Raw genomic sequence first — 114882 nt, 5'->3', positions numbered from 1 at the left:
TGTCGAAGGTAAAGGCAAGATTTGGGCATATTTAGGAGATTTAACAAAACTGCGATTTTTAACCCTTCGTTTGGTTCACGATAGCCTTAGCTGCTTGTAGGCCGTCAAACCTTTCCAAACCATTTATTTCAGGGCCATTCGCTCTTCCATCTAAAAAGCTACCTACCAGGTGCCCCAGCATGGTCAATTGGAGGCTGCTTCCAGCACGGGCACTTGGTCAGAAGTTTTTGACTTTGATGCATTTTTCCTTAGGTTCTGCGATCAGCAACCAGCCTCCTATGGCTTCAGCAAAGTTAACATTCCATGTGCAGTGGTTCCAGAACATGAAGCGTACATACTTCTCATTCAAGTGATTGAAAGACCCCGAAGACCATGAGGAGCAGTAGTGGTGTATAGTGCAAAACTGGCAGCGGTCTGTTACAAATCTATGTACGTAGGACGAAGGTTCAGTAGGATTTCACTGTAAGGCATGCCAGTAATAGCCTCAAGAAAAAGTCTGAAATATTCTGTGATTCCTGCAGCCTTGCTACTGTCCTAATTTCCTAGGACTCTAGGGCAGGTACTACAATGCTGCCCAACATTTTGATAGCAGAATGCTCGGAAAGTGCACTTCACAATCCTTCCTTAACCTTAATGTGGTTGCGGTGCTGCTCAATTTGTGAAGTGTCCACTTCCATACATATACGCATCATCGCAGCCTGCCGACGGAATAATGCAAATGGTGTCCGGGAATTTTGCTTTCGCCAGGCGGCTTTTCACTTATTCCAGGGCTTGCCGCAACTTTTTTCTTTTTCTGAAGTGTAAGTAAATTCTTTATAGTTGATATCCACACAATACAGATCTGCTCAGCACTCTCTGCGCCCCTTCGGCGTAGGCCAGTAAGAGGTCCACAAATCAATATACAATCAAACACTTATCATTTTACGTACAGAATGCGTACACCAAGTGGACTTGGGAACAGCAGTGAAAGAACTAAGTACGTTTATTTCACAAGGAGGCTTGGACAGTGCCCGTGTTTACGTGCTAACCTCTTAGCAGGTGTGCTAAGTGCATGAAGATGCTGGACATGAGTCCGTTAACCCTGCCCCTTGACCTATTCAAGGAGGAGTTTCACTATTCAGATGCTGAAAGCAACCGGTTCTTGATGTGTCGACAGTCATGTCGCTTTCCCACGCTTCAGCCTCAAATTTATCCTCAAGAGTTGAACAGTGTTGCCAATGTTAACTGCTCACACATGCCAGTGCCTCTGCAGGGAGCTTTTGAACTTCTGGCAAAGTGAAACCGTTGCTTCAACTTGCGAAATACCAGCGACTTCCAACATAGACTGCATATCAGCTTAACGTTTAGGCCTGGTAGTAGCTTTATAAAGAGCGACACTATGATATGGCACTTCTTCCATAATGCTGTTTGCGTAATGTTCTACACAAGCTTCACCGCTATCCTTTTTCCACGTTGTAGTGCAAACATTGCAGTGCTCGCATCACTCTCGCATGTCATTGTAGGGCACGTACCCGCAAGCGGAGCCGAAAATGGCTAATGTAAATGAGATATTGCAACCTTACTGTCTGCGACTGGGAATCCGCACGATGATGGGCGTTGATGTATTCCCTGTAGTGAACCGCGGAGATAACGTGTACTCTTCCAGCTTTGTGACGTTGGAAGAAATGAAAACAAACAATTGTAGGCACACAAGGATTTCTCCAACAGGTCGGTGAGAAGCCTGTCTGCGATGAGCCCACGAGACGAAAAGCTCGGTCTCGGTAGGTCGGTTTCTCTGCCATCGTTTCTCGCCGCGGTCATGGCTCTTCGTACCGGCTTGCCTTGTGCTGTAGTCAAAATGTAGCGACGCGCGATATAGTCTGGGTTTATGTTGTCAAACCATTCGGAATGAGCCAATCAAAGCAGCAACATTTACTTAAGAGCGTAGTCCTTGCTTCCCATGTTTTCGCTGACATTTAGTTCACGGGACAGCTGCGGAGCGCACACACAAGTAAATTGGGGTTGTCGAGGTGGAAATCGTCCCACTTAATGAGAGCCAGCCACAGCCCGCGCCGATTCGTACTGAGTCTTGGAGCGCTCGCACTTGCGCGTCTACGATTGTCTTACAAATGCAGAAGTTCGCGTTAATCGGATCCTTGTTTCGTGTGGAGTTGTAGCTAAGGTTAGATCAGCCAAGAGCGCCGCACAATACCGTATTGAAGCTACGGATGGACGAGGACGAACAAGATGCGAGCTAACAGAGGCGGAGGTAAGCTAAAGGCAGTCTGGCGGCGGTTCGGGAGCATGGCCGACCGGCATCCCGCGGCCACCGGATGTGACGTCGGTGCAAGCTATGTATAGCGCAGCCATACGGCTACAAAGGAAAGCTATACAGCTTTCTCAGAAACTTCGCAGTTAAAGAAAAAGCGGTAGAGCGAGTGCTCCGGTGAGGCGGTGGTCCCGGGTTCGAACCCCAGACGAGGACGAATTTTTCTTTAACTGCGAAGTTTCTGAGAAAGCTGTATAGCTTTCCTTTGTAGCCGTATGGCTGCGCTTGGGTGGACATCAATGAGTAATTACTCCCCTATTACAAATCTACTCCACCTTGGGGGATTCCCCTAAATATTTGGTCAGCACTGTTCCCACTTCGAGTTATTGATCAATTCGCCCTCGCCCTGCCATAAGCTTGCCGTCCCGGCTTGCATGCAGTGTGGCGTAGTGCCATGGCATATCGCCATTGCGATCCTGGAGCCAGATCTGTGTATCAATATTTTGTTGAGTGTCCTGAAAATTTACGATGTGTTAAAAGACCGAGGTTTTGACGAAGAAATTGTATCCCTTTTCTAGAATCTATCCCAACTGAAGAAGTTGGAATGGTCGCTGGAAGCGAGGAGTGCTGTAGCCATGTTAATAGTCAAATATGTTGTAATGCACTGTATTCCCACGCCTTTGAAGGCAATAAAGAAAAAAAGTCCCGGTTAGCTCAATTGGTAGAGCGACTGCTCCGGTGAGGCGGTGGTCCTGGGTTCGAACCCCGGACCAGGACGAATTTTTCTTTAACTGCGAAGTTTCTGAGAAAGCTGTATAGCTTTCCTTTGTAGCCGTATGGCTTCGCTTGGATGGACGTCAATGAGTAATTACTCCCTAATTATATATTCTTTTGCGCCCAATGTTGGTCTCCGGTGAAAATAACTTGCTGAATTGCATTTTTAGGTTTATGTCGAAGGCAAATGTCGTAACTAAGCTTAAGATTTGGGAACGTTTAGCGAATTTAATAAAACAGCATTTTTTTTAACCATACGTTTGGTTCACGATAGCCTTAGCTGCTTGTAGGCGGTCAAATCTTTCCACAACTTTGACTTCAGGGCCATTCGCGCATCCATCTCAAAAGCTACCTACCAGGTGCCCCAGCATGGTCAATTGGAGGCTGCTTTCGAGCACGAGCACTTGGTCAGACGCTTTTGCCTCTGCTGCATTTTTCGTTAGGTTCTGGGATCAGGAACTAGCCCCCTAACATACTTTTCATTCAAGTGATTGAAAGATCTAGAAGATCACAAGAAGCAGGAGTGGTGTATTGTGCAATACTGGCATCGCTCTGTTGCACATCTATATAAGCAGGCGAAAGACAGAGTGGGGTCTCGCTTTAAGGCATGCAAATGATAATCTCATGAAAAAGTAATATTCGTCGACTCCTGTGGCCTTGCTACAGTCCTACTTTCCTTGGACTGTAGGGCAGGTCCTACGATCCTGCCCAACTTTTTGATAGCACATTGCTCGGAAAGTGCACTTCACAATAGTTCAATAACCTTAATTTGGCTGCGGTGCTGTTCAGTCTCTGAAGTTTCCACTTCCACACATGTACGCATGATCGCAGCCTGTGCACGGAATACTGCAAATTGTGTCCGGAATTTTTTTTTTTCGCCAGGCGGCTTTTGACTTATGCCAGAGCTTGCCGTAACCTTTTACTTTTGTAAAATGTTTAAATGGTAATTCTTTATACTTGATATCAAAACAACACAGATCTGCTCATGACTCTGGACCCCTTCGCCGTAGGCTAGTGAGGGGTTCAGACATCAATGAACAATCATAAACACTTTACTAGCCGTAATTATTTGACGTACAAAATGCGCTCTTGGGAACAACAGTGACAGAGTTGTGTGTTTACTTCACAAGGAGGCTTGGACAATGCCTATACTTACGCGCTCACCTCTTAGCAAGTGTGCGAATTCGATGAAAAATGCTAAAAAATTGATTTCTTACCATTTCGGGCGCGACGCCTGCTACAGACGCGTGAGCCATTCAGTGCAGGCTAGTTCTCTGAAGTTATTCGACGAGCGCGCTTGCACTACGCAGACAAAGTAAAAATCTGCGATGATATGGGTCCTTACCCTCTGCGACTGTTAATCAGGCCGACGATGGGCGTTGCTTTCCCTCAAGTGAACCACAGGGATATCGTGTACTCTTCCAGCTTTGTGATATTGGAAGAAATGAAAGCATTCAAATAATTGTAGGCACACAAGGATATCTCCAGCATGTCGATGACAAGCCTTTCTGCGATGGGCCTAAGAGACTAAAAGCTCGGTCTCGGTACGTCGCGTTCTCTGCCATCGTTGCTGGCCGCGTTCGTGCCTATTTGAACCGGCTTGCCTAGTGCTTTAGCCAAGATGCAGCGACGCGGGACCTAGTCTGGGTTTGTGTTGTCAAACGTATCGGATGGAGCCGATCAAAGCAGTAACATTTACTTCAGGGCGTACTCCTTACTTCTTAAGTTTTCGCTAACATTTAGTTCACGGCACAAGCCCCCTACAGGTCAAAGTGCGCTCCGCACACAAGTAAATTGGGGTTGTCGAGGTGGAAATCGTCGCACTTAATGAGAGCCAGCCACAGCCCGCGCCGATTCGTACTGGGTCTTGGAGCGCTCGCACTTGCGTGTCTACGATTATCTTACAAATGGGGAAGTTCGCGTTAATCGGATCCTTCTTTCGTCTGGAGTTGTAGCTAAGGTTTGATCAGCCAAGAGTGGCGCACAATACCGTATTGAAGCTACGGATGGACGAGAACGAACACGATGCGAGCTAACAGACGCGGCGGTAAGCTGGAGGCGGTCTGGTGGTGGTTCGGCAGCATGGCCGACTGGCATTTCGTGGCAACCGGATGTGACGTCCGTGCAAGCTATGTATATTGTTTTCATCGCCGCCCCTCCAAACATTAAACGACGCACAATGCAAACCGGTCGTCGTACGAACAGTTGCCGGGTGCTTTCGTGATCGCAGTAATAAAGTAAAAATGAGAGCCAAAAGCATATTCTTGACAACATTGTATGATTGAGACACATCCTTCGTAGCCGCTCGGCTCGCCGGAGAAGCTGGGCATGTCACATATGGTTGTGTGTCTTTCTGGCGCATGTCATATATGGTGTCAGCCGCGGGTGTGTCGACGTAGAACAGAGGTCACAAATTTACCTTGGGAAGAGGAGGTGGATTGGCGCCCCATCGGCTTGTCCTCTTTCAGGATATCCACTGCTGCTTGCGGTTGGCGGTGTGCATGATGTATCAGAACCGGCACGAAGTAGTGCAACCACTGTCACGGCAATGTTAGGGGTAGTCGTGAGTACACTCGTAATGACTCCCAGTGCACGCATTCATAGAGAGCTTCCAAGCTCTCCAAGCTTCCAAGAGAACACACGTAATCAGCCAGAACTGCAGCTTGGGCTTGTTGGTGATCCATCTCGAAGTGACAGCGCAAAAAACATCGACAGGACACATAGAATAAGAAGACACCACGAGCGCTGACTTACAACAAGTTTATTTCGATGTAAACATTGCCTCATATACTGCCTACACCCAGCACGTGACATAGCACGTGACATAGCACGTGACACAGATACGTGACTTCTGCCGCCCGTGTCGTCACTTCCCCACAGAGTCATCGCGCGTCCAACAGCTCCAGTTCTTATGTTGTCAAAAGTACAGATGGCTTGCTGCTACAGTCGTCTCCAAGCTTCATTATCTCGGCTGCTTCAATTATCTCGCGAAGGAGCTGATCGGTGTGCCTTTCTATCACATTGCACTGTGCATACTCAGCCGAGAAAGTTTTTTATGGGCAATCCCTTACATGAATTCCAATATGCCTGCTTGCTTGTTCGACGTTAATTTTGTGTTCTTTCAGCCTTTCGTTGGTGCATATGCCTGTCTGGCCTATGTACTTCTTCCCACATTCCACCGGAAGGGAATAAACAACGCCTTCCGCGCATTCCACGAAGCGGATCTGGTGGTTTGTGGTGCACCCGCGCAGTTTTCCGGCTCTTCGGCGTTCACGCGCCGGCAAAGGTTTTTTAGTTTTCTCGGAGCTGTGAGCACGACATTAACACCAGCTCTTCGGCCAATCTTTTTGAGACTGTGGGAGATGTTGTGGATGTAAGGGAGGGCCACAATTTTTCGTTGCCTTTAGGCCTCCTACAGCTATCACGCACTTTAAGTTTCTTGCTCGAACGTTCCGCGACGGACACAAGTAGGTGTGAGGGGTATCCTGCTACCAAAAGGCGTTCTATCTGACCACGAAAGCACGCTTCCATCGTGTGGATACACGACTTCTTAAGCGCGTTTGACAAGCATAGGTTTGCAATGGCCCTTTTTATCAGATTGGAGTGCGCCGATTGGAAAGGCAGTGGTGCCTTATCACCTCTTGTTTCATAGGCCCAGCACACGTTCCCCTTAGGGAAATGCAGTCTCAGATCAAGAAATCTCAACGACCTTTGTAGAGGAAACTCGTGTGTAACTGTTAATGGATGAAGAGCACGACTAAAGCAGGCTACAGCCTCTGAGGTCACGTCAAGGGTGTTCGTGCTGCTGCCATCGCAAAGCACGAATAGTCCACATATCTGAACACCTTCCGCCCACTGCTTTCCGTGAGGGTGTTGAAAAGATACCTGTCTTTTTGTGCCAGGTATAACTCACTGACGATAGGAGCAATGCATGACATTATGCACACGCCGCGTTTCTGAATGCACACGTTGTCTTCCCAGACCACATACGTGGACTTAAGGTGCACGGGAAGAAGTTCCAAAAACCCACCCGCCGACACACCACAGGCATTTTGGAACGTAATTGCTCCGTGTGTGTCGATAGAATCTTCAACGCAAACCAGCATCTCGTCCTGGGGAATCGAATAGTACAAATCCTTAACGTCAACTGAACATACCGGAAAGTCCCTGTTAGAATTGTCACTTGAATAGTCAATCACATCGTCGGAGGATGTCACCAAGAAAGGGTCGTCACAGGTTAGTATGTTTTTCTTGTAAAAACAAGGCAACTGATTTTTGCCAGGTGCCTTTCTCGGAGACTATTACCCTCAGGGGCCATTCAGGCTTACGCGTTTTCACTGTGAAAAACATGTCAAGGGATGATTTTCTTTTGGTATTTTCAACAGCACGCACTTGGCTGCCAAGCTTCAGGTTACTACATGGTTTCTTTGCGGTTGCCTTTACTTTCCTTAGAGTAATCTTCTGGTGCTGGTTAAAAAACGAAGTTGATGGCGTCTAGCGCCTTAGCATGAAAGATATCTTTCGGTAACACCGCGAATCCCCCCTCTTTGTCCGATGCCAACAACGAGAAGGAATGTTCTTTCATGTACTTAACCGCACGTCCGACATGGAGGCCTCTGTTGCGCAGCCTGCAGCGTGCGACCATGTCCACTCCATCTGTGACGCACCTGGCGCTTTTCTGCTCCCGAGCCGCCCGAGCCACTTGCCGCACAAAGGCTAGCAGTTCCGGTGTTGTTTTCCTCGGCTCCACAACATACTTAGCGCCATAACTTAGAACTTCCAGGGCCGAGCGAGGTAGTGATTCTGCCCCTCTGGTGTGGATGCTATTCCCATGCGTTTCTCTCACCGTTTCACTTCTTTTCACTCTGACAGCCGCCGCGGTGGCTCAGTGGTTATGGTGCTCGGCTACTGACCCGAAAGATGCGCGTTCGATACCGGCCGCGGCGGTTGAATTTCTTTGGAGGAGAAATGCTAGAGGCCCGTGTATTGTGCGATGTCAGTGCACGTTAAAGAACCCCAGGTGGTCGAAATTTCCGCAGCCCTCCACTACGGCGTCTCTCATAGCCTCAGTCGCTTTGGGACGTTAAACCCCATAAACCATAAACCAATTTTCACTCTGACTCTGGCGCGCAGCTTAGGCAAGATGACGCTCCAATGGGCTTCGGTGTATCTGTCAACAGCATGCAATGTTCACCTCGAAATAAACTTGTTGTAAGTCAGCGCTCGTAATTCTATGTGTCCTGTCTGATTTTGCGCTGTTACTTCGAGGTGGAACACACGAGACAGTTAATGAAATAAATCGAAACGAAAAAAATAGCAATTAGATGCCCGTCAGAGGTTTAACAGAAACCGGGTCTGTTTGCCTAAAAGCGGCACGGAAGGCTCACTGACACACATATCAAGCCTAAGTTTGCGCATGCTTGCCGCTTCTAAAATCTCCCTTTCAAGCCTCGACCTGCCCCTTCCGATGATAGTGGCTTTGTTCAAATTCTCGTTCTTCAGTCTCGTCCAAGTTCGCGGTTATTCCTCCTCTCCGACATGTCAGACCAACTGGCCCAAAGCTTCCCCTTGTTGGATAAATAACTGTCTTCAGCGAGTTTATTTTTCTTTTCTATCTTTTTTTACTGCGATATATTTCTCTTTGCAGTTTTATGACTGAAACAATCTTTAGTCTTTACACAAGCCCACACTAATATGCTTCGGGGCGGATTAAATTACGGGAGCTACAGCTGCGTTTCATGGTGTGGGAACAAAGGGCGAAGACAAAGGAAGCCGGGGACGCAGTCCTTCCGCATTCCCCGTGACAGCAGGTGATTGACGCCTTTCCTGTTTACTTAAAAATATTTATAAACCAGTGCTGCCAATATCTTGTTAGAACCGGCTACTATGCGAAAGTTTTTTATTCAGCCAGTGAAGCGAATAATTGCAGGTTACACTGCTCCATAATTGTTTCAGATCGAAGGCTCGGTTCGAGTATGCCAAGAGAGGCGACCAGTTAGAAAAGTCGCCGACCCAGCTTTACGCCACGTATAGCATCTGCGGGGACCATTTCACCGCATATGGCTTCATGGACCCCGGGATGACTTCGCTGAAGAAGACGGCTATTCCTACTGTTCGGCCTAGATGATGCTGGGATTGTCCGCTCGCTCAAGGTAATTTTCAGTGTGCGCTTGCCGTGTATTTAAACGCGTGATAACATCGGCCGGCCAAACAAGCTTTGAATTGTCTTTTTTTCTAGCTACGATTTAATATTTCCACAGTGCCCACTCAATGTAATCCCAGCGATTAAAACGTGGATTTCTCGATAAAATATATGGTTCTGCAAATCACTGTGCCACTTTTGCAGGCACTACATACTCAAGCCCTAATGCCGCAGTAACCGAGTCATTACCACCCTCATCCCTCCTCTCGAGCGCGAGCACTTCCGGCAATGGTTCGCTATCTCCGTCTGCAACTGCCACCGGTGGGAGTACACTTGTTGTTTCTTTCACGTGCTCAGAAGAAACATGTATATAGAGAGGTAGCCAAAGTAACTTCATAAACATTAAGTAGTCGGGCGTTTGGTTTCTCAGCCCGCTATGCAACATTAAATAAGATATGGTCAGTAAGGAATTATCTAAAATCATGCTTGAATAAACGTAACAAAGGAGTTGACTGAAAGCATTTCAAAAATATTATTTTTAACTCCAGGTGATTGTATGAACAATGTAACGTTTGTCTCGTTCGTTAAATGTGCACCAAATGTGTATTCGTCCATGTTGTATCAATATTTAACGTTACGTGAAGCACCTGACTCGAATTTCGTATGTGCGCTAATGCAGGGCTTGTTCTTGGCGTAAAGAACTGCTCATTCACTCGGGTCTAAACTTTGCTTCACCGGTGTTTTTGCAGGTATTGGATCCTTACACACAATCGCAGTAGTCGCTTCATCGGAACAATCGTCATCTGCATGCCTGAGCCCTGTTTCGAGCGACACCGGTCCTTTACAGTCTTGCGCAGCAGGGCCTGGTCAAGATAGCCTTGCACTGAATGCAGAAGTTGTTGTTGACCTAATAAGTAATGGTGCATCCTTAAAACCTTAAGTAGTGAAATTGTAGGCGTTCATAAGATGTCGTGTATAGCTGTACCAATAATTTGCGACACATGACGTTTGCGATAGTGAGGTCGAAATCCGACTGAGTGTGTGAACATAGCTTGATGTCAAATTGCGGCTTGTGCTACTTACCACGGCCTCGATAGGAATTCATTGAATTAGAACTGGTTTACCGTAAACGAGCAGAAATTCACAATTACCGAGAGCCTTGTGCTCTGTAAATGGCTGTTGCCTACTCTACATGCAAGCTTAAGATAAATTCACAGGAGTACGCATAAATGTGTCCTTTTTTTGATGTCATGCCAGGAACCACTGACTGTCGCTTCTTCACTTGCATACGCAAACACTTGCCCCAAAGCCAATGACAGCCACACCATCATCTCCGACGGCGTCACATTCTGCAGTTGCCGGGAAATTTCGAGCATGTATTCATTTCATTATCTTCCCTCTAGCAGCACGAAATTCGATGACGAAGTGTCACAGAAGTGGCGGCAGCCTGTAAATTACTTTTGTTTGTATAAAAATAATGCGTCCACGTTTCTTTGTATGTGTCGCGGGAAGAGCAATGCACGCTTTTTTAGTTATTTAGACAACCCCCTCGCATTGCGAAAGCATAGGCGGCTCAAGGTCGGCCCCGATACTGCCGTAGTCTTGAGCTGACCATTAGCAGGAAAGAAGTTGCGGCGTGCGTGATTGTGTTTTACTTTCTTGCGGCTCCAAGGTAACCGAATCCAGAGTCGAAGCCTAGGGCTTCTTTTTAGTTGTGCGTTATTTTTTTCCTCCTCCAAGATGGCGGCCATGCAGAGTCAGTGTAGGTGCCTACGTGCTCTTGTTGCGCTTTTTGGTGTTTTGTTTTTTTGACGCCGACTCTGTGGCGCCGCGAGTGCCTCGCCCGCTGGCGCCCCAGGACTTTAAAAAGGGGCCGTATGGAAACGAACTTCGGTCCGCTCGTCGGTGGAGACGCTGCCGCCGCGAACTCCCGGGTCTCCGAGCCGCCGCACCGCATCCTCGAAACCACAAGCTGCTCTTGACGGACGTCGCCTTCGGGGGCCGCACTGACTGCGTGTTTGTGGACGGACTGCAGCCACGTTTTCCGGTTGACTGTTTGTTCCTTCTGGACTTTTATCTTCTGAACTTATATCGACTGTATCTAATTGGCCTCTCACTTGTGTTCTGACCTGTGAAGAGATATTCAATGTATAACTTAATTCAGTGTATTTACTGCTATGTGATTTCCGCAATTGTTTTGTAGAATGTACTTTGCGTGTCTGTAAAAGCTGCCGCCTTCTTCAATCGAAACTATAAACGCTGTTTGTTGTTGTTACCTCTTAACACGCCTCAGTCTCATTCACTACGTTTGCTTACCGGCTACGCCGGGCATCAAACGGCCACCCCCTCATTGTCAGGATTCGGTGATGACGTCGCGAAGTCACCGAAGCCGTGACACGAAGAATGACAGAGCACAAACCACTGCGCTACTGTTTGTCTTCTAATTTAAAAACACTGATGTCATCGTAAGACTAATCCAACTCTCGATCTTTTGTACTTGGTTTGACCCACGAAAATTTCAATCAGATGGAAAACCAAACTAAGCCTGCAGCTAGCATCCCAGGAGGCAGGATAGTTTTGTTGTAGAATGTGCTCTGCCAAAACGACTAGAAATGCCTTCGAGTTTAGGTAATGATTGAAATTATTGCAATAACAAAGATTAATGACGGTTTGCTTGATAGCAACCATTCGTGACGTTTCAGTCGGTATATAAAACATATAGATATAATAATTTAAGACACTTTCTAGCTCAAATGTTCCTGGTTGCAAGAAAAAGACTCTACCTCAGCTGTAGCATTCCGCATGTTGCTCAAGTTCAGTTAATTTCTTTCCAGCACATAGAGACAGGAGCAAGAATGAAAAGACATTACGCCTAGCAGAGACGCCTGTTGAATCTTCATACGTTCCACATACGCTGCGATTATATTACATATTATTAATTTTACATGCTTTCTCGAGAGGGCGTATGTCAATGTGTAAAATATGCCCGCTTCGCCCAATTGACATTCTAATGAACCTTTATGCGCCATTGAATAACCCTGAAATGCGACACAATGCAGTTCATGTGCCTTAATGCTGCAACAAGATTTTTTTAGTATGAGTGGTAAATTTCGTGGTGCATTTTACATTACTCATCAGATCATGTGAGAATCAGTGAAACAGGCTTTAAAGTAAATGCGTATAGAAATGAATTCTATGTAATTTATTTATGTCAGCTCTTGTCTGTTTTGAATGGAGCTCATCCACGGAACTTACGCGACTCACCGAGGGACGTCATCAGGCGACTTCAGGCCACAGTGTCCAAGCACAAAAAGACGATGCCAAGACTGCGCAAAACGGAACGCAAGGCACCACTGGCAATTTCAGAATATTTAGAGTGCATTCGGCCTCATGTAACGGATGAGGTATTTCAACTGACTTCCTGTCACGTGAAGTTGCAGTCAAAATGCAGATGGAAGCGGTTTCCTTTGTGGCTAAAGAAGTTCGACTTGCACTTGCACTGTCGCGGCCCACGAGGATACCGCTTTTTGACGCCCTACTTCACACTTCCCACGCAGCGTTTTTGAGAAGATATCTGAGCAATGTTAAAATGAGCCCTGGAATTCCTGGAATACTTCGTAGCATAGCTTTCAAGACAGTCACGGAGTCAACGTAATCGTGTCTGCTCTATAACGTTTGATGAAATAATGCTGAAGAAAAATTTTTTCTATGATGTTACACGAGATGTCGTTCATGGGTTTATAGATGATGGAAATGAAAGGTCATCCTCAATAGCGTAAAAGGGTCATGGTATTCCTTCTGTCTGGCATTTCAAAAAAGTGGGTTCAGTAGATTGCCTACACATTTGGGCATGCGTCTACAACATACTTTGGTACTCGTTGCCTACTTCTTGCTCTGATTTAACTGCTCGAAGAAATAGGAAACACAGTGAAGCCTGTTATTTGTGACCAGGGAGCTACTCACATTAGCCTCGCCAACTCACTGAGCGTGTCGACTGCAACGCCATTGGTTTTCGTAAATGATGAACGCATTTACTTTATATTTGATGTCCCACACCCGTTCAAAACTACCCGTAACAATTTGCAAGCACACAGGCTTCACACCAAAATTGAAATTTCAAATCGGTCTCATATCATCGAACTCTATCAATCAACACACGAGCTGATACTGCGGCTGGCTCTTAAACTTGGAGAGGCACATATTTCAGAAACCGTTCTCTGCACTGAAGGTAAACAGGGCAACGCAAGTCCTCGGTGCCTTTATGTCAATCGCTTTGCTCGCTATGGTGTATGCCAAAGAGCTGCCTCAAGAGTGAATGGGAACTGCTAATTTTCGTGACCGCATGGGCAAGTTTTTTTTATTCTTTGAATAGCTCACATGTGAAAAGACAGAACAGAAGCTGCGGCACGCGATCCATAAGGGCGACGTTGAGTTCTCAGTTTCTCGAGAGTCAGATATTGTGGATATCGAAGTTGCAATTTGAAGCAAAGCGTCAATCACATACAACTATTGGATGGCGGGTCACAGTTAGAGCCATTCTTCTGCTATGGGAAGGCACCGCAAACAATTGATTTCTCGTTTCTTCTCACGCGCCGCTCCCAGCAGAATTCCCTGGAAAACATCTTTGCCCGCATGAGGCACAAACACGGGTACAAACCAATCATAATGTGTATCAGTTCACGTCTGGGCTGAAATAATGATCCGGAAGTAGTTCAAGGTTTCGTAAAATGCCAGTTCTGAACACGATGGGTCTGAGCTCCTGCATGCGGTGACACCCTTTTCATTGAAACGGGAAACTGTAGGCCACACTGTGGCTGCTGTTCCCCCTGGCGACTTGCGTGCTTTGGATGACAATTCCCATCTAGCCGAAGAGAAATTCTCGCAAGTAACAGAGGATTCTGCCACCTACTACGTTGCTGGATTTCTAATCAGGCAATTTCATAGAAATCCAGAAGAATGCACATACTCCGAAGTGCTCAAAGATGAAAATTGATACCTCAACAAACCGCATCAGTATTTCACCATGCTGAAAGTCTATTGGCACATTCCTGGGTATTCTCTTGGCGCCGTCTCGCGGCCGAACTCCCTTAACAGCTGTTGTGGCTAGCTTTAGCCATGGTGGCGGGGAGTGCTTCTTCGTCGTCGCTTCTTCGTGTTCCGCTCGGGAGTTCGCTGCTTCCTGGCGCTTCCCCAGTAAAACGTGTCTTGGCTGTTCTCATTGTCTAGTCGTGACACTATCATATTCTGGGTAGGCTTTTTGGAAATTTGACAGTTCCTTCTGCAGCAGCTTTTACATTTATACAGCAACTGGAGACTCGATTCGGTTGAATTTCTTTGGAGGAGAAATTCTAGAGGCCCGTGTACTGTGCGATGTTAGTGCACGTTAAAGAACCCCAGGTGGTCGAAATTTCCGGAGCCCTCCACTACGGCGTCTCTCATAGCCTTAGTCGCTTTGGGACTTTAAAACCCCATAAACAAACCAAACCTTTCTGTAATTGAAGAAACATCCCGTGTGCACCCACGTCTGTGGTACACTGCATGAGATCATGGCAACTGTTGAAGATTTTCCTTTTTGCTCCCTGCAGTGCCGTGAAAAATTTCTGACGATGTCCTGCAGAATTCTCCTTTTCTGGCATGTACGTTTCAGCAATAGAAACTTAAACAACATTCGCTTCAAAAACAAATGTCCGGCAGGCAGCTGGACAGATTTAAACCTTGATGTCTCATTGTTTCTCGTCGCTGCAAAAGAACACTGGGTTCGCTTACATATATCCGTCGCTGAGCTCAGTATTGCAGTGATCATTCATTGCGTCTTTCCTTCCCTTTTACTAGGTTTGATAATTAGTAAAGATATCGAATTAATTCTGTACATGCATGGCAATGCTTGTAGAAAGTTGTATTTTTTTATTGTTCTCGAAGGCGACTGCAGCATTTTTCGATGACACGATTTTCGTTGTTGTTGTTTGCCATTTGTCAATATTTGTCTTGCTTTAGAACAGGAGCGTGCAGCACGAATGTGGAATTTTTTGCGTGGTGTCTACACCTTAACCAAAAAATCGCAATAATCGCCTTTTACGAACAGTGTAAGCTTGCTATTGTGTTACTATGATTTATTGAATATGCTTTGCTTGTATTCTTGAACACCCTATGAATCTATCGCTGAAAGCTGTGATGTGTCCGAATCCAGGTTTCTATACGTGACTTTTGTGCGAAAAGCTACACTACGCAGGTCAGAGCAGAGTTTCGCGTCTGCGGGAGCCGCCAGTTCTGCGCATGTGTGAAAAGAAATTGACGTCACGAGAGTCTCAGGTGCGTCGCCTTCTCGCCGCAGCCATTGCCGACTCCGCCGCCTGACCCACGGATGCGCGGCGCGCTACTGCTCATGTGCGTCGCCTCCCCGCCACGGCCGCCGCCTGACCTTAGCCGGTCCGCATGTTTACGACAGATGTGCCGTGCACTACTGCGTATGCGCGAGGAGAGAACTGGCGGGCACGTTCGACATGGAAGCCAAGGAGAGTGCGGCTGCTGCTAAACGACGCAGAAGGGCGGAGAAATTTTCTTCCCATCCAGAGGTACTCGCCTGGAGCTGGCCGCCGAAAAACGGAGGAAAGATCGATCCAAGGCGAAAGGTGCATTTGAAATGCCGGAACAACGCGAGCGCTAAAAGACTTCGCCAAGAAGCCGAACGACGCGCTATGGCCACCGCTGAGGCCACTGGTAGTCAACAAAGTTAGGAGAAGGAGCAGCAGGAGGAAGAAAACATGGAAGAAGATGCGACTCACCGCTACATTGAACACGTGTTAAGACTCATTGAAAGTGCGAGTGCGTCGAGGGTTACGTCGGACTTTGTGAACAACCCGTTTGGCAATGTTTGTGATGTGTGTGAGACTATGGCACTTTTCGCTACGTATATCCAGGCTTAACCTTAGCTAAGCCACAGCCAATTTTATTTAACCCCTTACTTCTGTCTAGCTGTTGACAACTCCTGTTGAACTGTCCGCACGGGTGATATTTTGTATGACGAAACCCACAGAGCGTAAGTGCAATGTTTTTTGTTGGTGACATAGTGCCGCTGGCTTTACCATAACTTCTTTCTTGTTGCTTTTTGTATTATGATGAATTTTATAAAATGCGTGATCCATTATTTTTTCTGTAGGGTTCAAATTGTAAGCAAGAAAAAATAAACTTTCTGTGAAACCACTCCCTTCTATGTCTGCAACAGGAAGAGGCCGTTCAATGACGGCACAAACTTAAAAAATAACAGCTCTGGTTGCGTTATTCCAACCTGCATGAACTCATTCAGCTTGCATTTGTTTTTCGAGAAGCTTCGTGGTATTTCCAGTAAAAGTCAGCGATGGTCCTCTATCCGAGGGTTTATTACGTCTATATCTATGGCATACATAGGAATTAAAAACTAAAGCCCTTGTGCTCCACTTAGACGATGCAGTTGAATATTTTAATAGGCAAGGGTAAATCAGAATCGAAAGCATTGCTATCGAAACAGACTGATGCAGAGCTGAAGCACGTTCTGAAATCTCGGAGGACGAAATTAGCGGTCTGACCATCCGCTCCGGGCGCTGGCGTTAGTGTAGTAGCTCCGCCGCATGGCCCTACGGGAGTATCCGCTCTTTACCTGTTCCTCTACGACAATGTCACCTTACCTAGATGTCACACTTGGGTTGTAGAAGCGGCCTGTCACTCCGACGAGGCTTCAAACGGTCGCCAACGCGGACGCTGGACAGTTTTTGTAGCGTGAGATACACTAGCCATGGATGAGCAGTTTCGCGTGAGTGGATGAGCCAAGCTGCGCATGCGCGAAGAGCGAGTGACGTCACAGCTGCGCTGCTGGTTCGCCGGAGCCGCCAACGCGCGCTCGCTCCGCCGGTGCGCGGGGAAGACCCGCCAGCTGCGCATTCCCGAACCGTGACATCATAGACCTGGCAGACGAGCCGGAGCCGGCGCGGTTTTAGAGGGGTAGTAGACGGCTTATGGCTTCAGCGCCAAGCTTCTGGCCTAACGTTGTCAATGCCAACGCATGCAGCGCACACCTGTCCCTATAGCCGCTTAGCTTAAAGCACGGCTGAGGTGTCCACTGTTCCAAGAGAGTACTTATGCGCCCTCCCTCGGGTTTAGGTGTCCACCTCGCGCTCACCTCACGCTACGTATATCATGGCATAGCAGAGCTAAGCTACTGCCAATTTTCTTTTTCCGACATGGCGGTAGTAACTCACTCGCGTTAAAAAAAAACCGTAAGGGCTCCTTTCGATACCACCATAAGGTCCCTTTCCGCTCAATTACGGGATTTAGGGAAACATCGCTACATTCCCACCATTTAATGACATTGCGATCACCGCCAGAAACAAGGAGGTAATCAGCTGACAGAATCGCGCACTGACATAGAAATATCTTCTGGTGTGCTTACGCATCATTGACTGCTTTCGAGTATGTCACTTTAATATGAACGAGTTAATGTGAACTCGGCGTCGTAGGTAGCGTTGGCATGTCGGGTAAATCGGGATTGGTCGAAACAGTCGTGACGTCGCAACCACATGACATCGCTAGGGTAATCCAAACACGCCACAACGATCACACAGTGGGTGCATTTGTTTTTCAGTCCCGGACTGTCCGGGACTACTTGCGGACTCGAGTCCGGTATTTGTTTTTCTCGGGCAGCCCGAAAGCTCCGCCCACCTGCCTGCATCGCCATAGCAACGCGTTCGTTTTTAGCCTATGGCAGTCCGCGGGCTGCTTGGGGCTGCTGAGAAGGCAGCAGACGATAGCTGCGCGCGGCGCTGGCAGCCATATTAAGTTAGACTCCGTGTGCATTTTGAGTGCTTTTCCTGTTCCTGGAGGTCGATATCATGCGTTAAACCTTCACATGAGCTCCGTAGCTCCTCTCTGAGCCATCGCAAGACTTTTTGTTCTTGCATCTTCGTTTATTTTCTTGAAATCCACCGCACACGGACGCGCGTTCGGAGCTGGGAGCGCGTATTGTTTGCTCGTGTCGTCAAGAGGTTCTTGTTCGCTTGTTTTGCCACATGCTGTCTGTACGCTTACCTGAAAGCATCGCAGGTGAACCACTCGTATACTGGAGCAGCTATAGAGCTTGTTGTCAACATTTTTGCGGAGGCTTTCGTCTATCCGCCTTTCCGCAACGAGTTGGGCTACTTTGTGCGAACTTCACCGCAAGCAGTAGCGGCGAGCATACCTCCGAAGCTGAGTTCTATAATGCACCTACGCTAAGCTGACAGTACAGTCTTCAAATCGACTCTGTATCATGATCGAGCGCACGGCGTTGCTTCGGCGTCGCGGTGGCCGTGGCTTGCGTCGTCTGCTAGCTGATGACAGCGTCCTTGTACGGTAACCGAGGGGGAGCCCGGCTCTGGCGCCGAGTTCGAAAGCAGCCAATGGCAAGTAGGTCATGTGACCATGAGGCTGTTCCTGTCAGAGCGGAAGCCGAGACCTGTCAGCAAGTAGTCCGGGACTGGAAAAACAAATGCGGCCAGTGGAAGAGTGATGACGTCATTACAAAATTCTTTAATCTACGGGTTCGTGAAGTCATTCCGCAACCGGTAAGTTGTTTCTCTGAAGAGTAACTGCACCAAAAGAATTGGAACCGCTGCCTCTTGGGTCGCTTTGTGGGCTTGAAGCCCGTCGACAATTGAGCTATGTTTTCGTTCTACGTCGTTAAAGCGAGGCCTTTTTGCCTTGCGGTAAGTAAAAAAAGGAAAGGAAACCAAAAAAAAGATATAAAGTAATGAACAGTATGCGTGCACGAAATGATATGCAAAGAGAACCCCAGCACGCTGGAGCAGTCCATTAACACTTGCGCGTCATGGTATTCTGTCGAAATACCTAAACATTTTAGAAAATAACAACATATCGCTAAAATGCATCACGGTAAAGAGCTTAAAAACCATTTTGTATCGTTTTGAAGACATTTAATTACAACTTGTTCCGAACTGTGATTAAAGCTGTAACACGTGTGAATTCTGCTGTTGTACACCTGGTTGATGTGATGCTTTTGGTTTTTTGAGTATTTATGACGCTTTTTGTTGCGATTGTGATACTAATGTTTAAGTGCCACTGTAGATATTATATTCATGTTGATAATTTATTTATTGTTTTCGAGTGCCTCACCTGTAGCTGTCTTGTAAACTAACAACTGAGGCAATACGTTGCCTCAGCAGTGTGGGCGCAGGGTGCCTCTCAAGCTGCATTCAAGCAGCTTTTTTCCCTGCGTCCTCTCTCTCCCAGTGATACTTGTACTTGTACCACTGTAATACTTGTAATACTGTAATACTGTAAGTAATACTTGTACCACTGAGAGCGAGAAATAAACTTCAACTTCAACTTCAACTTCAACAAGGAGCTTAAGTGTCCGCAGAGTTTTTATTACTCCGATCGCTTGGAGCGCTAACGTATTATGAGATAAAAAAAGAAAACATGCCGGATTGCTTACGGAACTTATATCCTTTGCGTGGGAGCGTGTGTATTGTTCATTACATCTACCATAATATCTACGCAGGTGATCTTTTTCTTAATTTCAGTGCTCTGTGGGCAGTAAAAGCGCTGTTAAATTTAGTATTGGAGGCAATAGAAAATATGCATGACGTCGGCGCTCTTGTGGCACATGCGTGCTGCAAAGCTGATGCATTCGTCTATTACATAGTGCCTGCTCGGTGGCTTAGTACTTAATAGGTCAACTAGGGGATTGCAGATTTTCCGTACACCTGCTTTCCAAACCACTTTGACAAAGTTTTGTTTATTTGTTATTCTCAATATAATGTTCAAGATCTGTGGCAGCCATTTTGTTGGGTAAACGGCATGGTATTCAGCGAGAACCAGAGCTCCAACGGTCGCTTGCTGCACCAAAACAATTATGGCTGAGTGGGTTTAGGCTAAGGTGCCCAGCCACGTGTGCACAAATAGCCCAAAGACTGGAACAGGTTTATAAAGTTTTTCTGGTTCGGCTGCAGGGAGGTCCACCAGGGAAGCATGGCGTTCTCTCCGTTCGAAATTGTCTACGGGCGAAACTTGTCTACGTCTCATGAATCCGGTCAACGGCTAATCAGTCGTGGCCCTTAGTCATCAGTCAGTAGACCGAATCTGTTATTTTGCACACGGAGTGTGAAACTTTTGACTGCTCCACGTCCAACCTTACGGATACTAGAGCGGTGGGCAGGTTGGCCAGATTGATATGCTTTGGGTGCCAATCAGTCATCTAGCTCCTCACAATATCTTGAAAAACATCTCGACAGGACATCAGCCCCGCAGGGAACATCCACTCTCCGACGGTCCCTGCGATCGGACCTAACCACTACGTTCTTAAGCCTAAGTTCTCCCTTTTCTTTTTCTTCGCTAGCTCTTTTCACCCCTTGTTATCTTCTATACTATTCCTTTAATCGTGTTATATGTCAGTATTGCTACCTCTTTTGTGCTTCCTTCCTCATATCAGTTTTCTTGGCGTCATCATAATGTTCTTGTTCTTTTTATTACACCTGAGTAACTGACGCTGTTGCTGTGCTTACACTTTTTTAAAATAGGCTTTTTCAATTAAAAGAGCTCTTTCTTCGGCATAGTATTATCAGCTGTGTTCTACCTTAGAATACAGGCAAGACGTGGTAATTAGCAGACTCGTTATCCGATATTTAATAATTAATTTTTTAACTATTAGTATTAGGCTCAATAGGTATCGAGCGGCGTGTAGCTAACCGTAATATCCATACCAATTTTTAGAATTTCTAATACGTGGTTACCCTCTGCGCTTTGTCCCGAAAAATTTTGGTAATTTCGAATAGTCATATGCAGCTGAGAGGTTTCTTTGGCTGCAAGCTTCTGGAATTAAGCGCATGTATTTTGGTGCGATGCAGCCAAAACCACGGTTTCGAAGTTCTAAAAACAGATGTGGATATTATTTACAGCCCGAAAAAGCACACTTGTAACTCAAAAAGCCTTTTTTTAACAAATCGTGTAAAGTCTGAGGTGAAACACCCTGTGCAGTTGATGCTCGTTGCATGATGTAAACTGTTTGTTCTAGGACTTGTCTATCATACCTCTGGTCAACCGCTAATTAGGCGCGACCCCATTCGCCGGTCAGCATTACGAATCTCTGCTTTTACCCGCGGGCTGAAGTTTCTCACTCCTCATTCTTCAAGCTTTCTGAGAGTATAACGGCCTGCATATCGGCCCGATTAATTATACTTTCAGCCACCTCCTCTGTGACTGCCCTCGTTTTGAGCGAGAGCGCGGTGTCCTAAGTGTTTCTCTGCTCCGCTTGGACTCGCGTCCTTTAACAGAGTCTAACGTTCTGGGGCCTTGGCCTCAACCTTCCAGACAACGGAAAGCGGTGAAAGCGCTCCTGACTTTCTTAAAAGACTCGGGGTTGCATTCCCGCCTATAATCTTTTAGTTTTCAGTGCGCGCCCTCTGTCCCTGTGACATGGTGGTCGCTGGACACTTAGAAAACTCATTTCCTTGCCGCGCTTTTTCCTTTTTTCCCCTTTGTTCCCCTCCCCAAGTGTAGGGTAGCCAACTGGGCATCGCCTGGTTAACCTCCCTGCCTTTCCGTCCTTTTCTCTCTCTCTCTCTCTCGGTGCAAGAGTGCCAACGGCACCTCCCTCCTCATTATTTTTAAAACAAAGTATATCACATTTCTGTTGTTGCAGCTGGAAGGAAAGCAGACTTGCTCCAATTATGTTTCTGTTTTAAGTACTTTGCTCTTAATTGCTCGGTGATTATCAGACATTCGATCACAGTAAGTGAAGTTCCACTCTTGGAGCCGTTAGAGCCGCTTAGTAATCGTCGGCGCTGCATATTTAGATGCAGAAATTATGCCACTCATGCATGCGTGATGTATATTTCCATAATATTGCATTTTTCTTTCCATCCATGGAACATGTTGAAATAGCACCAAGTGCCTTGTAGGTATGCGTGCATATAAGAAATAACATAGATTGGCGCACGAGCAAAATTTCAGCAATGCTCGTGGCTCAGTTCTTCTAAGAACGCCTTATACAGAATCGTTACTGTCACCTTTCGTCATTTCAGATATATTTCCGAGCGGGTTCAACTCGGCATTATTCGAAGGATCAACGCTCAGCCGTCATGAGCTTTGGGGCAAGAAAATATGTGCTTATCCTGTTTTTCCTAGCATTACTTCTGCCTATTATCGTCGAGTAAGCGCTCCTACTTCTGCAAAGAATGCATGTTGCTCACGCTTTTTTCGACAATAAGTTTTAAAAGAATGGCGGAAAGCTGCACCATATTTGTTCAGTGAAGGAGGTACAAGTTTAAGGCAAAATCTATGGGCGACTGATACGTAGCAGACTATAGGCACAGGTTTCATGCTCCACGACCGTGATGTACTGCTTTAGTCGCATGCAACTTAAGTCTGCAGTGAAGCTCTGCCCACATTCTGGACCTGCCGCACAGAAGTCCTCCACGACAGAAAGTATCCCGTTGTAAAAACTTTTGGTCTTCACTAAATATCAAGTTAATGACGAGAAAAAAACTGCGACCTTTCAATTCTGATGCATCGTTTTTTAAATACAGTCAGCCAGCAGTATTTACTGATAGGAGAGCTAAACAGCTGGTCGATAGACGCTGATTTAGCTTTTTTGTCGTGATTGGCCAGCAAAGTAATACAGAACACCATGGACTATGGGTTAATGTTACCAGCTGCTGTTGTTTTGAGCTTTATCATACTATAGAGATTCAGAAAGATTTCGATGACAGTTAATTTGGCTAGCGATCCCTTTCACTGTTCGAATCTTTCTTGAAATATGCTGGATTTTAAATTACTCTAATGCCATTCAAAGGAAGCCTGCAAAATTGACTGAACTTCATCAATTTCATTTCAGCTTTGATACTAGGAGACAATGCGCAACTGTGGCATACGGACTTGAGTTGAAATTTTGCCATTTCTATTTTTTACGATAGTTGCACTGATTACCTGCATGCACGGTTTTCTGCATTAATTCCGCGGAAATAGCACATTTTTCAATATACGCTTCTGAAACTGCGGCGCATATTTGAGCGAAACTGTCACAGTTAAGTCCTGATCCGAAAAACAAATTTTAGTGGGAGAGGCAGTACTAATGGTGCACGTTAGAAAAACAAACATCGAAAACACTGGCTCCTTTCTTACTCAGAAACAAACAGTTAGAAAAGAGTTATAATTTCTGGAACGCAAGGAATTGCCATCTCCGACACAAATAATAGATTTTAAAGCGGCATTATTTGGGTTCAGTGAAAGCGTGAACGCAATGCTTGTAGCAGTCCTAGATATATTTTGACGAACAACTCAGCATTACTGCAAAAAGATCTCCGCAAATGGAAGAAACTAACACTTCTGAATGGAATTACGACGTTACCACGTCACAGTACAGTGTCATAAAACTCAGCTTCAACGAAAAAACTGTCTGTCGCAATAGACAATATTCGTGCACACTCTATGAATCCTCACATTTTTAGTGTTTCTGTAAATGCATTAAGCGCATACTTTCGATCGCCACACGTGACCACCGCTTCCCTTTGTAACGTGCAGGGTGCCCGATTCTTTATTCTGTTTTTTATTGGTGTTCGATACTTTATTCGCACGTTATTTTAGAGTAGAAAAGTTATTGGCAGTGCATAAGTAATACCTTATTTAGTGTGATTAGGAAAGAAAATTAAAGAAATTAACAGCAATCAAACATTCCTAACTGACAAACAATATTATTGCTTGCCTTAGAAGCAGAAATATCCACGCTGTAGTTCTGCTCTTGGGGAGTAGGCTTGCTAAAACCCACATACTTACGTGTGCGCGTATTATTAGATTTTCCACGGTAAATATACACCCGGGCAATAAGGAAAGCTTTATAAACTTTTTTATTCACCTTTGTATTTACCTCAACTACGAGTGATATTGCCGCTTTATCGTCACCGGCTTATTGACATTTTCACCCATGGAGTGATCGCATGACTGAGAGAGCGCTTGACAAGAAAGAACAGTGCGCTCTCTGGTCGTTCTTTTAGTGTGCAGAGCCGCACGGTAGAGGAGGCTTGTTAGCTCTAGGCTCATGCAACCATTACGCGTGATCATGGTTAAAACGCTGCAGAAAATCTAAAAACCTGAGGCGGTCCACCGCAGGCAATTCACAGGTGAAAAGTAAGATGCCAAAAGTATGCATTAAGAGTCTAAATTACGCGAGACAAAAGGGTGAGTAAAATAAGTGTTATTAAAACAATAAAAAGCCACAAAAAGTTTAAAATTCCAAGATCAACCAGCCACTCAACCTTGAGCTTGACCTTGCGTCTTCAGGAGCGCAATAAAAAATATGCTACATTGCGAAAGACTGGCTGCTCGTTGCAAAAAATAGTACGCGGAACCAGCTTGCCCTCTTGTTCGACAAAACGATATCTTTGTACCGACACCACAATGATCTCACAAGCGGAATCGTGGAAGCCGTGGAGATAGCCCGGGCAGGGGATAAATTGTCAGTAGGCCGCCTGTGGCATTATCAAGGAAAGAGCTTGATTTCTTGGATTAGCACGTAGCTTGACTGTTTGTCAGCAGTTTTTATGTGGTTTGTTAGCGCTTGTCCCGTCTCGTAGTCTTTTTTCCCTTTCCTGAGCTATGCTTATTTAGTGGCGACACAGACTGGTTTCTGACAAGCAAAAATAGCGCGATGCCAATAATAGACGGATAAAAACTAACCTGGAATAAAGTAGGACTGCTGTTTGAGCGAAACATCCGTTATACGAGGTAAAATGCTGGCCTGTTGGATTACGTAAGCATAGTTTCCTAGAGTAAAGCGTTATACAGATCACGCAAAGTAACTTTCCTACTTTTAATTTTCCTTTGCTTCGTAATCCACGGTAAAATTATGGGAAGTGCGAAACTGCGCTTATTGCGGTTATTGCGTGCTTACTGCGCTGAGACCCATGGTTTCCTTTATGCACAAAGTGTAAGTTGGTCGTGTGCGCCTTATTTATTTATTAGCATATTGCGCGCATCGTGCAAGAGAAGTAGGCCCATGCCGGAGGTGCTTAATGCACAGAAGACCATACAGTCCAGAACAGTATAACAGTTATTTATGCAATTAAGGTTGAGAAATTGTACCACTTGATTAATGAAGGACTGGGAAAGAGACACAACGCATTCGGCTTGATACAGGTGATGACATAGTTTTAACAAATTGTTCATACTTGGGTAATCATGGCGATGCATAAACGGAAGTGCAAGAGAGCATGAACGGTTCTTCTAGCTTTGTGCTGCTATGTGGTTTTGAGTAAATAATGCATTGTTCATAATCAGTAGGGTAAAAATTGAGGTCTAAATTCAGGCCAGTTAGTGAGACTAGCCATCGGTCGCTCCATTGTGCTAATGGCACGTCCTCGATGGACAGTAAGTAAAAGGCGTACATAAATTGTCACTAAGTAAGAATAGTTATTTAAAACTTCTTAGCTCAGAGTCGTCGGTAAAAACGGATGCAAATGCAGTGTTAAACGTGTTTGTACTTATATTTCTTATGGCTCACGATTTCACTAGCAACGTTAGTGAGGGTGACAGCGCGCATTCTGCTTTGGGCTATCACCTTGCGCAACTTTTTTGATGTCAGTTTCTGTCATTCTCTCTTTTTTCAATTTTCTTTGCCATTATTTGCACTCTAGAGCTGTTCGTCTGCCTAATGGCCGGCAAGCACTTCAGCCTCATCAACGCTGCCTCAGAGAGGTAAGAATGTTGACCGATGTAAGAGTTATCGACATCAGCATTATCCCAAGCCGTAATTTCCAAATAAGGCAGCATGACTGGTTTTGTGCCGGATTAGAATGCACATTGGTATTGGTATACTGGAGTTCAGATGTAGGCGCGTAGGCACCTACTACCTTCTTTACCATCTCGAGATAGTCGAAAGGTAATATGGAGACGTGAATTGGCAATGAATGCAGTAACCTGGAACACACAGTTCTCACAAGTGGGTTCAGTGGCGATCGTACAAAAGGGCGCGGCAGTTTGGGACGGTAGGACAGGTTCTGGGTGTAGTAAGCGGAAGTTAGACGAATTCGCAGAATAAAATAGATCCCGAAAGCCGGAGGCGTCCGGAGGCTTCCACGTAGAATACACCTGTTTTGTTGCCATAACGTCGGGCTAGGGCTTGCGCTCGTGCCTGGCGCCGACAATTACGGTCTTCGTGTGACATGTTGGCTGGAAGAGGCCGCACGTGGAGGGCACGTCTCCACAGTTTTGGGATGTGAAACCTGCCTTCCATTGGAGGGGTGTGTTGGATATGGAGTCGAGCAAGAAGGCGGCGACCCGACTCCGTTAGTGACAAGCGCGTGTGCTGGTTTGTAAGCTGCGCCTCCCGGAGCTCCCGGACAGTATTCACCACCCCTAGGGTATAAGCAGGCCGTTTGAAGTAGTGATGGAGAAATCGAGGGCATGTTTAACAATTTTGCGAAGGATGGCCTCAAGGGCATCTCCTCTTGTTTCCGTAGGTGGAGATAAGGAGTCGAATTGAGAATTCGACTAGTTGCGAAGGCGTTTGCATGCCGCAAAGCATCCTTACTTCGTAACCCTCCGCGTTTCTTGGAAACCCGGCGGACCATGCGGCTCACCTGGCTTCCCACCTTACCGAATTTGGCTAATGTAGTGTCTGGCCGTCTGTGTCGGTGGATGTAGAGTCTGAGTACCCGTATCTCATGACTTTCGTGTATGGGACCGCTCTCAAGAGAAAGTGATATTTTAGTTGTGCAATTCTGTGTGGGGCGGAGGTGCACAAATTTCGATTTTTGAGGTGAACGCTAAAGACCGCAGCGGCGGGAATAGTGGTCTACTGTCGTCGCCACTGTTTACAGGCTGGTTTCAATGTCCCCTGTGCTGCCCTGCGTGGCCCACAGAGTGATGACATCGCTCTACAGGGCGTGCTGCACGCCGCTGACACCACTCAGCGGGGCCGGCAGGTGCATCATAGCCAGGTTGAAGAGCAGCGAGGAAAGTACCGCGCCTTGGGGTGCTCACCGCTTGCCTAGTAGGTAAGGACCATGCTCTATATCATGGATTCGGATGTAGGTTTGATGATCCATTAAAAATTAGCTTATGTGTCGGAACGTGTTGAGGCCACAGTCGGTCTGGCTTAGGTTAGTGAGTATGATCTCGTGTGTTACATTGTCAAGTGCCCCTTGAAGATCCCAGGCGAGTACTACCCGGTGATTATGGGGGCACTCGATGGGGTCAAGTACTTCCCGATTTAGTTGCAGGAGGACATCCTGTGCGGATCTGTGTGGGCGGAATCCGAACATGGTGCTCGCAAAGACATGTTTGTGTTCAGGATTTGCAGATAACCGATCCCGCACCATCGTCTCTATTAGTTTGCACACAGAGGTGGTGGTGGTGGAAAACATTTATTTACAGGTATAATACAGGAGGTTATGCATGAGCTGACCCAGAGGGGGCCAGCCCTTACAAATACTAGGTGGAGGTCCCTAGTTCGGGACCCCAGTGGCATCGGCCGCCGCCCGGGCTCGCGCGACCAAGGCCCGTTGGGCCTGCAGGTCAGAGCAGCCGAGCAGGGTCGCCTCCCAGTCCTCCCGGGTTGGGTTGGGGTGAGGGGGGATAGCAGGTTTGGAGGGGCAGGCCCACACCATGTGGTAGATGTCCGAATACTTCTCCGCCCAGTGGGGACAGCTGCCCGAGAAAGAAGGGTCGAAGTGTTTCAGAGCTGCCGGGCACAGCAAAGTATTAGTATACAGGCGGAGCAGAAGCCGCTCCTCCGCCTTTGACAGACCTTTACACGGGCGGGGATAAAGACCATGGCCAGATTGATAGAGTAAAACGATGTCTTTGAAGGTGTAAGCTGGAATAAATTCGAGTTCCTGACCGTCAGGGTCGGAGGCGAATGTCCGGTGAGAGAGCGCGCGGGCGGCGGCGTCAGCTGCCTCATTTCCCTCATGGCCCATGTGAGCGGGAGCCCAAACGATACGCCGGTGCGCGGGGTCACCGGTGTAGACGCTGTTTTGAAGAATACGGTAGGCTAGATACGGTACCCAGCCCTGCTCGACGTTTCGACATGCCCCTCGCGAATCGGAAATAATTGTTTTTGAATTGGAATCAGATGCAGCCAACGCAATGGCGACCTCCTCCGCGTGTGTTATGTCACGGGCTCGGAAAGTAAGGCCGTTCACTGTTTTGGATCGGTGGACGACTGCGGGTGTGTACCATCCCCCATGGTGGGGGCCTGAGGCATCCACGTAGAATACGCCGGGTTTCGATCCATAGTGGCGGGCCAGGGCTTCCGCCCGCGCCAGGCGCCGGCCATGATGGTCCTCACGATTCATGTTCGCGGGAAGAGGGCGCACGTGGAGGGCGCATCTCCACTGGGATGGAATACGTACGCGCTCTTCCATGAGGGTGTGTTGGATGTGTAGTCGGGCAAGGAGGCGGCGACCCGACGATGTCTTCGAGATACGTGTGTATTGGTTAGTCAAGTGGGCTTCCCGGAGCTCCCGAAATGTGTTCACCATGCCTAGCCCCAGGAGGCGCTTGTTGGAGGTGGTCATGGGAAGGCCTAGAGCCCGCTTAATAATTTTGCGGAGGATGACTTCGAGTGAATCCTCGTCTTGCTTCCGCAGGTGGAAGTATGGAGTCGAATATAGAATTCGACTGGTTACAAATGCATGCGCCAGCCGCAAAACGTCCTTACATCGTAACCCACCGCGCTTGTTAGAAACCCGGCGGACCAAGCGGCCCACCTGGTCCCCCACCTGACGTAGTTTGGCCAATATTGTTTCTGACCGTCTGTCTTGATGTATAAAGAGCCCCAGTACCCGGACTTCGATATTTTCAGGGATTGGACCTGTCTCGAGAGACAATGAAATTTTGGCTGTGCACTTTGGTGAGGGGCGTATGTGCACAAATTCAAACTTTTGGGTGGAGTATTGGAGGCCGCAGCGGCGAGCATAACGGTCCACTATGGTCGCCGCCTCCTGCAGGTTAGCCTCAATGCCTGCAAGGGAACCCTGCGTGGCCCACAGGGTGATGTCATCAGCATACAGCGCATGCTGCACACCGGCGACAGCGCCCAGCTGGGCTGGTAGGGCCATCATAGCCGAATTGAATAAGAGGGGAGAGAGCACCGCTCCCTGGGGTGTACCCCTGGTTCCTAAATGAAAAGGGCCATGTTCTTTATCCTGGATCCGAATGTAAGATTGTCTGTCGGTTAAAAATTGCCGAATGTATTGAAAGGCATTTCTGCCGCAGTTAGTTTGAGAGAGGTGGGTGAGAATGATCTCGTGGGTAATGTTGTTGAATGCACCCTTCAAATCCAAGGCGAGTACGACCTTGTCATTGTGAGGGCATTCCACGGGGTCGAGTACAGCCCGATTGAGTTGTAGCAGGACATCTTGTGCAGATCTGTGTGGGCGAAACCCGAACATGGTGTCTGCGAATAGGTGTTTAGATTCCATGAACTCGGACAACCTGTCACGTACCATCGTCTCCATCAGTTTGCCCACACAGGAAGTCAGAGAGATGGGGCGGAGGTTGTCCGTGTTGATGGCCTTGCCAGCATTAGGAATGAAGGTGACCAGGGCGGTCTTCCACTCGATGGGTAGGCACACAGAGGAGATGAGAGAGATGGGGCGGAAGTTATGTGTGTCAATTTGTTTTCCTGCTTTAGCAATAAAAGTGACATTAGTCACGCTTTAAGCTACGAAGTTGATCATAAATTGGTAATTTGCTATTTGAGGAAAGGAAATGGCGCAGTATCTGTCTCCCATATCTCGGCGGTCACCTGAACCGCGCCGTAAGGGAAGAGAGGAAGGTCGGAATGAAAGAAGAAAAAGAGAAAGGGGTGCCGTAGTGGAGGTCTGCGGAATAATTTAGACTACCTGGGGATCTTTAATGTGCACTGACATCGCACAGCGCACGTGCGCCTCTTGCGTTTCGCCTCCATCGAAACGCGGCAGCCGCGGTCGGGTTCCGGCACGGGTATTCTGGCTCGGAACACCAGCGCCTTACCACTGAGCCACCGCGGCGATGAAGAGCGGGAGCTTCGTCTACCGGGACGGACTGCCCGAGTTCGAACCCGACCTCGGCGGCTGCGTTTCGATGAAGCCGGAACGCAAAAGGCGCCCGTGTGCTGTGCGATATCAGTGCACTTTAAAGATCACGAAGTGGTCGACATTTTTCTCGAGACTGCCACTACGGCACTTCTTTCTCTGTCTTCTTTCACTCCCAACTTCTCCTTTTCACACACGGCGCGGTTGAGGTGTCCGCCGAGATATGCGAGACCGATACTGCGCCATCTCCATTTCTCAAAAACCAATTTACCAATTTTTAGCTAAAGTGTCTACTGTCCCCATGGGACAGTCGACACGTTAGACGCGTTTTACGCTACGAAACCCATCAAGAGCGGGAGCTTCGAAAACAATGGCCCCGTGGGAAGGTGGACACCTTGGTCACGTTTTAAGTTACGAAACTAATGAAGAGTGGCAGCTTCGAAAGCAGATGGATGGAAACCTTTATTATGCAAGCGAGTTTGGACCCTGCAAGGTCTCAGGGCCACCGCACAGCCCTCACATTAAGCAGAGAAAGGCGCATAACTGGCAGAAAACGAAGCTGGTCGTGTCATAAGAGAGCTGGTGCAGCACGCGGAATTCCGAACGTGGCGCACCACGCAGCAGCAGCAACGGTGCGCGCACTCCGAACGAAAAGACCGGGGAGCAGCAGCCGACGCTTCAGAAGCAGTTCAATCCCTCTCTCACTCGGGTACAGGGCCACAGGACCACAGTACGTGATGGCCGTACCTTCCGACGGCGCGGTCAGAGGCGGAAACGCAGAGGCAGCCGACGCCGACGTGAGCTCTTCCTGCCCCAGTACCACAAGTAGGTCCTCTCATCCAGATCCTGACTGTGCCAGCGGCGTCAAGCGCGTTGTCTACCCACCAAGGCGTCCCGGTTTTCAACTGCTCGGCTTCCACCAGATGTCCGAGCTGCGCGAGATGGGGCGTCCTGTTCAGCGGTCGTTTGCTGCAAGGGCCGTGACCATGACGACGGAGCTGCCAGAACTGGGAGTGGGGCCGCAGGTAGGAAAGGTGGCTGTTCTCCGGCTATACTGGCGCATGAATCCAGGATGCAAGGGTATTCTCGCAACAGCCATCTTAGGCGCCGTCGCCATGTCCAACTACTCGGTGTTGGCGGTGTGGATTCGCATCCGGTACCATCATTCGTTCCACGCCTGCTCCCGAGCCGACTACGCCGACCACGCTCGCTTACCGCTCTCTTCTGGGTGCGAAACAACAGCCTGTCAGATGTACACGGGTGCCACAGAATGTTCTCTGAACCGCTCCCAAGACCCCCGCAGTCATTTTTACCGCCTTGTCTGCGATGGCTGGAAGCAGGAACGCCGTTTGCTTTGATGATGTTTGACCGCACGCTCAGCACCATCGAGCTGGCTCCCTGTAACATCCTCAAGCCGGATCCCGTGCAGTCGGCGGCGTCGAGTGTCGTCAAAGGGTTGTCGAGTTGGCCAGGTCGTGCATCGAGCTCCATGCAGTCATCCTGGACAGGCTGAAAACGTTCATGGCCGAACACCATCTCCCATGGCCTCTGACATCACGGTGGGACCTGCTAGAAATTCCGGTAGACCTCTTAGGAAACTGGAACCTGCGCTTGTGGTTCCAAGTGACTTTCGACCTGAGACGTTCCCGCAACGTCACTGGGGACCCTGTGCTCAAACCACAGTACCGTTTTCGGCACATCGATCGCTGCCATGCGGACGTTCACCGGTCAGCCAAGACAGACGGCACAGACACTTCGGTACCAGCAGTTCGTCCGCAGCATGCTGCGCCTTTTTGACCTACCTGAATCGCACGCCGGTGATGTCGTCGCTACTATCGAGGAAATCAACCGGCTGACGCTGGCAGCGCTGTGGCCAGCAATAGCCTGAACACAGAATTCTGCGGATGTCTATCCGAAATCTGACCGAAATGATAACCCCCGGAATCTCCGCCGGACGGCTGCTGGTGCTGCTCAAAGAACACTTATTCTGGGCTCGGCGGTTTTCGTCTATTAACATCGTGCGGGTTGACAATCTTGACCTTCTCTGGGCAGTTGTTTACCTGCTTGATCTCTAGTCCGAGATGCGGGAGGCGCTAACGCTGAGCCTGGGTCTTCGCGTAGCTCACGACTTAGGCGATGACACCATGTCGAGCTCATTAGCCAGCGTGCTCCCTGAACCGACGCTGGGGGCTGGCTTTTTCACCTACTGGCGGAACCTAACAAGCATGCGATGGCGACTACAAGAGCACGACCTGACAAATGTCCTCAAGCCAGACTCCGTGCTAAGGCATCGAGGGAGCGTCCATGGCACACTCATCGTCTCTCACAACTACTTCGTCTTCTCCCACCCGGACCTGCCACCGATTATGAACTACGGCGGCACCGGACACTTCATCGCAGACGAAATTCTCAGAAGTGTCTTGAGATTCCCTGTGGGACAAGCTCAGCCGCCACCGACAACCACCACCCATGCTCAGTCGCGACGGAAGTTCTGCTGTCAGTTCGCCGTTGCAGTGGTGCCGTACCATGTGGATGCCAAGGCTCTTTTGGCCGGCTTAAATGGCTACAGCCTACGCATCCCGCCACACCCGAGCGGCACGCCTTCGAAGGTGTCGAGCCTCTCTCAGTACTGACTTTTCTTCGTGGCCTCTGGTTCGGCTCCCTGTTATAGCGGCAGCTATGTGGATGAAGGTTACGGTTATACGAGCCGACACCGCAACGAGCCAGTGATGACGTTGTCGAGTTCACGGCGGCCTTCCAATGCGGCATTCCGAATCATTATCATTATTTAGAACGGCCGTCGTTGGAACATCCCGTCCCAAGTAACTCTTTTTATTGCTTTGAATATTTTGGTTTTTAAGCAACGATACTGCCTGATTCAGTAAATTAGTGAATACCCATACTGTGTGATGTCTTCATTGCGGCTGGATGATAAGTGCAGGGAGGAATATGTACAAGATGTTTCAGGGAAGCCCGCCACTAATTTTTGAAAGTAATGGTAGGTTTTGAATGAAACTGAAAACAGCGGAGTAAATTAACCAGTAGGCTGACACTGAATTTTTACATAGCATCGCGCAGTAATAGCCATGACAGTTTTTAGAATGCCGAAAAATCGATTGCATTCTGCGCTGTGGCCCGGCAGGTTGCGGCCATCTAGCACCCGAACATTATGGTTTTCGAAAAGCCCGCGAGCAAGGCAACGCTCCTCAGCCGAGTCGCTTCGTGGCGCAGGTGACCACCCATGTCGTGTCTACAGGCTGGAGCAGCGAGCAGCGGCGAGAAGTACAGCGCAGATAGCGCAAGCTGGACTGAAAGTGGCATGGCACCATGCGCTGAGGGGAGTCTCCATGGCGTCTCTGTGCACGCGACCTTTTCGGGGGTGCACGTCTTCTGGCGCGGGATGGCCGTAGTTTATTGGGCGACAGCGCCGAGGGTGATCATCATCATCATTAGCCTGGCTGCGCCCACTGTAGGGCAAATGCCTCTCCCATGTCTCCGATCATCCAATCAATACTTAGCAATTTATTTTTATTTATCTATAAAACCAGTATGCACCTCCACATACCCGCCATTGTGGCTCAGTGGTTATGGTGTTCGTCTACCGAGCCGGAGTACCCGGGTGCGAAACTGGCCGCGGCGGCCGCGTTTCGATGGAGGCGGAACGCAACAGGCGCCCGTGTGCTGTGCGATGTTAGTGCACGTTAAAGGTCCCCAGGTGGTCGAAATTTCTCTTTTTCACCCCTACCTTCCTCCCTTCCCTTACGGTGCGGCTCAGATGTCCACCGAGATATGTGAGACAGATACTGCGTCATTTCCTTTTGTTGCGAAAGCAGCACTGCGCTAGTCGCTGAGCCATTTCGCGGAGCTCTGGAAAGCCCCAAGCTGCGCATACGCGAGGATAGGGTGACGTCACACGGCGTACAGGTGGCGCGCCGGAACCGCCGCCGGGGCCGCAACGCTTCGCCGAAGTCTCCCTCCCCTCTCTCCGTCTCTCTCTCTCTCATGCACAGTAGCGACTGCGCATCGCCATCTGCGTGGTTTGCGGTGTATATATTGTTACGAAGACGACGAAGCTGGAAGTGGGGCGGGACGGAGCGCGCGCGCTACGCCAGCGGCACGGAGAGGATAAAAAAGAAACAAAACAAAACAAAAACAAAAAATAATAATAATAATTAGACTCCCCCGGTGCTCCTCTCCCGTGTGCTTTCCTTTTGCCTTTACTACATACAGGTGAATACCAACCTTTACCAACCGATTCTTGGCCGATCCTCCAGAGTGGGTATGTGCCATTCTGTCGTAGGCTGCAACAACAACATTAAATCACATCTTTTTCATGGTTCATCGCGCCTCATTCTTCGGATTTGCGCCACGTTACATTTGGTGTGAGGTGGTGGGGTCCGTTCATCGGCATCCTGGTCCCGTATCTTCGGTGTCCTGCGCTCCTGCGCCTGCCGTGGACGTCGGCCATGAGTACCTGGTCCACGCCGCCCGGCCGTGCCCCACTCCGCCCGACCTGAACCGACCTCACCGCTCACCCCAGCCCCGTCCCCGGCCCGGACCACAGGACACGATGCACTGACGAGAGCGACCTTAAAGACCCGACCGCCCCAACACCGACCCAAGACCCGCACGTGAAGACACCGCCCCTCTGCCCCTGCCGTCCGGTGCGTCCAAGGACCTCGGCCGTCAGCTCCTGGCACCCTCCGGCCTGGATGCTTCGTGGACCGGGATTCATCTTTCGATCATCTCATCCACTGTGGCGGCCAGCACTTCACCACTTTGCCACTTCTTTCTAACCTGGAAGCCCATCACCGTTTCGCCCATCCCTTCATTGATGTCATCTATTTACGATCGGGACGATCGCTCGGTGGCCCCGGGTAATGTTACGAAGACGACGAAGCTGGCAGTGGCGCGGGACGGGGCGCTCGCGCTACGCCAGCGCCCATTAAATCATCTCTTGTTCATGGTTCATCGCGCCTCATTCTTCGGCTGGCCGCCACGTTGCAATATACACGGTGTCCCAGCTAAATGTAACCAAGCTTTAAAAAAAGACGAACTGCCCTAGCCCCAGTGAGACCAACTGAGGGTTGTTGCCAGTAACGTGCCCTAGTCTGTAGTATTTTTTTATTATGCAAACATGATTAATTAGCAGAGACTAATTAGCTAACTTCTTAATTATTGCCTACAGGAAGAAAGTGTCAATGCAGGAGTTGTAGATCCCATAAAAAAATAACCGTTTGCCGTGTTTGCAGCCAAAAAGAAAGCCCGCGAAATACAAAAAGAACCACGTGATAGGGAAGCAGTTTCAGCGCTCCCAGAAGACAGGCCAAGCAACGACATTCGCTTATCTTTGCAACGTTGTCCCGCACGGTGTTCGGCGTTTTGCGATGGTTGCGAGATATACGCCAGCAACTCTCGCATCGACGCTAGGACGACCGTTTCTTCAGCGCGTGACGGTGCAAGTTAGCGGCATGGCCACACTCCTATCACTCGAGGCAAGGTTACGCGTGAAAAAGTGCTCCATGCGAGCCGCGATTCACTTCCTTCAAAAGCACTGCCCGCTCACTTTCCATGACGCATAAGCAGTTCCTGGCTCATATCTCGCCACCACCTCAAAACGCCGAACCCTGTTCGGGACAGCGTTGCAAACATAAGCGGATGTCGTTGCTTGATCGCTCGTTTGGGAGCGCTGAAACTGCTTCCCTATCACGTGGTTGTTTTTGTATTTCGCAGGCTTTCTTTTAAGGCAAATAAAACAAGCTGTATCAGTGGTACTTGGCTGCAAACACGGCAAACGGTTCTATTTTATGGGATCTACAAGTCCTGCATTGACACTTTCTTCCTGCAGGCAATAATTAAGAAGATAGCTAATTACTTTCTGCAAATTAATCACGTTTGCATAACAATAAAATACTGCAGACTAGGACACGCGACTGTCAACAACCCTCAGTTGGTCCCACTGGGCTAGGGAACATCCTCTTTTTTACAAGCTTGGCTACTTTTAGCTGGGACACCCGTATATGGCTAGCGGCTCGCAGCAGCCAGTAAGCAGTCAGCCATGGAGAAGAACAGCAAAGCGGCTGCTGAACGGCGTAGCAGAGCCGAAATCTTCTCTTCAGATCCCGAAGTGGTTGCTTGGAAGGAGGCGGTTGAGCAAAGGCAGCACAAAAAGAGAGGAAAGCCAAATTTTCAGCGGAGACGCCAGGGCAACGTGAAGAACGTCTGGCTAAACAGCGACGCCACGAAGCCGAAAGATGGGCGGGCCGGTGTTCAGTTCAGTCTGAGGAAGAGTCCATCGAGGGTGACATCAAGGCGGTAACGCATTCCTCCAGGTTCAATCAGAACTAAACAACAGCCATTTTCTAAATATTTTGCAGAGCCGTAGTAAAGTTTCGCTCTTTCTTCTACCCAAAAGCGAATAGGTTCTTTTTCTCTTCTTTCTTCTGCACCAGGGGTGCCCCGTCGGAGACGGCTTGTTATTACTTGAAGGCTGAAGGTCTATAGGAGATGATACTTGCAAACAACAGAGAACTTGCAGGGGATATAAATTGAAGCTTTATATACAATAGTTTACATATATATACAAGTTGAGCAGTGAGCACAACAACAACATGGAACTGGCTAACATTTAGGGGAGGCCCCTACTCGGCATAGCCGAAGATGCGTTACATCTGTCTCCGTAGCCCAGAACCCTTTTTCCGGGCTCCAGGACCCAGTTTTAAAGACACATGGGCCCGACCCACATTCATCAGCATCCAATCGTGTCAAACTCTTAACACGATTGGTTATTAGCCGTGTGGCCCGCCCTCCAACTTCCTTAAGGCACATAACTCTCTCCCAAATGTACATATTGTAAAAAGGGCATCATTTTCACTTAAAACATAGTACATTCCGAGAATTCACACACATACGGATTGGCCCCCTGGGTTACGTGCCCCGCCCCACACTTCCACCGTATTAAACAAACTTTCTCCCTTATGGAAAGAAAAGCAAAATACTTACAAACCACATAGCGAAACACTCCCACTATATCAGACCAACTCTCTCCCCTAAGGAGGAAGAAGCAAAACACTCAAAACAACATAGCAAGACACTTCCACGGGTGCGTCTGTCTCCCCAGTACCCGTGACCTTGACGCTTCCCGGCACTAGGGCAATTGTCGGCCCCAACCCAGCTGCGACTGTCGCAAACAACACCCGAGAGCGCAGATCCACTTTCCGATAAGAGTCGGATCACAATGGACTGCCGACCCCACCAGTTGTCCTCCGGGGTCCGGGCGGCGACATAAGTCAAGTGGCCGCCACTGTCCCCAATTAAGCAGGTGGCTGTGCTCGTTCTGTCTGGTGGTGTCTGTCAAGCCGCGGTGAGCTGTCGGCGTAAGATGAAACGGCGGCGTTGACCTTTTTATGCTCTTGGTTCTTTGTGCACAGGCACAAAGCGGCCCCGGCGAGAAACACGCGTCCTTCCCCAAAAGGGGACAATAGGAGGCTTGGGTGAGCCGGCCGCTCCCTCTCTGGCTGCTGCCCGCTTTGCGCTCTCCTCGCAGGCCCCCCGCCGGGGGCTCTCCGGGTTCTGCAGCGGCGACACCAAAGGCGACAGAAAGATGGAATGAGACCGCGCGCATCCACATCTCTCCTTGGGGCCCGCTCAACGACGAAGCCCCCCTTCCTTAGCCGCTAAGAAAGGAGGGGGGAGGGGGGAATAAACACACATGGCGCATGCTAGCCCTCTACAGCCGTTCTCTCGAAGTACAGTTGACGCTGCGCACTTCAAAACACAGTATGTGCTCTTACTGCCTCGGCTCAATGAGACGACCAAAGAATTGTTGTAAAAACCTATTACGCTGCAAGAAGTGAACAGTGCAATCTAAAGCCTAAATCCCGGGAAGCAGCCGGGGCCAGGCGGGATTAGCTTTTTACAAAAACATGTAAAGGACAGCTCTTGCCAGTTCTACAAGCGGTCTTTAACAGAGGGTATGATCTGAAAGCGCTGCCTCCATCCTTTCCTTCAGCCCACACAGTTTTAATTCCAAAGACAGACGACATAAATAAGCTATGTAGTGTCAAATCGTACCGACCAAGTAGTCTCATGAATGTTGGTTACAAGATTTTGATGAAAGTACTAGCTAAAAGACTACAAACTAGGATAAAGGGTATTGTGGGAGACCACCAAACATGCGGAATTAAAAGCAGATCTTTTTTCAGCAACATTGACGTCACTCGTAGTATGCTAGAATGTTGTGATGCTGCAGGAGATTATGCAGCAATGCTCCAGATAGATTTCGAGAAGGCTTTCGATAACTGTCTCATGAAGTTATTCTATGTATACTGGCCATGTTAATGTCGGGTGTGTTATTAAAGAGGCAGTGGCCATGGCTTATGATGCCTGCACAACCAGGCTGATCGAAAACAAGTCCATGGGGGAGAGAAAGGAAGTACTGCGCCGAGTACGCCAGGGCTGCCCCCTTTGTCCCTCCTCTTTTGCTTGTATTTAGAATCCTGTTCTGTAGGCATCATAAATCACGAGCAAATACGAGGTTTCAAACTACAAAAAACAGTACTGAAAGTGCATGCTTATGCAGATGATGTCGCGGTTTTTGTGCTGATTACTACAGGATCACAAAAGTTCTAAAAACAGCAAGAGATTCTTCTGCTGCAAGCGGGAGCTCACTTAACTGGGCAAAATGCTTGGGTTTCTGGCAGGACGTCTGGTCTGTGACCCCTGGCACTTTCGCCAGTATTAGCTTTGTCACGACCCCCGTCAGTTACCTTGGAGCTCCACTTGGATTCTATCTTGAACTGGCCGCGTAGGATGAACGGGGCGAGTTCGTTCCCGTGTTTTAATTTCCAATGAAGACTACGAAATTGCGCAGCTTTTATACTTTGTGAAGCCAACGGAGGACGAATCCGTCCGCGTGGCCTAATCATTCCACTTCCGGCTTCCGTGGGAGACGGTCGTGTGATGGGAAGCTCTGAGCGCGCTTCGTTATCGGTCATGTCTGGCCGAGGTTTCGGTGAGCGACGCCCACCAGTGGGCTATCGCTTAGTTTTGCCTACGCTGCCTTCGGGAGACGCAATGAAGACAGCGGTTTTCCTTCACTGCGATATTGCCGGGCGGCCTTATCGCATACAGGATTTTCGTGAGCCTTTGGAAACTGCCGGTGTTCTACCTTTCGTGGCTGGCATTGGGGCCTTTCAAATGTCGCATGTGTGGATGTTGAAGCTGAAAACTGCGGAAGCGAAGGAACGACTGCTGAAAGAAGGAGCACTTGAAGTGAAAAAACGCTATTGTGCGGTCATAGACCCCAACAAACGTGAGTTGGCCTTCAGGGTGCACTGGGTGCCCTTCTACGTGTCGAATGAATCTGTGCAGAAGGCTTTTGAAGAATTTGGAGAGGTGACAGACGTCAACCGCGAGCAGTGGAACAGTCCCGGTTTCGAAGACGTCGAATCGACCACCCGTCTGGTGCGTATAGTTCTGAAGGAGGGGCTCTCTATCGATGATTTGCCCCACATGCTCAAGTTCTACGGAGGACAAGTGTTGGTGGTGGTGCCTGGACGGCCACCAATATGCCTACGGTGCAAAAGGACGGGACATATTCGACGCGACTGCCGCACGCCAAGATGCAGTTTGTGTCACGCCTTCGGACACGAACGGGAAGGGTGCGTTCGCACGTATGCGCGTGTGGCCACGGGTACTGCTCCGCCGCAAGACGACGGGAGCGAGCTGCTCATGGACCAGGAGGAACTGGAGAACGCCGGAGCCCCGCCCCCTTCAGGACTCAGCGACGGCCCTGCTTCCCAGCAGCCGGAGCTGCCCGCTGGCGACGAGAAGTCACAAGGTGACCCCGCTGCAGAAACGACTGGCAAGAAGGCGGATGCTGCTGCGGCGCCAGAAGAGCCAACGAGGGCGAGCACTTCAGGCGACCACGACTCCGAGGCGCCGATGGATGCGACAGTCGCTTCCATTAAGCGACCTCGGGACTACGAAAAGGCACCGGCTACGGAACGAGAACTTCGTCGGCTAGAAAGGCATTGGAGAGGGGAGGGAGCCAAGAAAGGCAAGTTAGCCTTGTCGCGGTCCTCGTCGCTAACTCGCGACGAGAGGCCGAAGCAGTGAGCCTTAGTCACTGTTGTTTGTTTGCTGTGTGCACGCTATGGCTTATTTGAAGAAACCGCTAAAAGTTGGCACTCTGAACGTACGAGGGCTTGCCTCGAAGCGTAAGCAAGTGCAGTTGAACCGACTGTTCGGGGAGTTAGATCTAGATATCGCGGCTATTCAAGAAACAAAAGTTGAGGATGAGCAGCAAACAGATAACATGGTGCTTGGTTTTCGTTCGCATTTCAATGTTTGTGTAAGCCATGCGGCTGGTTTGTCGGCGGGATGCTGTCTTTTCCTGAGGAAAAACATAGGCATAGTGGAGGAACAAATAATAACTTGTGCAAGGGGGCGGTTTATCGTGTGTGACTTCACATATGAAACATTCGCGTTGAGGGTTATTGTCCTGTATGCTCCCACGATACAAAAGGAACGGCGCGGTTTTTTTGAACAGTTAGCCTCGTTCCTTGATTGCAGTCGAGTGCTCATACTATTGGGAGACTTCAATTGCGTTTTGGACCCTAAAGATCGTTCAAATGTAAAGGACGTAAAAGACCCGAGTGTTGATTTCTTGAAGAGTGTCCTCAACGAGTGCAGCTTGGAGGATGTAATAGGCCTGGCGAAGAGTCAGAATCACGTGCATTTTACGCATTTTCAAGGTAGTAGCCACGCACGACTGGACAGAATATATGTGTCGCCGGAGTTTTCACCTTGCTGTGAGCAGTATGAAGTGAAGCAAGTGTCATTTAGTGACCACTGCCTAGTTACGGTAACTTTGGGAGGAAGGAAGCAGCGTAAAGCAAAAATGAACTGGGATATGTGGAAACTAAACTCAAGGCTTATAGAAGACGACATATTTTTAAGAAAAGTTAAGGAAAGCATGGATATGTTTAATAATAGTAAAACAGGACGTATTGAATCTTGGGAATGCTTTAAGCAGGAGTTGAAAATGCATGCCATTGAGCGTTCAACTATAAGAAAATATGAGGAAAAAAAAGAAGAAAAGCATTTGCGTGAGCTTTTGGCGAATTTAGGGCACGAAGAGGAAAAAACGCCGGGCATGTTCATGCATGATATAAAAGGCGTCAAAGTTAGGCTAGAAGCTTTAGATGCTCAGAAGTACAGAGGAGCAGCGATAAGAGCACGCACGGAAAAATGGCTTACTGGTGAAATGCCTACAAAACGCGCGCTCACAGATGAAAAGCGATACGCGCGGTCAAACGAGATATCAGTTATCGAATACAAAGGACGAATCCTCAGTGAACAAAGTGAAATTTCGAGTGCATTCGTGGAACAGTACCGTGAGCTGTTTTCACGCAAAGCACCAAGTGAAGAAGGGTTTCGGGAAAACTTTTTGCCACTTATGCCAATATTAGGAAATGAGATAACTGAAGAACTAGAGAGCGAAATAAGTATTAAGGAAATAGAGACAGCAATTGAGGAATTGAATGCCGGAAAGTCGCCGGGACCTGACGGTTTGACTGCTGCCTTTTATAAGAGCTTTAAATATGAAATTGCTGCTATGCTACATAAGCTTTTCAAAGAGTGTTTTGAGGTCGGTAGGCTGCCACCTTCGTTTAGCAATGCTCATACGGTCTTAATTCCTAAGACAGATGACCCTGCCAAGCTGATAAAAGTAACAAGCTATAGACCGATCACGTTAACAAACGTTGATTATAAAATCCTGATGAAAGTGTTAGCTAAGCGATTGCAATACGTCATAAAGGATATTGTAGGGCCTCACCAAACGTGTGGCATAAAAACAAGAAGCATATTTAAAAATATTCATGTAGCACGCAGCGTGCTCGAGTGCTGCGATGCTTTAAATAAGAAAGTGGCTATGGTTCAAATTGACTTTGAAAAAGCATTTGATCGGGTATCTCATGAAGTACTCTATTGTTTGTTGGAACATATTGGTATTGGTTCGGTTGTTCTCAATGGGGTAAAAATGGCTTATGCATGTTGCTCGACACGACTTATGGTAAACAAAATATTATCTGAAAGAATTGATGTGAGGGCTTCTGTTCGACAAGGATGTCCACTGTCCCCTCTACTTTTTGCAATTTATTTGGAGCCTTTTTGTAGGATGATAACTGCGAGCGAGCACATCCGAGGTTTTAGGTTGGGAGCGTGTGAGGTGCGAATACTGGCATATGCAGATGATGTTGCCCTCTTTTGTGAAGATCGCAAAAGTATTGTAGAAGCGTTACAAGTAACCGAAAGGTTTTGCAGGCAAACTGGTAGCGCTGTTAATCTCGATAAATGTCTCGGAGTCTGGCATGGGCAATGGGACTTGGAACCAGAATTGTTCTGCGGGGTCCGATGGGCTACAACTCCCGGAGTTTATTTGGGAGTCCCGCTGGACAGATATGGGGAAAATACCAATTACTGGAATGAAAAAGCGGAAGAAATGCGGGACCGGACCAAGGGATGGATGGGCCGTAATCTTTCTATTTTCGCGCGCGCAACAGTATGTAACACCTTTCTTGTGGCAAGGATCATGTATTTACTGTATCATGTATTGTGCACGAACCAATATCCAAAGGTTTCATAGGGTTTTTGCGGTCTTCATTTGGGCGTCCAATTGGGAACGAATTCGCAGAGACAATCTCTTCCGGCGAGTAAAGGTCGGGGGACTGTCTCTAATGCATCTCTATGTACGGCAGGTTGTTTTAAGGTTTTGTTTCCTGCGTGACCAAAATGACCCCTTCCTGCGAACATTCATACAAACCATGTTATCCAGTGCACTTCCAGAATTCATTGTCTCTTCGTGCAATGCTCGGCGGTACACAGTGTCTCGCTTCCTGCGAGAGGTTGTCTGGTCATTCAGGTTTTTGCAAGTGCGGTTCTCGCTAGAGTATTTACCGAATGTAACGCCGAAGCGCTTATACAAGGATCTTATTGAACAGTTGTTTCCAGCGCCACTGTACAGAACCTTATACTGTGAAGGCCCTGGGAAAGACGTTCTCAGGCGAGTTAAAAAGATGACTGTTGCACCTGGCGTCAAAACATTCTTTTTTAAATTACACACAGGAACGCTACCAGTAAAAACATGGCTAGAGGAAAAGGGCCTTTTTGTTCCTTGGGGCTCGAACTGTCACCTGTCTAGAAAACCGGAGACGGTAGAACACGTGTACCTCGATTGTTGGGATGCGGTGTTCTACTGGGATGTTTTGCAAAGAACCCTAAAAAAGGACTTGCCATTGACACCGCGCGGAATTCGGTACTTGACCACTGAAAGTGATGTTGCACAGTATGACCAGATTATGTTATTGGGCCTTCACAGCATTTGGAGGAGTAGAATGGCTGTAAGACATTGTGACTTGGATGCACGATCGGTATGTGGTTATTTTGTGGAACATGTGTATAAGTTGAGAGAAGTCTTGAAGCAACAAGATTGCGCGGATGATGTATTGAGTCTGATGGACCAACTTGTGTTAATGAAAGTCCATTAGACACGGTTGTCTGCCAAGGGGCACGACAACTACGATATTTTATTGATGTATTCATTCATGCAAAAAAAAAAAAAAGTCCGCGTGGCCTAATGGATAAGGCGTCTGACTTCGGATCAGAAGATTGCAGGTTCGAGTCCTGTCGCGGACGTGTTTCTTTTTATTTTTAGACCGCGGTCACGGGGCCTACGCTGATCGAGATGAACAGCAGGCACTATCCTCGACAGAGCGTAGGGACAGCTGAGGTACAGAAGAGCTTTGAACGGGCCGCGTGGCGTGAACGGGGGACGTTCGTTCCCGTGTTTTACTTTGCAATGAAGACTACGAAATTGCGCAGCTCTTATACTTTGGGAAGCCAAACGATGACGAATCCGTCCGCGTGGCCCAATGGATAAGACGTCTGACTTCGGATCAGAAGATTGCAGGTTCGAGTCCTGTCGCGGACGTGTTTCTTTTTATTTTTAGACCGCGGTCACGGGGCCTACGCTGATCGAGATGAACTGCAGGCAGTTTTCTCGACACAGCGTAGGAACCGCTGAGGTCGAGAAGAGCTTCGAACTGGCCGCGAGGGATTAACGGGGCACGTTCATTCCCGTGGTTTTCTTTCCAATGAACACTACGAAATTGCGCGGCTTTTATAATTTGGGAAGAGAATGGAGGGCAAATCCGTCCGCGTGGCCTAATGGATAAGGCGTCTGACTTCGGATCAGAAGATTGCAGGTTCGAGTCCTGTCGCGGACGTGTTACTTTTTCTTTTTAGACAGTGGTCACGGGGCCTACGCTGATCGAGATGAACTGCAGGCACATTTCTCGACACAGCGTAGGGACCGCTGAGGTCGAGAACAGCTTCGAACTGGCCGCGAGGGATTAACGGGGCACGTTCATGCCCGTGGTTTTGTTTCCAATGAACACTACGAAATTGCGCGCTTTTATAATTTGGGAAGAGAACGGAGGGCAAATCCGTCCGCGTGGCCTAATGGATAAGGCGTCTGACTTCGAATCAGAAGATTGCAGGTTCGAGTCCTGTCGCGGACGTGTTTCTTTTTATTTTTAGAACGCTACACGGGGCCTACGCTGATCGAGATGAACAGCAGGCACTTTTCTCGACAGAGCGTAGGGACAGCTGAGGTACAGAAGAGCTTTGAACGGGCCGCGTGGGGTGAACGGGGGACGTTCGTTCCCGTGTTTTCCTTTCCAATGAAGACTACGAAATTGCGCAGCTCTTATACTTTGGGAAGCCAACGGAGGACGAATCCGTCCGCGTGGCCTAACGAAGACCGTTATCGCGGGGCACTTGTGCGCGCGAGAGCGGAGAAACTGGCCATGGGCGAGACGCCAACAAAAAGATCTTTCGTAATTGAAAAAGCGAACGCAAGACGTAATCACGTGGAAGAGATTGAATGGGCGGGCGGCACAGAAACAGATAACGAAGGAATCGCGAAAGCATTCTTTGAACACTACCAACAGCTCTTTTCTTGCCTCAGTGTCAAGTTGGATCAATTTAAAGAATCCTTTCTTGAGGCGATGGCGATGCCAAAAATTGACGACGAGCAAAAAGCTAACCTTGAGCGGCCAATAAGTGAACAAGAAGTGCAGCAGGCAATTAATAACTTAAATCCTGGAAAATCACCCGGGCCCGATGGCCTGAGTTCAGCTTTCGACAAAGCATTCAAGGAACAGTTATCACCATTGTTGTGTGCCTTATTTAATGATACTTATGAATTGAAGTCGTTGCCAGCACCGTTCGGGTCGTCGCATACTGTGCTTATCCCAAAAACTGACCAACCAGATAAGCTGAGGTGGGTGTCGTCATACTGGCCCATTGCTCTGACGAACGTTGATTATAAGATTTATATGAAGGTGCTTGCTGGCAGGCTACAAACAGTTATAGCCGAAATAGTTGGCCCCCACCAAACGTGTGGGATCAAAGGACGATCTATTTTTCAGAACATCCATAAAGCAAGATGTGTGCTCGAATGCTGTGATGCTACACGCGAACGTGTTGCATTACTGCAGTTGGACTTGGAAAAGGCTTTCGATTGCGTTTCACATAACATTCTGTTTAGTGTCTTAGACTACATTAATGTTGGTACAGTTATTCGAGAGGGAGTGGCCTTGGCGTACCGTAACTGTACTACGAGATTAATTGTCAATAAGTGATTGGGGGCCCCCATCAACGTACTATGTTCGGTGCGCCAAGGTTGCCCCCTCAGCCCTCTTTTGTTCTGTATTTATATTGAAGCTTTGTGTTTAAGCATTCTACAAAACAAAGGCATTGATGGTTTCCGACTGCAGTCTACTGAAATTAAACTACTTGCCTACGCAGATGATGTCGCGGTATTTTGTGTAAATGAGGAAAGTATAAAGAGGACAGTCGATACGTTGAAGCATTTTAGTGAAGTCACAGGAAGCAAAGTTAACTGGGGTAAGTGTCTGGGGTTTTGGCATAGAGAATGGCCGTCAACCCCCGAGACATTTGCTAATATGTCATGGGCTACAACGCCTGTCAAATACCTGGGAGTGCCTTTAGAGTTTTATAAGGATACCGAGCCATACTGGACCCAGCAGATCCAAGAAACCCGCGAGAAGCGGAGAAATGGAAAAACGCCCACTTGTCAATATTTGCAAGAGCAACAGTTTGTAACCTTTTTTTAATAAGCAAGTTATGGTATGTGATGCAAGTGTTGCATTGTTCCCGTGTTAATGTGCAAAAACTGCACCGTATTTTTGCCGTGTTCATTTGGGCCTCCACTTGGGAGAGGTGCAGGAGGACAAATTTGTTTAGGCAGGTGAAGTGTGGCGGACTTGGGTTGGGCCATTTATTTTTACGCCAGATCGTGAACCGGTTTATTTTTTTTAGGGATGTCAGAGACCCATTCCTGCGAGCTGTTTGCCAACAAAGGCTAGGTCGAGTGTTGCCTGACGTTGTGGTTCACACCGGATGTATGCCTGGCCGTATTTTTGGATTCTTTAGAGAGATTGTTCTAAGTGTGAAATTCCTTAGCGTACGTTTTTCGATGGAGTATTTGAGTAAAGTTGAAAAGAAAACATTATACAAGAATCTTTGTATCTTTATACAAGAATCTTTGTGATGAACATTATACAAGAATCTTTGTGATGTAGTGTTCCCGGTGCCCTTGTACAGGGCCTTATACTCTGGAGGCAAAGGCAGTAATGTATTGAAACGTGTAAAGAAAATGAAGGTGTCAGCTGGAGCAAAAGCAATTTTCTTCATGTTACACACCGGTACATGGACAGTAAAATCATTTCTGGAGAAAAAGGGCTTGTTCCTTCCGTGGGGCGCCCACTGTCTCATTTGTAAACAGCCGGAGACAATAGATCATGTGTTTCTTCATTGCTGGGAGGGGGTGTATTTGTGGGATGTGCTTCAAAGGACACTCAAGATAGAGTTGCCACTCGATGCTCATAGCATTAGATACTTGCCAACGGATAACCAGGTTGACGTCCCATTAGACCAAGTAATGTTAATGTGCCTCCACAGTATATGGCGCTCTCGAATGGCCGGTTATCACTGCGATTCAGATGCAAGACCGGCACGCATGTATTTCCGAGAAAGCGTACAGATATGGCTGGAGACGGCGAAATTACAAACTTGTGTTCCCGAATGGCTGTTAAGGCTGGAGCCCTTGACGGTACTCAAGGAATTTTAACATGACAATGCCTGCCCGTCGTGGGAACAAGCTATTTGACCGCTGTGTATACATGTTCGCGTGTGTTGCTGTTATTTTTGTGTCTAAGCCAGGCAATAAAAAAAAAGTCCGCGTGACCTAATGGATAAGGCGTCTGACTTCGGATCAGAAGATTGCAGGTTCGAGTCCTGTCGCGGACGTGTTTGTTTATATTTTTACACAGCGGTCACGGGGCGTACGCTGATCGAGATGAACAGCACGCACTTTTCTCTACAGAGCGTAAGGATCGTTAAGGCGGCGAAGAGCTTTGAACGGGCCGCGTGGCACGAACGGGGCACGTTCGTTCCCTTGTTCTCCTTTCCAATGAAGACTACGAAATTGCGCAGCTTTTATACTTTGGGAAGCGACTGGAATCTGAATCCGTCCGCGTGGCCTAATGGTGAAGAAAATGCAGGTACCAGCAGCAGCCAAAAGCTTCTTTTTCAGATTACACACAGAAACACTGGCCGTGAAAGCATTTATGGAGAAAAACGGAATGTTTCTTCCTTGGGGTTCAGATTGTCTGATATGTAAGAAGCCAGAGACAATCGATCATGTATTCTTGCACTGCTGGGAAGGCGTCTACTTCTGGGACGTTTTGCAAAGAACGCTGAAGAAAGACTTGCCTCTAGACACGTATGGAATACGGTATCTCATACGGTACTCATAACCTTAAGCAAATAGTAAAGGATTTTACAAGGGTTACATCAAGGTCCCAGTCATTCTCGGACTTGGTTTTCTTATCCCCTAAAGTGGCAGACCACACTATATCTGTCGAGCCCGGTTTATCTGACCACAAGATGATCTGTTTGAATGTGCGGTTGAACACACAAGTCCGCAAAAAATCGCATGTTTTAATACGGGTCAAAGATTACAGCCGGGCAGACGATACGTCTATCTTAGACGTCTTAGAAGAAAACTTGAATCAGTTTGAAACTGCATCACACCATGAAAGTGTCGAGGAATTGTGGCAACGTTTTAAGGGCACACTAAAATATTGCATTGATAGGTTTGTTCCCACTCGCTCAAAGAAATCGAAGCAGCTCAATCCTTGGATCACTAGAGAGATCATTCAGTTAAAGCGCAAGGTAAAAAGGCTACGAAAGCAAAAAAATAGAGCGACAGAACTTTCAAACATCAAAAAGAAGCTCAAAACAGTGTTATTAGATTCGAAAAAAACTTTCTTAAATACAACACTGACTAATTTTCTCACAAGCTCACCACAAAAGTTCTCGCGATATTTTACAGCGAAAAAGAATGCAATCACACAGGTAATGGATGGGGACGATAGGGTGACTGATAAAAACGATATTGTAAATCTGTTTATTGATTTCTTCCAGTCGGTCTTTAGTAGGAATGACAATGATATTGAGAGTGATCATACAACAATTTACACGTTGCCATACTCAATGCACGAGATTCGCATCAATAGGGAGGGCATCTGTGAGCAGCTGCTGTCTCTGGACCCGAAGAAATCGAGCGGTCCCGATGGAGTTCCTTAAACGGTATGCTGAGTGGTTATCATATTATTTGCAACTTTTATTTGAAAAGTCATTGCGGGATCATTCTTTACCTCGTGACTGGTGCAGCGCAATAGTAGTTCCGGTATTTAAAGGCGGTAATCGACTTCTTGTAAAAAACTACAGGCCAGTTTCACTCACTTCCGTATGTTGCAAGGTTTTTGAACACATAATAGCTAAACACATCCTTCATTTTTTGGAAATAAATGACCTATTGTGTCCATTTCAGCATGGTTTTCGGACCGGCCTTTCGACAGTGACGCAGTTAATTGAAACAGTGAACGACTTTTGCAAGGCTATAGATGAACGTCAGCAGGTAGATGTGGTCTGTGTAGACTTCTCGAAGGCTTTCGATAAAGTTCCGCATCATAAGCTTCTTTTTAAACTACGCAGATTAGGAATCGCTGAAAATATAGTACTATGGGTTCAGGCCTATCTAAGTAACCGCTGTGAAGTCGTCAAAATAGAAAGTGCAGTATCGAATAGGCGTGAAGTTCTGTAGGGGGTGCCACAGGGCTCCGTTTTAGGTCCGCTTTTGTTTTTATTGTATATAAATGATATTTCTGCTATCGTCGAATCGCCTGTCAGAATGAAACTTTTTGCCGATGATTGCTTAATTTACTCTCCTGTGGCTTCCCCGGCAGATCAGATGAACATAAATAGGTGTCTCCAGTCGTTAAACTCGTGGTGCCTGAAATGGGGTATAGAAATAAACTACCAAAAATCTAATTACATGCAAGTAACAAGCAAGCAGAATGTTATGATGTTTCGATACAATATCGGTGAAAATTCCTTAGATCAAGTAAAGTGTCTCAAGTACTTGGGAGTGACATTAACAAATAATCTTGACTGGCGCACCCATATTTAAATGTCTATTTAAAAGCCTACCAGAAGCTCTGTTTCCTGAGGAGGAAGTTGCCGAATGCGACTAGAGAAATTAAATTGATTGCGTACAAGACATTCGTGCGGCCAATCATAGAGTACGCAAGTGCAGTGTGGAGTCCTCATCAAAAGGGTTTAAAACGGAAACTGGAAAGATTGCAAAGGATGCCAGCGCGTTTTATATGCTCTAAATACCGCCGCACTGATTCAGTCACAGCAATGCTAAAAGAGTGTCAGTTAGAATCACTAGAAGTAAGAAGGACAAAGCAGAAATTGAAACTTTTTTTTCTGATAATGAATGATAAAGTCAGAGTTAATAAACATCACTATGTTACACCTCCCCTGAAGCGTTGCCCTCGGAAAAATCAGAGTAAGGTAATACAGCCTATTGTTACACGTACTGATGTCTATCGCTACTCCTTTTTTCGCGATGCTGTAGAAATTTGGAATCAGCTCCACACAGGGGCTTAAAAAGCCAAGCTGCGCTCGCCCGTAGTCACACCGTGAAGAAGGGACCGAGCCGGTCCCGAAACGTCGTGTTTTTCCTGTATTTTACTTGGTTGGCGTCACTTACCTTCTCCTAACATTAAATTTCCCAACCAGACAGACTTCTGTCGAATGTTTTCTTTTGAGATGTAGACAAATTTGTGATAGGTGTGAACGCGTTCCTGGAAGATTGCTGTGCAAATCTGTAATTCTGTGCATTTGAGTGTTTCTTTTTTTAGCGAAGAGAATTGCACTTGTGTCTGTATATGTTTCCCTCCCTGTAATGACCCTCATGCAGAGGGTCAACAGTATGAATAAATAAATAAATAAAATAAAAAATCTCCCTCTACAGAACGAAGAGGGAGTGCCTTATGATGCAATACTGCTGTTGGGCCTCCACGCTATTTGGCGTTCACGAATGGCTGGATACCACTGTGAACCGGATGCGAGGCCTGCACGAATTTACTTCCGCGAGAGTGTGCACTGGTTTGTCGAAATACAGAAAACGGCTGCTCACGTTCCTGAGTGTCTCTCGAGGGTAGAGCCCTTGGTGTCCTTAAAGGACTTTTAGCATGACGATGCCTGCAGCAGACGGTTGAGTGTGAGTACCACCTGAAAGGGGCACAATGTAAATTTCCTTTTGTGTTTGTGTACCGTGTCGGAGCCCGGCAATAAAGAAAAAAAAGTCCGCGTGGCCTAATGGATAAGGCGTCTGACTTCGGATCAGAAGATTGCAGGTTCGAGTCCTGTCGCGGACGTGTTTGTTTTCATTTTTACACAGCGGTCACGGGGCGTACGCTAACCGAGATGAACAGCACGCACTTTTCTCTACTGAGCGTAAGGATCGTTAAGGCGGCGAAGAGCGTCGAGCGGGTCGCGTGACACGAACGGGGCACGTTCGTTCCCTTGTTCTCGTTCCCAATGAAGACTACGAAATTGCGCAGCTTTTATACTTTGGGAAGCGACTGGAATCTGAATCCGTCCGCGTGGCCTAATGGATAAGGCGTCTGACTTCGGATCAGAAGATTGCAGGTTCGAGTCCTGTCGCGGACGTGTTTGTTTTTATTTTTACACAGCGGTCACGGGGCGTACGCTAACCGAGATGAAGAGCACGCACTTTTCTCTACACAGCGTAAGGATCGCTAAGGCGGCGAAGAGCTTTGAACGGGCCGCGTGACTCGAACGGGGCACGTTCGTTCCCTTGTTCTCCTTTCCAATGAAGACTACGAAATTGCGCAGCTTTTATACTTTGGGAAGCGACTGGAATCTGAATCCGTCCGCGTGGCCTAATGGATAAGGCGTCTGACTTCGGATCAGAAGATCGCAGGTTCGAGTCCTGTCGCGGACGTGTTTGTTTTTATTTTTAGACAGCGGTCACGGGGCGTACGCTGACCGAGATGAACAGCACGCACTTTTCTCTACAGAGCGTAAGGATCGCTAAGGGAGCGAAGAGCTTTGAACGGGCCGCGTGACACGAACGGGGCACGTTCGTTCCCTTGTTCTCCTTTCCAATGAAGACTACGAAATTGCGCAGCTTTTATACTTTGGGAAGCGACTGGAATCCGAATCCGTCCGCGTTCATGTACATAGAACATTACATCGCTGTAATAAATACCATGTTGAAGAAAAAAAGTCCGCGTGCCCTCATTCTACTTCCGGCCACCGAGCGTTACGGACGCAGGATCATGAGCTCCCACGGAGCGGCGACAGCGGCCCTTGCCGGCCGCGGAAACAGGCTAGATGCAAAAGATGACAACGACTACCAGATTATTTTGCCGCAGCTGCCAACCGCGCGTGTTGTGTTAAACACGGTTTTCTTGCATGGTGACGTGCGTGCGAGGCCCTTTCGGGTCGAACATTTTCGTGAAGCCTTTGTCGAGACTGGTACGCGCCCCGACGTGGTGGCTTTGGGGGCGTATCAGGTGAACCAAGTCTGGGCGGTGGCTCTCAGTAGCGCGGAGGCAACGAAGCGCCTTCTCGCTTTTAAGGTGGTTCAGGTGAAAGACCGTCGGTGCATCATTATCAACCCAGAAGACCAACAGGTGAGACTGCGACTGCATTGGATGTTGCATGGCGTGGCAGACGAAGACATAAGGACGGCCCTCTAGGCATTCGGAACAGTTACCGAAGTCACTCGGGGGCGCTGGCGGGTTCAAGGTTTCCAACAGAAAGGGTCGACTACAAGAGCCGTGCTCATGAAGCTGAAAGCTGGCATGAAAGTGGACGACCTCCCGCACCAAATCCGAGTCGCGGGTGAGCTGGCTCTCGTTGTCGTGCCCGGAAGGCCAATGCAATGTCTGCGTTGTGGAGGTAAGGGCCACGTCCGCCGGGATTGCAAGGTAGCGCGATGTACACAATGTAGACGGTACGGTCATGTTGCGGCGGACTGCGTGCGGATCTACGCAGCGGCGACAGGGTCGCGGCAAGGGACGAGTCGGTAGACCTGCTGATGGACGTAGACGAGGCTGAAGCTGCTGCGAAGGGTGCCGGAGGTGACGAAGGGCTGGCAGCGACGAAGCGTTCATCGATGTCCACGGGGGAAGAGAGCAAGGTGACCGACAGCGCGGAGACGCAGACTGCGGCAGCGGCATCGCCTGAGACAGCTGAAAGAGCGTCAACTGAGGGTGGGAGCCCACAGCTTGACGAGTCGCTGAAACCAATGGACTGTGAGGCCGCGACGCGAAAGGACAACACTATCGCGGCCAGTGTCTCCGGCCCCGCAAAACGCTCCCATGCACAGACCGACAGTGAAGAAGACATGGCGGCCGCGACTAACGCAGAGGACCCGCCTGCAAAAGCACCTCCAGTACGACGACCACCTTTCAAGCCACGGCCAAATGTCGCGACGGAAAGGCGGCCGGCCGATAAGCCGGCACCGCAGCAGAGTGACCCTGGTCCACCCGATGACTCAGGGGCAAAAGACGGCGTCTAGCTTAGTGCTAGGCGTGAAAGGTGCGCACCATGCTTCCGGCCTCTTCTTTCGCTACCAAAATGTATCCGGAGTCGTGCCTTAATTTCGCCACGCTTAACGTAAGGGGCATGAGCGGGAAGCGAAAGCAGAGTCAAGTGCTCCGCTTTTTGACGGACAGAGACATAGATGTTCTAATCGTTCAAGAAACCAAAGAGGAAGGGGAGGTGGAGACGAGGCATGGTGCAATGATTCACGTCGAGGTACTATGCAATCGTGAGCCATGCGATTGGCAACTCTGCTGGGTGTGCTGTGTTTGTGAAAAAGTTGCCGGGACTCGAAATACAGGCTTATTTTTCTTGTCAATCGGGCCGCTACGTATTATGCGATTTTTTGAACTGCAACGTTGACTGGCGTGTGCTATGCATTTATGCGCCAAACGTAGTGGAAGACAGGGCAACGTTTTTTGGGAACCTGCAACAGTATCTTCTTTCCGACAAACAAATAGTTTTCATGGGTGACTTTAACTGTGTTTTGAGCGCTCGAGATAAGAGTAGCACCCGTGCCTTCAGGGACAGAAGTACTGAGGTTTTAAATCAAATGATAGACGAATACGCGTTGGAAGATGTTGCCGAGTGCTTAGAGGGCGCCCGCGATGTGCAGTACACGCACTTTCAACGTGTCAGTCACGCGCGCCTCGACCGCATCTATATGTCACTTGATTTATTGCCGAAATGTCACAAGTACAATGTTTTTCCTGTGTCCTACTCTGATCACTGTGTAGTCGAGTGCTCTGTAGGATCGAAGAAGCGAAATAACAGCTTTTCGTGGGACCTATGGAAACTAAACTCTAACCTACTAAGTGACAAAACTTTCACTGATGCTGTGGTAGAGAAGGCTAATAAAATAGAGAGGGAGGGAAAAAACGAAGTCGGGTTGCAGTGGGAACTAGCGAAACAAGACATTAAAATGAAGGCTATAGAACGGTCCACCGTTCTAAGGCACGAAGAACGATTACAAGAAAGGCAGCTGAAAGTTATGCTAGAAAAATTAATAGCTCAAGAATGCAAACAACCGGGCATATTTATGGAAGACATCAAGAAAACAAAGCAAAAGCTGGAAATTATCGAAGAAAAACGGTATCAGGGAGCGCTAGTTCGGGCGCGAGCGGCAGATTTGGTCGCGGGAGAAACGCCCACTAAGCGGGCGCTTGGAATGGAAAAGGCGCACGCTCGACGAAACCAGATTCACGAGGTAGAATGGGCAGGCACTTCAGTCTCCGATAACGATAGCATACAGCTGGCCTTCTTTTAGCACTTTCAGACAATCTTCGCGGAACATGAAGTCGACTCGATTGCATTTAGAGACGAGTTTTTGAAAGATATGCCACGGGTGGATGACGAACAAAAAGATATTTTAGAGCAGCAGATTACGCAGCAAGAAGTCGAACGCGCTATAGAAAGCTTAAACCCTGGAAAGTCTCCAGGCCCGGATGGTTTAAGTGCTGTTTTTTATAAAGTGTATAAGAGTGAAATAACCCCTCTGCTGACGTCTTTATTTAACGAAGCCTACAATCATAATGCTCTGCCTCCATCCTACGGTACGTCCCACACAGTACTTATTCCTAAAACAGATGACGCGCAGAAACTGATTACATCATATAGGCCCATCTCGCTGACGAACGTCGATTACAAAATTTTTATGAAGGTGCTAGCTGCCAGACTTCAGAGGGTAATTAAAGAAATTGTTGGCCCTCATCAAACGTGTGGCATCAAGGGGCGGTCTATTGCTTATAACATTCACAAATCCAGAAGTGTGTTGGAGTGCTGTGACGCCCTTGGTGCTTGTGTTGCAGTTCTCAAACTAGATTTAGAAAAAGCTTTTGACTGTGTTGCGCATGACATATTGTGTTCTATCCTTCATCATATTAATTTAGGCACTATTATCACTGAGGGTGTGGCCTTGGCGTACAGAAATTGCACTACCATGTAATTGTTAATAAATCGTTTGGGACCCCCATTAACGTTCAGCGTTCTGTTCCCCAGGGTTGCCCCCTCAGTCCTCTTTTATTTTGTATTTATATAGAAACTTTGTGTAAGCACATTATAAGAAATAATGCTGTTCAAGGATTTCGGCTACAGACTGCTGAAGTCAAGATCCTAGCATATGCAGATGATGCTGCTGTTTTTGGCGTGAGTCACGATAGCATTCGTAACGCGGTCGACGGGGTAAAGCGATTCAGCACTGTGACGGGGAGCAGGGTTAACTGGGGGAAGTGTGTGGGGTTCTGGCATGGACAGTTGCCAGTGACCCCGGAAAATTTTGCTAACGTGACCTGGCACACGACCCCTGTGAAATACTTGGGTGTCCCGCTGGAAAATTACCGTGACAGCGAACCGTATTGGACACGGCAGGTGCAAGAAACACGAGAAAAGGCTGAAAAGTGGAAAGCGTCCTATCTATCTATATTTGCGAGAGCCACAGTGTGCAATCTGTTTTTCATCAGCAAACTGTGGTATGTGTTGCAAGTGATGCATTGTTCGCGAATTAATGTACAAAAGTTACTTCGTATTTTTGCTGTTTTCGTGTGGGCCTCGAAATGGGAGAGGTGTACGCGAACCAATTTGTTCAGAAGAGTAAGGCATGGAGGACTCGGGATTGGACATTTATTTGCGAAGCAATTGGTCAATAGATTCTTGTTTTTGCGCGATGTGAATGATCTTTTTCTGCGCACAGTGTGCCAAGTAAGGCTCGGTAGGGCTTTGCCAGACTGTGATTTCAACTGAGTGTGTGACGGGCGGCATTTTTGGGTTTTTTAAGGAGATAGTTGCCAGCGTCCGATTTTTGAACCCTAGATTCTCAAAACAGTATTTGGGTGATGTGAGCCGGAAAGATTTGTACAAGGATTTGTGTGACATCCTCTTTCCGGTGCCCTTGTACTGGGCCATGTACTGTGGAGGGCCGGGCTACAACGTATTGAAAAGGGTAAAGAAAATGAAGGTGCCACCGGGAGTCAAGAGTTTCTTCTTTAAGTTACACTCTGGAACTTTACCTGTGAAAACTTTTCTTGAGGCAAAACAGTTATTTCTTCCTTGGGGATCGCATTGTCTCATATGCAAACAGCCGGAGACAATTGATCACGTCTTTTGGCACTGTTGGGAAGGGGTCTATTTTTGGGACGTACTGCACAGGTCTTTAAAGAAACAGCTTCCAATCCACTCATACGGAATAAGGTTTTTGCCTACCAAAAACGAGGATGGGGTTCCCTTAGACTTAGTCATGCTGGTGGGCCTCCACAGTATATGGCGCTCCCGCATGGCAGGGTATCATTGTGACCCTGACGCACGGCCAGCCCGTATGTATTTTAGAGAAAGTATGCACAAGTTTCTGGAAGAACAAAAGCTAATAGGGGAGGTTCCTGAGTGGTTACCAAGGCTGGAACCCCTCGTAACTTTAAGAGAATTTTAACCTAAGTCAGGCCCACTCTTTGGGATCCTGGCTAACTCTGTATAGTGTATGTACGTTTTATTATGTTCTGTTTTCTAATGTCGAAGCCCGGCAATAAAGAAAAAAAAAGTCCGCGTGGCCTAATGGATAAGGCGTCTGACTTCGGATCAGAAGACTGCAGGTTCAAGTCCTGTCGCGGACGTGTTTGTTTTTATTTTTACACAGCGGTCACGGGGCGTACGCTGATCGAGATGAACAGCACGCACTTTTCTCTACAGAGCGTAAGGATCGCTAAGGCGGCGAAGAGCTTTGAACGGGCCGCGTGACACGAACGGGGCACGTTCGTTCCCTTGTTCTCCTTTCCAATGAAGACTACGAAATTGCGCAGGTTTTATACTTTGGGAAGCGACTGGAATCCGAATCCGTCCGCGTGGCCTAATGGTGAAGAAAATGCAGGCACCAGCAGCAGCCAAAAGCTTCTTTTTCAGATTACACATAGAAACACTGGCCGTGAAAGCATTTATGGAGAAAAAGGGAATGTTTCTTCCTTGGGGTTCAGATTGTCTGATATGTAAGAAGCCAGAGACAATTGATCATGTATTCTTGCACTGCTGGGAAGGCGTCTACTTCTGGGACGTCTTGCAAAGAACGCTGAAGAAAGGCTTGCCTCTAGACACGTATGGAATACGGTGTCTCCCTCTACAGAACGAAGAGGAAGTGCCTTATGATGAAATACTGCTGTTGGGCCTCCACGCTATTTGGCGTTCACGAATGGCTGGATACCACTGCGAACCGGATGCGAGGCCTGCACGAATTTACTTCCGCGAGAGTGTGCACTGGTTTGTCCAAATACAGAAAACGGCTGCTCGCGTTCCTGAGTGGCTCTCGAGGGTAGAGCCCTTGGTGTCCTTAAAGGACTTTTAGCATGACGATGCCTGCAGCAGACGGTTGAGTGTGTGTGCCACCTGAAAGGGATACAATGTAAATTTCCTTTTGTGTTTGGGCAGCGTGTCGGAGCCCGGCAATAAAGAACGAAAAAGTCCGCGTGGCCTAATGGATAAGGCGTGTGACTTCGGATCAGAAGATTGCAGGTTCGAGTCCTGTCGCGCACGTGTTTGTTTTTATTTTTACACAGCGGTCACGGGGCGTACGCTAACCGAGATGAACAGCACGCACTTTTCTCTACAGAGCGTAAGGATCGTTAAGGCAGCGAAGAGCTTTGAACGGGCCGCGTGACACGAACGGGGCACGTTCGTTCCCTTGTTCTCCTTTCCAATGAAGACTACGAAATTGCGCAGCTTTTTTACTTTGGGAAGCGAATATAGGGCGAATCCGTCCGCGTGGCCTAATGGATAAGGCGATTCTACTTCCGGCCACTGGCGTGTACGGACGCAGGATCATGAGCTCCCACGGAGAGGCTACGGCGGCCATCGCTGGCCGCGGAAACAGGTTCAGCGCGAAGACAACGAGTATGAGATTTTTTGCCTACCTTGCCCACCTGACGTGTTGTTCTAAACACAGTTTTTTTGCACGGAGATGTGCGTGTGAGACCTTACAGGGTCGAAGACTTCAGGGACGCCCTCGCCAACACTTGTGCGCTCCCCGACGTCGTGGCGTTGGGGGCGTACGAGGTAAACCACGTGTGGACGGTAACCTTCAGCAGCCCAGAAGCCGCGAAGAAATTAGCCGCCTTGAAGGAGCTTGAGGTAAAGGGACGCCGGTGCATCGTTTTCGACCCGGAGGATCAGCAGGTAAAGCTGCGCCTGCATTGGATGCTGCACGGCGTCGCTGACGATTACATCCGGACTGCTTTCGCGGCGTTCGGAAACGTGACCGAGGTGACGCGGGAGCGTTGGCGCGTTCAAGGAATGAAAGAGAAGGGATCCACCACGAGAACAGTGCTGCTCAAGTTGAAGCCAGGTATGAAGGTGGACGACCTGCCCCACCAGGTTCGAGTCGCCGGCGAGTTGGCTCTCGTGGTGGTGCCCGGGCGGCCGATGCAGTGCCTGCGTTGCCACGGCGCGGGCCACGTTCGTCGCGACTGCAAGGTTCCCAGGTGCTCCAAGTACAGGCGCTACGGACATGCGGACGAGGACTGCGTCCGTACCTGCGCGTCTGCGACCGGGCTCGGAGGGAAAGGAGACAGCGGGGAGCTGATGGATGTCGCGGAGGCTGAGGACGCAGCGAGGGGTACCGACGAGTTGGGCAACCTCCCTGTGTCGCTGGACACGTCGGCGACTTCAAGCGGCGACGCCTTCCTTGCCAGTGGACCAGGAATCCAGCCACCAACGGGAGACTCGCCTCAGTCAAAGGAGGCGGCTTCGGGTGATGCAAAAAGCCTACCAGTGCCCATGGACTTTGTAGCGAAGGAGCCTACCCAGGGTCATCGGCAGAACACGGGTGGCCGTGCGACCACTGTGGCTACGCCTGGGAAGCGTCCCCATGGAGACACGAGCCCCGACGGCGGCAAGGAGACGGCGCCCAGCGTAGACGAACCACCAGCAAAGACGCCTCAAGCAAGGCGGGCCAGTTTTCGGCCGCGCCCTAACCTTGCGAGCGAGAAGCGCGCCGGCGACAAGGCGCCTTCCGAGCTGGGCCAGGTGCGCGCTCAGGATGACGCCGGCGGCGACGGCGGCGGTGGCGTCTAGCCATGTGCTGGATGCGAGAGGTAAGCACCACACTTTCGGTCTCTTCTTCTTATGTAGAAATGGCTCCTGCATCTCCGCTGAAAGTCGCCTCCCTGAATGTTAGAGGTCTGGCAGGAAAGAGAAAGCAAGGCCAGCTCTTTCGGCTTTTAACGGAGCACGGCATAGATGCACTGGCTGTGCAGGAGACGAAAGTAGACGGCGAAGAAGAGACCAGGAGCATGGTGCAACGTTTCACGTCCTCGTTTTTTGCTGCAGTTAGCCACGCTGTAGGCACATCGGCTGGCTGTGTTCTTTTTCTAAAGAAGTTGCCGGGGCTAGAAGTGCAAGCTCATTTCTCTTGTGTGTCGGGCCGGTGTGTCTTCCTTGATTTTCGATTGAATAACGTCGAGTGGCGGATTATTTGTCTGTACGCGCCTAATGAAGCAGAAGAAAGGGCGCAGTTTTTTATAGCATCGAAGAGCGCCTTCGTAGTGACAGACAGCTGATCGTCCTGGGCGATTTTAATTGTGTTCTTAGTGCACGATATAAGACAAGCCCTCGACCGTTTAGAGATGCCAGCACACAAGTGTTATCGCGAATGGTTGAGAAATTGAACATGGAAGATGTGGCAGAGTGTCTTGAGGGAACGAGTGCAGTAAAGCTCACACACTTTCAGGGTTCTGGCCATGCACGGCTGGACCGCATATATGCATCCGTTGATGTCTTACCTGAATGTCATAGCTACGAAGTTGTGCCAGTATCTTTTTCAGACCATTGTTTAGTTAAATGTTGTTTTGGGATGGTAAAGAGAGGGAATTCTTTTTCGTGGGAAATGTGGAAATTCAATAATAAACTCCTGCAGGACGAACTGTACACCAGCATAGTAAAAGATGAAATTGCAAAAATAGGCCCCGGTAAAAATATGCACATATGGCAACAGTGGGAGCTGTGTAAAGAAACTATAAAAATTAAAGCAATAGAGAGGGCTGCCTGTATACGGTTTCAAGAAAAACAGAAAGAGGCAGAGTTAAAAAGCTGCTCCATAGGCTGCTTCAACAGGAATCTCAAGCGCCGGGGAAATGGACTGAAGATGTAAGGAAAACAAAGCAAAAACTAGAATTGATGGAAGAAGAACGGTATCGGGGCGCGTTAGTGAGGGCAAGGGCAGAAGACATAGCTGCAGGTTAGACCAACGTTTTTAGATCCCTTTCAGTTTGCAAGCTCCCCCGGGCCGCGCCCGAGAAAGCGGCCCCCGTCCGCTTCCACTCACCACGCGGCGCTGCTGTCGCTGTAGGCCCTGAACCGCCGGAGCGCTTGCGCTTGCCAGTTGCTGTGACAGCCCGTTGTCATCCGCGATAGCATTGGGAACGAACACGTCGAACTAAAATTTGCTCTACTTTTAGAGCTGTCACATTGAAACTTCAGTCTCATGGTTAAAGAAATGTTTCGCCTGGCTAGTAAGGCTGAGATAAAGAGCAGACTGATGCCAGTTCGCAAAAAAAACAATCGTTTGCATTGCGCTTTATCGCATCGCGTTTGTGATGTTTAGCGCTGATGATATGCGTGTGTGGGAGTAAAGCTATCAATATTTCTTCGGGAGAATGCTCGAAACATTAATGAAAGGTTAAAACTAGCGATGTTCCGCTTCTAGATCAATCACGAAATTCCGCGCTATATTATCAACGAAGCACCGCACAAACGAGCAGCATTTGGCACATTCTTTAAAATGCCAATTTCAGTGAACACAAGTATAAATGCAGACACACTGAGCTGGATGCAGGGAGCGAATAACCTATAGAAGAGCTTTTTATTTGCAATGATCGCACAGACGAAAGCAGCGTCCTGCACTTTCATTTTTAGAATGTTAGTTTCGTTGAACACAGACAAGCATTAAATGCAGACACACTAAGTCGGAAGTGTTAATGGAGCGGCCTGGCGTCGCTTGGTCGACGAACACGACATCAAGCACGGAGGGAATGGCTACAGAAGGCGAGCTTTTTTATTTGCAATGATAACCTTTTCTCTGTTCTCCAGCCGACGGTTCACGTCTCTCGCATAGAAGTGCATGCGTGTCACTATGACAAAATGCAGCACTTGGCACGTAAAAGTGGCCATATGCTCTGCACATCCAAGCCGAGCAACGTTTTGCAATTCCAGCTCGTCTACACCTCTCAAAAAACGTCCCCAAAAACGGGACCTTCTTTCAAAGAAAACGAGATTGCTTTGTTTACAATGTTGGTAAACTCTAGCATCTTTTTGGTGGGATGCTTTAAGCACCCTTGCTTGAAGCTTTTGTATACTGTAAGATAAGCGTCACTGCCAACAACTGGCACAGGCGAGCTGATATCTTCCGTGCTGATATCTGCTGGCTGCTCCAAATGAGGCGGCGGCGACGATGGCGTAGACGCAAAGGGCCACGCTGGTCGGGCAAACAGCGTGGCGAGCGCCACCGCGCGGCAGGAAACGGAAAGGCGACAATCCGCGCACCGCAGCTTTCAAACTGAAAGGGATCTAAAAACGTTGGGTTAGACGCCATCAAAACGAGCGCTAGGGTTGGAAAAAGCAAACGCTGAAAGAAACCACATCGACAAAATAGAATGGGGCGGTGTCTTGTCGGCGGAGAACGACCACATAAAAGCAGCTTTCAACGAGCATTACCAAGCGCTCTTCGCTTCCCACGTGGTAGACACTATCACGTTTAAAGATAAGTTTCTCGCGGCGATGCCGCGTCTCGGTGATGACGTAAACGAGAGATTAGAAATGGCTATCACTGAAGCCGAAGTGGAGCATGCAATCGCCAGTTTAAACCCCGGTAAATCGCCGGGACCAGATGGGCTCAGCGCGCGTTTTTACAAAGAATTCAAGCACGAAATTGCCCCTATTTTGAACGTGATCTTTAACGCAGCCTACACAGTAAATGCACTGCCTCCATCATATGGGTCATCCCACACGGTCCTCATTCCTAAAACGGATAAAATAGATAAATTGCGACTGGTTACAGCCTTAAGACCCATAGCACTTACGAACGTTGAATATAAAATTTTTATGAAGGTTTTGGCTCGGAGGTTGCAGACGGTGATCAAGGATATAGTTGGGCCCCACCAGACGTGTGGGATAAAAGGGAGGCCAATAATGTCCAATATTCACAAGATGCGAAGTGTGCTTGAGTGTTGTGATGACTCGAATGGTCGGGTGGCCATTCTCCAGGTCGACCTCGAGAAAGCTTTTGACTGTGTCGATCACGAAATTTTGTTTTCTATTTTGGACCATGCGAATGTTGGGTCAGTTATCCGCAAGGGCGTGGCCCTGGCGTACCGAAACTGCACGACGAGATTGACCGTAAATAAGAGTCTGGGGGCCCCCATTAGCGTGCAGCGTTCGGTGCGACAGGGCTGCCCTCTCAGCCCTCTTTTGTTTTGTATATATATTGAGACACTGTGTATTAAAATATTGAACAATGATAACATGAATGGGTTTAAGTTACAAGCAGCCGAGATGAAGCTGCTGGCGTACGCGGACGATGTTGCAGTTTGTACGGTTGACCATGAGAGTATAACCGAGGATGTCAAATGTGTCCGTGAGTTCGCTCAGGTTACCGGAAGCGGGGTGAACTGGGCCAAGTGCCTTGGGTTCTGGCATGGACGGTGGCCATCGAAGCCTGACCACTTTGCAAATGTGACGTGGGCGAAAACCCCAACCAAGTACTTAGGCGTCGAGCTTGATGGTTACCGCCAAAGCGAGCAATATTGGCAAGAGCAGACGAAAGCGCTACGGGAGAAAGCGGAGAAGTGGAAAGGTGCCAACTTATCGATTTTCGCCAGGGCTACTGTATGTAACCTTTTTTATATCAGTAAACTTTGGTTTGTTATGCAAGTTTTGCATTGTTCGCGTGTAAACATACAGAAGCTCCACAGGATTTTCGCTGTCTTTGTTTGGGCTGCAGAATGGAACGCTGCAGCAGAACAAATTTATTCCGTCGGGTAAAAGACGGCGGCTTGGGACTTGGACACCTCTTTTTGCGGCAAGTGGTCAAACGGTTTTTGTTTTTTCGCGACGTTTCTGACCCTTTCTTCCGCACTGTCTGCCAAGTTAGGCTGCGGCGCCTACTGCCGGAGTTTGCTGTCTCCACCGGAGAAGTTACGTGTGGTATTTTCGGCTATTACAGAGAGGTCGTCGCAAGTGTTAGATTTCTTTCAGTGCGTTTTTCTAATGAATATTTGTCCTGTGTAAAACGGAAAAAGCTGTACCACGATTTATGTGACACTGTTTTACCACAACCTTTGTATAGAGTCTTATACAGTGGAGGCCCATGCTCGGGCGTCTTAAAGAGGGTAAAGAGAATGCAGGTGCCGCCAGGAGCTAAGACCTTTCTCTTTAAATTACACACCGGAACGTTGCCAGAAAAGAAATTTTTTGAGGAAAAGGATTTATTTCTACCTTGGTGTTCGCATTGTTTACTCTGTAAGCAGCCGGAAACAGTAGACCATGTTTTTTTACATTGTTGGGAAGGGGTTTATTTTTGGGATGTTTTGCAACGGACTATGAAGAAAGTTTTGCCCCTAGATTCGCATGGCATTCGATATTTAAGCACTGATAATGACGACGGGGTTCCATTTGATTTAATTATGCTCCTGGGTCTCCACTGTATATGGCGCTCAAGAATGGCAGGCTATCACTGTGACAGGGAAGCACGCCCTGCCCGAATTTATTTCCGAGAGTGTATGGACTGGTTTGTCGCTGTACAAAAAGCGGCTGCGGAACCTTCCGACTGGCTGTCAAGGGTAGAGCCTTTGTTGTATTTGCGGGAGTTTTAATGTGACGAAGCCAGCCTGACGCTGGCTGAGTATGACTTTCAGTGTGTTCATTGTCTTGTACTATTGCTTTTGTGATTTGTCTGTTCTTTTTCGTGCAGTGTTGTTTTCCAAAGCCAGGAAATAAAGAAAAAAAGCGTGGCCTAATGGGGATTCTACTTCCGGCCGCCGTGGCGAACGGACGTGCGATCATGTGCTCCGCTGGAGCGGTATCAGCGGCCCAGCTTGGCCGTGGAAACAGGTCTGATGTATCAAGCCAACAGGATTACGAAGTTATTTTGCCCCGCCTGCCAACAGGTCGTATCGTCATGAATACGCTTTTTTTGCATGCCGACGTTAGAGCCAGGCCCTACAAGGTAGAGGATTTTCGCGACGCACTTGTTCGTTTGGCACTGCTCCCCGAGGTCGTTGCCTTGGGGGCGTATCAAATGAACCACGTGTGGGCGGTCACGTTCAAGAGTGCAGAAGGAATGAAAAGCCTGCTTGCCGCCCGTGACGTGACAGTGAAAGATCGGCAGTGCATAATTGTCGACCCCGGGAACCAGGCAGTGAGAATGAAAATTCACTGGTTGCTTTACAACGTTCAGGATGAAGATGTGCGGGAGGCCTTAGCGCCGTACGGCACAGTGACCGACGTCAGCCGGGAATTATGGCGTGCGCAAGGCGTCACGGACAAAGGTTCGTCAACGAGATCAGTGTCTTTGAAGTTGAAGCCTGGAATCACAATTGATGACCTACCACACCAACTGCGAATCGCCGGGGAGCAGACACTGGTCGTGGTCTCTGGCAGAGCCCCGCTCTGTCTAAAGTGCCGTACTGTGGGTCATGTGCGACGTGACTGTCGAGTCCCGCGGTGCACGCACTGTCGTCGCTATGGGCATGACGAGTCCCAATGTGTCAGGACTTACGCAAATGTCACAGGGCCCATGAGAAGAGAGGACGAGTCCGAACTACTCATGGACGAGGCTGAAGCTGAAGAAGCAGCTGGAGGAGCAAGTGAGAAATCGAACCATCTAGCCACTGCAACTAACAATGTAGAGGAGAGGCTCAGCGAGGATGCAACGAAGGAACTGGAAGCAGTGGTCGCCACAGAAACTACCATTGACGACCGCGGCAAAGCAGACAAGGTCAATGCTTCGAAGGCGCCAACAGCAGGCGGAGACGTCGAAAAAATGGAGCTTACTCAGACAGACACAAGCAGCGCAGCGGGAAAGAGGACGCATGAAGAGAGCGTTAGCGATGGAACGCCAGCCCCTTCAAGTGCGGGAGAGCCGCCAGCTAAAACGACAGGACAACGTCGGGCGTTCTTTCGCCCGAAGCCCAACCTCCCGCCGGATAAAAGGCCGGCACCGGTTACACCAACGCAGTGACGATGGCTACAGCTCGGTTGTGGCAAGGGGGGAGAAAGACGACCGAGGAAGCCAGCGAGCATCGCGACAACGTGCAACGTCGTCGCTATGCCCATGGATTTTACGCAATAAGACTGAAGGTCACTGGATTGGTCTTTATTCTGGCTGAGAATCAAGGTGAGCACCATGCGGTTTGTCTGGGTTTCTCGCGTACATGATGGCCAGCTCAGCTACGGCACTTCGTTTTGCAACTATTAACGTAAGGGGTCTAGCTGCGAGGCGACGCCAGTACCAACTGTGTCGCCTCCTTCTGGAAAATGACCTTGATGTTGTGGCAATTCAAGAAACTAAGGTGGAGAGCGAAGAACAAACGAACCGCATGGTCGAACCCTTCAAGAGCCGATACAACGTGTGTGTTTGCCACTCTGTTGGCACTTCGGGTGGATGTGTGCTTTTAATTAGAAACTCGATAGGTGCTACAGAAGAATCGGTAATTGTTTGTAATACCGGTCGTTTTGTTCTGTGCGATTTTTCTTTCTGTAATTTACAGTGGCGTGTAATCTGTGTGTACGCACCAAACAAGGACAATGAACGCAGTGCCTTTTTTAACATGGTGGAACCGTATCTCAGCACTCAGCGATACACAGTCCTGATGGGAGACTTTAACTGTGTGTGTTCCCCAGATGATCGAGTATCTAATACGCCCATCCGTGATCAAAGCGCAGGGCGCCTGACGGCTATTGCCCAAGAAAACAATCTTGAGGATATAGGCAGCATTTTGTCTGACGGTAGGAGACCACAATATACACATTTTCAAGGAGCAAGTCACGCTAGACTTGATAGAGCATACATTTCCACAAGCCTTGTGTCATTGAGCAATAATTATCATGTTAAGAGTGTCAGTTTCAGTGACCATAGCTTAGTGATGCTTACCGTTGGAACGAAACGGAAGCAATCTCGGTTTAATTGGGACCTGCGGAAATTCAACATAAAGCTTCTCGAGGATGAAACTTTTCAGAAGGTAATTACGAACAAAATGGATAGTTTACTTTCAGTGGCGAAAGGCAACGTCATAAGAGAATGGGAACTGTTTAAAGAAGAAATCAAAATGAGCGCCATAGGACGAGCTAGCGAGCTTCACCATGAACAAAAAGAAGAGGAAAAAGTGTTGCAGCATCGTCTTGATGTGGTCATGGCACTGGAAAGTGCAGAGCCAGGGAAGTTCACGAAAGATGCTCGGGAAATCAAAAGCAAGCTAGAGGTAATTGATAAAGAAAGATACAAGGGGGCGGTCATACGGGCACGCGCAGAAAGACTGTGGTTGGGGGAAGCGCCGACAAAGCGAGCAATGAGTGATGAAAAGAGGCAAGCTACGAAAAACGAGATAAAAGAAATTGAGTACGGGAATGAAATCGTGCGCGATAGTAAGGCTATTCAACGGGCTTTCGAAGAATATTATCACGAATTACTGGGACACGAGACAAGCGTGGAAGACGGCTTTGCAAGCGAGTTCCTGCCACTGATGCCGGTATTAGACGATGATGAAAAACAGAGACTCGAGACACCGATAAGCGAAGCTGAAGTAGAGCGAGCTATTGACGAGTTAAGCCCTGGAAAATCGCCTGGACCGGACGGTCTTGGTGCAGGGTTTTATAAAGCGTACAAGAACATCTTAGCTCATATTTTACGCCAGGTAATGGCTGAAGCTTACGAAAGTGGTATGCTGCCTCCATCTTTTCGTAAAACTCACATTGTTTTGATAACGAAAAGTGACGATCCAATGAAGCGTTTGTCAGTGAAAAGTTACCGTCCTATAAGTCTCACAAATGTGGACTATAAGATTTTTATGAAGGTCCTGGCGAGTAGGATGCAGAATGTGATAAAATTGATTGTAGGTCCGCATCAAACATGCGGAATTAAGGGCCGCACGATACAGACTAACATACACGTAGCAAGAAGCGTTCTAGAATGTTGTGATGTATATGATGGGCGGGTGGCCATGTTACAACTTGACCTCGAAAAGGCATTTGACCGTGTGGCGCACACTGTTCTCTTTTCGATACTAAAGCATGTGAAAGTGGGCCGAGTGCTCCTTCGAGGTGTGGAAATGGCGTATGCGGGCTGCAACGCGGCCATCATTGTCAATAAGGAACTGACTGAGAGTTTCACTGTTCGATCGTCAGTAAGACAAGGTTGTCCTTTGTCCCCCTTATTATTTGCTCTGTACCTAGAACCCTTTTGTCTCAAGCTAATGTGCAATGAAAGAGTAAAGGGATTTCAGTTCTTATCAAATGAAGTCAAGGTGCTGGCTTACGCGGATGATATCGCTGTATTTTGCAGCGATAAGCAAACTGTGTCAGAGGCGGTGAAAGACGCGAAACAGTTTTGTAAATTGTCAGGAAGCCTGATTAACTGGAACAAGTGTTTCGGTTACTGGCATAATAACTGGGACAGAGCTCCTGTGAGCTTTGAAAATGTTGAGTGGACAACATCGCCATCAAAGTATTTAGGGGTGCCGCCCGAGCATTATCGAGAACCTGAAGAGTACTGGCGGGAAGAAACGCAGCGTTCTCGTACAAATACGAACAAGTGGGGCGGCCGAGACTTTTCCATTTCCGGCCGTGCCACTGTATGCAACCTGTTTGTTGTGGCGAAAGTATGGTACGTCCTTCAAGTACTATGCATGGCACAGACGAGCGTCCAGAAGATGCATAGAGTCTTTTCGGTGTTTATTTGGGGGTCGAGCACTGCACGGGCCTCAATCTGAGGTCCGAGCCCGGCCCGGGCCCGTGACTTCAAGCCCGAGCCCGGCCCAGGCCCGCGGTTTTAAGCCCGGGCCCGGCCCGGGCCCACTAAATTATCGCTCTAGCAAGCCCGGCCCGGCCCGTGAATCCCGGAGTGAAGCCCAGCCCGGACCCGGCCCTGCCCGTTTCACAGTAACGCTTGAGGTAAACTGCTCACTCTGATCAAGTAGACTGCTACTACACCGATAAGGAATTGGCCGACAAAGGTTCTGAAACCGCAGTTTGGCATCCAGAAAGTTTTATCTTTTATCCCAGAAGGAAGTGATTAAGAGTATAGTGCTCACCAGGCCCGTCTTTTGGAGAGTGATCTCGTGTAGGTGGGCAACGATAAACTCGGAAGCTCCGAGTGCTAAATAAAAAGGGCCGCATACACGCGTAGTAGTCCCCTTTGCTTTCCCCATGATTTTAATCAGTTATATTCTGCCGCCCGCGAAGTATAAATATTAAAGCTGCCTACCAAGCAGCAGGATGACATTTTTTTCTGTGAGCGCGATCTCACAGGTTGAGCTCACAGCCGAACTGGTCGCTGTTCAGCAGAAACGACAAGCTAAGAGGCTTGAGTATTTCACGGTATGTGTTTGAAGACTATAAACGTCCTAAACTAATATGTTCTTCCCGAATGCATTTCTAATAGTGTATAGGTATGTTTTGGGATGACGAACCATCAATGGCCAATTAAGGCCGGTTGAATTTTCCTCTTACTGCAACGCGGTGTGGAAATAAAAAAAAAATGAGTAAATAAATAAAGCTTAGTTTTTTTTTTCTCAGCGCGTACTATAACTCATACCTCATCCGCGTCGCTGCTTCAATGCCGCAGTTGTGTAATTCACTCTGCAATAGTGAATGAAAAGTCGGACACCGGCCGTTTCTGTTCGGACCCAAGCCCGGCTCGGGCCCGCAGCTTTAAGCCCGAGCCCGGCCCGGGCCCGCAACTTCAGGCCCGGGCCCGGCCCAGGCCCGGCAAAACAAATCATGTCCCGGCCCGACCCGGCCCGCGGGCCGGGCCGGGCCCGGGCTTTCGGGCTGGCCCGAGCCCGTGCAGTGCACTAGTCGGGATGGGAGCGAACAAGTCGCACAAACCTGTTTCGTCCTGTGGAAAGTGGCGGGCTGGGACTGGCACATTTGCTCTTAAGGCAAGTAATTTCGAGGTTTGTCTTTCTTATGGACCAAACGGATTGGTTTTTGCGATCTGTTATGCAAGTGAGGCTGAAGGACGCTTTGCCAGAATTTATTGTGTCTTCCAGCAATGTTAAAAGTGCTAGAGTGCGAGGTTTTCTCTGGGAAGTCGTCAGTGCTTTTCAAATGCTTAAAGTTCGGTTTTCAATGGAATACCTCGCCGCTGTTCCACGGAAAAAAGTATATAAATATCTTGTCGATGTTTGGTTACCTGCACCTATCTACCGCTCCATATACTGTGTAGGCTCAGAAGGAAATGTCCTTAAAAGGGTAAAGAAGATGCAGGTTAGGCCAGCACTGAAAACCTTCTTCTTCCAGTTACGCACAGGGACACTGCCAGTGAAGCCATGGCTCCACGAGAAAGGGATATTTGTCCCGTGGTCCGTAAATTGCATAATATGTAGGAAACCGGAGACAATCGAGCATATGTTTCTTGACTGTACTGATGCAGTTTTCCACTGGGACATTCTTCAGCGGACGCTCAGCAAGCGGCTACCTGTTACCCCCTATGGTATTCGTTTCCTTCCTGTAGAAAATGAGGTCCCATATGATATGTTCATGGCTCTGAGCCTGCACAGTATATGGAAAAACCGCATGGCTTTCAGACATGCCAATGAAATTGTGAAATCTGTCAGAGAGTACTTCATTGAGAGTATATTACATTTAAGAGAAGTATTGAAAACCCAGAAGGAGCAGCCAGAGTGGATGCCAGTGCTGGATCATCTTGCAGCACTCAATCGCTTTTAATTGAATACCGTCAATGAATAGAGCATCACTGGCGGATTTTATCTGTTTTGGAATGTGAATGTTATGTTGAAATTTTGTTATGTGCTAAGAAGGCAATAAAGGAAAAAAAAGCGTGGCCTAATGGATAAGGCGTTTGACTTCTGATCAGAAGATTGCAGGATCGAGTCCTGTCGCGGACGTGTTTGTTTTTATTTTTAGACAGTGGTCACGTGGCCTACGGTCATCGAGATAGACAGCGCGCACTTTTCTCGACACAGCGTAGGGACCACTGAGGTCGAGAAGAGCTTTGAACTGGCTGCGTGGGATGAACGGGGCACGTTCATTCTCCCGTTTTCCTTTCCAATGAAGACTACGAAATTGCGCAGCTTTTATACTTTGGGAAGCGAAAACAGGGCGAATCCGTCCGCGTGGCCTAATGGATAAGGCGTCTGACTTCGGATCAGAAGATTGCAGGTTCGAGTCCTGTCGCGGACGTGTCTTTTTTTATTTTTAGACAGTGGTCACGTGGCCTGCGGTGATCGAGATGAACAACGCGCACTTTTCTGGACACAGCGTATGGACCACTCAGGTCGAGCAGAGCTGTGAACTGGCTGCGTGGGATGAACGGGGCACGTTCGTTCCCGCGTTTTCCTTTCCAATGAAGACTACGAAATTGCGCAGCTTTTATACTTTGGGAAGCGAATACAGAGCGAATCCGTCCGCGTGGCCTAATGGATAAGGCGTCTGACTTCGGATCAGAAGATTGCAGGTTCGAGTCCTGTCGCGGACGTGTTTGTTTTTATTTTTAGACAGTGGTTACGTGGCCTACAGTGATCGAGATGAACAGCGCGCACTTTTCTCGACAAAGCGTAGGGACCACTGAAGTCTACTCTGGAGGCCCAGGAAGCGATGTCCTTAAACGAGTTAAAAATATGCATGTGCCGTCAGGGATAAAAACTTTTTTTTTTCATGTTGTACACAGGCACTTTGAGTGTGAAATCATTTCAACAGGCTAGGGGGCTCTTTCTTCCATGGGGATCACTTTGTCTAATATGCAAGCAACCAGAAACCGTAGATCACGTTTTTCTTCAATGTTGGGAGGGAGTTTATTTCTGGGACATCCTGCAAAGGACCTTAAAGAAAGAATTACCGCTGCACCCTCAAGGAATCAGGTTTCTGCCTACAGAGAACGAAGGTGGCGTACCAGATGATGTTATTATGCTCGTGGGCCTTCACAGTATATTGCGCTCTCGAACGGCGGGGTACCACTGTGACCCGGACGCGAGGCCGGCTCGAATGTATTTCCGGGAAAATATCCACAAGTTTTGTGAAATAGTACAAACAAGACCATGTGTTCCTGAGTGGTTGTCGAAGTTAGAACCTTTGACGCATCTCAGAGAATTTTAATCTGACAACGCCTAACCAAAGTGGGTTTTAGGCTACTATTGTGCTAGTTTTTGTGATTGTCTTTGGTGAATGTGCTTTGTGTGACCTCTGTCGAAGTCCGGCAATAAAGAAAAAAAAAGGGACCAATGAGGTCGAGAAGAGCTTTGAACTGGCTGCGTGGGATGAACGGGGCACGTTCGTTCCCGCGTTTTCCTTTCCAATGAAGACTACGAAATTGCGCAGCTTTTATACTTTGGGAAGCGATTATAGGGCGAATCCGTCCGCGTGGCCTAATGGATAAGGCGTCTGACTTCGGATCAGAAGCTTGCAGCTTCGAGTCCTGTCGCGGACGTGTTTTTTTTTATTTTTAGACAGTGGTCACTTGGCCTACGGTGATCGAGATGAACAGCGCGCACTTTTCTCGCCAAAGCGTAGGGACCACTGAGGTCGAGAAGAGCTTTGAACTGGCTGCGTGGGATTAACGGCATTCTACTTCCGGCCACTGTCGTGAACGATCGCAGAATCATGAGCTTCGGTGGAGCGGCGATAGCGGCCCTTGCTGGCCGCGGAAACAGGTCCGACAGGGAAGCCGATAAGGATTACGAGATTATTTTGCCGAACCTGCCAACAGGACGTGTTGTTCTCAACACCGTGTTTTTGCACGGCGACGTGCGAGCGCAGCCTTACAAGGTCGAAGATTTTCGTGACGCCCTCGCCCAAGCGGGTGCGCTCCCCGACGTAGTGGCGTTGGGGGCGTACCAAATCAACCATGTTTGGGCGGTGACTCTCAACAGTGCTGAAGCAACAAAGCGATTGGCGGCTTTCAAGGAGCTTCCAGTTAAAGGACGCCGGTGTGTTATATTCGACCCCGAGGACCAGGTGCTGAAACTGCGGCTACACTGGATGCTGCACGGCGTCGCGGACGAAGATATCCGGACTGCGTTTGCGGCCTTCGGGAACGTGACAGAGGTAACCCGTGAGCGTTGGCGTGTGCAAGGTGTGAAAGAAAAGGGCTCCACCACAAGGATTGTGCTGCTCAAGCTGAAGCCTGGAATGAAAACGGACGACCTCCCCCACCAGATACGAGTCGCCGGTGAGTTGGCCCTTGTGGTCGTGCCTGGGCGGCCCATGCAGTGTCTGCGTTGTCAGGGCAGCGGACATGTCCGACGTGAATGCAAGGTACCTCGCTGCTCACGCTGCCGACGTTTCGGACATTCCGAAGATGGGTTTGTCCGCACATACGCTGCCGCAACGGTGCCAGCGCTCAGAGAGGAGACACCGGAAGACATTATGGACGTCGTCGAGGCTGAGGAGGCAGCCAAAGGGACCGATGGTGTGGAGAGCTCTGCGGTGGCCCCCAGCGTGACAACTCCGACGACCACGGAAAAGGAGGCGGGCGAGGGCGTGGACAAGATCACAGGCACTGCCATCCGTTGTTTCGGAGGCGCCTGTGAGCGAGGAAGCGCCCCTTCAAGGGACAAGTACTCCGGAAACATCGGCGGCTGAGAACACGAATGCGGAAAACGGCGGCCGGTCAACGAGCGCTGGCAGTGCGCCGAAGCGCCCGCACGCCGACGCCGGAGACGGGGCGGATAAGCAGGCGCCTGGCAACGCCGAGGAACCACCTACGAAAACTGTGCAGGGGCGACGACCTTCCTTCAGACCGCAACCTAACATCGGGACGGGCCGGAGGGCAGCCGAAAAGCCGCTCTCGCAGCACGTCGAGCCCGATAATAACGATGGCGGCGGGACTTCTGGAAGCGTCTAGCGACGTGCTAGGCGCGAAAGGTAAGCACCATGCTCCCAGCGTCCTTCTAAAGTACGAAAATGGCGATGCAACAGTCACTGAGCGTAGCAACGCTTAACGTCCGTGGGCTTGCATCGAAAAGAAAGCAAAGTCAAGTATACCGTGTTTTAACGGACCAGGACGTGGACGTGTTGGCGGTTCAGGAAACCAAAATAGAAGGGGAAGAGGACACGGGGAGCATGGTGCAGCGTTTCACGTCGAGGTACGATGTGGCTGTTAGTCACGCGGTTGGCACATCGGCCGGGTGCCTTCTGTTCGTTAAGAAGTTGCCAGGACTGCAGTTTAGGAAGTGATTTCATATATGCAGGGTCGCTTTATTGTGTGTGACTTCGTTTTTCATAACACTGAATGGCGCGTTCTTTGTGTTTATGCACCAAATGCGGCTGATGAAAGGTTAAATTTTTTCGTTAGCATCCAGCGATATCTAAATACTGGGCGACAACTCGTCGTTATGGGCGATTTCAATTGTGTCTTAAGTGCTCGAGATAAGACAAGTAGCCGCGCCTTTAGAGACGCAAGCACAGATGTTTTGTCGCAGCTAGTTGGCGAATTTGCTCTAGATGATGTAGCAGAGTGTTTGGAGGGCGCGCGCAGCGTGAAATACACGCATTTTCAAGGTTCTAGTCATGCCAGGCTCGACCGTATTTATTTATCGTTGGATGCGATTCCGAAATGCCAAAATTATGTCGTTATGCCAGTCTCTTTTTCGGATCACTGTCTTGTGAAATGTACAATCGGCCCTAGAAACCGAAGGAAAAAATTTGTGTGGGGACTGTGGAATCTAAACTCCAAACTCTTAGAAGATGAAGCTTTAGTTGAAATAATTGCAGGGAAGCTTAAAGAGATAGAACAACGGCCGTGCACCACCATTGGAGAGCAGTGGGAATGGTGCAAACAAGACATTAAGATGAAAGCTATAGAAAGAGCCAGTTGTATTCGACATGATGAAAAGCAAGAAGAAGCATGTTTAAGGGCGACACTAAATCAGTTAATAGCGCCACGAGTGCAAAGAGCCAGGGGTCTATAATGAGGACATTAGAAAACTGAAAAAGAGAATTGAGTTATTAGAAGAGGACCGTTATCGAGGAGCGCTCGTTCGCGCCAGGGCCGAAAGATGCGCAGCAGGCGAGACGCCCACTAAACGGGCTCTCGGTCTCGAGAAAGCGCACGCTCGTCGAAACGACATAGAAGAAATAGAGTGGAACGGCAACCTCGTGAGAGATAAAGACAGCATTGCACGTGCGTTTTACGAATACTATCAGCAACTGTTTTCTTTTCGCGACATGAACATGGATAGTTTTAAGCGCGTGTTTCTTTCTTCCTTGCCACGACTAGATGCTGACACCACAGAAAGGTTGGAGCTGCCGATTTCCGAGGATGAAGTTGAGCGTGCCATTGATAATCTAAATCCAGGAAAGTCGCCAGGGCCTGACGGCTTGAGCGCGGATTTTTATAAAGCATTTAAAAAAGTGCTGTCCCCATTGTTAGCTGCAGTATTTATCGAAGGCTATGATCATAACTTGTTGACGCCTTCTTTTGCGTCGTCACATACTGTACTAATCCCCAAAACAGAACAAACTGAGAAATTGAGATTGGTGACGTCATACAGGCCAATAGCCCTAACAAATGTTGATTAAAAAATACTAATGAAAGTACTAGCAGCCAGATTACAGACCGTTATTAAGGAGATTGTTGGGCCTCACCAGACTTGCGGCATCAAGGGAAGGGCCATTGCTACCAACATACATAAGGCCAGATGCGTACTGGAGTGTTGTGACGCAGCATGCGGTAGCGTCGCGGTTCTACAGCTCGACCTTGAAAAAGCGTTTGATTGTGTTTCACATGATGCCTTGTTTGCAGTTCTAGATTACATTAATGTGGGTTCGGTTATCAGTGGGGGCGTGGCCTTGGCGTACCGAAACTGCACTACAAGATTAATTGTCAACGAGGAACTCGGTGCACCCGTAAACGTGCGACGTTCGGTGCGTCAGGGTTGCCCCCTCAGCCCGCTTCTGTTCTGAATTTATATTGAAACTTTGTGCTTGTCAATCCTTGAGAATGAAGATGTACAGGGCTTCCAAGTCCACATGACGGAGGTCAAACTTTTGGCGTATGCCGATGACGTAGCCGTCTTCTGTGCGAACAGAGAGAGCGTTAGCGTGGCAGTCGATGCCGTGAAAGATTTCAGCACGACCACTGGAAGTCCGGTGAATTGGGGAAAGTGTCTAGGGTTTTGGCACGGAGAGTGGCCATCGACGCCTTGCACGTTTGCCAACGTGGCTTGGGTCACAACACCGGTTAAGTATTTGGGTGTGCCTTTAGACTGTTATGAAGACAGTGAGCCATTTTGGCGCGATCAAGCCCAAGAAATACGTGAGAAGGCTGACAAATAGAGCGGTGTGCCGCTGTCTATCTTTGCACGCGCAACGGTCTGTAATCTGTTTTTTGTGGCCAAGTTGTGGTATGTAATGCAAACGCTTCACTGTTCCAGGTTAAACATTCAGAGGCTGCATCGGGTGTTTGCCGCTTTTGTTTCGGCGTCGAATTGGGAAAGGTGTAGACGGGATAACTTGTTTCGGAGTGTCAAAGACGGGGGTCTTGGGCTAGCACACTTATTCGCACGACAGCTCGTAAACAGATTCATTTTCTTCCGCGACGTCACTGATCCATATCTGCGCACTGTTTGCCAAGTAAGGCTCGTGCGGGCGTTGCCAAATTTTGTTGTTGCCACAGAAAGTATGCCAGGGCGCCTCTTTGGTTTTTTAAGAGAGGTCGTAAACAGTGTCAGAATTTTGACAACTCGTTTTTCGGTTGAATATTTGTGCTCAGTGAATAGGAAAAAATTGTATAAGGATGTATGCGATGACTTTTTCTCCGTTCCTGTGTACAGAGCCTTGTACAGCGGCTATCCGGGTCAAGATGTATTGAAGCGGGTAAAAAGGATGCCAGTTTCCCCCGGAGTAAAAACGTTTTTCTTTAAGCTGCATACTGGAACCTTATCGGTAAAAACATTTCTTGAGGACAGGGGCTTTTTTCTGCCATGGGAGTCACTTTGTTTAATATGCAAACAGCCTGAGACAATAGATCATGTTTTCCTACACTGTTGGGAGGGGGTTTATTTTTGGGACGTGCTGCAAAGAACCCTTAAAAAGACTTACCGTTAGATACACGTAGCATCAGGTTCCTGTCAACAGATAACGAAGATGGCGTGCCTTTGGATACCGTCATGTTAATCGGTCTGCACAGCCTCTGTCGGTCCCGGATGGCGTGGTTTCATTTAGACCCCGATGCTCGCCCTGCAAGGCTCTACTTTCGTGAAAGTATGCATGCGTTTGTTGAAATGCACAAATTGAAGCGTACAGTTCCCGAATGGCTGATAAGATTAGAACCCTTGATCCATTTGAGAGAATTTTAACACGACAACGTCATCCCACCTAAGGATGACAGCTTACTTATTACTATCATTTCTACGTGAACATTTCGCTGTGAGCTGACTGATTTGTTCCGTGTACAATTTTGTAATGTGTCAGTGTCCGGTAATAAAGAAAAAAAAAGCGTGGGATTAACGGGGCACGTTCGTTCCCGCGTTTTCCTTTCCAATGAAGACTACGAAATTGCGCAGCTTTTATACTTTGGGAAGCGAATATAGGGCGAATCCGTCCGCGGGGCCTAATGGATAAGGCGTCTGACTTCGGATCAGAAGATTGCAGGTTCGAGTCCTGTCGCGGACTTGTTTGTTTTTATTTTTAGGCAGTGGTCACGCGGCCTACGGTGATCGAGATGAGCAGCAGGCACTTTTCTCGCCAAAGCGTAGGGACCACTGAGGTCGAGAAGAGCTTTGAACTGGCTGCGTGGGATGAACGGGGCACGTTCGTTCCTGCGTTTTCCTTTCCAATGAAGACTACGAAATTGCGCAGCTTTTATACTTTGGGAAGCGAATATAGGGCGAATCCGTCCGCGTGGCCTAGTGGATAAGGGGTCTGACTTCGGATCGGAAGATTGCAGGTTCGAGTCCCGTCGCGGACGTGTTTGTTTTTATTTTTAGACAGTGGTCACGTGGCCTACGGTGATCGAGATGAACAGCGCGCACTTTTCTCGAAAAAGCGTAGGTACCACTGAAGTCGAGAAGAGCTTTGAACTGGCTGAGTGGGATGAACGGGGCACGTTCGTTCCCGCGTTTTTCTTTCCAATGAAGACTATGAAATTGCGGAGCTTTTATGCTTTGGGAAGCGAATATAGGGCGAATCCGTCCGCGTGGCCTGATTCTGCTTCCGGCGGCGCTAGCAAACGGACGCGTTGTCATGAGCTCCGTCGGAGCGTTGTCAACGGCCCAGCTGGGCCGCGGTAACAGGTTTTTTGCTGAAGAAAGCCAGGATTATCAAGTTGTTCTACTGCCACTGCCAACAGGTGCGTCTGTTATGAATACTGTTTTTCTTCACGGGGATTTGAAAGCCAGGCTTTACCGGGTGGAAGACTTTCGGGACATTTTGGTTCATCTCGGAGTGCTCCCTGAAGTGATAGCTCTGGGGGCGTTCCAGATGAACCACGTTTGGGCCGTCACTTTTAAAAGTGCCGAAGCTGCTAAGAAGATGGTGCAAACCGGCGAAGTAAAGGTGAAAGAGGAATGGTGCCTTGTTGTCGACCCTGAAAACCAAGAAGTACGTGTCAAGCTTTACTGGGTGCTACATAACCTAGCGGAAGAAGAAGTGCGCTCTGCGCTGGCACCGTACGGAAAGGTAACTGATGTCTACAAGGAACGCTGGCGAGTACAAGGAATTGCAGACAAAGGCTCGTCTACGCGTACGGTTGGCCTGAAGCTCAAGCCTGGTGTGACGATAGAAGATCTGCCCCATCAGCGGCGAGTCGCAGGAATCAAGGCTCTTCTCGTCGTTCCTGGACGGCCCCCGCTGTGCTTGAGGTGCCATGCTACGGGTCATATTAGGCGTGACTGCCGAGTGCCACGTTGTACCAAGTGTCGGCGATATGGCCATGATGAAAGCACATGCGTGCGTACCTACGAAAACGTGGCAGGCCGGAAAGAAAACGAGGAACTGTCGACAGAGCATCTAATGGATGAGGCAGACGCGGCAGAAACTACGCCTGAGGCAGATACCTCGCTAACTCTTGGCGAAGGTAGGGCTGCACAGGCGCACGAAGTGGATGCAGCTTCAAATGAGAAAGTGAGTACCAACGCTTCGACCGATACCAAAGAGGCTCTGCTGACGAGTGACCCAACGAACAGAGGCAATGCACCGTGTGAAGAGGTTGAGGGAGTGCCTGTAATAACAGACGTGACCATGACTAATGCCAGCAGTCTTGCGTCAAAATGACTGCATGAAGACGACAAAGACGGGCACAAGACCAGCCAGACTGCAACGGATGAGCCGCCGGTGAAGACCACGCCCACTCGAAGGCCAACCCTGAAGCCAGCGCCGAAAATACCGCTCGAGCTACGGGCCGAGCGGAAACCGCCTGTACTACCGGCGACGTGACGTGGCGTCTTTTTAGAGCGCAGCTCTTTGGCGTCCGTTCCTGGGTTTCGCGTCGTTGTCGGCGTTGTCGTCGGCCTCGTAACCAGCTCCGCCCCCCTTTCATCCCCCCAGCGCTAGCAGCGACCGACTGATACCGCTGGATGCCGCTGACGCCGCTAGAGAGTCAAGATAACGTGACTGCATAGAACACCGTCGCCGCCATGCAGAAAGAGGAGGAAAGGGTCCCCCCCCCTGTTCTTGTGTGGCGGATAGGGTGCTCTTCAGTTGCCGACGCGCCGGTTATTTCACGTAGGCCGCGGCACGTCGACGAATACGTGACCACCTTCCCACGGCTAGACCTGGTTCTTAGCGCTCCGGAAGCGAGGGTATCTATTGTTTGTGTCGGCATCGGCGGCGTTGTCCCTGAAACCAACTCCGCAGCTGGGGTTGACTCACTATCGAAAAGGTGAGACAGCTTATTTGCTGCGCTCAAATTTCGGATTAGGAAGTAACGTAATCGTCGGTAATTTTTTTTTTCCAGCCGGACAGTGGCAACACCGGAACCGACCAGAAAGACAGTGCGTCGAGGCCACAACGGCGAACTCGAAGTGTCAACCAAAATGGCTCGAGCGGGTGGAATATGCTCTAAAAATGTGAGTGTTTGGCTGTCTCGTGATAATCAAAGTGCCACCATGCGATTCGTATGTGGAAATTAAAACGGCAAAGAAATGGCAGTAACTCTCCAAACACCCCTGTCTGTAGCCACGCTTAACGTGCGAGGCTTGTCGGCGCGCAGAAAACAATATCAGCTGAGTCGGCTTTTTATGGAAAATGATTTGGATGCAATTGCCATACAGGAAACAAAGGTTGAAAGCGAGGAAGGAACGAACCGCATGGTTCAACCGTTCAGGACGCATTATAATATGTGTGTTTCCCATGCAATTGACACAGCCGGTGATTGTGCTCTGTTTCTGAAGCATACCAGAGAAATAACCGTTGATAGTGTGTACGGGTGCCCTTCTGGAAGGCTCATTGTATGTGACATAACGCTGCATGCCCAGAAGTATCGTATAGTTGACATATACGCTCCAAATGCAGCAAACGAGCGTAGAGTGTTTTTTGAAAGTGTTGAATGCTATCTGAACTGTGACAGGGTCATTATAATGATGGGAGACTTCAACTGTGTATGCAGAGTTGAAGATAGAATGACAGATTTACCGATACGAGACGCGAGCGTATCCGTGCTGAATTCGCTAACGGAAGACTACCTATTACAAGATGTAGGGTGTTTCCTGTCAAACGGTACAGTGCCTCGCTTTACGCACTACCAGCGAAACAGTCATGCTAGACTAGATCGAATATATGTTTCGGCCGCTTTGGCATCTCACTGCACAAAATATGACGTCAAAAACGTTTCTTTTAGTGACCATAGCTTGGTTACGTGTGCGCTAGGACCAAGGAAACCAGCCAAGTTCAGCTGGGAGCTGTGGAAATGCAACGCTAAGATCCTCGATGATGAACATTATGTAAAGGAAATAAAAGAAAGAATTGGAGATATACTAGCGAGTGAACCGCAGTGTTAAGTTCAAGCATGGGAAGATTTTAAGCAAAATGCAAAAATAGCAGCCATTGAAACAGCCAGTGAGCTGCGGAGAATACGGAAAAAAGAAGAAACTGCACTGCAATCTCAGCTTGACTTTTATTTAAGTGTAGAAGCCATTGATCCGGGTAGGTTTGCGAAAGAAATAAAAGAAGTTAAAAGTAAACTAGAAATAATTGATACAGACAGATACAAAGGAGCTGTAGTACCCGCACGGGCGGAAATGCTATATATGGGTGAAACACCGACTAAACATGCCCTTACAGACGAAAAAAGCTACGCGTCGCGCAATGAAATAAAAGCGATAAGATACAGAGATGAAGTTGTGCAAGACCAAGAACTGATACGCCGCGCTTTTGTCGACTATTATCAAGAATTGCTTGGCCACGAACCACAGATACTAGAAGGGTTTGAAAGAGATTTCCTTAGGCTCATGCCAAAGCTTGAAGAAAAGGAAAAAACAAATCTTGAAGTGCCCATTAGCGTTTCAGAAATAGAGTGGGCGATTGACGAATTAAGCGCAGGGAATTCGCCAGGGCCTGATGGCTTTGGCTCAGAATTTTACAAAGTCTTTAAAACGGAGATAGTAGTAGTTCTTTATAACGTTTTCAAAGAAGCATACAGAGTTAAGAAATTACCGCCTTCTTTTAGGCAAAGCCACATTGTGTTGATCCCCAAAACAGATGACCAGGCTACGTTGTTGTCAGTGCGATCATATCGACCAATAAGCCTAACGAACACGGAATATAAGGTATTTGCAAAAATTTTAGGCAGAAGGCTTCAAAGTGTTATAGCTGAGCTTGTGGGACCGCACCAGACTTGTGGTATTAAAGGAAGATCCATTCTAACGAACATACACGTAGCTAGAACCGTCCTAGAGTGCTGCGATGCCTTATGCGGGAAGGTAGCGATGTTGCAACTAGATCTGGAGAAGGCCTTCGATAGAGTTGCGCATAATGTCCTTTCCAGCATTTTAGAACACATTAACGTCGGTACAGTCCTGCTGGAAGGTGTAGAAATGTGTTACGCAGATATTTTTAGCAGTATTATAATTAATAAAACATTAACAGTCAGTTTTCAGATCAAGACCTCTGTCAGGCAAGGATGTCCTTTATCTCCATTGCTGTTCGCGCTCTACCTGGAGCCTTTCTGTTTGAAAATCATATCGTCCAGTGCAATAAAAGGTTTTCAGTTTAGCACAAGTGAAGTTAAACTGCTCTCGTACGCTGACGACATTGCGCTTTTCTGTTGTGACCAAGCAAGTATCAGTAAAGCTGTCAGCGTTGGGACTTTTTTGCAAAGTGACAGGCAGCGTTATCAATTGAGACAAATCCTTGGGCTATTGGCATGGAGAGTGGGACACTCCTCCTGCAGTCTTCGAAAACATGCAGTGGACATTCGTTCCAACGAAATGTCTAGGAATACCTTTAAACCACTACAAAGACACAAATGACTATTGGAGAAAGGAAGGAGAACTAATAAAGGAAAAATCTACGAAATTTGGAGGGCGAATCCTTTCTATATTCGCAAGGTCTACTGTGTGCAATATCTTTCTGGTAGCGAAGATCTGGTACGTCCTCCAGGCATTGTGTGCGACGAGAGCAAGCATTTAAAGGCTGCATAGAGTGCTTGCAGTGTATATATGGGGATCAACATGGGAGCGTACGAGCCGTACAAATTTATTTCGCTCAGTGAAGAGCGGCGGACTGGGCTTGGCACAATTGTTTTTAAAACAGGTAGTTTGTAGATTTCCCTTTGTGCGAGACCAAAGGAACGGTTTCCTTCGTACTGTGATCCAAACGCGACTTTGTAACATGATGCCAGGGTTCACAGTGTCTTCTGCCCAAGGCAGTGGACCGAGTGTGCGAGGCTTCCTACGAGAAGTGGTCTGGTCTTTCCAGTTCCTCGCCGCGCGTTTTTCATTAGAGTATCTGAGCACCGTGGCTCGAAAGCAATTGTATAGAGCTGTTGTTGATATATGTATGCCAGAACCACTGTATCGCACCTTTTGCTCAGCAGGGGCTGGCAAACATGTACTGAAAAGAGTGAAGCGGATGCCAATGCGGCCTACTGCGACAACTTTTTTCTTTCATTTGCACACCGGAACTCTCCCCGTTAAACCATGGCTGGAGCAGAAGGGTATCTTTGTGCCATGGACGATAGACTTCTTACCGTGCAGGCAACCAGAAACTATTGACCATATTTTTCTTGATTGTGAAGATGCAACATTCTTATGGGACATATTGCAGCGCACTTTGAGAAAAGATTTGCCGGTAACGCCATATGGCATCCGCTTCCTCCCGACCTCAAACCACGAAGGGGTGCCGTACGATATGATTATGGTACTATGTCTTCAAAGCATACGGAAAACAAGAATGGCAGTGCACCACGCAGATGTAACTCCCCAACCTGCCAGAGAATACTTCAAGGAAAATGTTGTATTTCTTCGTGAGGCTTTCAAAGTGCGGACTGAACCACCAGAGTGGTTGCCTGTGTTAGATGACCTTGTCAATATGAAACGGTTTTAAATGTCCACGCTCGCCGAAAGCTCGCAAGCGTTTTCAACTTGTGAATATTGTGTGTACTTGTGAAAAGGAAATAAAGAAAAAAAAAACCGTCCGCCTGGCCTAATGGATAAGGCGTCTGACTTCGGATAAGAAGATTGCAGTTTCGAGTCCTGTCGCGGACGTGTTTGTTTTTATTTTTAGACAGTGGTCACGGGGCCTGCGCTGATCGAGATGAACAGCGCGCACGTTTCTCGAAACAGCGCAGGGACCACTGAGGTCGAGAAGTGCTTTGAACGGGCCGCGTGGGATGAACGGGGCACGTTCTTTCCCGTGTCTTCCTTTGCAATGAAGACTACGAAATTGCGCAGCTTTTATACTTTGTTAAGCGAATAGAGGGTGAATACGCTGTTTTCATAATGGCTTGTATATAGTTCATGTACATAGAACATTACATCACTGTAATAAATACCATGTTGAAGAAATAAAAAAGTCCGCGTGGCCTAATGAATAAGGCGTCTGACTTCGGATCAGAAGATTGCAGGTTCGAGTCCTGTCGCGGACGTGTTTGTTTTTAATTTTAGACAGTGGTCACGGGGCCTGCGCTGATCGCGATGAACAGCACGCACTTTTCTCGACACAGCGCAGGGACCACTGAGGTCGAGAAGAGCTTTGAACGGGCCGCGTGGGATGAACGGGGCACGTTCTTTCCCGCGTTTTCCTTTGCAATGAAGACTACGAAATTGCGCAGCTTTTATACTTTGTGAAGCGAATGGAGGGTGAATACGCTGTTTTCATAATGGCTTGTATATAGTTCATGTATATAGAACATTACATCACTGTAATAAATACCATGTTGAAGAAAAAAAAAAGTCCGCGTGGCCTAATGAATAAGGCGTCTGACTTCGGATCAGAAGATTGCAGGTTCGGGTCCTGTCGCGGACGTGTTTGTTTTTAATTTTAGACAGTGGTCACGGGGCCTGCGCTGATCGACATGAACAGCACGCACTTTTCTCGACACAGCGCAGGGACCACTGAGGTCGAGAAGAGCTTTGAACGGGCCGCGTGGGATGAACGGGGAACGTTCTCTCCCGTGTTTTCCTTTGCAATGAAGACTACGAAATTGCGCAGCTTTTATACTTTGTTAAGCGAATAGAGGGTGAATACGCTGTTTTCATGATGGTTTGTATATAGTTCATGTATATAGAACATTACATCACTGTAATATATAAAATGTTGAAGGAAAAAAAAAGTCCGCGTGGCCTAATGGATAAGGCGTCTGACTTCGGATCGGAAGATTGCAGGTTCGAGTCCTGTCGCGGACGTGTTTGTTTTTATTTTTAAACAGTGGTCACGGGGCCTGCGCTGATCGAGATGAACAGCACGCACTTTTCTCGACACAGCGCAGGGACCACTGAGGTCGAGAAGAGCTTTGAATGGGCCGCGTTGGATGAACGGGGCACGTTCTTTCCCGTGTTTTCCTTTGCAATGAAGACTACGAAATTGCGCAGCTTTTATACTTTGTGAAGCGAATGGAGGGTGAATACGCTGTTTTCATAATGGCTTGTATATAGTTCATGTATATAGAACATTACATCACTGTAATATATACCATGTTGAAGAAAAAAAAAAGTCCGCGTGGCCTAATGGATAAGGCGTCTGACTTCGGATCAGAAGATTGCAGGTTCGAGTCCTGTCGCGGACGTGTTTGTTTTTATTTTTAGACAGTGGTCACGGGGCCTCCGCTGATTGAGGTGAACAACGCGCACTTTTCTCGACACAGCGAAGGGACCACTGAGGTCGAGAAGAGCTTTGAACGGGCCGCGTGGGATGAACGGGGCACGTTATTTCCAGTGTTTTCCTTTGCAATGAAGACTACGAAATTGCGCACCTTTTATACTTTGTGAAGCGAATGGAGGCTGAATCCGTCCGCGTGGCCTTCATTCTACTTCCGGCCACGCCAGTGAACGGTCGCAGAATCATGAGCTCCGGTGGAGCGGTGGAAACAGGTCCGACATTGAAGCAGATAAGGATTACGAGATTATTTTGCCGACTCAGCCAACATGACGTGTTGTTCTCAACACGGTGTTTTTGCACGGCGACGTGCGAGCGCGGCCTTACAAGGTCGAAGACTTTCGTGACGCTCTCGCCCAAGCGGGTGCGCTCCCCGACGTAGTGGCGTTGGGGGCGTACCAAATCAACCATGTTTGGGCGGTGACACTCAACAGCGCTGAAGCAACGAAGCGATTGTCGGCTTTCAAGGACCTTCCAGTTAAAGGTCGCCGGTGTCTTATATTCGACCCCGAGGACCACGTGCTGTAACTGCGGCTACACTGGATGCTGCACGGCGTCGCCGACGAAGATATCCGGACTGCGTTTGCGGCCTTCGGGAACGTGACGGAGGTAACCCGTGAGCGTTGGCGAGTGCAAGGAGTGAAAGAAAAGGGCTCCACCACAAGGATAGTTCTGCTCAAGCTGAAGACTGGAATGGAGGCGGACGACCTCCCTCACCAGATAAGAGCCGCCGGCGAGCTTGCCCTTGTGGTCGTGCCTGGCCGGCCCATGCAGTGTTTGCGTTGTCAGGGAAGCAGACATGTCCGACGTGACTGCAAGATACCTCGCTGCTCATGCTGCCGACGCTTCGGACATTCGGAAGATGGGTGTGTCCGCACATACGTTGCCGCAACGGTGCCAGCGCTTAGAGAGGAGACACCGGAAGACGTTATGGACGTCGAGGCTGAGGAAGCAGCCAAGGGGACCGATGGTGTGGAAAGCTCTGCGGTGGCCCCCAGCGTGACAACTCCGACGACCACTGAAAAAGAGGCGGGCGAGGGCGTGGACAAGAAACAGGTACTGCCATCCGTTGTTTCGGAGGTGCCTGTGAGCGAGGAAGCGCCCCTTCAAGGGACAAGTGCTCCGGCGGCATCGGCGGATGAGAACACCAATGCGGAGAACGGCGGCCGGTCAACGAGAGCTGGCAGTGCGCCGAAGCGCCCGCACGCCGACGCCGGGGACGGAGCGGATAAGCAGCTCCCTGGCAACGCCGAGGAACCACCAGCGAAAACTGTGCAGGGACGACGACCTTCCTTCAGACCGCCACCTAACGTCGCGACGGGCCGGAGGGCAGCCGAAAAGCCCCTCTCGCAGCACGTCCAGCCCGATAATTACGATTGCGGCGGGACTTCTGGAAGCGTCTAGCGACGTGCTAGGCGCGAAAGGTAAGCACCATGCTCCCAGCGTCATTCTAAAGTACGAAAATGGCGATGCATCAGTCACTGAGCGTAGTAACGCTTAACGTCCGTGGGTTTGCATCGAAAAGAAAGCAAAGTCAAGTATACCGGATTTTAACGGACCAGGACGTGGACGTGTTGGCGGTTCAGGAAACCAAAATAGAAGGGGAAGAGGACACGGGGAGCATGGTGCAGCGTTTCACGTCGAGGTACGATGTGGCTGTTAGTCACGCGGTTGGCACATCGGCCGGGTGCCTTCTGTTCGTTAAGAAGTTGCCAGGACTGACAGTGCATGAAGTGATTTCATGTATGCAAGGTCGCTTTATTGTTTGTGACTTCGTTTTTCATAACAGCGAATGGCGCGTTCTTTGTGTTTATGCACCGAATGCGGCTGATGAAAGGTTAACATTTTTCGTGAGCATCCAGCGATATCTAAATAGTGGGCGACAACTCGTCGTTATGGGCGATTTCAATTGTGTCTTAATGGCTCGATATAAGACAAGTAGCCGCGCCTTTAGAGACGCAAGCACGGATGTTTTGTCGCAGCTAGTTGGCGAATTTGCTCTAGATGATGTAGCAGAGTGTTTGGAGGGAGCGCGCAGCGTGAAATACACGCATTTCCAAGGTTCTAGTCATGCCCGGCTCGACCGTATTTATTTATCGTTGGACGCGATTCCGAAATGCCAAAATTATGTCGTTATGCCAGTGTCTTTTTCGGACCACTGTCTTGTGATATGTACAATCGGCCCTAGAAACCGAAGGAAAAATTTGTGTGGGGACTGTGGAAGCTAAACTCCAAACTCTTAGAAGATGAAGCTTTAGTTGAAATAACTGCAGGGAAGCTTAAAGAGATAGAACAACGGCCTTGCACCACCTTTGGACAGCAGTGGGAATGGTGCAAACAAGAAATTAAGATGAAAGCTATAGAAAGAGGCAGTTGTATTCGACGCGACGAAAAGCGAGAAGAAGCTTGTTTAAGGGCGACAGTAAATCAGTTAATAGCTCACGAGTGCAAAGAGCCAGGGGTCTATAATGACGATATCAGAAAACTGAAAAAGAAAATTGAGTTACTAGATGAAGATCGGTATCGAGGAGCGCTCGTTCGCGCCAGGGCCGAAAGATGCGCAGCAGGCGAGACGCCCACTAAACGGGCTCTCGGTCTCGAGAAAGCGCATGCTCGTCGAAACGACATAGAAGAGATAGAGTGGAACGGCAACCTCGTGACAGATAAAGACGGCATTGCACGTGCGTTTTACGAATACTATCAGCAACTGTTTGCAGTTCGCGACATGAACATGGACAGGTTTAAGCGCGTGTTTCTTTCTTCCTTGCCACGAATAAATGCTGACACAAGAGAAAGGTTGGAGGTGCCGATTTCCGAACATGAAGTTGAGCGTGCCATTGATAATCTAAATCCAGGGAAGTCGCCAGGGCCTGATGGCTTGAGCGCGGCATTTTATAAAGCATTTAAAAAAGTGTTGTCGCCATTGTTAGCTGCAGTATTTAACGAAGGCTACGATCTTAACTTGTTGCCGCCTTCTTTTGCGTCGTCACATACTGTACTAATCCCTAAAACAGAACAAACTGAGAAATTGAGATTGGTGAGGTCATACAGGCCAATAGCCCTAACAAATGTTGATTACAAGATACTAATGAAAGTACTAGCAGCCAGAGTACAGACCGTTATTAAGGAGATTGTTGGGCCTCACCAGACTTGCGGGATCAAGGGAAGGACCATTGCTACGAACATACATAAGGCGAGATGCTTACTGGAGTGTTGTGATGCAACATGCGGTAGCGTTCAGGTTCTGCAACTCGACCTTGAAAAAGCGTTTGATTGTGTTTCACATGATGCCTTGTTTGCAGTTCTAGATTACATCAATGTGGGTTCTGTTATCAGCGAGGGCGTAGCTTTGGCGTACCGTAACTGCACTAGAAGATTAATTGTCAACAAGGAACTTGGTGCACCCGTGAACGTGCGACGTTCGGTGCGTCAGGGTTGCCCCCTCAGCCCGCTTCTGTTCTGCATTTATATTGAAACTTTGTGCTTGTCAATCCTTGAGAATGAATCTGTACAGGGCTTCCAAGTCCACATGACGGAGGTCAAACTTTTGGCGTATGCTGATGACGTAGCCGTCTTCTGTACGAACAGAAAGAGCGTTAGCGTGGCAGTCGAAGCCGTGAAAGATTTCAGCACGACCACTGGAAGTCCGGTGAATTGGGGAAAGTGTCTAGGGTTTTGGCACGGAGAGTGGCCATCGACGCCTTACACGTTTGCCAACGTGACTTGGGCCACAACACCGGTTAAGTACTTGGGTGTGCCTCTAGAATGCTATGAAGACAGTGAGCCATTTTGGCGCGATCAAGCCCAAGAAATGCGTGAGAAGGCTGACAAATGGAGCGGTGTGCCGCTGTCTATCTTTGCACGCGCAACGGTGTGTAATCTGTTTTTTGTTGCCAAGTTGTGGTATGTAATGCAAACGCTTCACTGTTCCAGCTTAAACATTCAGAGGCTGCATCGGGTATTTGCCGCTTTTGTTTGGGAGTCGAATTGGGAACGGTGCAGAAGGGTTAACTTGTTTCGGCGTGTCAAAGACGGGGGTCTTGGGCTAGCACACTTATTCGCCCGACAGCTCGTAAACAGATTCATTTTCTTCCGCGACGTAAATGATCCATTTCTGCGCACTGTTTGCCAAGTAAGGCTCGTGCGGGCGTTGCCAAATTTTGTTGTTGCCACAGAAAGTATGCCAGGGCGCCTTTTTGGTTTTTTAAGAGAAGTCGTAAACAGCGTCAGAATTTTGACAACTCGTTTTTCGATTCAATATTTGTGTTCAGTCAATAGGAAAAAAATTTATAAGGATGTGTGCGATGACTTTTTCTCCGTTCCTGTGTACAGAGCCTTGTACAAAGGCTATCCGGGTCAAGATGTATTGAAGCGGGTCAAAAGGATGCCAGTTTCCCCAGGAGTAAAAACGTTTTTCTTTAAGCTGCATACTGGAACGTTGTCGGTAAAAACATTTTTTGAAGACAGGGGTTTTTTTCTGCCATGGGGGTCGCTTTGTTTAATATGCAAACAGCCTGAGACAATAGATCATGTTTTTCTACACTGTTGGGAGGGGGTTTATTTTTGGGACGTGCTGCAAAGAACCCTTAAATAGACTTACCGTTAGATACACATAGCATCAGGTGCCTATCAACAGATAACGAAGACGGCATACCTTTTGATACCGTCATGTTAATCGGTCTGCACAGCCTCTGGCGGTCCCGGATGGCTGGGTATCATTTAGACCCCGATGCTCGCCCTGCAAGGCTCTACTTTCGTGAAAGTATGCATGCCTTTGTTGAAATGCACAAATTGAAGTGTACAGTTCCAGAATGGCTGCCAAGATTAGAGCCCTTGATCCATTTGAGAGAATTTTAAAACGACAACGTCATCCGACCTAAGGATGACAGCTTCCTTATTACTATCATTTCCACGTGAACTTTTGGCTGTGAGTTCGCTTAATTTTTCCGTGTACGATTTTGTACTGTGTAAGTATCCGGAAATAAAGAAAAAAAAAGCCTAATGGATAAGGCGTCTGACTTCGGATCAGAAGATTGCAGGTTCGAGTCCTGTCGCGGACGTGTTTGTTTTTATTTTTACAGAGCGGCCACGGGGCGTACGCTGATCGAAATGAACAGCACGCACTTTTCTCTACAGAGCGTAAGGATCGTTAAGGCGGCGAAGAGCTTTGAACGGGCCGCGTGGCACGAACGGGGCACGTTCGTTCCCTTGTTCTCCTTTCCAATGAAGACTACGAAATTGCGCAGCTTTTATACTTTGGGAAGCGACTGGAATCCTAATCCGTCCGCGTGGCCTAATGGTGAAGAAAATGCAGGTACCAGCAGCAGCCAAAAGCTTCTTTTTCAGATTACACACAGAAACACTGGCCGTGAAAGCATTTATGGAGAAAAAGGGAATGTTTCTTCCTTGGGGTTCAGATTGTCTGATATGTACGAGGGGGTACCCAAAAGAAACCGGACTTATTTTTGTTTGAACTGATTTGTTCACATTTTAAGCACAGACCTTCAATCTCCTTCAAAGTATTCCCCACTTGCAATGATACGCTTGTCGAATCTTTCATTCCATTTTCAAAACATTGTTTAAATTCATCTTTTGTGATGCTTGACAGTGCCACCGTCGTTTTCTTCTTCACCTCAGCAACATCAGCGAAACGCTTTCCATTCACCTATTTTTTCATTCTAGGAAACAAAGAAAGTAGCACGGGGCAAGGTCGGGAGAGTATGAGGGTTGAGGAATAGGGGTCATGCCATTTTTGGTCTAAAATTGTCGTAGAGACAGGGCTGTGTGAGCAGGGGCATTGCCATGATGGAAAAACCAGTCACCCGACCGCCACAAATCTGGCCGCTTCCACCGCACACTGTCGCCCAATCTTTTCAAAACATCCAAGTAGAAAGCCTGGCTAACTGTCTGACCCTGCGGAACAAATTCTCAATGGACGACTCCTCTCACGTCGAAAAAACAAATCAGCATTGTTTTGAGGTTTGGTTTCACCTGACGAGCATTCTTGAGGCGGGGTGAATTTGAAGTTTTTCATTGGCATGATTGTTGCTTTGATTCAGGATTCGATTCAGGAACACTTGAGTTGTCCCCATAGCATCGTTCTTGTACGTCTTTCTTAATATTTCAAGAGTTTCCATTCAACTTTTTCCGAGCATAAAATAAGAATTCCACCGGCGCACGCTGTACACGAAAATCAGTCATTGCAAAAACGACGTTCACACAAAACGGTCGTCACTCTAAAACTCTGCCTAAACTAGTCTGACCTCCTTCACCGACGGCACTCGGCTTACTGACTCTGGAATGTTCGTTCTATGCGCTCCTAGTGGCAAAACGCGGTACCACAGAAGCTTTGCCGACCAAAAAATTTAGTCCGGTTTCTTTTGGGTACCCCCTCGTAAGAAGCCAGAGACAATCGATCATGTATTCTTGCACTGCTGGGAAGGCGTCTACTTCTGGGACGTGTTGCAAAGAACGCTGAAGAAAGACTTGCCTCTAGACACGTATGGAATACGGTATCTCATACGGTACTCATAACCTTAAGCAAATAGTAAAGGATTTTACAAGGGTTACATCAAGGTCCCAGTCATTGTTGGACTTGGTTTTCTTATCCCCTAAAGTGGCAGACCACACTATATCTGTCGAGCCCGGTTTATCTGACCACAAGATGATCTGTTTGAATGTGCGGTTGAACACACAAGTCCGCAAAAAATCGCATGTTTTAATACTGGTCAAAGATTACAGCCGGGCAGACGATACGTCTATCTTAGACGTCTTAGAAGAAAACTTGAATCAGTTTGAAACTGCATCACACCATGAAAGTGTCGAGGAATTGTGGCAACGTTTTAAGGGCACACTAAAATATTGCATTGATAGGTTTGTTCCCACTCGCTCAAAGAAATCGAAGCAGCTCAATCCTTGGATCACTAGAGAGATCATTCAGTTAAAGCGCAAGGTAAAAGGCTACGAAAGCAAAAAAATAGAGCGACAGAACTTTCAAACATCAAAAAGAAGCTCAAAACAGGGTTATTAGATTCGAAAAAAACTTTCTTCAATACAACACTGACTAATTTTCTCACAAGCTCACCACAAAAGTTCTCGCGATATTTTACAGCGAAAAAGAACGCAATCACACAGGTAATGGATGGGGACGATGAGGTGACTGATAAAAACGATATTGCAAATCTGTTTAATGATTTCTTCCAGTCGGTCTTTAGTAGGAATGACAATGACATTGAGAGTGATCATACAACAATTTACACGTTGCCATACTCAATGCACGAGATTCCCATCAATAGGGAGGGCATCTGTCAGCAGCTGCTGTCTCTGGACCCGAAGAAATCGAGCGGTCCCGATGAAATACCCACGGAGTTCCTTAAACGGTATGCTGAGTGGTTATCATATTATTTGCAACTTTTATTTGAAAAGTCATTGCGGGATCATTCTTTACCTCGTGACTGGCGCAGCGCAATAGTAGTTCCGGTATTTAAAGGCGGTAATCGACTTCTTGTAAAAAACTACAGGCCAGTTTCACTCACTTCCGTATGTTGCAAGGTTTCTGAACACGTAATAGCTAAACACATCCTTCATTTTTTGGAAATAAATGACCTATTGTGTCCATTTCAGCATGGTTTTCGGACCGGCCTTTCGACAGTGACGCAGTTAATTGAAACAGTGAACGACTTTTGCAAGGCTACAGATGAACGTCAGCAGGTAGATGTGGTCTGTGTAGGCTTCTCGAAGGCTTTCGATAAAGTTCCGCATCATAAGCTTCTTTTTAAACTGCGCAGATTAGGAATCGCTGAAAATATAGTACTATGGATTCAGGCCTATCTAAGTAACCGCTGTCAAGTCGTCAAAATAGAAAGTGCAGTATCGAATAGGCGTGAAGTATTGTCGGGGGTGCCACAGGGCTCCGTTTTAGGTCCGCTTTTGTTTTTATTGTATATAAATGATATTTCTGCTATCGTCGAATCGCCTGTCAGAATGAAACTTTTTGCCGATGATTGCTTAATTTACTCTCCTGTGGCTTCCCCAGCAGATCAGATGAACATAAATAGGTGTCTCCAGTCGTTAAACTCGTGGTGCCTGAAATGGGGTATGGAAATAAACTACCAAAAATCTAATTACATGCAAGTAACAAGGAAGCAGAATGTTATGATGTTTCGATACAATATCGGTGAAAATTCCTTAGATCAAGTAAAGTGTCTCAAGTACTTGGGAGTGACATTAACAAATAATCTTGACTGGCGCACCCATATTGAAAATGTCTATTTAAAAGTCTACCAGAAGCTCTGTTTCCTGAGGAGGAAGTTGCCGAATGCGACTAGAGAAATTAAATTGATTGCGTACTAGACATTCGTGCGGCCAATCATAGAGTACGCAAGTGCAGTGTGGAGTCCTCATCAAAAGGGTTTAAAACGGAAACTGGAAAGATTGCAAAGGATGTCAGCGCGTTTTATATGCTCTAAATACCGCCGCACTGATTCAGTCACAGCAATGCTGAAAGAGTGTCAGTTAGAATCACTAGAAGTAAGAAGAACAAAGCAGAAATTGAAACTTTTTTTTCTGATAATGAATGATAAAGTCAAAGTTAATAAACATCACTATGTTACACCTCCCCTGAAGCGTTGCCCTCGGAAAAATCCGAGTAAGGTATTACAGCCTATTATTACACGTACTGATGTCTATCGCTACTCCTTTTTTCCCGATGCTGTAGAAATTTGGAATCAGCTACCAAGTGACGTTGTGAACCAAACAGATGTAGACAAATTTGTGATAGGTGTGAACGCGTTCCTGGAAGATTGCTGTGCAAATCTGTAATTCTGTGCATTTGAGCGTTTCTTTTTTTAGCGAAGAGAATTGCACTTGTGTCTGTATATGTTTCCCTCCCTGTAATGACCCTCATGCAGAGGGTTAACAGTATGAATAAATAAATAAATAAAATAAAAAATCTCCCTCTACAGAACGAAGAGGGAGTGCCTTATGATGCAATACTGCTGTTGGGCCTCCACGAATGGCTGGATACCACTGTGAACCGGATGCGAGGCCTGCACGAATTTACTTCCGCGAGAGTGTGCACTGGTTTGTCGAAATACAGAAAACGGCTGCTCACGTTCCTGAGTGTCTCTCGAGGGTAGAGCCCTTGCTGTCCTTAAAGGACTTTTAGCATGACGATGCCTGCAGCAGACGGTTGAGTGTGAGTACCACCTGAAAGGGGTACAATGTAAATTTCCTTTTGTGTTTGTGTACCGTGTCGGAGCCCGGCCATAAAGAAAAAAAAAAGTCCGCGTGGCCCAATGAATAAGGCGTCTGACTTCGGATCAGAAGATTGCAGGTTCGAGTCCTGTCGCGGACGTGTTTGTTTTTATTATTACACAGCGGTCACGGGGCGTACGCTGATCGAGATGAACAGCACGCACTTTTCTCTACAGAGCGTAAGGATCGTTAAGGCGGCGAAGAGCTTTGAACGGGCCGCGTGGCACGAACGGGGCACGTTCGTTCCCTTGTTCTCCTTTCCAATGAAGACTACGAAATTGCGCAGCTTTTATACTTTGGGAAGCGACTGGAATCTGAATCCGTCCACGTGGCCTAATGGATAAGGCCTCTGACTTCGGATCAGAAGATTGCAGGTTCGAGTCCTGTCGCGGACGTGTTTGTTTTTATTTTTACACAGCGGTCACGGGGCGTACGCTAACCGAGATGAACAGCACGCACTTTTCTCTACAGAGCGTAAGGATCGCTAAGGCGGCGAAGAGCTTTAAATGGGCCGCGTGACACGAACGGGGCACGTTCGTTCCCTTGTTCTCCTTTCCAATGAAGACTACGAAATTGCGCAGCTTTTATACTTTGGGAAGCGACTGGAATCTGAATCCGAATGATAAGGCGTCTGACTTTGGATCAGAAGATTGCAGGTTCGAGTCTTGTCGCGGACGTGTTTGTTTTTATTTTTACACAGCGGTCACGGGGCGTACGCTGATCGAGATGAACAGCACGCACTTTTCTCTACAGAGCGTAAGGATCGCTAAGGCGGCGAAGAGCTTTAAATGGGCCGCGTGACACGAACGGGGCACGTTCGTTCCCTTGTTCTCCTTTCCAATGAAGACTACGAAATGGCGCAGCTTTTATACTTTGGGAAGCGACTGGAATCCGAATCCATCCGCGTTCATGTACATAGAACATTACATCACTGTAATAAATACCATGCTGAAGAAAAAAAGTCCGCGTGGCCTCATTCTACTTCCGGCCACCGAGCGTTACGGACGCAGGATCATGAGCTCCCACGGAGTGGCGACAGTGGCCCTTGCCGGCCGCGGAAACAGGCTAGATGCAAAAGATGACAACGACTACCAGATTATTTTGCCGCAGCTGCCAACCGGGCGTGTTGTGTTAAACACGGTTTTCTTGCATGGTGAGGTGCGTGCGAGGCCCTTTCGGGTCGAAGATTTTCGTGAAGCCTTGGTCGAGACTGGTACGCTCCCCGACGTGGTGGCTTTGGGGGCGTATCAGGTGAACCACGTGTCGGCGGTGACTCTCAGTAGCGCGGAGGCAACGAAGCGCCTTCTCGCTTTTAAGGTGGTTCAGGTGAAAGACCGTCGGTGCCTCATTATCAACCCAGAAGACCAACAGGTGAGACTGCGACTGCATTGGATGTTGCATGGCGTGGCAGACGAAGACATAAGGACGGCCCTCTAGGCATTCGGAACAGTTACCGAATTCACTCGGGAGCGCTGGCGGGTTCAAGGTTTCCAACAGAAAGGGTCGACTACAAGAGCCGTGCTCATGAAGCTGAAAGCTGGCATGAAAGTGGACGACCTCCCGCACCAAATCCGAGTCGCGGAAGAGCTGGCTCTCGTTGTCGTGCCCGGAAGGCCAATGCAATGTCTGCGTTGTGGAGGTAAGGGCCACGTCCGCAGAGATTGCAAGGAACCGCGATGTACACAATGTAGACGGTACGGTCATGTTGCGGCGGACTGCGTGCGGACCTACGCAGCGGCGACAGGGTCGACGGCAAGGGACGAGTCGGTAGACCTGCTGATGGACGTAGACGAGGCTGAAGCTGCTGCGAAGGGTGCCGGAGGTGACGAAGGGCTGGCAGCGACGAAGCGTTCATCGATGTCCACGGGGGAAGAGAGCAAGGTGACCGACAGCGCGGAGACGCAGACTGCGGCAGCGGCATCGCATGAGACAGCTGAAAGAGCGTCAACTGAGGGTGGGAGCCCACAGCTTGACGAGTCGCTGAAACCAATGGACTGTGAGGCCGCGACGCGAAAGGACAACACTATCGTGGCCAGTGTCTCCGGCCCCGCAAAATGCTCCCATGCACAGACCGACAGTGAAGAAGACATGGCGGCCGCGACTAACGCAGAGGAGCCGCCTGCAAAAGCACCTCCAGTACGACGACCACCTTTCAAGCCACGGCCAAATGTCGCGACGGAAAGACGGCCGGCCGATAAGCCGGCACCGCAGCAGAGTGACCCTGGTCCACCCGATGACTCAGGGGCAAAAGACGGCGTCTAGCTTAGTGCTAGGCGTGAAAGGTAAGCACCATGCTTCCGGCCTCTTCTTTCGCTACCAAAATGTATCAGGAGTCGTGCCTTAATTTCGCCACGCTTAACGTAAGGGGCATGAGCGGGAAGCAAAAGCAGAGTCAAGTGCTCCGCTTTTTGACGGACAGAGACATAGATGTTCTAATCGTTCAAGAAACCAAAGTGGAAGGGGAGTTGGAGACTGGAGGCATGGTGCAACGATTCACGTCGAGGTACTATGAAATCGTGAGCCATGCGATTGGCAACTCTGCTGGGTGTGCTGTGTTTGTGAAAAAGTTGCCGGGACTCGAAATACAGGCTTATTTTTCTTGTCAATCGGGCCGCTACGTATTATGCGATTTTTTGAACTGCAACGTTGACTGGCGTGTGCTATGCATTTATGCGCCAAACGTAGTGGAAGACAGGGCAACGTTTTTTGAGAACCTGCAACAGTATCTTCTTTCCGACAAACAAATAGTTTTCATGGGTGACTTTAACTGTGTTTTGAGCGCTCGAGATAAGAGTAGCACCCGTGCCTTCAGAGACAGAAGTACTGAGGTTTTAAATCAAATGATAGACGAATACGCCTTGGAAGATGTTGCCGAATGCTTAGAGGGCGCACGCGATGTGCAGCACACGCACTTTCAACGTGTCAGTCATGCGCGCCTCGACCGCATCTATATGTCACTTGATTTATTGCCGAAATGTCACAAGTACAATGTTTTGCCTGTGTCCTACTCTGATCACTGTGTAGTCGAGTGCTCTGTAGGATCGAAGAAGCGAAATAACAGCTTTTCGTGGGACCTATGGAAACTAAACTCTAACCTGCTAAGTGACAAAACTTTCACTGATGCCGTGGTATAGAAGACTAATAAAATAGAGAGGGAGGGAAAAAACGAAGTCGGGTTGCAGTGGGAACTAGCGAAACAAGACATTAAAATGAAGGCTATAGAACGGTCCACCGTTCTAAGGCACGAAGAACGATTACAAGAAATGCAGCTGAAAGTTATGCTAGAAAATTAACAGCTCAAGAATGCAAACAACCGGGCATATTTATGGAAGACATCAAGAAAACAAAGCAAAAGCTGGAATTTATCGAAGAAAAACGGTATCAGGGAGCGCTAGTTCGGGCGCGAGCGGCAGATTTGGGCGCGGGAGAAACGCCCACTAAGCGGGCGCTTGGAATGGAAAAGGCGCACGCTCGACGAAACCAGATTCACGAGGTAGAATGGGCAGGCACTTCAGTCTCCGATAACGATAGCATACAGCTGGCCTTCTTTTAGCACTTTCAGACAATCTTCGCGGAACATGAAGTCGACTCGATTGCATTTAGAGACGAGTTTTTGAAAGATATGCCACGGGTGGATGACGAACAAAAAGAAATTTTAGAGCAGCAGATTACGCAGCAAGAAGTCGAACGCGCTATAGAAAACTTAAACCCTGGAAAGTCTCCAGGCCCGGATGGTTTAAGTGCTGTTTTTTATAAAGTGTATAAGAGTGAAATAACCCCTCTGCTGACGTCTTTATTTAACGAAGCCTACAGTCATAATGCTCTGCCTCCATCCTACGGTACGTCCCATACAGTACTCATTCCTAAAACAGATGACGCGCAGAAACTGATTACATCATATAGGCCCATCTCGCTGACGAACGTCGATTACAAAATTTTTATGAAGGCGCTAGCTGCCAGACTTCAGATGGTAATTAAAGAAATTGTTGGCCCTCATCAAACGTGTGGCATCAAGGGGCGGTCTATTGCTTATAACATTCACAAAGCCAGAAGTATGTTGGAGTGCTGTGACGCCCTTGGCGCTCGTGTTGCAGTTCTCCAACTAGATTTAAAAAAAGCTTTTGACTGTGTTGCGCATGACATATTGTTTTCTATCCTTCATCATCTTAATTTAGGCACTATTATCACTGAGGGTGTGGCCTTGGCGTACAGAAATTGCACTACTATGTTAATTGTTAATAAATCGTTGGGGGCCCCCATTAACGTTCAGCGTTCTGTTCGCCAGGGTTGCCCCCTCAGTCCTCTTTTATTTTGTATTTATATAGAAACTTTGTGTAAGCACATTATAAGAAATAATGCTGTTCAAGGATTTTGGCTACAGACGGCTGAAGTCAAGATCCTAGCATATGCAGATGATGCTGCTGTTTTTGGCGTGAGTCACGATAGCATTCGTAACGCGGTCGACGGGGTAAAGCGATTCAGCACTGTGACTGGGAGCCTGGTTAACTGGGGAAAGTGTGTGGGGTTCTGGCATGGACAGTGGTCAGTGACCCCGGAAAATTTTGCTAACGTGACCTGGCACACGACCCCTGTGAAATACTTGGGTGTCCCGCTGGAAAATTACCGTGACAGCGAACCGTATTGGACACGGCAGGTGCAAGAAACACGAGAAAAGGCTGGAAAGTGGAAAGCGTCCTATCTATCTATATTTGCGAGAGCCACAGTGTGCAATCTGTTTTTCATCAGCAAACTGTGGTATGTGTTGCAAGTGATGCATTGTTCGCGAATTAATGTACAAAAGTTACATCGTATTTTTGCTGTTTTTGTGTGGGCCTCGAAATGGGAGAGGTGTACGCGAACCAGTTTGTTCAGAAGAGTAAGGCATGGAGGACTCGGGATTGGACATTTATTTGCGAAGCAATTGGTCAATAGATTCTTGTTTTTGCGCGATGTGAATGATCTTTTTCTGCGCACAGTGTGCCAAGTAAGGCTCGGTAGGGCTTTGCCAGACTTTGTGATTTCAAGTGAGTGTGTGACGGGTGGCATTTTTGGGTTTTTTAAGGAGATAGTTGCCAGCGTCCGATTTTTGAATCCTAGATTCTCAAAACAGTATTTGGGTGATGTGAGCCGGAAAGATTTGTACAAGGATTTGTGTGACATCCTCTTTCCGGTGCCCTTGTACAGGGCCATGTACTGTGGAGGGCCGGGCTACAACGTATTGAAAAGGGTAAATAAAATGAAGGTGCCACCGGGAGTCAAGAGTTTCTTCTTTAAGTTACACTCAGGAACTTTACCTGTGAAAACTTTTCTTGAGGCAAAACAGTTATTTCTTCCTTGGGGGTCGCATTGTCTCATATGCAAACAGCCGGAGACAACTGATCACGTCTTTTTGCACTGTTGGGAAGGGGTCTATTTTTGGGACGTGCTGCACAGGACTTTAAAGAAACAGCTTCCAATCCACTCATACGGAATAAGGTTTTTGCCAACCAAAAACGAGGATGGGGTTCCCTTAGACTTAGTCATGCTGGTGGGCCTCCACAGTATATGGCGCTCCCGCATGGCAGGGTATCATTGTGACCCTGACGCACGGCCAGCCCGTATGTATTTTAGAGAAAGTATGCACAAGTTTCTGGAAGAACAAAAGCTAATAGGGGAGGTTCCTGAGTGGTTACCAAGGCTGGAACCCCTCGTAACTTTAAGAGAATTTTAACCTAAGTCAGGCCCACTCTTTGGGATCCTGGCTAACTCTGTATAGTGTATGTACATTTTATTATGTTCTGTTTTCTAATGTCGAAGCCCGGCAATAAAGAAAAAAAAAAGTCCGCGTGGCCTAATGGATAAGGCGTCTGACTTCGGATCAGAAGACTGCAGGTTCAAGTCCTGTCGCGGACGTGTTTGTTTTTATTTTTACACAGCGGTCACGGGGCGTACGCTGATCGAGATGAACAGCACGCACTTTTCTGTACAGAGCGTAAAGATCGCTAAGGCGGCGAAGAGCTTTAAACGGGCCGCGTGACACGAACGGGGCACGTTCGTTCCCTTGTTCTCCTTTCCAATGAAGACTACGAAATTGCGCAGCTTTTATACTTTGGGAAGCGACTGGAATCCGAATCCGTCTGCGTGGCCTAATGGTGAAGAAAATGCAGGTACCAGCGGCAGCCAAAAGCTTCTGTTTCAAATTACACACAGAAACTCTGGCCGTGAAAACATTTATAGAGAAAAAGGGAATGTTTCTCCCTTGGGGTTCATATTGTCTGATATGCAAGAAGCCAGAGACAATCGATCATGTATTCTTGCACTGCGGGGAAGGCGTCTACTTCTGGGACGTCTTGCAAAGAACGCTGAAGAAAGACTTGCCTCTAGACACGTATGGAATACGGTGTCTCCCTCTACAGAACGAAGAGGAAGTGCCTTATGATGCAATACTGCTGTTGGGCCTCCACGCTATTTGGCGTTCACGAATGGCTGGATACCACTGCGAACCGGATGCGAGGCCTGCACGAATTTACTTCCGCGAGAGTGTGCACTGGTTTGTCGAAATACAGAAAACGGCTGCTCACGTTCCTGAGTGGCTCTCGAGGGTAGAGCCCTTGGTGTCCTTAAAGGACTTTTAGCATGACGATGCCTGCAGCAGACGGTTGAGTGTGTGTACCACCTGAAAGGAATACAATGTAAATTTCCTTTTGTGTTTGTGTAGCGTGTCGGAGCCCGGCAATAAAGAACAGAAAATGAGCGCGTGGCCTAATGATTCGGCTTCCGGCCACCGAGCGTGACGGACGTGCGATCTAAGAGGATTCTGGTGTTGGCTAGTTGGCGATGACGGGCTCCGTTGGAGCGGCTACAGCGGCCATGTCTGGCCGCGGAAACAGGATTTTTGCCTCGGAAGATGAATATCAGGTGATTCTGCCTACCCTTCCTACAGGAAATGTTGTGTTAAACACAGTCTTTTTGCACGCTGACGTGCGGGCCCGCCCCTATCGGGTCGAAGATTTCAGGGATGAGCTGGCTCAGCTGATGCTGCTCCCCGAGGTTATCGCCTTGGGGGCGTATCGCATGAGCCATGTGTGGGCTATTACCTTCACCAGTGCTGATGCGGTGAAGAAAATTCTTGCTGCCCGGGAATTAAAAGTGAAGGACCGCCGCTGTCTAGTTATTGACCCGGCAAACCAAGACGTCCGCGTCAAGCTACACTGGCTTCTGCACAACGTGCCCGACGAAGACGTGAGGGTGGCCTTCGCCCCGTACGGCAAGGTGAGCGAAGTCACCAAGGAACGGTGGCGCGTCCAGGGTGTCGCCAGCAAGGGGTCGACGACGCGCTTGGTTTCATTGAAAATGAATCCTGGCTTGAAACTGGAAGACCTCCCTCACGAAGTCAGGGTTGGCGGTGAGCTGGCTCTCGTGGTTGTACCGGGCAGAGCTCCGCTCTGTCTGCGCTGCCACGGTACTGGGCACATTCGCCGTGAGTGCAAAGTTCCAAGGTGTGGCGCCTGTCGCCGTTACGGACATGAGGATAGCAGCTGTGTACGCACGTACGCGAGCGCTGCCGTCCCAGTCAACAATGACATCTCGTCCGAGCTTGTCATGGACGAGGCTGACGCGGAAGACGCTGCAGCAGAGGCAGGCGACGGAGCGGAGAAGGAAAAATCCCCGGCTGTGTCGACTCCTGGAACATCCGCAACCGCGGAGACGCTCAGCAGTAAGCTGCAGCAACAGGAAGCGCCGCCTGCAGATGTTAAGACGTCAAAGAGCGAAGTCCTCTCGGGGAGTGGGGCGTCAGTTCCCGTCGTTCCCCAGCATGCTGAAAGCATGGAAGTGACGGATGCGTCAACCAGCAACCAGGGAGGAAAGCGACCGCACGAGCACAGTGCGAACAGAGAGCCTAAGGCGAGCGAGGGCGACGAGCCACCGCCGAAGACTGTTGGTGTGAGGCGAGCGACGCTGAAACCGCGGCCGAATATACCGGCCGATCAACGAGCGGCGGCTAAGCCGCCGCCTTAGTTGAGTGAGTGCGTTGTGTTTGGCTTCTGTGGACGCGAGATGGCCTTTTTTGGTGACGGACTGCATGGGCTGGGTCTCCAGTCCGTACGCATGAGGCAGAGGTGCAAGAGACGTTGGAATACCGGCACTGTACCCATCGAGCACCATGGACTAGGCAAGTCGCCCTCCGCCGTCGCTTTGTGTCCTCAGGTACGCACCATACGGCTCCTGTACTTAAACTAGATGGCTTCGACACCTGTTGGAGCGTTGCGCATTGCAACAATTAATGTCAGGGGACTGGCTTCTAAAAAACGTCAGTACCAACTAAGCCGGTTGTTCCTCGATAATGACCTCGACATAATAGCCGTCCAGGAGACCAAAGTCGAAGGACAGGAAAAGACGGACCGTATGGTGCAGCCTTTTACGACACGTTACAATATTTGTGTGTGCCATTCGTCTGGCACATCGGGGGGTTGTGCTGTCTTTATTAGGAATTCCATGGGGATTGTCGAACAGAATTTAACTGTGTGTCAAACTGGCCGTTTGCTTGTAGTTGATTTTCTTTATTGGAATTTACTGTGGAGGATCATATGTGTGTATGCCCCTAACAAAGAGAACGAGCGCGAGGAATTTTTTGAGCGTCTTGAACAGTACGTATGCTGTGAGCGGTTAATTGTGCTGTTGGGTGACTTTAACTGCGTATGTAAAGCAGAGGACAGAACTACAAAGAGACTTGTCCGCGACAAAAGTGCGGAATTGTTGAATTCGCTTGTACACGAAAATGGTTTAGATGATGTTGCTGAAGTTCTGTCGGTAGCATCGCATTTTACTCACTTTCAGGGTGAAAGTCACGCGAGATTGGACAGAGCGTATGTGTCCCTTGATCTTGTTCCTTTGTGCAACAGCTACGAGGTGAAAAACATGTCTTTTACCGACCACAGCTTAGTTGCGTTTACCCTGGGAAAAAAAGAAAAGAAATATCGTTTCTCGTGGGATCTTTGGAAGTTTAATGCACAGTTACTCGAGGATGAAGTTTTTGGTAGTAAAGTTAATGAATGTATTAAAGCATTGCTATCAGCAGAGCCTGGGAACTGGGTAATTAGATGGGAAGATTTCAAACAGCAAGTGAAAATGAACGCGATTGAAAGAGCAAGCGTTATTTGCCATGATAAACGTGTTAAAGAAAAAGAACTATATTGCCAACTTGACTTGCTCGTAAGCCTGGAAAGTTCCCAGCCGGGAAGATATAAGAAAGAGATAAGAGAAACAAAAAGTAAACTTGAGATTATCGAAAAAAACAAGTATGCAGCTGCCGTGATAAGGGCGCGTGCTGAACGTCTCTGGCTTGACCAAGTGCCTACTAAACGCTCGCTTAGTGACGAAAAGAAGTATGCGACTCAAAATGAAATAAAACAAATTAGGTACAGAAACGAGGTAACGAATGATAGCAAGATGATTCAGTTAGCTTTTGTTGAACAGTATAGGGAATTGTTTGGGCGCCGTCAGCTTGAAGAAGAGGGCTTTACAGAAACGTTCTTGTCTCGTATGCCAAAGCTTGGAGATGAAATAAAACAAGGGCTGGAGGTACCATTCAGCGTAAGCGAAGTGGGAAGAGCGATCGAAGAACTGAGTACCGGAAAATCTCCTGGTCCTGACGGCCTAGGCAGTGATTTTTATAAGAGTTTCAAAGCCGAACTCACTTATGCTCTGCACTGCGTCTTCACCGAAATGTATGAAACAAAGAAAATGCCGCCGTCATTTAAAACAGCACACGTGGTTTTAGTGCCCAAGAGTGAAGACCAGGATAAACTGCTGTCCGTTGGGGCTTATCGGCCGATAAGCCTGACCAACGTCGACTATAAAGTGTTTATGAAGATTCTTGCCAATAGACTGCAAAAGGTTATAAAGGACCTTGTAGGGCCGCACCAAACGTGCGGTATTAAAGGTCGCACCATTGGAACGAATGTGCACATTGCTAGAACTGTTCTTGAATGTTGCGATGCGTTCGTGGGACGAGTTGCCATGATGCAGCTTGACTTGGCGAAGGCCTTCGATCGCGTGTCACACGAAATTCTTTTCGCCGTTCTAGAATATGCCAACGTCGGCTCTGTAATATTACAAGGTGTACAGATGGCGTACGAAAACTGTGTTACGCGTATTATAGAGAACAAACAGCTTACTGAACCTGTGCCTGTCTGTTCCTCGGTCAGGCAGGGCTGCCCGCTCTCGCCTCTGCTCTTTGCGATCTATCTTGAGCCTTTTCTGTTATCGCTGTTACACAATGATGGGATCTGTGGTTTCACTCTTCAGTCGGTGCAAGTAAAAGTGCTTGCTTACGCTGATGATATTGCTGTTTTTTGCGCGGACCAAGAAAGCGTTAAAGAAGTTGTCAAAGTTGCGCGGGCCTATTGCAAAAAGACCGGGTGCGAAGTTAACTGGGATAAGTGCATTAGATTTTGGCACGGTCATTGGGAGAGCACACCCGCAGTGTTTGCTAACATGCAATGGACGACCTCCCCTGCGAAGTATTTGGGGGTACCCTTAGAGCACTATAAGAACAGTACAGAGTTGTGGGGTGAGGTAACGCAGAGTGCAAGGAAAAAAGCGGATGGATGGAAAGGACGTGACCTTTCTGTTTTCGCGCGTGCAAGTGTGTGCAATGTATTTTTGATAGCCATAATTTGGTATTTTTTGCAGTTTTTGCTCATCACCAGAGCAAACGTGCAGAAGCTGCATAGAGTGTTTGCTGTTTTTATTTGGAGCTCGAATTGGGAGCGAACTAGTCGAGCTAATTTGTTCCTACCGGTCAAAAGAGGTGGCCTTGGACTTTCCAACTTGTTTCTGAAACAAGTTGTCTCAAGATTTTTGTTTCTACGGGATCAAACCGATCCTTTGTTGCGCACAATGTTGCAGGTGCGCTTAGGAAATGTGTTACCGGAATTTGTTGTGTCCAGTTTCCCAGCCACGAATCGTGCTGTAACTGGGTTTTTACGTGAAGTTGTGGCTGCCTTTCACATTTTGAGCTCTCATTTTTCGACTGAATATCTGGCTGCTGTACCCAGGAAAAAATTGTACAAGGATTTGTTAGATATCTTTATACCTGTACCCTTATACCGATCCTTTTACTGCGGAGGCCCAGGCAAAGATGTGCTAAATCGAGTTAAGAAGATGCCGGTAAGACCGAACGTCAAATCCTTTTTCTTTAGATTACACTCGGGTACCCTTCCGGTGAAAACATGGCTAAACGATAAAGGCATTTTCGTACCATGGAACGTCGACTGCACACTGTGCAAAAAACCCGAGACCATCGAACATGTCTTTATCGACTGCTGGGACCCGGTTTTCCACTGGGATATCTTGCAAAGAACGTTAAAAAAAGAGCTACCTGTTACTCCATATGGCATCCGGTTCCTGCCTATAGAAAGTGGCGAAGTGCCATACGATATGTTTATGCTACTGGGCCTCCACAGCATCGGGAAAACTAGGATGGCGGCTAGGCACGCAGACGCAAATGTGAAACCAGTCAGGGAAAACTTTATAGAAAGTGTAGTTTCTCTGAGAGATGTTCTCCGCAGTCAACCTCAGCCACCGGAGTGGGTGGCAGTTATGGACAAATTGATCGAAATGAAAATGTTTTAATCCGTCGCCTTAGCCAAAGTCTGGCTAGCGACTTTTTATGCCTGCGCATGTATTGTTTTCCGGCAATAAAGAAAAAAAAAAACGCGTGGCCTAATGGATAAGGCGTCTGACTTTGGATCAGAAGATTGCAGGTTCGAGTCCTGTCGCGGACCTGTTTGTTTTTATTTTTACACAGCGGTCACGAGGCGTACGCTAACCGAGATGAAGAGCACGCACTTTTCTCTACACAGCGTAAGGATCGCTAATGCGGCGAAGAGCTTTGAACGGGCCGCGTGACACGAACGGGGCACGTTCGTTCGCTTGTTCTCCTTTCCAATGAAGACTACGAAATTGCGCAGCTTTTATACTTTGGGAAGCGACTGGAATCCGAATCCGTCCGCGTGGCCTAATGGATAAGGCGTCTGACTTCGGATCAGAAGATTGCAGGTTCGAGTCCTGTCGCGGACGTGTTTGTTTTTATTTTTACACAGCGGTCACGGGGCGTACGCTAACCGAGATGAACAGCACGCACTTTTCTCTACAGAGCGTAAGGATCGTTAAGGCGGCGAAGAGCTTTGAACGGGCCGCGTGACACGAACGGGGCACGTTCGTTCCCTTGTTCTCCTTTCCAATGAAGACTACGAAATTGCGCAGCTTTTATACTCTGGGAAGCGAATATAGGGCGAATCCGTCCGCGTGGCCTAATGGATAAGGCGATTCTACTGCCGGCCACTGGCGTGTACGGACGCAGGATCATGAGCTCCCACGGAGAGGCGACGGCGGCCATCGCTGGCCGCGGAAACAGGTTCAGCGCGAAGACAACGAGTATGAGATCTTTTTGCCTACCCTGTCCACCTGACGTGTTGTTCTAAACACAGTTTTTTTGCACGGAGATGTGCGTGTGAGACCTTACAGGGTCGAAGACTTCAGGGACGCCCTCGCCAACACTTGTGCGCTCCCCGACGTCGTGGCGTTGGGAGCGTACGAGGTAAACCACGTGTGGACGGTAACGTTCAGCAGCCCAGAAGCCGCGAAGAAATTAGCCGCCTTGAAGGAGCTTGAGGTAAAGGGACGCCGGTGCATCGTTTTCGACCCGGAGGATCAGCAGGTAAAGCTGCGCCTGCATTGGATGCTGCACGGCGTCGCTGACGACGACATCCGGACTGCTTTCGCGGCGTTCGGAAACGTGACCGAGGTGACGCGGGAGCGTTGGCGCGTTCAAGGAATGAAAGAGAAGGGATCCACCACGAGAACAGTGCTGCTCAAGTTGAAGCCAGGTATGAAGGTGGACGACCTGCCCCACCAGGTTCGAGTCGCCGGCGAGTTGGCTCTCGTGGTGGTGCCCGGGCGGCCGATGCAGTGCCTGCGTTGCCACGGCGCGGGCCACGTTCGTCGCGACTGCAAGGTTCCCAGGTGCTCCAAGTACAGGCGCTACGGACATGCGGACGAGGACTGCGTCCGTACCTGCGCGTCTGCGACCGGGCTCGGAGGGAAAGGAGACAGCGGAAAGCTGATGGATGTCGTGGAGGCTGAGGACGCAGCGAGGGGTACCGACGAGCTGGGCAACCTCCCTGTGTCGCTGGACACGTCGGCGACTTCAAGCGGAGACAACCCCCTTGCCAGTGGACCAGGAATCCAGCCACCAACGGGAGACTCGCCTCCGTCAAAGGAGGCGGCTTCGGGGGATGCAAAAAGCCTACCAGTGCCCATGGACTTTGTAGCGAAGGAGCCTACCGAGGGTGATCGGCAGAACACCGGTGGCCGTGCGACCACTGTGGCTACGCCTGGGAAGCGTCCCCATGGAGACACCAGCCCCGACGGCGACAAGGAGACGGCGCCCAGCGTAGAGGAACCACCAGCAAAGACGCCTCAAGCAAGGCGGGCCAATTTTCTGCCGCTCCCTAACTTTGCGAGCGAGAAGCGCGCCGGCGACAAGGCGCCTTCCGAGCTGGGCCAGGTGCGCGCTCAGGATGACGCCGGCGGCGACGGCGGCGGTGACGTCTAGCCATGTGCTGGACGCGAGAGGTAAGCACCACGCTTTCGGTCTCTTCTTCTTATGTAGAAATGGCTCCTGCATCTCCGCTGAAAGTCGCCTCCTTGAATGTTAGAGGTCTGGCAGGAAAGAGAAAGCAAGGCCAGCTCTTTCGGCTTTTAACGGAGCACGGCAGAGATGCACTGGCTGTGCAGGAGACGAAAGTAGACGGCGAAGAAGAGACCGGGAGCATGGTGCAACGTGTCACGTCCTCGTTTTTTGCTGTAGTTAGCCACGCTGTAGGCACATCGGCTGGCAGTGTTCTTTTTCTAAAGAAGTTGCCGGGGCTAGAAGTGCAAGCTCATTACTCTTGTGTGTCGGGCCGGTGTGTCTTCCTTGACTTTCGATTGAATAACGTCGAGTGGCGGATTATTTGTCTGTACGCGCCTAATGAAGCAGAATAAAGGGCGCAGTTTTTTTATAGCATCCAAGAGCGCCTTCGTAGTGACAGACAGCTGATCGTCCTGGGCGATTTTAATTGTGTTCTTAGTGCGCGAGATAAGACAAGCCCTCGACCGTTTAGAGACGCCATCACACAAGTGTTATCGCGGATGGTTGAGAAATGGAACATGGAAGATGCGGCAGAGTGTCTTGAGGGAACGCGTGCAGTAAAGCTCACACACTTTCAGGGTTCTAGCCATGCACGGCTGGACCGCATTTATGCATCCGTTGATGTCTTACCTGAATGTCATAGCTACAAAGTTGTGCCAGTATCTTTTTCAGACCATTGTTTAGTTAAATGTTGTTTTGGGATGGTAAAGAGAGGGAATTCTTTTTCGTGGGAAATGTGGAAATTCAATAATAAACTTCCCCGCAGGGAGGCGTCTGCAGCATGCAGACGTTGGTGAGTGGCGACACCACGGGGTTAACCCGAGCATCCGCAGGGACATCCCCGCCGGGGGATGATGGTGAACAATGCGTCACCACGGACCCGAGCATCCGCCGTGCGTGGCATCGCCGTGTCCGGGGAAAAGGGGATCCTGGTGGTTGAGCCGATGCCGAGCGTTTGGACCCTCAAGGCCCCTCGGCGGAGGCAACACACCACTTTGGCCCCAGCTTCCTGAAGCGGCACCTCCGGCCTGACCCGACCGGGGGAAATCGGCAGTCGCCTTTTCCTGTTCTTCTCTCCATCTTTCACATTCCTATCTTCTTTCTTACAACTTTCCTGTATCCTCCTCCCTTCTTAGTTTTTTCCTCTTTTTCCTGGCGGCGAGGGTTAACCGTGTGTGACCAACTACCCTGAGTTGAGTCATATTAGGTTATAGTTAAGGTGTACAGCTGGCGTGGGCAGGACTTGCTTTGAAGTTCCTGTCGCGTCCCCTTGTTGGACTCCATGGTGGCTGGCTGGCACCATGACCGAAAAACATCAAATTTTTTGGCTCCCCCCCTTTCCAAACCAGATCGCCCTCTCAAAAGAGGGCGGACCGATGTGACAGCTGAATACAACCAGAAATCTAAAGTGACTTTCACCAAATTCCATGTGCTCCACAGCGAAGCGACAGACAAAACTGCCCGAACGATATCTCCATTCTTGGTAGCGAAAAGCCTGACCGATGCCTTGGGCACAGGTTACAAGCTAAAAAAAATGCCTAGTGGCGACCTCCTTCTGGAGCTTAAAGACAACGGCCAACTCTCCAAGCTCTCCACCATATTGTCAGTCGGGCAAACCCCAGTCTCAATAACTCCACACCGTTACTTGAACAGTGTCCGTGGTGTCATTTTCGAAGCAGACTTTGTCTGCCTCACTGAGGAAGAAATCCTTGAAGGTCTCAGGGACCAGAACGTTACAAACGTGCATCGTATTAAAATAAGGAAACACGACAAGGAAATCCCGACGAAACATATTGTTCTGACATTCAACTCTAGCACACTTCCAGACTCTATCGAAGCAGGCTACTTGAAAATAAATGTACGTCATTACATACCGAATCCACGAAGGTGCTTCAACTGTCAAAGGTACGGACATGGGTCACAGAGCTGCCTTGGCCACAAAACGTGCGCTAAATGCGCCTCAAAAGACCATGTTTCTGAGAACTGTGAAGGAGCAGCAGTTCGCTGCGCAAACTGTGAAGGCAATCATCCCGCATATTCTAGATCTTGTGCTTCTTGGAAGGCTGAGAAAGAAATAATCACAATGAAAACAACACAAAATATAACTTTCAAGGAAGCAAGACAATTCTACCACGCAAAGAACGCCTTCACGTTCTCAACAAAAACTAACTTTGCTGACATGGCGCGCAGGGGCGGTGCACCACGCAGCACTCCGGCACCTGCCCAGGCCACCTTCACGGAGCCTGTGGCAGTGCCATCAACGCCCCAGGCAGAGACAGCCAAGGCTGCTCTGCCAACTACAAGCCAGGGAGTGCCGGCCCACGGGCCAGCATCCCGCAGGACTTCCCCCCGCCGGGGGAGGCCCGACACCAACACATCCGCGGCTTCGCGGTCCTCCAGCACCTCTAGTGAGGTGATGGATACAACTCCCACTCCACGCGCTTTGCAGCGGCGGACCGGCTCTCTCGAGCGACGAAAAGATAGAACCCCGGTAACGGGCCCAGAACAGTAAATTTCTTCCGTTCCATTCCCACCCCCCCAAAAAAAACAAACATGACATTTGTGGTTCAATGGAACTGTAGAAGAATGTTGAGGAACTACAGTGATATAACACATATTCTAGGGTCAGTGATGCCTCTAGCTCTATGTCTCCAGGAGACCAATCTTGGTCCACAACATTCAAATAGCTTAAAACATTACACAACTTTTAGGCGTGATCGTGAACATGCAAATAGACTCTCGGCAGGCGTCGCAATCATCATCCAAAGAGGCGTCCCGGCTCAAGAAATCAAACTGAAAACAAAACTTGAGGCGGTTGCGGTTAGCGTCATCAGCTACAAAACCATAACAATATGTTCTGTATATCTTCCCCCCCACATCACATTAACATGCCAAGATCTAGAAGGCCTGATCGATGAACTGCCGGAGCCATTTCTGGTAGTTGGCGATTTTAGCGCTCACTCTCCGTTTTGGGGAAGCGAACGCTGTCACTCTAGAGGCCAAACAATCGAAGATTTTATACTTTCGAATAATGTCTGTCTTTTAAATACGGGAAAAGCCACATATTGCTGTCCAAGCTCAGCAAAAATGAGCTCTCTCGATTTAGCTTTCGCATCACCATTACTTTTTAACGATTTTAAATGGGATGATTTAAATGACCCCATGGGCAGCGATCACTTACCTACCTTCATCAGGCTCTCATCGTCCACTCCAATCATCCCCACAAGGCCACGGCGCTGGAAAATTCAGCTCGCCGACTGGTCACTTTTTACAAAAAGTGCCACTCTGGAAAAGGAATTTTGTGACCACCTCAGCAGAGATGAAATTAACGAGAAGTTTACTGAATGCATAATATCGGCGGCAACACTCGCTATACCACAAACAACAGGACTTGCACAAAAGAAACATAAAGTGTGGTGGACACAAGAATTCACATTAGCAAAAAAACAACAAAACAAAGCCTGGAGCGCTCTGCGTCGATATCCCACTGCAGAGAAGTTACCTTTAAGACGGCAAAAGCCAGAGCGCGGTATGTGCGAAGAAATGCAGAAAAAACCTCTTGGAAGAAATATGTCTCCTCAATAAACAGCTCAACAACATCAAAGAAAATCTGGGAAAAAGTTCGTAAATTTACTGGTGATCATACCCCTTTCACACTTCCTCTCTTGACAGCACCCGGGACACAAACATCTTTAGAAGAACAGGCCAACATATTGGGCGAGCATTTTGCTGAGATCTCAAGCTCATCCAATTACACAAACACATTTCAGAAACACAAAGCAATAGCTGAAAAACAAAAAATCCCATCCGGAGCAGGTATACATGAGGATTACAACCAGCCTCTCACACTGCAAGAATTAAATAAAGTATTATCTTCTGGAAAAAAGACAGCACCAGGACCAGACAACGTGCATTACGCTATGCTTGCACATCTCTCCGAGGCTGCTGTAGAGGCACTGTTAAAATTCTTTAATGAAATCTGGATAACTGGAAATATACCTGACGAGCGGGAAAAAGCAGTCATAATACCTTTTCTCAAACCCGGAAAACCACCACCAAGTCCTAGCAGTTACAGACCAATAGCCCTCACCAGCTGCATTGCTAAATCTTTCGAAAGTGTAAGAAACATTAGACTGACCTTCGTACTTGAATCTCGGCAACTATTAGATACACACTAATGTGGGTTTAAGAAAACATGCTCGACCACAGATCATCTTGTCCGCCTAGAAAACACCATCCGGGAGGCGTTCATCCACAAGCAGCACTGTATTGGGGTGTTCTTCGACTTGGAGAAGGCCTACGATACTACGTGGAAGTTCGGCATCCTCCGTGACCTAGCAGAGCTAGGTATCCGCGGCAGGATGTTGAACTGCTTGAACGACTTCCTTGTTAACCGCACATTCCGAGTCCGCCTAGGAGCAACTCTCTCCATGACTTTCACCCAAGAGAACGGTGTACCCCAGGGGTGCATTCTAAGCACGACACTCTTCATAGTAAAAATGAATTCCTTAGCTAAAGTAATACCCAAGTCCATAATGTATTCAGTTTATGTAGATGACCTACAAATAGCATGCACGTCTTCCAGTATATTAACCTGTGAGAGACAAATACAAGTCACACTAAATAAACTAGGTTCTTGGGCAGACAGAAATGGATTTAAATTTTCTCCTCAAAAAACAGTAGCTGTTCTTTTCTCATTGCGACGAGGCCTACAGGTCGATCCCAATCTATACCTGAATCACACTGCGCTACCAATTAAACAAAAACACAAATTTTTAGGCCGAACTTTCGACAAGAAACTCACATTTCTACCGCACATTAACAACCTTAAAAAGAAAGCTTCTCAAGCCCTCAATATCTTAAAAGTGCTCTCACGGAAGCGGTGGGGGTCCGATAGAGCAAGCCTTTTACAAATATATCGCTCTCTGGTGCGCTCCAAGCTGGACTACGGGTGCATAGTATATGGTTCGGCAAGAGCATCCTACTTAAAAAGATTAGACCCCATTCATAATCTTGGTCTGCGCCTATCATCTGGAGCATACAGAACATCACCAGTAGCCAGCCTATACGTTGAAACTAATGAGCCCGCTCTTGAGGACCGAAGAATCGCACTAACATGCACATACGTCTTAAAAATCCGTTCTCTTCCGAAACATCTCTGCCATCCAGTTGTCACCAAGTGCCCATCTAAAAGATTATTCATAAACAAACCACATTCTATCAGACCATTACTATTGGGTTTTGAAGACAAATGTGAAGAGCTAACAGCACTAGACTGCTTACCGAATATTGCACAAAGGAATGAATATTTGCCACCACGGTACAGCCTTCCTTCAGTATGTGACTTCACAATGACACATTTACATAAAAAGCAAACGCCAAATGAGTACATATTACAGGAATTCTTTGCACTACAAGAAAAATATGACACCTACATTGAATTTTATACTGATGGCTCAAAAACAGAATGTCACGTTGGAAGTGCAGTAATCCAAGGAAAGAATAAGCAGATCATGTGAATACCAGACTGCGCATCGGTTTTTACTGCTGAGTGTTATGCCATCTTTGTAGCTGTAGATAAAATAGTAAGAGAGTATATGAAAAATAGCATCATTTACACCGATTCCCTGAATATGCTTAAAGCACTGCACTCCAGAAATGCAGCTGAACCTATAATAGGAAACATCATACATAATATAGCTAAAATCACAAAACAAAATCATAACATTAAATTCTGCTGGGTTCCTAGCCAAGTTGGAATTGTAGGTAATGAGAAAGCAGATGTAAGCGCTGCACAAGCCCGGAATGGCCAAATAAAGCAAGTGAACATACCGCACACGGATTGTTTAAAGTTTATATACAGTAAACTCAAAAATAAGTGGTAGGCTGCATGGCAAGAGCACGTAAACAACAAACTAAATTCCGTGAAGCCAATTCTAGGGGAATGGCAATCATGTAGGCATCAAGAACGTTTTACCGAAGTTATTTTATGTCGGCTCCCCATTGGACACACCCACCTCACGCACAGCTTCCTACTAACCAAACAAAACAAACCCCTCTGTGAAATATGTGGTTCCGAACTCACAGTGAACCACATTTTAATTTCATGTGTCAAACTAGAAGAACTAAGAAAGAAATATTTTACAACATTTTATAGGGAAAGACTCCCATTACACCCCATGTTACTTTTAGGCGATCGTGCACTGGTTGACATCTCATGTATTTTTAGGTTTCTCAAGGAAGCCAGCGTTTTAAACAAACTCTAAGTATAAAAAGCTTCACGTTTAACAAAAACTCCAACCTTGTGTTTGGCGCATCATAGCCTCAGTTGCTTTTGCGCCATAAAAATCAATATAACTGACTTACTCAATAATGAACTCCTGCAGGACGAACTGTGCACCAGCATAGTAAAAGATGAAATTGCAAAAATAGGCCCCGGTAAAAATATGCACATATGGCAACAGTGGGAGCTGTGTAAAGAAACTATAAAAATTAAAGCAATAGAGAGGGCTGCCTGTATACGGTTTCAAGAAAAACAGAAAGAGACAGAGTTAAAGAAGCTGCTCCATAGGCTGCTTCAACAGGAATCTCTAGCGCCGGGGAAATGGACTGAAGATGTAAGGAAAACAAAGCAAAAACTAGAATTGATGGAAGAAGAACGGTATCGGGGCGCGTTAGTGAGGGCAAGGGCAGAAGACATAGCATAGGGATCTAAAAACGTTGGGTTAGACGCCATCAAAACGAGCGCTAGGGTTGGAAAAAGCAAACGCTGAAAGAAACCACATCGACAAAATAGAATGGGGCGGTGTCTTGTCGGCGGAGAACGACCACATAAAAGCAGCTTTCAACGAGCATTACCAAGCGCTCTTCGCTTCCCACGTGGTAGACACTATCACGTTTAAAGATAAGTTTCTCGCGGCGATGCCGCGTCTCGGTGATGACGTAAACGAGAGATTAGAAATGGCTATCACTGAAGCCGAAGTGGAGCATGCAATCGCCAGTTTAAACCCCGGTAAATCGCCGGGACCAGATGGGCTCAGCGCGCGTTTTTACAAAGAATTCAAGCACGAAATTGCCCCTATTTTGAACGTGATCTTTAACACAGCCTACACAGTAAATGCACTGCCTCCATCATATGGGTCATCCCACACGGTCCTCATTCCTAAAACGGATAAAATAGATAAATTGCGACTGGTTACAGCCTTAA

At 48.3% G+C, this 114882-nt stretch overlaps 3 protein-coding genes, 21 non-coding genes and 2 pseudogenes across 24 annotated transcripts; 25 read left to right on the top strand and 1 right to left on the bottom strand.

Annotated features, from left to right (window-relative positions):
* Positions 1–4541: 4541 nt before the first annotated feature.
* LOC149333337 (uncharacterized) lies at positions 4542–5908 on the bottom strand (annotated as a pseudogene).
* A 25034-nt stretch (positions 5909–30942) lies between these two features.
* LOC149333328 (uncharacterized) lies at positions 30943–53264 on the top strand (annotated as a pseudogene).
* Positions 43834–43906, top strand: TRNAR-UCG (transfer RNA arginine (anticodon UCG)). The gene has a single exon. It is a non-coding gene; the product is annotated as a tRNA-Arg (tRNA).
* On the top strand, positions 44129–44201 carry TRNAR-UCG (transfer RNA arginine (anticodon UCG)). Its single transcript has one exon. It is a non-coding gene; the product is annotated as a tRNA-Arg (tRNA).
* TRNAR-UCG (transfer RNA arginine (anticodon UCG)) lies at positions 44424–44496 on the top strand. The gene has a single exon. It is a non-coding gene; the product is annotated as a tRNA-Arg (tRNA).
* On the top strand, positions 44718–44790 carry TRNAR-UCG (transfer RNA arginine (anticodon UCG)). The gene has a single exon. It is a non-coding gene; the product is annotated as a tRNA-Arg (tRNA).
* TRNAR-UCG (transfer RNA arginine (anticodon UCG)) lies at positions 47533–47605 on the top strand. The gene has a single exon. It is a non-coding gene; the product is annotated as a tRNA-Arg (tRNA).
* On the top strand, positions 51018–51090 carry TRNAR-UCG (transfer RNA arginine (anticodon UCG)). The gene has a single exon. It is a non-coding gene; the product is annotated as a tRNA-Arg (tRNA).
* On the top strand, positions 51313–51385 carry TRNAR-UCG (transfer RNA arginine (anticodon UCG)). The gene has a single exon. It is a non-coding gene; the product is annotated as a tRNA-Arg (tRNA).
* On the top strand, positions 51608–51680 carry TRNAR-UCG (transfer RNA arginine (anticodon UCG)). Its single transcript has one exon. It is a non-coding gene; the product is annotated as a tRNA-Arg (tRNA).
* Positions 53265–56816: 3552 nt separating the features above from the next.
* Positions 56817–56889, top strand: TRNAR-UCG (transfer RNA arginine (anticodon UCG)). The gene has a single exon. It is a non-coding gene; the product is annotated as a tRNA-Arg (tRNA).
* A 7427-nt stretch (positions 56890–64316) lies between these two features.
* LOC149333326 (uncharacterized) lies at positions 64317–65495 on the top strand. The gene has a single exon (XM_089557706.1). It carries the CDS (start codon positions 64317–64319, stop codon positions 65493–65495), a length of 1179 nt encoding a protein of 392 aa, XP_089413832.1.
* A 1978-nt stretch (positions 65496–67473) lies between these two features.
* LOC149333322 (uncharacterized) lies at positions 67474–72738 on the top strand. Its single transcript, XM_089557705.1, has 6 exons — positions 67474–67652; positions 67929–68223; positions 69329–70165; positions 70695–70813; positions 72361–72659; positions 72701–72738. The coding sequence occupies exons 1-6, from the start codon at positions 67474–67476 to the stop codon at positions 72736–72738; spliced, it is 1767 nt and encodes a 588-aa protein (XP_089413831.1).
* TRNAR-UCG (transfer RNA arginine (anticodon UCG)) lies at positions 70603–70675 on the top strand. The gene has a single exon. It is a non-coding gene; the product is annotated as a tRNA-Arg (tRNA).
* On the top strand, positions 70898–70970 carry TRNAR-UCG (transfer RNA arginine (anticodon UCG)). The gene has a single exon. It is a non-coding gene; the product is annotated as a tRNA-Arg (tRNA).
* TRNAR-UCG (transfer RNA arginine (anticodon UCG)) lies at positions 71846–71918 on the top strand. The gene has a single exon. It is a non-coding gene; the product is annotated as a tRNA-Arg (tRNA).
* Positions 72739–77031: 4293 nt separating the features above from the next.
* TRNAR-UCG (transfer RNA arginine (anticodon UCG)) lies at positions 77032–77104 on the top strand. Its single transcript has one exon. It is a non-coding gene; the product is annotated as a tRNA-Arg (tRNA).
* A 6336-nt stretch (positions 77105–83440) lies between these two features.
* Positions 83441–83513, top strand: TRNAR-UCG (transfer RNA arginine (anticodon UCG)). Its single transcript has one exon. It is a non-coding gene; the product is annotated as a tRNA-Arg (tRNA).
* Positions 83514–83820: 307 nt separating this feature from the next.
* TRNAR-UCG (transfer RNA arginine (anticodon UCG)) lies at positions 83821–83893 on the top strand. The gene has a single exon. It is a non-coding gene; the product is annotated as a tRNA-Arg (tRNA).
* A 307-nt stretch (positions 83894–84200) lies between these two features.
* Positions 84201–84273, top strand: TRNAR-UCG (transfer RNA arginine (anticodon UCG)). Its single transcript has one exon. It is a non-coding gene; the product is annotated as a tRNA-Arg (tRNA).
* A 307-nt stretch (positions 84274–84580) lies between these two features.
* Positions 84581–84653, top strand: TRNAR-UCG (transfer RNA arginine (anticodon UCG)). The gene has a single exon. It is a non-coding gene; the product is annotated as a tRNA-Arg (tRNA).
* Positions 84654–94024: 9371 nt separating this feature from the next.
* Positions 94025–94097, top strand: TRNAR-UCG (transfer RNA arginine (anticodon UCG)). Its single transcript has one exon. It is a non-coding gene; the product is annotated as a tRNA-Arg (tRNA).
* Positions 94098–94319: 222 nt separating this feature from the next.
* TRNAR-UCG (transfer RNA arginine (anticodon UCG)) lies at positions 94320–94392 on the top strand. The gene has a single exon. It is a non-coding gene; the product is annotated as a tRNA-Arg (tRNA).
* A 5424-nt stretch (positions 94393–99816) lies between these two features.
* On the top strand, positions 99817–99889 carry TRNAR-UCG (transfer RNA arginine (anticodon UCG)). The gene has a single exon. It is a non-coding gene; the product is annotated as a tRNA-Arg (tRNA).
* Positions 99890–100813: 924 nt separating this feature from the next.
* LOC149333313 (uncharacterized) lies at positions 100814–101995 on the top strand. Its single transcript, XM_089557703.1, has one exon. The coding sequence runs from the start codon at positions 100814–100816 to the stop codon at positions 101993–101995; it is 1182 nt and encodes a 393-aa protein (XP_089413829.1).
* A 3992-nt stretch (positions 101996–105987) lies between these two features.
* TRNAR-UCG (transfer RNA arginine (anticodon UCG)) lies at positions 105988–106060 on the top strand. Its single transcript has one exon. It is a non-coding gene; the product is annotated as a tRNA-Arg (tRNA).
* The last annotated feature ends 8822 nt before the right edge of the window (positions 106061–114882 follow it).

This window comes from Amblyomma mixtum, chromosome 8, assembly GCF_055824585.1.
Source record: "Amblyomma mixtum isolate Tamu chromosome 8, ASM5582458v1, whole genome shotgun sequence".
NCBI lineage: Eukaryota > Metazoa > Arthropoda > Arachnida > Ixodida > Ixodidae > Amblyomma > Amblyomma mixtum.
This window is presented reverse-complemented; position numbering and strand designations above follow the sequence as displayed.

What these genes read in the sequence shown, in the direction of transcription:
- LOC149333326 (XM_089557706.1), top strand. Translation starts at nt 64,317, where the DNA reads ATGTGCTCCGCTGGAGCGGTATCAGCGGCCCAGCTTGGCCGTGGAAAC.
- LOC149333322 (XM_089557705.1), top strand. Translation starts at nt 67,474, where the DNA reads ATGTTACAACTTGACCTCGAAAAGGCATTTGACCGTGTGGCGCACACT. An exon ending in TTATTTGGGGGTCGAGCACT is followed by an intron (nt 68,224 to 69,328) that starts GCACGGGCCTCA and finishes GCAGTGCACTAG; the next exon opens with TCGGGATGGGAGCGAACAAG. An exon ending in GCGTGGGATGAACGGGGCAC is followed by an intron (nt 70,814 to 72,360) that starts GTTCGTTCCCGC and finishes GACTCTCAACAG; the next exon opens with TGCTGAAGCAACAAAGCGAT.
- LOC149333313 (XM_089557703.1), top strand. Translation starts at nt 100,814, where the DNA reads ATGACGGGCTCCGTTGGAGCGGCTACAGCGGCCATGTCTGGCCGCGGA.